The sequence below is a fragment of the Anoplopoma fimbria genome, chromosome 3 (assembly GCF_027596085.1).
Source record: "Anoplopoma fimbria isolate UVic2021 breed Golden Eagle Sablefish chromosome 3, Afim_UVic_2022, whole genome shotgun sequence".
In the NCBI taxonomy this organism is placed as follows: Eukaryota; Metazoa; Chordata; class Actinopteri; order Perciformes; family Anoplopomatidae; genus Anoplopoma; species Anoplopoma fimbria.
In genome coordinates this window covers 13,395,712-13,539,890 of record NC_072451.1, presented here as the reverse complement: position 1 = coordinate 13,539,890, position 144,179 = coordinate 13,395,712, and the positions used below count along the sequence as shown (strand labels likewise).

The window sequence follows — 144,179 nt, the reverse complement described above, 5'->3', positions numbered from 1 at the left end:
CTTGCTTTATAGGTGACAACCAGAAGACGAAGACCTCTGGCGATTCTTGGTTTCTTTCTTTGTTTATCTGTCTCTTTGTCATTTGGGTGTTATGCAGCCCTACGGCAAAGTGCAGGCAGCCACACACACCCATACATACACTTGCTCATGTATGTGTTGCACTAAATTGTCTGCTGGATACACACACTGTTTTACCTGAGGGTGGGATGTTTGTTTTATGATTTTCAGACTGAAAGAAGAAAACCTACTAATCAAAAAACACCTACCAATCATAAAAGTCCCTCTGTGACCAATACAGGTTACCCTGCTGTTTAAAACACAGCAGTATTTATTTTGTTTGGCTCACAGCAATGTTTGTTAATAGATATTCATCCTGGTGGGCGGAGAGAGATTTAAAAGGAGCACTGAGAGCGAAATGTTCTGACTTCAAACCAATTAATTGCTCAAAGGTCTTTTAAGCAAGTATGAGAAGCTGGTATCGGTCTGTGTTGTCTTTTTAATTAAACCTGATGCGGTCCAGTCAGCACTGTCCACCCCCATTATGATGAATGTGATGTGGTTTGATTAATTACATGCCAAAGAATGCATTACTATATCTTACAATTAATGCGTTTCAGTACTCTCCGCTCGTGTTTCACTTTTCAGTTATAAGGTGTTCATTTTACTTCCCCATTCTGGCCTAATGTTGTTCAAGATGCTTTTTATTGAGATGTTAATGTGCCTCTTGTGTAATGTATTTAAATTTTATTCATTCAAAATGAATAAGGTTAATGAGCAAGAAAATGTTTTATTGTACAAGATCAAAGAAAATGGAAAAGGTTACTCTGAAAAGGCACTAATGTGCTCTCTCTCGCTCTCTCTCTCTCTCTCTTGTTCACTACATGTCAATGGCAACAGCATTTTGTATGATCTTCCCCAGGCTCATGTTTGCTTTGTTCTTACATTTCCCTAAAATAGTCATCTGTCGTGTCAACTGCAATCGTGAATGTGCTGTAGGTACATTCCTATATTAATTTATTTAGCTGATTTTATTTATATCCAAATTAACTTACTATTAGGGCATTTAACCTTTTGGGCACAACCTGAAGAACTGCCAGAATCACCCAAATACATCATCTTCATCAAGTATGCTGATCTACTTCAAGTGCTGCATTCAGAATCAAGAAGAGATAGAGAAACAGATGTGTAGAGTTTCTGCTGTCCTGATGTCAATGAGGAGTTTCTTCCATCATTGTGGAGTAATGACGAACAACAGTCAGGACTTTGTTGAGCGGTAACGAGGCCGCCTTCATCATGAGGGAGTGGCAAGCTGATTGGCAGTAGCTGAGCGTAGCTGACAGGCTGGGGTGTATGGTTTGACTATGTCCAGGTGTAGGATGGGCCTGAGCAGTCCACAGCACAGTAGGTTAGTACCAGTGTCTTAAATTGGATTCAAGTAGCCACCAGGAGCAGGGTGCAGGGTAGTGAGGGAGAACCTGCAATTTGAAGAACAGCCAAGCTGCTGCTTTCTGGATGAGCTGCAGTGTCCAATAAAGGCACACCAGCCAGGAGCAAGTAACAATAGTCAGGGACCAGAACCACCTCCTGGGAGAGGAACAGCAGTATCCTCCTGATGTTGTTGAGAATGAATCTTGTTGGAGCAGGTTGTCGCAGAGATGTTGGCAGCGCAAGTCAGTCTGCAGTTGTGATAAAATAAAAGTTATTTGTTTTTTACAGTCCACTGCCCAGATCATAAGATATATCAATATGTGTTTGTGCTTCTCCCACCACGATCCTCACGCCCTATCAACATAAACAAAGTGAAAAGACACTATTTCCTCTGCTTCAGCTGAGAGAATCAAATAATCCTCTTCCCTCAATTAATCCAGCACTCAATGATCTCATTTTTCATGATGCAGTTCTCCTCACGAAGGGTGTGCAGAATCAAAATTCAGGTCAATGGGGGCCCTGTAGCTCACTGTGTAGAGCCCATACCAAGACTAAGTCCTTGCCACAGCGACCCAGGATTGAGTCAGTCTGACAGTCTGCATAGTTTGCGTTTTACATGGTCTCTTTTCCCTCCAACAAGCCCATCAATAAGGTCTGGGCCACCAGCAGCATATTGTTGGTGTGCTCTCAGTGTGGACCAGCACATCAGTGAGCCATTTCACTGCTCCTGGCCAGAGGAGGAGACTCTGCTGCCAGATCTTGGTCTGTCCCTACTGGGCTGATTGCTGCTGAACGCCTCGCTGGAGTTTGAGCTGAAGGAGTTTCTGGTGAACCTGCAGGATTTCATCGGTGGCACAGATGAAAGTATTAAGAATAAATTAGAGGCATCAGTATTAAATTGCAACTGTTTCATAACTGGATGAAGGTTCCCCTAGGTAATTACATGTAAAAAGTAAAAAAGGATTCAGATCGCCATGCATCTTGGAGCTGGGCTCCAAGCATCAACATTGTGCACCTTAGTGACAGCGATTTGATGTAAAAGAGGTATTTTTCAGTTCACTGGGTCTTTAAGTAATTTGAACGTACTTCCACTTTATACTTGAATCTGTTTAAAACGGAAATACGACAAAGGGATAGTTTAGTTGAGAAACTCTTTTCAGCAATTAATAAACAGATGACATGCATCTGACAGGCCAGTAATTCTGAATTCAAATTGCCATGTTATTATAATAATAATATAATGATTGGAACAACCAGAGTACAAACTAAATTGATAACTTTGATAAAGCTTTGTGTGCAGCCAATGACTGGAAATTATGAACTGATGACTGTTTGTGAAACGTCAACACTTTGTGAGGACAAAGACACAGGGCTTTTTTAAATCTGCTGAACTGCCGAAAAGAAAAATTAACAAGCACAGCCAAACCAAAGCAGGCATTTTCAGGAATAGGATGTCATAATACTTTGACTGTCTACAAGAGAAAAGGGGAGTCTGTTTGTTTCTTCTACATTCAAACAGGAGGACAAAACATTCAAATCTTACAAGTAATGAGTTCAGTCCAAACAGTTCAGACCAAAAGTCCCCTAATAAACCCGCATACCCTGTTACAGCAAATGTCTTTGAAGTAGGCTTATATAGATATACATGTAAAAAAGAGTCTTGTGGCTTGAAGAGAGCAATATGTTCGGATTTGTATAAATAGGGAAGGCAACTGGGAACCTAAAGAATTATATAAAAATCTCCAAACAACAAAAACAAGAATCATATTTGGTGTGGGATATTTGGTTTTTAAGGTTTATTTAAGAAAAAAAAGGCATGTGCTTGTTAAGGAGAGGATAGAAAATCAACACGCAAGAGAGGTGCTCACTACCTTTACTCATGCTTCAGACACTACGCAAATCAGAAGATTTATGGAAATTCCAAGATGATCAAGCATAAACAGAATTTACCATGTGGGTAAGGCCGTCTGACAATTGTTAAGGACAGCCCTCTAAAGACAATGAGTAAGAAAACATTTTTGGGGGAGGTTTACCAGAAATTAACCTCTCATTCTTGGTGTTCATTGTAAGGATCAAACAGTTTAATAAGATCCAATCACTCTGGTATTTAATGCTCCATACCAATCCCCTGAACTACTTCCACTAGGAGAGAGGCCTTTGTATGCAAATAATTCCTGAATTTGTGTGTTAAAGTTGCATTGAGACATAATTATTAGAAATTCAAAGGTCTGAGAAAAGATGATCTATGCACCACATCTAAACTGGCCACAAAGACACATCGGATTAAACAGCAAAAGCTGAGGCTCTTTAGCATCTTCTACAGTCAGGTCCATAAATATTTGGACATTGACACAATTTTCATCATTTTGGCTCTGTACACAACCACAATGGATTTGAAATGACACAATCAAGATGTGCTTTTAGTGCAGATGTTCAGCTCTAATTTGATGGTATTTACATCCAAATCAGGTAAACACTGTAGCAATTACAACAAATTATATACATGGTCCCCACTTTTGAAGGGACCAAAAGTAATTGGACAATTGGCTGATCAGCTGTTCCATGGCCAGGTGTGTGTTATTCCCTCATTATTTCATTAACAAGGAGCAGATAAAAGGTCTAGAGTTCATTTCAAGTGTGGGATGTGCATTTGGAATCTGTTGCTTTCAATTCTCAATATGAAGTCCAAAGAGCTGTCGCTATCAGTGAAGCAAGCCATCATTAGGCCGAAGAATCAAAACAAACCCCTCAAACATTAGATGTGGCTAAATCAACTGTTTGGTACATTCTTAAAAAGAAAGAAAGCACTGGTGAGCTCAGCAACACCAAAAGACCCGGAAGACCAAGGAAAACAACTGTGGTTGATGACCGAAGAATTCTTTACCAGGTGAAGAAAAACCCCTTCACAAGAGTTCACCACAAGATGTAAACCATTGGTGAGCCTCAAAAACAGGAAGACCAGATTAGATTTTGCCAAATAATATCTAAAAAAGCCTGTACAGTTTTGGAACAACATCCTATGGACAGATGAGACAAAGATCAACTTGTACCAGAATGATGGAAAGAGAAGAGTATGGAGAAGGGAAGGAACTGCTCATGATCCAAAGCATACCACCTCATCAGTGAAGCATGGTGGTGGTAGTGTTATGGCGTGGACATGTATGGTTGCCAATGGAACTGGTTCCCTCGTATTTATTGATGATGTGACTGCTGACAAAAGCAGCAGGGTGAATTCTGAAGTGTTCTGGGTAATATTATCTGCTCATATTCAGCCAAATGCTTCAAAACTCATTGGACGGCGCATCACAGTGCAGATGGACAATGACCCGAAGCATACTGCAAACGCAACCAAAGAGTTTATCAAGGCAAAGAAGTGGAATGTTCTGTAATGATCAAGTCAATCACCTGACCTGAATCCAATTGAGCATGCATTTCACTTGCTGAAGACAAAGCTGAAGGGAAACTGCCCGAGGAACAAGCAGGAACTGAAGACAGTTGCAGTAGAGGCCTGGCAGAGCATCACCAGGGATGAAACCCAGCGCCTGGTGATGTCTATGGGTTCCAGACTTCATGCTGTCATTGACTGCAAAGGATTTGCAACCAAATATTAAAAGTGACAATTTGATTTATGATGTTACTTTGTCCAATTACTTTTGGTTCCTTCAAAAGTGGGGACCATGTATATAAGTTGTTGTAATTGCTACAGTGTTTACCTGATTTGGATGTAAATACCCTCAAATTAAAGCTGAACGTTTGCACTCAAAGCACATCTTCATTGTGTCATTTCAAATCCATTGTGGTTGTGTACAGAGCCAAAATGATGAAAATTGTGTCGATGTCCAAATATTTATGGACTTGACTGTATATCCAACACTGTCACTGTTTTTGTCACTCTTTTTTTTCAGCTTATTGGCTTCTGCTTGAAAACAGAAGCCGATAAGATATATCAATAAGATAAATGTGTCCTGTGCTGCTAGGACTACATAATACTGATATTCCAGCTGTGTGTGTATCTGTTTGATGAATACATTTCTGAGCCAGACTGTGTCATAAGAACACAAAAACTGGTGCTAATGCTTTTGTAAATCTGGCCTTCAGTCTCTTTGTCATCTAAATGTGACGGGACAGCACGACTCCAAACTGCAGCTTCTGTTGTTATTTGCATTGTCAAAGAACAATGCAAGTACACACCTGAACCAGCGTGGGACTCTTGATTGAATCAGAGGCAACCAGCACTGAACGTCAAAACGTTAACAAAGTGTAGACACAGTAGAATTCTCAGTGGTGTAGCCATCATTGGGAGCATTTTAAAGTTGGCCAGAATAACTTGTGCAGAGAATATTTTTTTACCTTAAACAGCTACCTAATAATATGGCGACATTGTATCATTTGGTATCAATTAAGATGCAACAGGTTTTACTATATTGTTATAGTATGTGTTATTTTAATTGAATACAGGCATATATACTTCAAGTTACCTTTTAATTGATGGTTTACCATTTAGGCTGGGCACTTCCATTGTGGTGTGACGTCAGACAACTGGTTCTTCATGAAGTACCCCATGTACATGGATTTGCCTAAAAAACTCAGATTTTGAGTGGCGTTACATTGTATTCCTCTCTGTACCAGTGTCTTTCTATCTGAGAGTTGTATATGTTTGTTGTCCTTGTTTCTTCACTGCAGTTTGAATAATATTGTGAACTAAGTGAACAGTCTTTCTTTAGCCTGCCGAATGTAACCTTGTAACGCGTTCCCAGGTATCAATTTTGAAATGGCTTTTAGATTATATGGGCCAACTCATCCCCTCTCCTTCTAGGCCCTTTTAGATGGAATGCCTTTGAGGACTTTGCGTGCAGTAGTCCTCCTCCTCTGTATTTAAAATGGATAGTTGTTTTAATTTTTTAAACAAAAATGCTTCAATCCATATTTGTTGGAAATTGGAATTGCAAAAAAACATTTTTGGCTCGCTGGCATGCTAGATGGCACATAACTGTACGGGCCCATGTTATACTACCTCTCCAGATGTTGTCTTTATGTTTATTGTTTTAACAATCTTTCCTTTGTTAATCAAAGATGATGCTAATTTGCAAGATCACTATCCATTTTGCATGTATATTGTATGTTCTGTTGACATGTACATTCTGAACAAAAGTCATTATTTCAATGGTTGCCTTGTTTTTCATCCCAGAAGTTGAAACAGCTACTGAAAAACCCCACAAAGCACTGCAAAATATGATAAATTTGTATTTGGTGTGGAGAGCCACATGGAGATAGATTTTTAAATTGCATAGTAATCACGTTTGGGCTGAAAAGAACGTTAATGGTAAAATTACTGCCAAGACATTTTCTGTAAGTGGCACTTTGTTCCCTGCTTTTGTTGCTGTTACTGCTGCAGCAATTAGTACAAGGTGTTTAGTGGTCATTTTCATTCATCCATCCCATTTAGTAAACCACCAGAACTCTCTCTAGCAGGGGCGGACTGGCCATCGGGAAGTTTTGGGTGAACGATGTCCCTGTCTGAATTGCAGTCCCGGTACGTAATCTGCTCTAAAAGAATCTTCCTTCTAGTTTTATGTGTACAAGAAAGTGAGACACCATTACTATAAGGACAAACCATCCACAATGGGGTGTTATTCCCAATTGTAAGTGTCATTGTATAAAGACTATTGTAGTTTTTTTAATATTATTTTGTAGAGGTTGTAGAGTGAGAGGTGACAGGGAGGCTGGGTTAAAGTGGTTGGGGAACATCTAATGGGTGGGTATGGTGGGTTGTGAGTGATAGCACATTTAACAAATCAGGGCTAATAAGCAGCCAGTGCTCTATCAGTGCTCTCCTCCTCCTCCCTTTTCTTCCTTCCTCTCCCTCCCATGTTTTCTAATCTAATACTGACCTTCCACTAATTCTCTCCTTTGTCTTTGTGCGATGCGTCATCATCTCTCTGTGGAACAAATCCCATCAGTCTGAACTGAAGACTGCTGAGCCACTACAAGATGACGGGTTAGAGAGAAATATAAAGAGCAATCAGAGAGAAAAAGATTGGGAACAAGAAACAAACATGGTAATCCGATACAGATTAGTCCTACTTTTATACCTGGATATTAATGATTGTCCCTTTATGTATTGTTACATGTTATCAATGCACATCATTTTTTATTTTATTGTTGTTGTTTTTCAATTACTGACATGTTCACTGCAGTGCTGTTTCTGAGAACTGTTGAATTGTAGAGATCAGTAGGCGGTATGAAAATAGAAGCTCTTCAATACTTGACCCCTGGGTAAGTAGTAACCATGTTGTGCATAAGAGAGGGCTGTCATAACTGCTGCTGTTTGGCTCAAATAAACAGCAAGCGTAATAATGATGATTGTTGGAAAGTGGTGGGGTTTGTGGGTAGGGCTAACAGTTTATACTCTCCCAGTGATACATACAGGCACTGGCTAGCCTGGTCTCACTCCCAGGGCTTCAAATATCAACGCTTGGGCAGCACTGTACCGAGTAAAGGTTTGAGTATCTTTCAGTTCCCTCTGGTAAACATTTCTATTTAGATTGTGCTACGCCCACCAACGGGCTTTGCTATTGGTTAACCCTCACAAGGCACCTGAGAAAAAAAATGCACTCAGCGTTTATTGCTCATCCTGCGGCTCCTCTTTGACTCCTGCTTTTGGTGCCTGGGTCGGCGGTATCAGGCAGACTCCTGCACCGCTTGTGGCTGCACTTCACAGAGTCTGCCAACTCCCTCCAGTGGCCCTGTGGATGGCCCTACTGGCGGGATCCATGGACTTCCTCGCCAATTTTAGCCATGAGAGGCGCTCCACCCGAGTCGGAGGAGACGTTCCCCCTTCCATCCCGGAAGAGGCGGATAAGGGTAAGATAGTATGTAATGCTGGCTCTTCAGCATAGATGGCGGCCAGTGTAGTCGAATAACCTAGTTGGGGATGGGGTGGGGCAAGCAGCAAGCATTGCTGTCATGGATGTATTGCAAGGACTCTACGATGGTGCCATTTCATTTGCAAGATGGACTAAAGTTGTCCAGCTCTCCCTGGTTTCTTTCTGTAAAGGTTTCATTTTTTAAATCACTCAGAGTTGCTAAAGAAATGTTGAAATCCTTTGAAATAATAATGCTTTTGTCAGTGGCCCTACTCCGAGACAAGTCTTTGTGAACAAACATACCACTCTAACTAAAGGAGATGGACTGGACACAACCACGTGAAGACATGTAACGTATAATGCAGTTCTTTTAATTACCCATCCAATAAAGAAACTTTGAATATTCACACATGCACACTGACCATAACACCTCACTAACAGGGTGAAAAAGTGAACATTAACAAATACTGGTTTGTCGTTGAGGATGAAAACTTCACAGCTTCATTCCAACAATTAGTAACTCCAGAATCTGTCATTCCGAAAAAGAATCTGCTAACACAAATCACAGTCGTTATAAAAAAACTTTCAAGATATATTTGCTGACTCAGATTGTTTGACTTGTTATTGTGCGATTTCAGTGCCAAAAAACATTGTGTTTCTTGTTCTGTCAAAGCTTCTCTCATTGTTCTTCTTGTCACAATGAGATCTATAGGCCACTGGCAAAAATATAGGCTTTATCAGTGGTTCATTATATTCTATAAATTAATTATGTGCACCAGGCGTAGGCTGAGGAGATTATCTGTTCTGTCGCATGTGTGTTTTTGCATGATAACACATTTTATTGACTGTTTCATGATATCATTGACTGCTGCTCCTCACAACTCTTTCACTGTTAGGGATCACATGTGATCTACTTTAGTTTGGACTAATTTCCGAATTGGATTAAAAATTGATTCTCTCTTAATTTTCAAGCCTAGGCAAGACAAATGTTGACTTCTTTAACTTTACCCGAGGAAGACCATCTGAAGTCATATCCACATCAAACAAAAGACTTGATATTTGTTTTGTTTTTTTCTGAAATTCCATCCATCTTATTCTTTTGCAACCAGTGAACCGAAGTGATTATATTTGCGGAGGAGTGACTCCATGGTAGACACCGTGGTAGCAAACTGTCAATCACAAGGTATCAAATCACTTTAGAATGTTCCCTGTCATTGAAAACACTTTGATTGGTGTGCCATGGGTTTTATAATGCTTAAATGATGGCCCATCAACCTCTAAACTATCAAACTAAAGAAGAAGCGCAGCTTGACTCCAGATCCTGCCCTTTCCAGTATCTTTGGTCCATCTTCACCTGAATGGTAAGTATTATAATAGTTCTAGCTACTAATCTGCTTTTACATATTACACAGACACCGACCCAAACACAGGGTCAAAGAAGCAGACCGACAAGTGCTCAAGGATGTTTATGTGGCTTAACACTTTTTACATTGTGTTGACTATTAATGAGTTTTGTTGTTTTAGGGCCAAATAGGATTCAAGTTTGCTTAGATGTTGTTGATTCTTTCCAATGTGATGATAACTTTTGATTTCTAACACATTATAAAAGCCACATTGACTGGTAAAAGCTGTTCCTGACCCCTCTCCCTGCTCTTTTTCACTCTTTCTCCCCCAGATCCATCACATGGTGACCAGTCCAACTGGACAGTTGGGAGCCTGCAGACGGTGATGCCTCACTGGCATATCATGGTTTATATATTTATATATTTATAAATATGTTATATTTCTTCATATGCTTTTGAATTATGACCTTTAAAAACCACCCTAGCCGCGAGAAGAAGGAGTAGTTACATCAAGTAGCCACACCCAACCCCCATGTGGCTAAAGCATATACGATATATTTTTATCGTATATTTTTCATTTTATCTTATTTCCTTTTTGTCTCATGTTACACAGCAACCTTTTCTGGTCCCTGCTGCTAATTATAAATATATTTTTACAAAACAGACAGAAGCAGTATAATTTAGATGGAGACGGGAGTTTTATGAAGCTGTAGATTTGGTTGAAAAGTTATTAAGGTTGAAAAGGTTAAGGTTGAAAAGTTTTGATCCTTATCTTAAAGATTTATTGTATTTTGTTATTTTTAATAATAATAAAATTGGACATCATATATCATATTTTATATATACTATATACCTATCCCCGTCCATGGGAATGTCCCTACAATTCCCAGATATGCACCATGGTACCCCATGGCATCCCAACAGGTGGTGGAGCACCATTCCACTTTGCATCAGCAGGGCATCAAACTCTAACCCTGGATCTGTCTTTCAACCTCCATGTGTTCTTCAAGGGTCAGTGACTGAAGAAACTCCTGATAAAGCCAATCGCACAGAAAGACAAATAATTACATTGCTTTCAATCCAATCAGAACCTGTATATCATTTAATATAGTCTGACTGCTCTCCAGCAGGCTGCAGAATACGTGAATATTAACATGTGACAACTGACATAAGCTATCTGAGCTGAACAACACTATTCCAAAAAAATTACAATTTGAACAAAACCTAACATAAATTAACAACAGCCACAGTTCCTGCAACCTAATTTAATGTGTTGTCATGGGTTAGATTGTGAAAATGAGAAAAATATCAGCTTCAATCCCTAATGACCCATGAAAGCATTAGTGACAGTTGGGTCTAGTTACATAAGGTTAAAGTTCCCTCAAACAATGCGTAACCAAGATTCGAATCAGAGGATACGTGATGCCGACTGAAAAATAGAAATAACAACACACTAGACATGACTCACTCCACTCCACCATGAAATATGCAGGTTGTGCAACAAACTGGCAACCCCTTGTGACGTGAATGCAATGGAACAATGGAGGGAAAGAGAAACATCTACAGTGGCTGAATGTTATCAATATTATCAATAGCACCTTTAAATGATTCACAAAAAAGATTCCATACAGATTTTATTCATGCATGTCTTTTGGAATTTCATCTCACCCTGCTCTTGTTTCCTGCTTAACGTTAAAACTGATTTCTTTCATCCACACAGTAAAACGAGGTGCTACATGACCTCTGATCCCACACACTCTCCTACTTCAATGTCAGCCTGATTGAATCAGAGTCTGTGAGGGAGGAGGTCGGGTTGATTTTGTAGGCTTGTATTGTTTGTACCTGTGATTTGTCTAGATTGTTGCATTATTAGATATTTTTATTTAGGATTGATGTGTTTATATACCTGGCTGCAACCAAATTTCCCCGTTGGGATAATAAAGTTTGACTTGACTTGAGGGGTCGACGTCATTTCACATATTTTTGTGAGATCACGTTGTTTACTTCTGACATGAGTTGACAGCAGTGAAAATGATGGCTGGCCAATGCTGCTGAGCTACTTATTTGTGGTTTCTTTGATTGCACGTCTATACATTAAAGAGAAGCATCTTTAAGAGGGAGAGACTGACTGAATGTTTAGAGATGATCAATATTTCTATATAAACAAGGACTTGGAGCTTTAGGGACTAGCTAGTCAAGACTGACGGGGACATTGACTATGTTTACATGGGCACCCATATACCACTATTATTCCAAATATGACAATATTCCAAATGTGATATGGCTCATGTAAACATCATATTCCGTTTAGATATTATGAATTAGGCCTTATTCCTAATGAGGGATATGTTGATATTATTCAGGTTTAAGGAGCATTCTTTGGACGCTCATTCAGAACATCTCAGTAGGGGTTTTTAAAGCACCTTGCTGTTCACGACCAGCTCTTGTGTTGAAAGCAGACCAACTAGCCAATAGTTTGCAAAGCTGAAGTAGAGATGCATGCCCAAAAGAAGAGCCCACATTACTGGTCGGAAGGAGAAACACACCTACTTTGAAGCATTATGAAGGACTTTGATTTCAAGAGGTATTTGGATATGCGCAAATATTGCATCACCAAACCTTTAAGAGAAGGTGTTCGAAAGAATGAAAGAGGGAGGATGAAAAAATATATCTTGATGCAAAGAAGCGAAATGGCACAAGCGCTCCTGTTGTTCCACTTTTCCAAATTTTGACCTGATAAAGAGATGTTAGAGCATCGACCTGTCAAATGTTGCCGGGAATGGCGTCCACGTGGGATTCACTGGCCCTGGTGATGAGGAAGAGACATGGGATTGTTTAACGTTAATCGGATTATGTAAGGCTTCATGTAAATGAGAACATAAGTGGAATAATCATTTCATCAGCCATATAAACAGCTTATTTGGAATGTTGTCTCTTTCGGAATAAGGGCAAATATTTTGGAATATTTGGTCATTTAACAAATAAAACCAAAGCTATCTGCATGGAAATAAAAAGATATGAAATGTCTATCTGGTGAACCAACTAATTACTATAAACTGTCAGTTCAAATGAAAAGTTGTCATGAGGTGTTTTTTATGAATTTGCAACTTAACTAGTTGCCTGTGCTGTGACATTGAGTCAGTCCTCTACAGTGGTGCAGATCACTCTGTATAGTTTCATAGCTGGAGGCATGGAGAGACAGAGGGCGTACGGCTGCCACCCTCTGACACACAGATGGCAAGACTAATTATTAGAGCACAGGCCTGCAGCACACACACACACACACACACACACACACACACACACACACACACACACACACACACACACACACACACACACACACACACACACACAGTTTTCTATGTAGCGTATGTTGCACAGCTAAACCCACGCACAGTATGAACACCCCACATCCACTCACAAACCCTTTTTACTCGGGCATGGCCACGCCACTAGTGGGAAACAAGAGGGAAGCTTTATTAACACACAGTATCACACAGAAAGTAATGTATGAGTGATACCTGAAGGTATTGATTAGTTTGCAAAATCAATCAATAGGAAATCTAAAAATCCATTTACTGTTTAAGTCAGTATCAAAAGGATACGTTCACAAATAAATTGAATCCCTGCTTTTCTCTGTTTCCTTCCTTTGCCACACAGATTTGTTGGGGTAGTCGACTGCTGCGTTTAGGGATAACCCAAAACTCCTCTACAGGAGCAACGTATCCTCATACAACAGTTTGTATGATGTGTAACGAAAAGCTACTCCTCACTTTTTTGTGTTTTTTCCTACAAAAGCCAACAACACACGTGTGCAGTTTGGGTTCCAGTGTCTTACCCGAGGACACCTCGACAGCCAGGGATCAAACCGCCGATCTTCTGATTAGAGGAAGGGCCACTTTGCCACAGAGCCTCAGCAGCTCAGCTTTCTCTCTTTGGTGATGAAACACAGTTTCTATGTAATCCATTACTCTCTCTCTCTCTCTCACACACACACACACACACACACACACACACACACACACACACACACACACACACACACACACACACACACACACAGAAACCAGTCTCATCCAGCATTGGTAGCTAAACCTACAAAAATGAATGCGCCGTAATCTGGCGATATCCCACGAAATTATTCCGTATGTTATCCATTTAATCATGAACAGGGACGTACAAAGACGGCTGAAACAGACACACACACATTGAGGAGAATGGAGTCAACAAGCAGTGATGATGTGAAATGAGAAGTCAACATTGACTTATTTGTCACTTAACTTGCGTAACGTGGTCAAGGCACTTCCTTAACCTAACTTAGTACTTCATGATCTTTCCTAAAACTACTTTTGTTGCCTAAACCTAACTGAGTTGTTTTTGTAAAATACCTAACTGAGTTTATTTTAAGAAGACTGTATGTATGTAACAAGCAGAAATTGACACGTGTTGCTGACTTTTGCAGGACAAATGAGGAGTAACTTTTTGCAAGATATCATACATAATGTTGCGCACACACACACACACCACACACACACACACACACACACACACACACACACACACACACACACACACACACACACACACACACACACACACAGACACACGCACACACACATACATACATATCTTGCACTTCTATACTTGTAAACACACTCATTGACATAATGCATTCCCAAGCTCCTTATCCTAACCAGGCCGTTAACAGGGTCTGTCCAGTGTGAGGGCAAAAATGTCTTCACCATTAGAGCCTAACACAGAAAATGCATACAGATGGGAGTCTTCAGATACACATGACATGATGGTGCATGATACTGCTTAAACTGGACTGACCCTGTTAATGCAGTGAAAAACATGAAAGACCCCCGTTATGTGCACACACACAAACAGATTTAAGGGATTCAGGTTGCCAGGCAACAAACGGTAATGCTGCTTTGTTTGCATATTCTGGTCTTTTGATTGGTGCAGGAGGCCTCATTGTCATCTGATTCTCTTCATCTAGCTTTAGTTTCCTTTTTTCACCTCTTTCTGGATGGAAGATACAGAAATGTTAAGTGATGGTGATAAACCACAGACTCATGTTGCATTCCTAGTTGCCCTGATGATTCACCACTTTATGTGAGGGGGCACAGAGAGTGACTAATATGATCCTTATAAGGAAGTAATGGGCAGTTATTAGTTCTGGGTTATTAAGCGGCTTATTCAGAGTTAACCAAGAGAGAGCCATTGAAAGTATTCCGTATGTAGAGACGTCTCTGGTTCATTAACATAGCATTTAAGAGTCAGTACTAAAGTACATATAAATATCTTCTATCATCCCTGATTTAGAGTTATTCAGGAACTATATAGGTATTCACTAATTCAAAGATAATGCATGATATATAACTCAGCTAATGACTCATAGATCTCGTTTTAACCCCCAGCTTGTCAAATGCAGACGTTGGTCAGTGCCCTTTGGTGTGTCAGTATCAGGTGCTTTTTAGTGTCTGAATGAGACGCACTAGGCTTTCAACTAGCTTCAATGTAAAATCATTTAGCAGTCAGGGCAACCGTAATTAGATACGTAACTACTACATACCTATTGTATGTAATAACACACTTAACGTTACCCAAACTGTGATATTTCCCTAAACCAACCAAGTAGTTTTTTTAACTAAATCTAAAACTAAGTAAACGTTGAAAGTCTGTTTTGAGTAGAAAATGTATTCATGTAGGCAAAGTCCAAAGATGGCGCTAGACCAGGGGCCAACCTCCAGTTTTAAGAGTTACGTCAATGCTTCATGTCTTAAAGCTGCATTCTCTCCACTGTCCATCAGGGGGTACCTCCTCTGGTTGTATAGAAGTCTATGAGAAAATAACTCTACTTCTCTCTAGATTTATTCCCTCAGTAAACATTGTAAACATGAGTTTATGGTCTCAATCTCTAGTTTCAAGTCTTCTTCAATACAGCATGATGTTCATTTAGTAAATGATGGTCCATTTAGACTCAAATAGACCATAAAGCAGGGTATGGTTTAAGGTGGGCTACACAGTGATTGACAGGTTGATACAGCTACCAGAGCCGTATACGTCACTACGTCACTCCTCTGCCATCCAAATATGGTCACTTCCTTTCACTGGTTGCAAAAAGTCAAGATGATGTCGGTCGTAATCCATGATGAAGACAACCAAAACTGGAGGCTTTAGAACTGCAGTCCACAAACCAATGGGTGACATAGCTACGACTACGTGCACTTCTTATATACAGTCTATGGGCTAGATGGGTAAATAGAGCTCCATAGTTTGAAGTTTAGGGCCACAGACCATGCGCCGGTATTTGACATATTGAAATTGAGAATGTGTTGGTTTGCGTACCTCTGAATCATCCCTTACTAAACTATAAACAGGCTGCACAATTAATTTAAGTCAGTATATATACAGTATATAAATATATAATTGTAATTATAATAATAATAATGTCTACAGTTATTCAATCTACATTTGGATTTCAAATTTTTCTAATTCCTAGAAATAATATCGACTTTTATGTAGAGTCAGACTTGTGGCCGTTGAGTTATGTAATATACATTTGTTATGTTGCTGTAATGACATGCAAGATAAGTTAAAGACAGGCTGAGGTATGATTCAGAACATAAGTGATTATTAAATAGTAAAATAAAGACACTATATCTTTACATAAATCTGATAAATTTCACTACATTTCATCTAATACTGTTTAGCTTTTAAGTTTAATTGAAAAAAAGTCCTCTGGGGAGAGCAGTGAAGGTTTCAAACACACACACACACACACACACACACACACACACACACACACACACACACACACACACACACACACACACACACACACACACACACACACTCCTCTCCCATCTATTTTACAGGAATACAGCTTTGAAGAACTGATATCCAAATGCTTTTAGGAACGTTAAATCCGTCATCCCCTCATGTGTGTTTCTGTGTTGACGTAGGTGAACCTAATTAAATGTGCCAGGATCGAGTGTTGTGTACGCGTGTACATATGCACATATGGGTGTGTACTTTTTAATTAAGTCAGTTGACACCTCTGGTATAGTGTCATTGCAGAGGTGACAGAGACCTCCTGGACAGAGACTAAACACACTGTGTTTTCAATTACCCGCTCATGCAGCGCATGTTTGTGTTAATTTACCTTATGTGTGTGTGTGTGTGTGTGTGTGTGTGTGTGTGTGTGTGTGTGTGTGTGTGTGTGTGTGTGTGTGTGTGTGTGTGTGTGTGAGTGTGTAGCTGTTAATGTGTGTAAAAGGTGCGGGGGAGGGGGATAATGGCTTCAGGTGTCACACCATATCGGCCCGTCTTTTTATTAGACCCTGACTGTAACAAGTAATTAACTTCCCGCCGAGAACATGTTTGTTCCTCTGTAGATGTCATATAGAGAGATATTAGCAAGCCACGGGTCAGAATTTACTTTTCCATACCAGAGGCGAGGGAAACTAATGCGTGTGTGTGTGTGTGGGGGGGGAAGCACAGCCTCTTCTTCAAATTGGCTTCAACGCTTGGTAGGAAGCTCGTTCAAACACAGGACTCTCACCTAGGAGATTGGTGTTCATGTCCCACGTGAAACCTAGAGCCAATGTTGACTTATTAAAATTGACGTATTTACGTTATTTAACCAAAAGTCAAGTCTGATATATTTTTAAATTACCCAAGATATGCAAGTGAAATCAACACAATCCATGATCTTTTCTTTCCTTTCCAGTCAAGTAATATTGTTAACTACATGCCACCACCAAGTAATGTCCATTTAATTGGTGGTGGTCATTTCACTTGTTTTTATGTGATCAGGCTGACATCTCCATAAGCCTCAGCTGTACTTTGTGTTTAGCAATCAATACAAAGTGGCAAGGTGTGAGCAGAAGGTTCAACAGTTTAGAGAGGAGTATAGGTAAAGGGAGGAGATGTTAAACTTCAATAATCTGCAATCTGATTCCTATGATTCTAGAGTGGAGACCATGTATATGATTGATTAACATCCCTGTGTTTTCCCTGTATTAAGATGTCTCTCTGCTTACAGCTGCAAAATTTGGACTAGAAGTGTACTTAGGCCTGCCTCCAAGGACGGTCCCAGAGAATACCACTGTATTTGGAAGAAAACTCATTTCACAAATTTCTGTGAGATCATGTTGTTTGTCCTTTGAGCAAACTCTAAGCAGCTGCACAAAAAGGCCTTGGAAGAAGGCCATTATTGCTGGCGCCAGGACCAGATGCTGAAGTTGGAAGGAAGTGGCAGACCACATCAGCAGTCGGCAGCAAGCACCTCGACCCACTGAGGACGCACACTGCTTTTAGTGCGTGAGCACCCCAACCACAGTCCAGGATGTCGACAGGCCCCCTCACTGAGTGATTGGCAGCTGCATTTGGACCTGGACAGGCAGCTTTCATGATGGAAACGACGCGATGAGTTGACTGACGTTTCTAATGTATCTAAATTTGTATTATCATGACGCAAATTAAGTCCGTCCATTGCAAGGCAGCGGGCTGAGGAGACTCAGATCAAACAGTCAAACTAGGCGATGGAGATGGAGCAGTGTCCGAGCCATGGAGGTGGGATGATGAGGATCTGCTGGGCATCAAGGCTCTGCCTGGGTCGCCTGGGCAAGACTGTCTGATGTTCAGACCCAATAACCTGAGGTTACAGGACTGATGAATATGTCCCAGTGCACTCTCCCCTCACTCCTATTTAACTGATTAGATAATCCTAAATGAAAGCAGACCTTGATTGATTTATGGGCTACATGTTGGCAGATGAAGGAGCGATGACAAAAGGTACCATACTTAGCGAAATGGAAAGCAACAATTTGTCTGTGACAACCTGCCATATGTTTTACTTTTACTTTTAGAAATACAGACATATAGGGAGACTGGCAGTCAAGATAACAGTGGAGCAGGTAGTAGGTCTTTAAATCAGCTGGCAAATCATTGCAACCAATTTTATTTCCCCACATCTCATAGTGCTACCCGGGTGGAAGACAATCAAATCTCATTTGTGAAAACCTGTCCTCTCCTCCAGCTGGGCTTTAATAGAACACTCAAGAATCAATCTGAAAAAAAAACCCCATTACTGCTGAAGAGACAACTTAAAGTGCCTTTGTTTCATTGAAATACAGTGAGGGACGTATTTCAAATCTAAAGGTTAAAATTCTGTTCTCAAAAAGATTACCATCAGATCAAACCTTCCCATTGGGACACTCACCAATGCTTTAACAGTGGGGGAGGGGGGGGGGAAATGTCTCTTAAAGGAAAACAAAACAATTAAAAACAATTCAAAATGCAGTAACGCTTCCCTTGCCCTTCCTCATCCTCTCTGTCACTGCCTCCAGACAGTCTGCTATGTGCCTTCCTGGAGAGGGCTTTGGTGTTGTGTGTCCACTCCAGTATTTTATTGATAGGACTCCAAGGTACCTGTATGGGGCCACCCTCTCTACTTCCTTACCCTGGATAGTAACCGGGACAGGGGCCTCCCATTCCTACGTGGTCCACCACCAGCTCTTTGGTCCTGCTAACACTGACCCTCAGATGATTGTTGTTGCACCAGGTGACAAAGCTATCTAGCTCTCAGTCCACTTCGTTGTCTTTGGTCACGCATCCAACACTAGAGGATTCAACTGAGAAGTTTTGGATGTGGCAGGAAGGAGTCAGTAAAATGAGTGTGTGGTGTGGTGGTGGGACTGCAGTCAGACTGGCTTTGATCAAATGAAATGAATCAAAGAGATGGCGATAGCTCAGTTGTGACCTCTGTGGGATTAAAGGAGAAAATGATCAGTAAGGTTAGAGATGACCGACTGGGGACTCCTCTTCTTCTCCTATGATTGCTTAAGAGAGACCACTGATGAAGACAAACTGATGGCAGACTGAATTCTCTCTCTCTGCAAGTCTGAACAAAATCAACATGAATACTTAAAAGAATATGAGAAATGTTCTGGGCTTTCTGTAACATCAGAGGCAGATGACCCACGGATCAGGAGCCACATGGTCTTCGCCTGCATATATGTGACCTCCAGTTGTCTTTTTATTTAGGTTAAATTAAGAGGACCAATAACAAATAAGTACGATACAAGTAAACAACGTGTGTAGCCATGGTATTTTGCACAGCTTACATCCTTCTGCATGGACGGTGTGCCATCTGTGGTTGTTCCTGTGAGCAGCATTAGTGATGTCACAGTACTGGGATTTCTAACCTTCATAAGATACCTTGAAAAATATTGATATTCAATACCTTTTTTGATTCCACAAGGAATGTTTTATAAAAATATTTTTTGTTTACTATGAAGCTGTGGTGGGCCTACTTAGACTGTATAGGTAAACAATGGGAGGCACTGAAGGCAATAACATGACAACGACGACCTGCGCTAGACCTGAGTCCCTATCTCCGGATGATGCTCGGATACTAAAAGAGTCTTTTTGACACTTATTGTTTTTTTAAAGTTGGAAGCAGCCATGCTTTAATGCTAAACTGGTTACAGGAAATTAGCCAAATAAAGTTGTCACTCGTCTGCTGATAGCAATGTGCTTGCCTTTGCTGTGTGTGGATGAAGCATTACATTGTACTCTAAATTGTTCTCTGGCTCTCTGCGCTTTGAAACGTTACAACTAAACTGCTCATTTAGATGTTTCTATAAAACCTACCCTCAGTGAATCTTGCTGTGAATCACTTTAGTTTATGGGAAGTTAGTGCTCTACTGTCGCAATGGCACCGATACACATAAAAATGTCTGCCACTACTTCTGTTTTATTTCTATGGTTTGAACACTTTCTGAGCCCTACAACTGCTCTGCTTACCACAGCTTAAAACACAGCAACAGTTTTATCAGTTTCATGAACGTCTTTCAATTAAAATGTAATCCGCCCTGTCCGTCCCTAGAAGCCTCCTCCAGCTCCTCCCCTTGGTGAGCTCACAACAGACCATAACTTCTGAGACTCTAAGGTGTAGAATGCAGCATATTCACTGTGAATTGTCCATAACAGCTGTAAATAGAAAAGTCAATCTGCTGTCGCTGCAAGGCTCTGGTCATCTGTTCTCGCTTTAAGGCAATTGAAGACACATTTATACCACACAGGGGAGAAAAACAATGTTGGCCACCTCTTTTCGGACAGTTCAATTTACAGTAGTCATGCTCTGCTGTACATGGAATTATTTATTTTATGTTCATCTTTAATGTCGTAATATTTAGTGTTATCACTGACCAGCCACTCCGGCCTGTCTGTCAGAGGAGGAATCTCTCTCTGGTGTTCAGAGGCAACGCAATATCCAAACAAGCTAGAGTGCTGTCTTATTTAACCCTTACATGCATGGGTGTTTTTTCAAACATTTCTATCTACCTCTGGTGACCCAGCACTTGCATAAAGCAGATTAAGCCATTAAAATAATGTTTCTTGTAAACATAACATATTATTAACATTAACAAACACACAAATTATGTTGCTATTTCTAAAATCTCACAATCAGTTATTGTTATAATTCATAGATACTAATCTAGAAATGCATTAATATATTTCATCATATCCAGTTTATACTTTGCTATCTTACACACAGGCTTCTCTTGACTTCTCATTAACTGGCACTTACCCAACCCAAATTAATCATTCATGTACTCACGAATCACAGTCACTTCCTTGTTGGTATTACCATGGTTGTTTGCACTCCGCTGTTTAGCGGTGGAGTGGGATGGACAGATGTGGCAGGTGTTTTTATGTGTGTGGTTAACCTTTTAGAGTGTCCCTCAGCTGGTGGAAGTTGTTGGACCTCTTTTCTTTTATCCAGCCATGGCCACAGCAACTGAAGGACGAGGGAAATTGTGACGCTTGTGAGATCTTCTGGCTTCCAAAGTTGGAAATTTGGCCAGGAAAACAAATTTTCTCGTGTTTCTAGCAACGGGCATAAGATTCCCTCGTTGGTCCTAACTTCTCTTGGGACTGCTATGTGGGTATCATCATGATCGTGGTCACTTGCTCATGCCATATTCATATTTTTCATGCTCCACTTCTGCTTTTTAGATGTTCTGATTCATAAACGGCACAAAAACAATTCCTCATCATCACTAGCTTCAAGTACAATCTTCTTTTTCAGGGCTGCCTTCTTCAAAACCCTTCAATATCAAAGTGCTGCTTTGAACTAAAACCGACCCCTTAATGTTTCAAACACAATTTGTCCTCACAGTCTGTTTTTAATTCGTAGAGACAACAGCGCCATCATGAGGCCAAACAGGAAAACAAAATATTACTATCACTTAATTCAAAACTTTCTTAAAATGTTTTTGAGCAACACATAAGACAAAGAATGCATTTAGCATGTTTAACACCAGAACATTGGTTGCAGCAAATAGTTTGAGGAATATTTGAGGAGTTGAGTGAATGAAATAAATGAATAAGACAGGGTGTGTTATAGTCCTACGGCACTAAAGACCCCAGGTGTCATATTGATCTCTACATTTTTTCTCTCTTTCAAGCATATTGCCAGTCCTTCAACATCCATTTTCCCCGTCTCTGTCCTCCATATATTCTCTCCTAGTCCTGTTTAAATCCAGAGGGCTTGTTGCCGCCATCTAGTGTCACATGTTTACTTCTACAACTAAGGCAAAGTAAAACTACTTTTTATCCTCCTGTCACAAACGAGGTCAACACATAAGATTAGATTCACTCATTAAACAACATACAAATAACACCGATTATTCACAAACCGACACAGATTCGATCCAAAATGGGGCATGGACAGGCAAAATATTATATGAACACTACGTCTGTTGAAACACACACAAGTTGTAATGCAGGATGACAAGTTAACATGGTTATCTTGTCCTGGTCAACACCAAACACCTGATGTGGTTCAGACAAATGAAGCCATGTCTGGCTGGAACCTATATATCTTTGAATTTAGACAGGATTCTCACTTTGTCATGTTAAGGCATCTGCTACATTCAAACACCTGTAACGTTTTCTGTGCCGGACTACTTAGCCATACACATGACCTTCTGCTAACTCTATTAGACATGCACTTTAATTGTTTTTTTTGTTACAAAAAAAATAATAATTTGCACATTCAATTTGTTCATGTAAACTTAAAAACTTCTACTGTATCCCATGTAACTACTATGTGTTTTCTTCTTGATTTGGGATGGAAATGAAACCTAAGGGTAAGGATATTATGATGATCATGATCATTACATATACTGAATTGTCAAAATGATTTTTTCTGCCTCCATCGCATCATTTATTCATTTTTGAATAAATGTATAAGACTTTGCTATTTCCAATGATGTATGGATTGTTGATTGTTTCATTTATATGTGACTGCAATTTCTTGTGTCCTCCGCTGTAGTCAACCTTTAGGTGACGCCATATGCATCAAGCCTGACATATTCCTCTTGATCCTTTCCCCTAGCCATGAAGTACAGTGGGTACGGAAAGTATTCAGACCCCTTTGAATTTTTCACACTTTGTTTCATTGCAGCCATTTGCTAAAATCGAAAAAGTTTTTTCGCATTAATGTACACTCAGCAACCCATCTTGACAGAAAAAAACAGAAATGTAGAAATTTTTGCAAATTTATTAAAAAAGAAAAACTGAAATATCACATGGTCATAAGCATTCAGACCCTTTGCTCAGTATTGAGTAGAAGCATCCTTTTGAGCTAGTACAGCCATGAGTCTTCTTGGGAATGATGCAACAAGTTTCTCACACCTGGATTTGGGGATCCTCTCCAGTTCTGTCAGGTTGGATGGTGAACGTTGGTGGACAGCCATTTTCAGGTCTCTCCAGAGATGCTCAATTGGGTTTAGGTCAGGGCTCTGGCTGGGCCAGTCAAGAATGGTCACAGACTTGTTCCGAAGCCACTCCTTTGTTATTTTAGCTGTGTGCTTCGGGTCATTGTCTTGTTGGAAGGTGAACCTTCGGCCCAGTCTGAGGTCCTGAGCACTCTGGAGGTTTTCTTCCAGGATATCTCTGTACTTGGCCGCATTCATCTTTCCTTCAATTGCAACCAGTCGTCCTGTCCCTGCAGCTGAAAAACACCCCCATAGCATGATGCTGCCACCACCATGTTTCACTGTTGGGATTGTATTGGGCAGGTGATGAGCAGTGCCTGGTTTTCTCCACACATACCGCTTAGAATTAACGCCAAAAAGTTCAATCTTGGTCTCATCAGACCAGAGAATCTTATTTCTCATAGTTTGGGAGTCCTCCATGTGTTTTTTGGCAAACTCTATGCGGGCTTTCATATGTCTTGCACTGAGGAGAGGCTTCCGTCGGGCCACTCTGCCATAAAGCCCCGACTGGTGGAGGGCTGCAGTGATAGTTGACTTTGTGGAACTTTCTCCCATCTCCCTACTGCATCTCTGGAGCTCAGCCACAGTGATCTTTGGGTTCTTCTTTACCTCTCTCACCAAGGCTCTTCTCCCACGATTGCTCAGTTTGGCTGGACGGCCAGGTCTAGGAAGAGTTCTGGTCATCCCATACTTCTTCCATTTAAGGATTATGGAGGCCACTGTGCTCTTAGGAACCTTGAGTGCTGCAGAAATTCTTTTGTAACCTTGGCCAGATCTGTGCCTTGCCACAATTCTGTCTCTGAGCTCCTTGGGCAGTTCCTTCGACCTCATGATTATCATTTGTTCTGACATGCACTGTAAGGTCTTATATAGACAGGTGTGTGCCTTTCCTAATCAAGTCCAATCAGTTTAATTAAACACAGCTGGACTCCAATGAAGGAGTAGAACCATCTCAAGGAGGATCAGAAGAAATGGACAGCATGTGAGTTAAATATGAGTGTCACAGCAAAGGGTCTGAATACTTATGACCATGTGATATTTCAGTTTTTCTTTTTTAATAAATTTGCAAAAATTTCTACATTTCTGGTTTTCTGTCAAGATGGGTTGCTGAGTGTACATTAATGCGAAAAAAAATGAACTTTTTCGATTTTAGCAAATGGCTGCAATGAAACAGAGTGAAAAATTTAAAGGGGTCTGAATACTTTCCGTACCCACTGTATCTCGACACCACTGCACATGCATTTACTATGAGCCCTATGCAATCTAAATTTAGTGCAATCTAAAATATGTCCTTAAATTTTACCATCTGACATATGTAGGCAAAAAACACGCAATGAGTATTCTGTCAAAGTAATTTTACTAATAATGGATGCAAAATTAAGTCATAATAGAGAAAATAAGACTTTCTTTATGCTCCCATCCTCATAGGCTCATGTCCCCAGTTAGTTTTTAATGTCACAGTTCATGAGGAATAAAACATACACATGGTTAATTACAAAACAGCATATAAAGGCATCAAAACATGCGTATGCCTCTATAGAGTGCTTTCTGTAAGTGAACATGATATACTTTTGTGGCTAGCAAGTTTAGTTAGCTTGTTTTTTTAAGTGATGGCTCAAAAATTCTTCAGAGTTTCTCTGAGTATCTACAGTCTTGCCTGTTAGCAACATTTTCCCTCCATGGCTCCAATGGCAAAAAACATTATTTTCCTCGACTGTAAAATGCATATCCAGACATTAAAAATCTCTGAATGTACTCCCTTCAACAAGCCCTGACTGCTATTTAAGAAATGTAGTTTACTACATTTTGAACTCCATTCTATACATCATGATATTATTTTCAGAGCAGTTGCCTGCAAGTCAAACGGATAGTCTTTTCAATATTTGATTGTCCAGTTACAGGCAGTAGAACCATAACCACCATTATCCTTACTCCTTACTTGAACCAGTACATGTAGTTGGACTGAACAGCTGGAAAGCACATATTGTTGCTGCACGAGCCTCCGTAACTGGATGGACAGGCTGAGCAGGGAATCCCCACTCTGTATGGAGCCTCTCCGATCCAGTTTCCTCTGGAGAGAACAAGACACATTATCAATTAATTGGGTGGATGTCAACACTGGAGGCAGCTCAATCAACACAGTGGGTAAAAACATCACAAACAAAAGAGATGATGACATAATCACTGCAGGTAGAATACACTTCATTACCAGCTCCAGCTTTGGCAGCTGCAATTATCTTTTCCTTAGTGTGTTTGCCTGCAGCGATGCACTCATAATATCAAATTGACTCCTTAATTTATTTATATGCTGGATGTTGTTTTTTTTTTCCTCTTTCAACTGCTTCTACGTACTTCCAAATGAAACATTGTGTCCATCTTTGGACCTTTCTGCTTTCTCTTAAACCCGGTTTATTCTCATTCATACTTAGTTCATACTCACTGTGAAACTTCCCTTAAACTCTAAACAAGTCACTTTGAACTTCAAGAGAACAGGTGACATCATCAAACTCACTGACAGTTTCAGCTTTTCAGATTCAACTAGATCATTAACTTACGCTTTAAATGACTCTCCACACTCAAGACCTTCAATGACCCTAAAGCTGTCATTGACACTAATCATTTCACTAGAACATGACAGCATTTCTATTTTAACTGCTAATTCAGCCTGTTCCAGTACATGTATGTAGACTGCTACTTCAACACATTCTCACTCCCAACTCGTCAAATACCCACTCTAGATCAGAGGCAGTTTGCTTCAAACTATGACTCTAGGTTCCTCTCTCATGTCAGCTTTGAATGGCCACCAGTGATACAGAAAATGCTGTGTCACAGTCACGGCACACATTAACACACTGAGGGGCAACTCATACTTAGGTGAGTAGTTGCAGACAAGGAAGGTGGCTTCTCTCCACAGAACTCCCCACACTGACATGTTGTAGCAGGTCTGCACTGCACAGCCCACTCTGTTGGTGGAAGCCCACACCATCTGAAACAAAGACCACAGATACACTCAATCACAACTAGTTCCTATGACTTACTGTCCAATAAAATGTTTTTATAAATGTTCCAAAGGGCCAAACTTAAATGTAATGGAGGACAGAACTAAAATTCTCTCTCTCTCATATATATATATATATATATATATATATATATATATATATATATATATATATATATATATATATATATATATATATATATATATATATATATATATATATATATATATATATATATATATCTGATGGCTGTAAACTTTGATTGTATGGCCCTAGTAGAAGAGGTGGAATCTAGAGGAGTGTATTACAGAGTTATGACTACCCCATCACAACAGAGGAGAGGGTAGATCTCTTGGGCTCGTCTATTCCGAGTCCTCCAAGGCTCTATTTTGGGTCACAGTAACATCTGTTGAGAGTTGTACATGCGCAGTACTGATAGGGCAGGACACACAGATCGGGTAGTGAGAGACATGTGTTGTTTTCGTTGTTCCTGTGTAGCCTAAATGAGCTGATAAATTATGTAATAACGTGATATCAGCTCAGTAAATCGAATCATGTTCTTGCTGATACCGAATCATGTATTTTTTGCTGCATCTGAGGCATTTCTGGTACTGGTATCAGACAACTCTAGATGGTGTCCTTTCTCACCTGTGTGTAGTGTGTACACATGGGCCCATAACAGAGCAGCGGGCAGCTGGGATTGCAGAAGCGGGGGTACGGAAACACGTAGTCATTGACTTCATCATACCAAGGCTTGACCAGCTGCAGGATAGACTGATACCTGTGGTGGAGAGTGTACACAGTTGATATTTAGGTGCATACTCTAATGGAATACACTGTCTGTCTCATGTCTGTCACAGACCGTGGTAGTGGGTGCTTAACATTCTGCTAATTATGTTGCTATTATGTTTCCTTGGTTAGGAAGAGAGATAGGAGAGGAGGAAGAAAGGGAAAGTTAATTGCTGAGCTGCTCTAAAAAAACAGCATCAATCTGTGGAAATAAGAATAACAATACCTACTGTAGCTCTAAAAGTATTACATTCAAAATATTGCAAGTATGCATAATCTGAATCATGAAAAAATCATAAAACATTTTCAATATCTACCTTTTCTTCATCACCCAAAGGCTTTTTTTTCAAATACACCTCTGTACCACCGCAGAATATTATTATTATTATTATTATTAATCATATAATACCAGTAATATCAGCCGGGCCTTTACTGTATACCTTTCAAAAACTAGGCTATAGATTTTATTTAACATGTATAGCTGTCTTTATTGCTCATGTCCATCAGATCTTTCAGTAATAACCATATGTTAATTGTCTATTAGTGTGATTTCCTCATGTTCCGACGCGGTTGCTGGAGCCGATAGCGGCGGCTCTAGACAGCTTGTGGTTACAACAGACGAGCTGAAGTGCGTTCCAGAAGCAGCTCTCCGCTCTGCTACAAATGAGCACCTGGTCTATTATTGACAGAGACACGTGTGATGCACAGAGACTTTTAACGGAGTTTACTGTCTGTGCAGTAGATCTAATGTTAGTCAATAAACTAACTACACCATGGTCACATGATTTCATGTCACCACTGATAAGCTATAGGAAAATTAGTCGGTGGAATAACGTTAAGCAGTCTCATTTAGCCAACTTGAGCATAGGGCGGTTCATAAGTGTACATGGTACCAGAACACCCTAGGCCAAAGGTCTATGATCGACTTTGGATGTGTGTCATCAGACCTGCGGCCGTATGTCTTGGACTCTCGGGTGAAGAGAGGAGCAGAGCTGTCAACTGATCATGACCTGGTGGTGAGTTGGATCAGGTGGCGGGGGAGGCTGCCGGACAGACCTGGTAAACCCAAGCGTGTGGTGAGGGTTAACTGGGAACGTCTGGCTGAGGACCCTATCCGCAAGGTCTTCAACTCTCACCTCCGGAAGAATATCTTGTGCATCCCGGGGGAGGCTGGGGACATGGAATCCGAGTGGGCTATGTTCAGATACTCCATTGTGGAAGCTGCTGCTTCTTGTCGTGGCGGCAACCTGAGAACCCGCTGGGGTCTACCAGCGGTGAGGGAGGCCGTCAAGCTGAAGAAGGAGGCCTTTCGGGCTTGGCTGGCTCAGGGGTCTCCTGAATCAGCAGACAGGTACCGGTTGGCCAGAAGGGCTGCAGCTATGGCAGTTGCCGAGGCGTTCGGGGAGGCCATGGGGAAGAATTTTCCGACTGGCCTCAAGGAAGTTCTGGCAAACCGTGAGACGACTCAGAAAGGGGAAGCAGGGCTTGTCTCAGGCTGTGCTCAGCAAGTGGGGATAACTGCAGACCTGGACTGGGGACATTGTCGAGCGGTGGAAAGAACACTTTGAGGAACTCCTGAACCCGACCAACATGTCCTCTGTGGAAGAGGCAGAGTCTGAAGACTCAGGGGAAGACTCGTCCATATGCCTGGCAGAGGTGGTTGAGGTAGTCAAAAAGCTCTTCAGCGGCAAGGTGCCAGAAGTGGATGAGATTCGATTGGAGATGCTAAAGGCTCTGGACATTGCTGACACGTCTTTTCAGTGTCGCATGGAAGTCGGGTACAGTGCCTGTGGAGTGGCAGACCGGGATGGTGGTTCCCATTTTAAAAAGGGGGACCGGAGTGTGTGCGCTCTAATTATAGGGGTATCACACTGCTCAGCCTCCCCGGGAAAGTCTACTCCAGGGTGCTGGAAAGGAGGCTCAGGCCGATTGTCGAACCTCAGATTCATTAGGAGCAATGCGGATTGCGTCCTGGCCTTGGAACAGCTCTTTACCCTTGCAGGTCTGTTGAGGGGGCATGGGAGTTTGCTCATCCAGTCAGCATGTGTTTTGTGGACTTGGAGAAGGCCTACGACAGTGTCCCTCGGTGAGTCTTGTGGGGGGGTACTGCGGAAATATGGGGTACCTGGTTTGTTACTACGAGCCATTCGGTCCTTGTATGACCAAAGTGAGAGCTGTGTCCGGATACTCGGCACGAAGTCAAGCTTGGTCCCAGTGCGTGCTGGCCTCCGCCAGGACTGTCCATTGTCACCAATCCTGTTTGTGATTTTCATGGACAAGATTTAAAGGCACAGCCAGGGGGAGGAGGGTGTCCAGTTTGGGGACCTCAGAATCGCATCCCTGCATTTTGCGGATGATGTGGTTCTGTTGGCTCCTTCAGAACGTGACCTTCAGCACGCACTGGGGCGTTTGCAGCCGAGTGTGAAGTGGTCGGGATGAATCAGCCATGGTTCTCTGCCGGAAAACGGTGGATTGCACCCTCTGGGTTGGGAGGGAGTCACTGCCCCAAGAGAGGGAGTTCAAGTATCTCGGGATCTTTTTCACGAGTGAGTAAAATGGAACTGGAGGACAGGCGGTTCGGTGTAGCGTCAGCAGTGATGCGGGCGATGTACCGTACTGTTTTAGTGAAGAAGGAGCTGAGCCGTAAGGCAAAGCTCTCGATTTACCAGTCCATCTACGTTTCGACCCTCACCTATGGTCTGAATGAGATCGCGGATACAAGCGGTCGAAATGAGCTTCCTTCCTAGGCTCAGCCTTAGAGATAGGGTGAGCTCAGGACGTCTGGAGGACCCTCCTTAGCTTGCTTCCCCGCGACCCGGCCCCGGATAAGCGGAAGACGATGGATGGATGGATTTAGCCAACTGCCTTTATCAGACATTAAACAGATTCAAAATTCGAGTGGGGTTTTTACTGGCGTATTTCATGCTGTAGAGCGAATTATTTCAATTTCCTAAGCTTGAACTTATTTCAGGCATTATTCCAAAAACAGCAATTGCCTTCAATTGAAAATCATTATTGATTTTAATTATATCTGGTTTGCACAAGAAAAACTTGATTAGGTTTGATGGCTGTTAATAACCATGTCTATTGAAAAATTAGTAAGGAGGGCCCCCAGAGAAAAATCTTGCCTCTGGCCCCCTGTTGTCTATAGACGGGCCTGGACGCAAGTAAGCTCAGCTCGTTAACCAACTGCATCAGTGCTGAATTAATTAAACCACTCATTCAGCAGAGACACTGCTTTCATGGGCTGTTACAGTAAGTCTCGCTAACCCTTCTCTGTCTCATCGGTCCTATGCTGGCTTCTGGTGGATCATTGTATGTTGACCAGACTCAACCTTGACACTGGAATAAAAGAGGGTCTGAGACATAACCAAACATTCTTCCCTCTTATATGTGTGTGGGTCGTACCCACCTTCCGGTTCTGACAGACAGGTTCTGTCCGTAGAACTGCAGCAGGTAAGCTGGTCCATGTTCCCACAGACATGTAGCAGCCCAGGCTTCAGCTGTCCTGGCCAGATCATAGTCCCATACCTGTAGAAGAGATTTGTCCAGTACTCACAGCTACTGTAAAGAAACATACTATATATATATACTATATATATATATATTATATATATATATATACTATATATATATATATATATATATTGTAGTGGCCAATTGTCCGAAAAATCCTAAAACAAACTTAAATCAAAAGGCCACTGACGCACCATGGGTTTGTGGTTTACGCAGGCAAAGAGGTTAATGTCCAAACAGAATTCCGTGTTGCTTATGATTTATTTGGTCAAAACAAATAAGGCAAACAAACAAAAGAACAAAGGTAATCCTGTCACTGACTCTGGTAAAAGATTATAGGCCCACACCGGTGCATGCTGGTCCTATACCTGCCTACTCCTATATGCAACCGCAGGTGCCCACAGTGTTACCCAATTCAAAATAAATGACCAAACCTGTCACGGAGTGTGGTGTGGACCCAAAAGCAGAACGACCAGGAGACGGATAAAGTTCTGGAGCTTTATTTAAAGCGGAGAACTCAGCATACAGACAGGCAGGATATGACTCACATAGGGAAACAGGCAGGGGATCAGGCAGACGGAAATCAGAGGAAGCGGAGGCTAAACTCGGGGTCGGGGACAGAAGGCTGAGTCGTTGACCGGGGCACAGGCAAGGCAGGTAAGTCCAGACAGGCAGGCAGGGTCGGCAACGGGAAATCAGTCCGGGGAATAATGCTGGAAGGTCTGGCATAATGCGGAGAACGATCTGGCAGTGAGTGTGTGTGAGACTGGTGTTTAAATACTGCAGGGTGTAGGTGCAGCAGAGTGAGCAGGTGAGAGTGATTGTGCTGATGAGGTGATTAGGTGAGTGAGGGAAGAGTGTGGTGAGAGAGTGGGGGCTGGGGAGAGTGAGAGGGGTGACACACCCACCTCACAGACACACACACAGAGATAAACAAACAAGGGAGCACAGGAGACACAAGGGCAAGGGAAAACACATGAAACACAAGGAATAACCAGAGACATGGCCATGGCCATGACAAAACCCAAAACTAAGTATACTAAACAACAACAAAAATATTATTAAACTAAACGAATGACCATCAATAGAAAAGCTATCTTAATAAATCAAACAATATTGCTTATGCATAAAATAACTAAATACAAATATCAAATAAATAGCTCCTGCATATATATATATATATTTAAGGGGACAAGCAGTAAGCAATGTTCACCATGTCAACTCAAAAGAACAATGTACAACAGTTTCGGTCATGGGAAACAAAGCGAGCATAAAGTTTAGATGCCACTATCTCCTTAACGACTTTAAGGGAAGTGTCCTGGATTAACATGAATGAAAAGGGTCTATCCTATGTAGAGCATGAATGTGCTGGTGATAATCAACAGAAACATGTGAGGTGATGATTGTAAAGGTCACAAATTATGCTCATATTTTTATTTCAGGGGTTAGTATGCTTCAACAATGTATTATTATTACAACACATTTTTTTCCTACTCTCCGTTCTGGTCGATTCTGAGCGCTTGATATGAAAACAATGAGCCAAAAAGTATTCAACTTACATGGTAAATGAAAAATACTCACAGATGAATTCAATAGTGAAAAGTAGTAATTAAAAATAGTATATTTTATTCACTTTAAATATATAATGCTTAAATAATACAAGCTTATCAGATCAATATCAAGATCAGGTCAACAAAAGGTCAATTATATTCTTTATTATCATAAAAAAAACCTCTAATTTATGTCCCTTTCAGTTCATACATACAACACTCCTCTTACATTATGAGGTCATATTTCCTTAACTGCTATGCAATTATTGAGTGACTTTAAAAAGCTGTGTAGCTCTCAGTCATAGTAAAGAAGTTATAAATAGATCCTCATACAGGAATTTTCATAAAGAACAGACTCACACAATGTTGCTATTTATTTATTTATTTTGATATATGCTTTATTTATTCAGGGGGACCTTATTATTTATGAAGCCTTTATTGTAGATTATTTGCTTGTTTTTCACCAAACTAAAAAAGATGTGTTCAATCTGTGAAGCAATAGAAAATATTTGTTTCTAAACTAAATGTAAGATAACTTAATTCAGTATCAAGATAATCGCAATTATTTTGGCCAGGATCACTGTGTCTTACCATGTATTCCATGTTGGCAGCGGGCGGGAACACGTTGGCTCTGACCTGGTTGTGATAGTCCAGGATGGCCACCATGTCACTCTGACTGATGAACCTCTTCTTCCGCGCTCCGCGGACACCGGACGACGAGCCTGGTCTGATTCCAGGAGCTGAACCGTCGGACGCTTGTTGTATCTGTGGAGACTCCGTGGAGTTTACAACCCGTCCGTTAACACCGCACAGCAAGACCGCGCAGGTCAGATAATAAACTAACTCTCTCATGTTTAGAAAGAACCGTCAAACTGAAAATAACAAAAAGATCAGCTGATACAAGGAAAACGTGTTTGATGTGGTCCGTTATTTGCAGTGATGCTTTCGGGAGCTCTTTATTCTGGTGAATATCTCTAAAAGGTGTCCGGGTTCAGCCTGCCCTCACTGTCTTTCAAAATAAAACACACTGCACAGAGGTTAACATGTATTTCAAAAGGAAAACATGTTTAAAACGTGTTATTATATGCTGCATTGTTGCCTGTTTCTAATATAATGTAGCTACTCTGTGGGTGAAGAATATGTTTATCAAAAAAATTGGACATCTTGGATGATAAGGCTTATCTTATTTTTGTAATTAAACTATAGAATTGGCCACATCGTGTTTCACAATAAAATACTGTACAAAGCATTAATGCTGCAAGATTAAAAAATGAAATCGAATTGGAGTTCTCTGTCTTTCTTTTTCTTTCTATATTTTGTAACTATTTCTAATTTTATATAATCCTTAGAGAGCTTAGTATACAAGTTTAGCTTCCTACCACCCCTGGACAAGCTTCTTATACTTAATTTCTTATAATTAATTTATAGTGTACATAGGTAAAAGTGTGCCTGTGTACATGAATGTCTTTGTGTGCAAATTACGTGTTTTAAAAAAAGGGGCTGCTGCTCTATTATTAGATTAGCTGTAGTTTAAAGTTGCTATAAGCAAGATAAAGCCATTTGCTCCAAGCAAATAGGGAGTAGCAATTCTACTACTGGCTGCACGGTGGTGTAGTGGTGAGCACTGTCGCCTCACAGCAAGAGGGGCCTGGGTTCAATTCCCGGGCCAGACAACCTTCTGTGTGGAGTTTGGAGCTTGCATGTTCTCCCTGTGTCAGCGTGGGTTCTCTCCGGGTTCTCCGGCTTCCTCCCACAGTCCAAAGACATGCAGCTAAGGTACATTGAAGACTCTAAATTGCCCGTAGGTGTGGATGTGAGTGTGAATGGTTGTCTGTCTATATATGTCAGCCCTGCGACAGACTGGCGACCTGTCCAGGGTGTACCCTGCCTTCGCCCACAGCTGAGATCGGCTCCAGCACCCCTGCGACCCTTAACTGGAAAATGAATTAATTCTACTACTGGGTCCATACAATCTAAATTTACAGTCATCAGTTACAAAAAAAGCCAACTATTAACTAGTAGCAGGGTAAGAATACTGAATGCTGAAACTCTGAGGGAAAGTCAAAACAACACTGCAATAATCTCAACATGCAGCGTCGATCTATAGTTTACTGTTTATTTACCGTGTCACTAACCAGGGCTGTACAGTCCTTGTGCACTTTGATAGTTTGTATATGGGATTAAATATAAAAAGCAAAAACAAGAAAACAAGTTGTATTTTTGTTCAGGTCGCCCTGCCTCCTGGTGGCTGCTTCGCCGGGGGGAGAGGGGAAGCAGCTTTTGAGGACAGACCTCCTGTTAGCGGAGCTGAAGTAACACAAATTCAGCCAGCGAAAACCCCAGAACAGGGGGTCTGATCTAGGGGGACTTCCCTGACAGATCAGCAAACTGTTGCTGCACTAACACACAGGTTAGACCCAGCACTGTAGCCGGCTACAGTCCCGACCAAATTCTGGCAATGGGGTTTGTGCTGGCTGAATGCTAATTGCTACAGCCAACCGTTAATGTAAGGTCTGTCTCCTGGAGCCGCCACACACACCCCTGCCGGGGAAGTGCTTTCTTGGTGGAAGGGAGGACGAATTATAGTAGAATTTTTTTCTTGTTTCTCCCCCTTTGGATTTCATCCATTAAAAAAACTTAACAGACCCTGTATCTTCACAACACGTTGTTCCTCCAACGCTTCAAAAACAACAGCTTGGTCGGTGCTCCTTAGCTTTAAAATAGGACACTTCCTCTGCCCCTCTAGCAAACCGCCCCAGTTCGTGTTGAAGGTCACATGCTGAAGGTCACGTGCCAACAGAACCGCATCATCTGCAAAGAGCAGAGATGCGATTCTGAGGTCACAAAAATGGACACTCCCCTCCACCGGTTGCGCCTTTAAAATCATGTCTATGAAAATCACAAACAGCATTTGATGACAAGACACTACTTTGGGGGAGGCCAACACTCACTGGAAACGTGTTTGACTTTGTGCCGAGTATACGGACACAGCTCCCACTTTTGTTATACAAGGACGTCATAGCAACAACCCCGGTACACTGTATTCCTGCAGTACCCCCCTCAGGACTCCCCGTAGGACATCGTAAGCCTTAGTCTAACCATGTAGACTCGATGGGAAAACTCCCATCTCCAACAGAACTGAAAGGGTAAAGGGCTGGTCCACTGGTCCACTGTTCCACGGCCATGATGGAATCCGCATTGTTCCTCCTTAATCTGTGGTTCGGCCTGAACCTCCTTTTTCAGCTCCCTCAAATAGAGGCTGAGCAGTGTGATACCCCGATAATTGGAGCACACTCTCTGGTCCCCATTTTTTTTTTAAATGGGAACCAACACCCCGGTCTGCCAGACCACAATCATTGTCCATGACCTCCACACGACACGTGTTAGCCTAGACAGCCCAACAATGTCCAGAGCCTTCAGCAGCTCAGGGCGAATCTCATCCTCCCCTGGCATCTTGCTGCTTTTGACTAACTCAGACACCTCTGCCAGGGATATGGATGGATCTTTCCACCAAATAAACGACTTCCATTGATCAATCTGTCCAGTTCAGCGGACGATGTATTTAAAAGCGATTCTCCTCAAGTCATGACATTTTCTTTGCAGTCAGACCAAGGCCAAACTTCCTAGCAGGGCCACCTTACAAACATTTCGACTGTAGGCAGGAAACAGAAACCAAATAGCAGACTCCAGTGTTGAAGTCTGACGTTTTGTTGACCCATACCTCCACCCTGACCTCCTCCTTTTGTGCCTATATAATGACATAACAATTTCTCCTAATTTGCATCATCCAGATAAGGGTCATAATTCCCTATGGCCTCTAAAGGGCTAAATTTAGACACACTAGACTTTTAACTAACTCCCATCTGCGTCATAAGTAGACAGTTAGAGCAACTGACATAGTATAAAGAGTGAGAAAGTCTGTGCAGGATGGTTTATATGGGAGGAGCGTTCCCCCAGGAGAACGCTGTTTGTGTCATGGGTAAATGGACTGTACTTGTAGAGCGCTTTTCTAGTCTTCCGACCACTCAATGCGCTTTTACATTACATATCATTCACCCATTCACAACCATTCATACCATGATGACAGGGGCTAACATGCATGGTGCCACCTGCCCATTTGGACTCTAAGTCTAACTAACATTCATACAACATCCATACACCGATGGCACAGCCTTAGGGAGCAACTTGGGTTAAGTGCTTTAGGTCCTTGGCCAAGGACACATCGACATGGACTGCCGGAGCCGGGTATCGAGCCGCCGATCCTCTGATTGGAGGACGACCCTGCTCCACCACTGGAGGACGACCCTGCTCTACCACTGAGCCACAGTCGCCCTGTGTGAAACCTATTCAATTTCTTTTACCTTACATTTGTTACTTTACATACATTATTTATGCCTAACCAAGTACTTTTGTTGCCTAAACCCAACTACATAGTTTTGTTGCGTAAGTAAACCTAAAAACTATGTATATGTTGGATGTTTGAAAAGACACTATGCATGTAACAAGCAGAAAATTACGCGCCGTCCCTGACCCACCAAAATCTTACACTAGAGGGGAACCTAGATCGACACAGTTTGAAGAGCAGGGCCATTGACCAAGCAGATATTTTATTTTGGATTGAGAATTTGTTGCCCTCCTGCAACAGGTGAAGGTGACTGGATCAAACCTTGCACCTGTAGGTGTGAGGCCACTATCAGGGAGGCATCTTGTCTCACTCCAATAGTCAAGCTTTGTATTTCTTTAACCATGACTATACCGTTCCCTAACTTTGACCGAATGATTTTTTATAACCATAGATGTGGCAATGCAAGTCCATTGACCATTTAAGCATTTGTTCATTTGTTTTTTGAACAACAGAATTACTAAATCTCATGACAACAGAATTTCTCTTTATATATACCAGGGTACAATTACGTTGCAAAACACTGGTATGGTCCTAATCTTTAAACCTCTTCCCCTTTTTTATTTTTAGATTGAGATACAAATGGTCCTTTACATGATGTAGAATGTGTACTTAAAAAGGAGTGTGCTGTCAGCTCTATGGGAATTCCTCCAGTCAGGTTTCTCAACTTCAGATTGGTTTCTCTGCTGTAAAGAAGGAAAAAGAAAAAAAAAAGGGGGGGGGTTACATGAGGTTGGAGCCTCCTGGAACTGAGCTCAACCTCCTGACGTTCAAAAACCCTGTTGGATCTCAGCTCTGTCTGCTAAATCTGTTGTCACCAAATCAAACTTTTGGCTACCTCCCCCTTTCAGGCAGTATCACATGCCCTTATGCTACACAAACAAATGCCATGCTTAAGAAGAGTAAGCCACAAAGCCAATGTGCTTTTAGTACCTGAAGTCAACACGCAGCAGCAGGATCCATGTTTGTCTCCAAAGTTAGAGGCGCTATATGCGTTTAACACATGTGGCAAGCATTGTTAGCTTATTAAATATTTAATTATAAAAAAAAACATTGTATATGATTTAGGGGGAAGTATTGGCAGGATTGTAATATGATATTTATAACTATGTTTTCATTAGCTTATAATCACTTTTTGTTAGCTTAGTATTCTTGTGAGCAGGTCCTCATCACGGAGTCCACCGTGTTGCACTACCATGTTTCTACAGAAGCCCAGAAAGGACAAACCAAACAATGGCTCACCATTATTACCAGAGACACACGTAAGAAGGCAGAAGCTGGACTTTTTTTCTATTTTAGGGTTTTAATGAGGATCCAAACATCAACCCAAAAAAACCTAATTTTACAGTAAAATATTTCAATACAAGCATCGATTTCACAAACTAGACATCATTTAGTTATTAAAAGAAAAGGTGCGCTTTGTTCTACCTTTTAAAAATTCTTACTGGTAAAAAACTCTGGTACTGCTTTTTATCAAAGCTGTTGCTTGGCATTTGGTAGTTGATGAAGAGCCTCAATGGAGAGTTGTGGATGCAAAGCAGCTAAAATTGATTTAAAAGTGATTAGATTTTTTCATCACTCAGAAAGCATTTCATCCATTTTACAATTTTTGTCAAATCTATTAACATATTGGTTGTAAACATAACTGAAATATGATTAGTGGTTGTATGTTCGGTGATTACATGATCATACATTGGCAGCTATTACATGGTAATGCAGATTAAAAATGACAGAAGTGACCTATAAAAAACACAGATTTATATGTTTAGCAAGATGTTTTGTTGTCAACGCTGGCTGACGCCACGTGTAACAATATAACATCTGATTTCATTTTTTAAATCTATCTTTCCTTGAGTTCTCTCTCTCTCTGTGTACTTGTGTACGTGTGTGTGTGTGTGTGTGTGTGTGTGTGTGTGTGTGTGTGTGTGTGTGTGTGTGTGTGTGTGTGTGTGTGTGTGTGTGTGTAGGAGGAGAGCTGACAGCCTCTACTACCATATACAGTAGAGCTCAGACTGTGTTGTTTTTATGTTTACTTTGCCAAAAAGTTCAGCAATCTGTTCTTAGAAAACTAAATCATAGCAACTGTAATCCAAACACACTCTGTTTGATTTGACTTTGGCAAGATGCACAAGGTGACTTCATCTTGCCAAAGGTGACTGCTATCAGAAAAATGCAGAGTAGTGGGATCACAATAATCTTTGTTAGAAAACCCAAACTGTTCAGATATCTTAAACTGTTCAGATATCTTAGATCTGAACAGTTTGTTCAAGATGTATAGTGGCCAGTAACTCTACTGGCCATTTACATTTTGTGTAAGCAAGCTAGGACATAACCAGCATGCTAATTAGAAGATACCATGCTAGTTTATTTTCATTTTTGACCCAAAACCCTCACTTCCTCCAAAGAGGGTTAATGACATTTCAGTCACTAAACATGTTAGAATTAAGTATTGCTGCAAAAATTAAATATGAATTTGCACTCATAATGTGGTCCCAGATCGTGTTTTATACCCAGATCATGTTTGATTCTATCCAGATCTGGTCGTATTCTACGCAGATCAGGTCGTTTTACCCAGATCTGGTATTATTCTAACCAGACGCTTAACCATCAAGACCGTAAAACCAGAAGAAGCCCTCTTTCTGATGTCAAAACCTGAAATAGGAATCTTAAATGGCATGTTAAATTTTAACAATAACAGCATGTAGCATTGAATAGCCTGGTCCTAATGCACCCACCCACTGCTGAAATCATTGTTTCTATATTAGCTCCATGACACAGCTCTACTGTGTGTTCACTGGCTGATAAAACACAGAGGGAGAGAGAGTGGTAGAGATACATTGAGAACAAACAGGAGTGTGCAGCTCTCTGTATTTTAGCTCCATATACTCCCATATATGATCGATGTCCAAGAACTTTCAGCCAAGTTGGCACCTTCAGCTGATTTTTTATTTTGTCCCAACATTTTCCAACTGTTATTAATGTGAGTTGGAACAGCTCAGGACACAACACTCATCTCTGTTTTCTAAGGGCCAAATGCATCTTTTATACACTCCCTGGTTTGCTGCTGCTTCTGCCACCTGGCTGGGGTCTATGTGGAATTAGCTGTTAGCAAGTGCTAGAGAGGCAAGATCCCATGTTTTCCCATTCTGCCTCACGTCTGATTGTCTGTATCCTCCGTTTTTTGGTTCGGCAGCCTATAAAAGCTTAGTTTGGGGTTCTTTACCCTGTTGGGGGGGGGGGTGTTATCAAAAGTTTGGCAATACTCGTGGAGGTTAGAGCTGTTGAAATCCCCGGCAACGACGAAGGCAACACATTCTCACACCAATGCCATAAATAATGTAGCTTGGTCAGCGGCACAAAGCTTCAAACTACGACGGTCTAGGTTCCCCTCTGTCGTCAGTTATGAACGTGTCAGTTATGAACGTGTCAGTTATGAACGTGTCAGTTATGAACGTGTCAGTATCGGTTGTTACATGCATGCTGTCTTTTCAAAACAAACTTTGGTCTTTACAGAAAGTTAGCTTTAGGAAACAAACCCACTTAGTTGTGTTTAGAAAAAGCGCCTGGTTGGCCTTAACTTGACTGACTAACGACTCACGTACCTTACAACTCATGAGTGCTGCGGGTGGGTGCGCGGCATACACACGCTTCAAGAGTATTGGTGTCAGATGACGAGGACCACTGACAAAGCTGCATTATTTGACGCATTGGGAGTGAGAACGGGTTGATGAGTGTGGCATCTCTGTGGTTCACTTGGTAGCTAACGAGGTCATTGTTAACCTCAGACAGGGCCTTGTGTGTCCCCCTGGGTGGAATGTAGACCACACTGAGGATGTCTGAAGTGAACTCCCAGGGAAAAGGGCGTCATTTGATGGATCAGATGGCCAAGGAGGGTTAACTGACATGACTGACAAACCTAAAGTGAGGTGAGGATGAGCTGGGAACATCTCGCTGAGACGCTTGTAATATAGAACCTCCCACCTCCTGGCAGAGGTCATTAACATCCACCATGAGATGCTGAAGGCTCTGGATATTGTTGGGCTGTCTTGGTGGACACCGCTCTCAGTGTTGCATGGCGGTCAAGATTTTAACTGGTGCCCCCTTACATCGCAGCCAATTCCACTGCCAATCATTGTGTTCATACCGTTGCACAGAAACTGCTGTATGTCTTTGAGATTAAGCTAAGTAGATCAGACTTAAAAGAAAAGCTTTATTTCTCAAAAGTTTGTAGTAGGTTATTCCCCAAACACCTGAATAGTTTTTCCATAATGAATTTAAGGTGGGACAAAGTGACGTCAACTCTAGCTATTTATTAGCAAATGATACACTAAGCTGATGCTGCAAGCTATCCAGGAAGATCTATTTAATAGGCAGCATAGATATGTTGTTTGGGGCTTTTTGGGGGTAATATTTTGTAAAATAGTATCAGTATATATTATTGCATAACATAACATTACTTTCAACCTACATAAAAAAAGGTTTTGGGAACCGTGCAAATGCTTTTGACAATAAAATGACAAGTCCACATATAAAATTGTTCTTCTACGTCACTGCAGAATATTTAGGAAAATATGAGTTGCCTGACAATTTGGTAACTCAGCAGCAGGCTGAGCTGTGAAGACTAATTTTTCCAGAGGATGGCAGTGTTTGCCAACATGTTGAGATGACAGTCCTTCTTTGAGTTGTCCTTGTATCCAGAGCAGCTGTCATTCTGAGGGCTGTTGCTGTCTTCATTCTCTTGCTTGTCTGAGTTCAGAAGTCATAAATATTACCCATTTAGACCTTTCTTCTGAAATAACCTGAAACAACAATCTCCCTTTTGGCATCTACTACTTTGAAAAGCAGTTGGCACAGAGCTAACAGGTTCTGTACTGCTATATTAAGTCACAAAAAAATAGAGACTAAGAAGTGCTCTGTCCAGAGGCCTCACATTTTGTAATTTACCATGATAGGGGAATGAAAGCAATACAATGGTTTTAGCTGGAGGCCTTCCTCATATGTTCTAATTCATCAGTTCCTGCAGTCTGGATTGTTAACACAGCAACCACAGTATCAGATAAATTATCTATTAAATTTTCATTATCAATATGATGTGACGACATACACTATTGTGAACTTTTTGTATGGCGGATTTGCATTACAGTCCTACAAAGATAAAAAGTAATACATTTTTAGACATATTTACAATGACTTCCAAATTATGACAGACCTAATAATAAATATAACCATACCTGGTACAGATATATATAAGAATTTATTTATTAAATCATCAATCAATTAATATGGATGTTGGTGCATACGGAAGGTCATGTATTTCAATGTATTGTTCAGTGCTTCATGAACTGACTTTTGTTAGATACTGTTTTATATATATACCTTTCTAAGACTAGATTACAGATTTTTGTCCAAGCAATAAACTTCTTGATATGTGTGTGTCTTGTATAATAATTGATGAAATAGATCTTAGGCCTTCATGAAAACTGTTGATCCCCTCTTCTGTGATTGTGTGTCAGGCCTACAGAGTCACATGAAGCTGGTCACAGTTAGTCGGAAAAGTACAGGCTGAGTGCTGTTTCTGCTTTCAAAATAAGAGCATGGTTTTACATTATTTTGGGTAAAATGATGTTGCTTCAGCTATTGCTATGAGGCAAATTCTAATGAAACAACTACAATTTATTTTTCAACAATTAGTTTCTTAAATAGGTTCTTTATTTCCACAGTAGTTCTTTGGTCCCCATATTACATGTGCAGTTTGGGCAAGAGTGAGAACAGCTGGTGTCATTTCTAAATTTAGAAATCAGCCATGTTAACAGCTTTGAAGAGGGTGAGCCAAGATTAATTTCAATCCTACCCTATGCAATTGGTTGCAGACAGCAATTGCCATATTTTGGTCTTTTAAAAGTTCTTTTATCAAGAGATTTTTCTTTAAAACCCTGGAAAGACTTAATTCTTCCCATGAATCAAACCACTCTTAAGAGGCTGCTGATACAAAAAGCCCAACAATTTAATTGTAAGAAATCTATAGGAAACAAGCTTTGAAATCCATTAAGTCAAGTAAATACAAAAGAAACACAGAGGATAATTTCACAATGATAGCATGACAAGGCTGGATTACCAATCAGGCAACGTTATTAACTGACATCAGGTCTACATACTCTAAGGGGCTCCAAAAGCTCCAAATCTTTAGAGGGCCCCCCTGTCAAAATACAAGACCGGTAAACAAATTACTGAAAACTAACTGACACAACAAATTCCAGCAATATGTAGAATGCTTTTCGCACGTACACAACTAATTGGTTCTAATAATAATAATAATAATAATGGATTTTATTTATATAGCACACTTTAAAATACAAAGAAATCTCAAGGTGCTGCACAGGGTAGAACAATCACAATAATCAAATATAATAATAAAACACTAAAAACAAACAAAAAATAAAATAAGAATTTAAATGAATTAATTAATTTAATCATAATGAAATCTAAGAATGTCTATTAAAACTGAACAACCACCCAAACACAAGAAATCTAAATTACCAAGACCTTAGGGGAAGGCAGAGAGGAACAGGTGAGTTTTAAGATTTGATTTAAAAGCGGTGAGGGAGTCTAAGGCCCTGATCTTCTCCGGGAGCTTATTCCACAGGCGTGGCCCCAGTGAAGAGAAGGCACGATCTCCCATGGTAGCCAGCTTTGTCCGGGGAACCGCAAGGATGTTGGAGTTTCCTGACCTTAGTGTCTTGGATGTGGATTGAGGGGTGAGGAGGTCCAGGAGGTAGGTTGGACCGGTACAGCTTATGGCCTTGAATACTAGGAGAAGTACTTTGAAAGTGATGCGTTGTTTTATGGGAAGCCAGTGGAGGGAGTGGAGGACTGGGGTGATGTGTACTGATTTCCGTGTCCTGGTGAGAACCCGGGCGGCACTGTTTTGGACATATTGTAACCTCTGGATGGTTTTGGCTGGTAGACCTGCGAGCAGAGAGGTACAGTAGTCAATCCGAGAGCTGATAAATGCGTGCACCAACTTTTCTGCATCACGTTTGGGTAGTGAGGGTCTTAGCCTTGAGATGTTTCTCAGGTGGTAGAATGATGTTTGGCAGACAGATTTGATGTGCGCATCAAAGGACAATGATGAGTCCAGCTTGACGCCCAGGTTTGTGACCAGTGAGGAAAGAGGAATGGGGTGGCCATTGATGGTGATGTGGGTGAGACCGGCCTTTTTGTCTGAAGGGGGGTGCCAATGAGAATGGCTTCTGACTTGCTGCCATTTAGCTGTAGTGAGTTGCTGCTCATCCAGTGCTGGATGTCATCCAGGCGTTTGGTAGCCCGGGATAGTGCCAGGTGTTTGTCAGGGTTAGTTTGCAGGTAAATTTGTGTGTCGTCAGCATACGAGTGGAATTTGATGTTATGGCTCCGTAGTATTTTTCCCAGGGGCAGCATGTATATTAAGAAGAGCAGGGGCCCCAGGACTGACCCCTGGGGGACACCGGAGGTAACGCATCTGATGCTGGAGGTGACTTTGCCAAGGGCAACATATTCCTGCCGTCCTGTGAGGTAAGAATGAAAGAAGTCCAGGGCAGTGCCTTTGATTCCCACCTCCTGGAGGCGCCGATACAGGATGCTATGGTCCACCGTGTCGAAAGCAGCGCTTAAGTCCAGCAAGATTAGCAAACTGGGGGATCCTGAGTCTGCTGCCCTTAGGAGGTCATTTACCACCCTCACCAGAGCAGTTTCAGTGCTGTGGAAAGGTCTGAAACCGGACTGGAAGGTTTCATAGAGCTGGTGGGAGTGGAGATGGTCATGTAGCTGGATTGTGACAACCTTTTCCAAGACTTTCGCTAAGAAAGGCAGGTTTGAGATGGGACGGTAGTTGGAGAGGACCTCAGGATCCAGATTGTGCTTTTTAAGCACAGGTTTGATGGCTGCCAGTTTGAGGGAGGGGGCTACTTTACCAGTAGACAGGGACCTGTTTATTTTGTATGTTGCACTGGGGACAATGGCTGTGAGACATGCTTTCAATAGTGATGTGGGGATGGGGTCCAAAGAGCTGGTGGAGGAGTTCATTTTTAAAACAATGCTGGAGAGCTCAGCTTGAGTGACCTCAGCAAAGTTCTGTAAATTAAGCATGTGCAACTAAATTATTAGAATTAAATTAAATATCGTTCAAATCTTGTCAACTGACAGAGATCCTGCCATGCTGTTTATATCGAGTTACATAGATATGCCTTTAATGTCTCTGGTTGTATGTGTTCATTGCCATGTATGTTTTATGAACAGTAATTTCTCAGTTGAAAAGCTAGATAATGTGTTAATATTAAAATATCACGATTGTTGTGACGTGCTATATCCTAACTGTTGGTTCACTCGAAAACAGCAGCTGAATGGCGAGCTTTTATTGTGAAGACTTATACAGGAAGCACATCTCGTTTCATCACGTGTATTTTAGCAGCCTTCACTTCAAGGTGGGAGAGTCTTCCAGCACTCAGCAGCGGAGCGACTCTGGCAGCCGTGGCGGCCGCCTCTCACCCTCCCACGTCCCGCTTTCAGTAACCGTCACTGTACTGCCGATGCGCCCAGCCGCCATCACTCCCCGCTCCCTCACACCTCCGCTGGGAGCTCCTCTTCTCACTAGGGCTTCTCTGTCATCATCACCGCGCATCTGAAAAACAACTCGCACACTCTGGACTTCATAATAAGCCACCGGGTAGTACTTTCACCCTCCGTTTCTGAATGACGGGCGGTCGGTTCGACTTTGACGATGGTGGCACCTACTGCGGAGGCTGGGAGGAAGGCAAAGCCCACGGCCAGGGTGTGTGCACCGGTCCCAAGGGCCAGGGCGAGTACTCGGGCTCCTGGTCCAACGGTTTCGAGGTGGTCGGTGTCTACACCTGGCCCAGCGGGAACATCTACCAGGGCTACTGGGCGCAAGGGAAACGCCACGGACTCGGCGTGGAAACCAAGGGAAGGTGGATATACCGGGGAGAGTGGACTCACGGGTTCAAGGGTCGGTACGGGGTCCGGCAGAGCCTGAACACACCGGCCAGGTACGAAGGCACCTGGAGTAACGGACTGCAGGACGGATACGGCGTGGAGACGTACGGTGATGGAGGTGAGAGGGGGACTTCACTGGGGACATAGAATCTGATGCAAGGAGATGTTTTTCAATGTTGGAACATATTAATAAGGCTATTTTTAGAAACTACCCTGAATCAAAAACATTGTGCCCGTGCCCACTGACTGCTCACACATCAACCTTAATGTCTCATTGACAAACCCCTGTTGACACACACACACACACACACACACACACACACACACACACACACACACACACTCACACAGGTGCAGCATTAGGTTTGTGGTGAACTTATGTAAATACTTATATTCAGTTTTACTAAGAAGCTGTGGAATATATAAAGCAGGTGTTTGTAATTTATTTAGGAAATTCTACATTCGGCCCAGGCCTTTTTGATTTTCCTTTACCAAAATGTGGGGACGCTATCAACCATAAGCTTGTCCTAGAAAGTGCATTGAATTGTGTAAAATATACAAATGAACCAACAATTGGTGAGACCGAAGAAACTATTAAAACGCTTCATGTTTTTTCATCATTTCCTAATAGAATACTTTTTACTTGTTTCTTTCTTTATAATGCCCCTTTTCTATGTTTTTTTAATCTATTTAAGGCATATTCATCTGACACATTTCATCATGACACAATGTTTTTTCACTTAGTTGTCATTTTACACACATACAGGCCAGAAATTCACACATTCACATGCATTAATGGGAGATGTAAGAGGGAGGGTGCTGTCTCATTGGGTGGCGCCCCCAGCAGTCGGGGTTCAGTGCCTTGCTCAAGGGCACCTCTGTAGTGCCCCGGAGTCAAACTGGAACCTTTACCAATCCACACTGCGTACTTGGACTGTCCCATTTTTTTTTTTTTTTTTTTTTTAGGAACCTAGTTTACCTTTCTGCCTCATTATTGCAGAACAGACTCAGACATGCGCTTGAATGTGTTGCTCCATGTTAACAGAGCCTTCTGGAAACACCTGTTGTGGAACCTAACTTTGACTAAAATTAAATTCCCAATGCCACGTCCCCATGGACTGAGATGCTGCCACCCCATTTTTCATAATGTCACTTCTCATGTCACCGCCCTCTCACCTTTCAGCCTGCTACCAAATTTAGCCAGTTAGCTCTTGTTAGCGAGAGCAACTACAATGCCAGCGTTATTCTGAATCAACCTACTAGATGCTGCTGTGAATGAACACAGTACACAGAGACAGTAACTAAACTACTGTAAGACTCACTTAGCTTAATAAGCCTGGTCATGCTACCTAGCTAGCTAGGCCATGTTATTACCTGGCATCAAAGATACAATTTGGTGTTTGCATTGTTAGCTAGCTCTAATTCAAGGAGAAAAACTGTCTGTCTTTTTGATCTTTATAGTTGTGTCTTTCTCTGAGGAACATCTTTGGAATCAAAAAGCTATCGAGTTAACTCGACTTAATTAGCTAACCAAAGCCGTTAACACTGTCTAATCAATTTGCTGATGTAATGCTGATGCTGAGTAAACCAATGGTCAAACCCCCTCCTAGCTAGTTAGCCAGCTAGGTAACATATTCAGCCTTGTTAAGTTTAACAAATAAGAAATAGTAGAGTTAGTTTCTGTGTCTGTGCAATATTTGTATTTACAGCAGCATAGCTGATTCAGAATTACTTTGACATTGTTGTTACTCTAGCTAACAGGTGCTAGATGGGTACTTTAATAGAAGTTGTTGATCTGGCTAGCTTAAAAGGCAGGTGACTTGTGGCTGGCTGAGAGGTGACATGATATGAAATAAAAAAGTGAAATTATGAAATAAAAGCAGACTTTTGAAAAGGGCTTTTTTGGAATAAAATTGAAATCCTATTAAACTGTTATTATAAAAAATAATGATTATAATTCTTAAATTAGTTTTTGTTTCATTTAAATATTTCTACAATTTATTATAGTTATAATTTACATCATAGCTTTTCTTTTTTCTTTAATATGAAACACCTTGGAGCTCTTTGCCACCATATTAGTTTGGCAGTTGTTTAGTTATTTGTATACCACACTGATATTGTCAACAATCTTTTTGAGCTTGTAGTAGGATGGCTTAATGTTCAATATGCAGATCAAATTCATCCATTTACCAACATTATTCATGATGTACCTCCCATTATTAACATGGACTGCCTTTTTTCATAAATTAATTATAGACTATCCAGTTTTTATTAATTAATAAAAACTGGATAGTCAACAACCAATGGCATTAACCAAGAGGTTCAGCCAATGGATCTGCCCTCAGTCCAGTCCAGAAAGTATAATTAACCAGAACCAGGAGTGAAAAAATACTTTACTTAACTGAATAAACTGAGGGACACCAACAGGTGTTCAGCCATGTTCTGGAAGTAAAGAGGAGATGCCTTTCTATTTTGCAGTGTTCAATCTACTCTCACAAGAAATCCCCAGAAATATACACTGTGTAATTGTGTTAACCAGAGGGGAACTCAAATTCACTCAGAGCATTTTCAAAAAGGAAACTCAATTAAAATATCTTACAGTAGCTTTGACTATAGAACAATTGTGAAAATTAGAGTATTTTTGCATTTTCTTGTGGTCTATTGGTCACGCCCTCGTTGTGTGTAAAGGCCTTTACGGTGGCACTAGCGATAGTGGTAACTAGTTGCATCAGCAATAGCAACAGCTTTAGCAGTACTAGTAATCCATCCATCCATTTTCCGTAACCTGCTTATCCAGTTAAGGGTCGCAGGGGTGCTGGAGCTGATCTCAGCTGTCAATGGGCGAAGGCAGGGTTCACCCTGGACAGGTCGCCAGTCTGTCGCAGGGCAGACATATATAGACAGACAACCACTCACACTCACATCCACACCTACGGGCAATTTAGAGTCTTCAATGAACCTTAGCTGCATGTCTTTGGACTGTGGGAGGAAGCCGGAGAACCCGGAGAGAACCCACGCTGACACGGGGAGAACATGCAAACTCCACGTAATTGAGCCCGGGAATTGAACCCCCTCTTGCTGTGAGGCGACAGTGCTAACCACTACACCACCGTGCAGCCAGTACTAGTAATGAGTCACGTAATAAAATAGAACATTTAAGACAGTCAGAGTAAAACAATACATTTCTCTCCATTGACAATTTTTATGTGAAAAGATAAGATAAGATAAGATAATCCTTTATTAGTCCCGCAGCGGGGAAATTTGCAGGATGGCTGAAGGTGGCTCCTTGTCACTTTCGTCTGCTAGCAAACAACAGAGAAGAAACCCTGCGCTGAGTTTATATAAAAGCTTTTTTATAAGCTGTCGAACAAAAGCTCTAAACGTGAGGCATCAGCAGGACGAAGGGGAAAACTGTGGATCCTGACACTCAGTATGTCATATGTTACGTGTGCAGCAAGCATTCTGACCAAATGTCAGTTTTAGGTTAACTCAATTTCTGTAAATGCAAAAGCATTTTGACAGTATGCAACTTGTGTTAAAGTGGAATGTGGATACATCAGAAAGCCATGCAGTATTATGTTTGCAAGTGCCTTAGCTAGCTACAGTAACTTGCTAAGACAAAGTTAATATTGGCTTGCTAACAGCTAACAACTTCATGCCTGGTATGTGGGGCTAAAATAATCCTTTAACAAATCTAATTTTGTTTGCATGTCAGCCCTTGGTTGCATATTGTTGTGCATTTTATTTCCCCAAGTGATGGGTATGGCTTTCAGTATAAGAAAACCACACTTTTTTCCAATATTAAAGCCATTGAGAGGCAATAAATATGCATACAATTTCTGGTTACGCACCTTAAAGTATAACTGTTGAAACCTTGAAATGTAGTTGAAAGCTCATTTAAACATAAAGTGATTTGTTCTTGAGTTGAGATGTTTCAGTCAGTTGTGTGCAAGTGGCTATGATTTAGAAAAATATGCACGATTTATTATGTGCATTTAAAGTGACATTTTGGCATGTGAATATCAGTTTAATACTCATGCTGAGTGTTACTCATCCCGCAGAAACACTTGACACTATGACGTCTTCTGAGGCTGTGGAGCAGCTTTGTCAAGTCTGACTTAATAATACTGATGTCTTTAGGGGTTTCTCACTATTCCCTTTTGTTTGTGTGGTGAAAGACGGGTGTGAACCAGACAGGGAGAGTTAGAAAAAAGATGCAATTCAGTTGCATGAGAAGTGTAGGATCCAGCATTTTGGAACTTGAGCCATACAATACTAGGGATTAATAGATGGAATGTGTTACAATACCTCTGGTTTCTTTGATTTGGTCCATTGTGTGTCTCTTTAAAGCCAATTTTCACCTCATGTTACATGTGGAAGTTGGACAGCAGGATCATTTATGTTTATTTGACTTATTCCTGTGATACGCATCGGAGAGGAGGAGCTTACTTCCATTTAGATTCCAACAACATTTCGCTGCGCCATTTCTTTCCGTCATCAACCGTGGCCGAAATAACCTCTATTGCTGCTTCGTTACTATTGTGGAGGTCCCAGATACGTCGGAAAAACCAAATACTTCGTCTGGTCTCTGTACAATTATGAAGTTCTATCGTAGAGCTCTGAGTGCCGGCAGATGGCTGTGATGGAAATCCTAGAGGATGTCTTAAGCAGGAATATTTATTGAAGCTCGATTGAGGAGAACAGGGAAACACCACGTGTGAATCACAGCGTACTGCTTACCAGTTCTGAAGATGGTGTCCTGGAGCACAGTATTTAACCCTCCCCAGACCAGCTAAGTTCCGCTATATCCAAATAGGGTTAGTTCTAACACAGCCTGACGTGTGAGGATTCTATTGGATATAAGATCTTAACAAGGAAATACATCTACCTTTGCTGTGCTAGCAACAACATAGCCTCTGTACAGTCTCTCTTATCCAGCGTCTCCAACCAGGCACCAGCCTGTTGAGTCTAAACCAAATACAGAAGGTTTCTAGCTGACCTTGGCCTACCAGTTGCCAGAGCCAACACAGCCAACAACAGAGTTGACCTGACCTGTGAAGCCCTGTCTTAAGTTCCCTTTAACATACATGAGAGGGAAGTGTTACATACAAGAAGGAAATTCCTTCACAATGGCTACAATACATTTTTGCTCAATTTCTGATTCAACGATATCAGAACGTTAGTGACAACAGGGGAATCCAAACGCTGATAGGCTTTATGACACAGTTTCACGGAAATTTCTCATTGAGGTAAAAAATTGACACAAATTTCTTGTATTATTGTCTTTGCATTGACTTTGTATGTAATCAACCGCGCGACAAATGCTCTTTGTGCTCATTGTGTTCACACCATTATGAATTCCTCAATTTTGTGGAAGTGATGTGCCCTTTAAATTTGTAGCCTTATTAAAAAGACTGACCAAACTAAGCTATAGGCTGGAGCACTGCAATACTAGAACGTCAACTAGAACTTTCAAGTGTTTACTTTCACTTCTTAACTAATTCTTCTTCAGCACTTTTGCCCAAGTAAAACCCTGTGCTCTATCACATTCATGTATAGAAGTAAAGGGTTTGTGAAGCTACTTTTACCAACTGCTGGTTATACGAAACCATTTCTGCTTCCCAGCCGAGGGGCCTCTCTCTCCCCTTCCCCCTCTATCTTTAGCTCTGCCCTGCGCCTTGATGTGGCAGGAATTAATCCTTTTTACTTTGTCAAATTGTTCTAAGCCAAAGCGTTAGGGTAATGCCTATCAGACGTTGATAAGACTGCTCATTAAATTATAGCAGTGCTAGTGTAATATTAGTGTGTTGAGCTAAGATTACGCATTTACCATTTAATGTTCAGTTCAGAAACAGTTCGGTTTCAATGTGTTGCGGGGATTCATAGTAATGTACTTTTCATTGAAATTAAGTTCATTTTGTTTTGTTTAATTTTACCTCTGGACCCCAATACAACTCCCCTTCCAACTCTGGTAGTGGTAATATCCCTTAAGGGAATAAGGCAATTTAGCAAAGAAAAGGGGAGAAGTACTGAGCCAGATTATTTGGAATATAACGGCTCACATGAATAATACAGCATTTATTACTTCAGTTCAATGACAGTGCCACGTCACTCTGCTGCTCTGACTCAACAGAAATGCTGTTCTCAATTAGTCCTCCTTTCGTTGTGTCTCTGTTAAGCTCCTGGACCTGCTAGAAGTGTTGAGCTTGCATAAACAGCCTTGGTAAATTGAATACAGCATATAATATCATTGAGAAATATTTCCCACGATTCTGTGGAGAATTCTGATCGATTGCTGTAATTTTAGGATATTCTTTTCAGGAATTAGTCATATACTGTTGACACAAGTGCTTTCAAGTTCTCAGAATTTTAAAGACAAGATCGTTGATAAAGTACTTACTCTGTGTATTTCACACAAACAGTATTAACAAACAATGAAGTTATTCTATATCCTCTTGAACTGAAGTTCCAGAAATCAGAACAATTTCAAAGTTAATATGTCTTACTTATTAAACAAATGGCACACATCTGCATAAGTATCATTAGAAAAAATATATATTAGGGATATTGTTGCCAATGAATCATACTGAAATAGAATATAGAGCCATATAGAGTACAGATTGCAGTAATGCAGTCATATATTACTGTATGACATGGGGACCATATCTGATTCAGGAATTGACCCCCTACACCGGTGTTTCATGTCACATTCACATGGGTTTAACACTCCATACTTGACTTAGATTCACTGACCAAGTAGAGACTGAAAAATAATGGCTAGATCAGAGGTTCACGACCTGGGGGTTGGGACCTCCACAAGGGGTCACAAGTCAAATCTAAGGGGTTGCAAGCTTCTTAAAGGAATTCTTCACCCCTCCAAGTGATCATTTGTATATCACTCACCCTGTGTTACTTACTTACTGAATTCATATGATGTTTTTTGATTTGAGGTCCCATCGAAATTGGGCTTTAATGAATCTAGACCTCCATATCTACTGTCTACTTGGGTGGAAGATTTATGGCAAGTAAACTATGTTTTACCAAGGACGCCACTAAATTAATGCGTACATTCCAAAATGCTTACGATTTTCACTATGTGAATTGCCCAGATTGGCTCCGTTTTGAGAGAAAGTTCTAGAATACGTACCACTGTGGAGGAGGCTTATTCCACATGGCAGGATAGCTGCTTGGAGTTATGTTTGGGCAGCCAACAGACTTCCAGAGTCTTAAGTTACTTCCATCTTTTAAAATAGCTCATTCTCATATTCTCCAGCTGAAGCCATAAGGAACAGAGTCTAAGCTTTCCTTACTGTTTTATTACCACCTAATGACGCTCACTGGTGGTGCTTTTACAATCTGAAAAAAACTGTCCAAACTTCAGATTCAAGCACAGACGGACAGATGATCTCCAAAGATTTTAGGATTTCATAGAAGTACACAATGAAAATAAACTGTAGATGGCCACTTTTGTATCATTTCACGGCAAAAAGTAAATGATCACATTACTAAAGTCTTGATTGTTGTTTTAAGTAAGTACAGTAATTAATACATGGTCCTTGATGGATGATTAACATCATCTTGAAAATCAAACAGTTAATCAACATTTTTTTTTCAGGTTTTTTGTTCATTTCTTTTTATTGTGTTTAAAGATAATAATAATTGTTGACCTTAAGACTTTCAATGTTCACTGAAATCGAAAAACAGTTAACTCTTTTGACGTCATAGAATATGGCGACAGATATAGCTTTGTTTCAAAACCTCAAAAAAGGCGTTCAATGTAAAGAAAAATGATACAGCCCTACCTGTCTCATTCTTTTCAGATGCCATATCAACCATAAAGCAGCAAATCAAGGTAAACCATGCCTGCATTATGCAGAGTGACCTAAAATAAGGCCTCGGAACTATTTTGTGTCACCATTCATGGATTTCTGAGGCAGGTACTGATATTAATATTCAAGTTGTTTAAATGTAGTTTAATTTATGTTGATTCTATGAAAGATCTATTAAAACTGCAATAATTGATTTGGCCTTTTGGGAGCAGCAGAAGCTGGCTGTTCACACAACATTGACTAATCATCACCTTTTTAGTTGACAAGGCTAATGTGTTAGCGAACAGTTGCCAATTTACACATCCAGTGGTACAGAGCAACATTATCATTCATGTGAGTGGTGTTTGAATCCATGATGATGATGAATATTCACTCTCTTTAACCTCTGTTTTGGTCTCTTCCAAATCATGAGAAAAATCTCTCTTTTTAATGAATAAATGCTCCACTATGTTCAACAACTAGTTTCTAACTACTTCTGTCTACTGTAGGTAGTGTACGGTGTTCCTTAGCAGGTAGTGTACGGGGTACCTTAGCAGGTAGTGTACGGTGTAACTTAGCAGGTAGTGTATGGTGTTCCTTAGCAAGTAGTGTACGGTATAACTTAGCAGGTAGTGTACGGTGTACCTTTTCAGGTAGCGTACGGTGTACCTTAGCAGGTAGTGTACGGTGTTCATTAGCAGGTAGTGTACTGTGTACCTTAGCAGGTAGTGTACGGTGTAACTTAGCAGGTAGTGTACGTTGTACCTTAGCAGGTAGTGTACGGTGTTCCTTAGCAGGTAGTGTACGGTATAACTTAGCAGGTAGTGTATGGTGTAACTTAGCAAGTTGTGTACGGTGTACCTTAGCAGGTAGTGTACGGTGTAACTTAGCAGGTAGTGTATGGTGGCCTTTTAGAGCTTTTTCTCTGATAACAGCTGCTGCTGTAAACCAGGTTGATGAGAGTGGTGAGTTGACTGCTGAACTCTTGAGCTCTGGAGCTCATCACTATGACACTTTACTCACAGCTCACTGATACACTTTATCTTTCTACAACTTCTACTTCCTGTACATACCTGCACACACCGCAGTATATCTTTATCTTAACCTGTCTATTACAGTTTTTTATTTCATCACTACTGTACACCAGTCTACCACAGTATTACATTATATTTTATGTCATTCTTTTTATATACACTGCGATTGGTGATTTATTGTTCATATGGCAAATACAGACTGGAAACAGAACCAAAACAAAAGCATTTTGTCTGTGAAACTAAAACAATGACATAAAAGTTGCTATGAGACTTAGTAGAGCTGAGGGGGGCTGCAGTTTTGGAGAATTATCTGTGGGTTTGTTTCTACAAACAACACAACTCACATACAAATAGCAATTTTATCCATTGTTACCAAAAAGTCAGTTTAAATTTGGTGATTAAATAATTGTGACCAAGATATGTAGTTAGCGGGACATTTGACTATGTATAACCAAACTTGCCAGTGCTCTCTCCCTGTCTAAACTGTCCATCCTGTAAAATGTATGTATTCTAAATCTTAATACCATTGCTACTAGCAGAGTACAGCAGACCTGTTATTGCAATGCTGTAAAGTTCACAGTAAAATTTGGGGTTTTGGTGGCTCTACCGATGTTTTACACAAAGGAATCACAAAAAACACAGGTGAGCCTAATAAAGTTAATAATGACTACAAGTTTCATCACAATACGATATAATATCATTCTGATATCCCAAAATCTGCCACGACTACAATTAGTTACATTTATCAACTTACAGAAAGCCACTAAAATATGATTTGATAACTTTGTTACTGGGTTCTGTAGGAAGGAGGTTCACTTGGATGACAAATGGTGACACAGCCATGGGAATTTAGAAATGAAGGCGTATATCTAAAAGATGATATGTATTTTTTCACTTTGCATCGATTATATTAGGTTGTTGAACATGGATACATTAAATATTGATCCAAATCGATGTAACGTTACATCGGAAAAAAAATCACAATGAACAGCTCTTCTGCCGACTACTGGCTTCTCCCTATCACAGTCCTGCTTTTAACAGAGTTAACGGCTAACTTCAACGGTATTGGAGTGTGAACTATGACATTCTATGACAAAATCATCTGAAAGAGGCTTTGATTAGCAATGTTTTATAACACTTCATGGATTTTATTGTTATATATTATTTGTTCATTTTAACAATTTTCTGAATTCTTCTACTTCTTGAAATTGTGATGAATTGTGCAATTTCTGTTCTCTTTTATTGTTTTTCCTTTTGCCAATTATGTCTATTGATATCTAATGGGGGATGTATTTTCATAAGCCATCTTTGGCTTCTAATCTCTCCTGCACAATGGTTAAACTTGTACATGTGCAAATAAATACATAAAAAACAAGCTGCTTAGAGCTAGTGTTAAACAGGCCCTATTATGCAGTTACAACTTGTTTACATGCGTTAATGCTCATAATCCTCCTTGTTTTTCTCATCCTGGCTGTCCTGCAGCACCTCTTCTCACCCTTTCTCTGAAATGCTCCGTTGTAGCGCCTGCTCCTCCCTATAGAAAGTAAAGTCTGCTCTGATTGGTCAGTTAGCCCGCTCTGTTGTGATTGGTCAACATTTCACATTTTAAAAAAACTCTTCCTCCAGAGCTTCAGCTACGTCTCTCTCTTTTGTTGTTTGAGGGCCAAACTAGCAGGAAGGAGTTTTACGTCACTTCCGTAACATTGTGACCTCATAAAGTTACGGAAGTAAAGGAGAGAATTCAATGGAGCCGTTTCAGGCAGCTCAGGAGCTTCTGAGTGGGAGGGTAACTCCCTTTAGACGTGGACTTCCGGTTTTACACTCTACGGACCTTTTACATGTACAAAAATATATATAACACACTAAAGAAGAGGGAAAAAGTGGAAAAGCATAATAGGGCCACTTTGAGAAGTTAAGCAGGTCATAATTCTATTTTATATTGCTATAAAGTTTCTCACCAAAAACTACGTTCTTACATTTGAACACATCATGGTAAAGTTGTAATGTAATTTACCTTCACTTCAATTTTACTGAATAGAGCTTGAAAGGGTCATACCTGCATACAATGCAAACTCTATTAAGGCTCAGGACTGTGCTGCTGCTGTTAACTAGCTCTCCTCCTTACGATTTCAACATGGATGTAATTCCCAGAAAGCAGGCAATTTTGACCAGATAATTTCTATGCTACAGTTTCTCTTTACTTAGTAGCTGGCATATTCATATATATATATATATATATATATATATATATATATATATATATATACACATACATATATACACATACAACAATGACATTTCTCAACCAATTCTCATTGGGTTATTTTGACATAGTTTTTCAGATGGACTTTCCTGCACTCCAAATTCTCATTTGAAAGCTTAATTTGAGAGACCTCATTGTTCCTGGATCATGTAGTAGATCTATAGGCAGGCCTATCGGATGTTGCAGCAGCAGCTCCATTAAAGCAGACATAATGACGAAAGCCAAATGAAACTGGAGCAGTCATTTAAAAGGGTACAAATTAAGAAACACAAACAAACAGAAGATTTGAAAGCTTAATTTTTGAATGACATAATGACGAAAGCCAAATGAAACTGGAGCAGTCATTTAAAAGGGTACAAATTAAGAAACACAAACAAACAGAAGAGAATGCAGTACAATGTTTTGTTTAATAGACTCATTCAGCGGTCAGTGTCCAGCTCACCGGCACAGTGCATTTCCTGTGACAACTTCATAATAAAGTCCCACTTTAAATGGTTTTAATGTTTAATTCTTTTTTTTTTCGGAACTTCGCAACATACTTTCACAATTGTTTTACCCCAATAAGCGATATATTTAACAGCCATTTCAATCAGGAGACCAGGTCAGATGAGGAAAAAAGAACTGTTGTGATGATAAAGTCTTGGCAGAGTCTGTGGCTCTTGGACTCTAGAGGGAGATATTTAATAGAGGGGCGTCTGCCCCGAGCAGCAGAAAGGTAAATCCCCCCGTGGAGTCCAGACACTGATGGTGGTGGTGGTGGTGGTGGCTGATGAGGCTGATAGAATGATGAGTTGATGAAGCTGATGAAGCTGATGGATCTGCGACACTGGGTAGAGATGGGGAGGTGGAGGGGCGCGTAGCAGCATGAACGTACTGAAGGTAGAGAGACAATCATATGTGAAAGAGACAGCAGCAAGATTATAGGCTAACGATGTAATTGTGTCGCTGCGCTATTGGATAAAAGAGACCAGCTGACCGGCTTCCAATATATTCCACCCTGGAGATATTGGGGAGAAGAGACTGAGGGTACATCCCAAGTCTCTTATTTTTCAGGAGCGAGGAGCGAGGAGGGATCTCTGAGGAGCCATGAGCGAGGATGCACGAGAGCATCCTTCCAGGAAGTGTTGTGAGGTCCGACACGCCCCCTCATTGTTCATCAGTTATTTGATTGGACGCTGCAGCCGATCGTACTGATCTGATATAGCTCATCATCACTGGAGTTTCATACCAGAGTGTTGACATATCACAGATCGAACAGATTGAAATGTCAGAGAGTGTTAAAGAGTTAAAGAGTTGGAGAGTCTGTCTGTATGTCAGCAGAAACTCTTTTTACATAATTTATCGTCATTTCTGTTCAGTCCTGTGAGGCTGATAATTCCTGAGTGTCGGTTTGATGAGTTATGTAATTCCAATTTACCCTGAAACATTGAGCCTAAGAAATGAATTTAATTTTAGGAGAAACCATAATCATTTTCTGGATTATTTAATAATGACATCACAATCCGAATTTCAAAACCTACAGACGTTAATAATGAATAAATAAGACGCATTTCACCGGTAGAAATCAGTCCTGCTTATGAGCAGGACACAGAACACAGTATAAATACACAGAACACAGTATATACAGTATACACAGAGCGCAGTATAAATACACAGAGCGTAGTATAAATACACAGAGCGTAGTATAAATACTCAATGCAGTTTGTTAAACAGGTAACAGGCTGCAGAGAGAAATACATTTCTACTTTGGCAGTGATGATTTTGATGATTTTGTGTCATGATTAATATTAGTACAGTGATGATCATGTGTGCAGACACAAAATCAAAAGTCTCTCCAGCTGTGATCAGCTGATCAGCCGTCATCAGAAACAGACATCGCTTCAAGTGACGCTTCAGAGGAATCTATGCTCGCAAGGTGTGTCTCTTCCCATTGATCCCAGCGCTCTCCTCTGGGAGTGGGTGGAGCCCTCTGGCTGGAATATAGGTGCCTCTAATTACCCTGCCCCTCAGCCCCTTACAGCATGTTGTCCATTAGTTTTGTTGTCCAGATGTGTAAATCCAGCTCAACTAGCACGAATAGCCACTTCACTGCTGGTTGTGTGTTTCTTGAGACAGGGCCAGAGTCTTTTGTCAGCAGTAGCGTAGCAGCTAGACCCGATAGCAGAACAGCGTGGATATGAATGTGAAGGAAATGCTGTACATACCCTATGAAATATAGTAATTGCTTTTCACTTAATTTGTTTACAGAAATGAGTGAAAGTCAGTAATTCCTGCTGTGACCTGGCTGACACCCACTGCTACTACCATTATTATTATTAGTCACATTACTATTACCATTCCCTATATCATTATTATAATTCCACTATAGTCATTGCTGCTGTTATTATAAGTAGTCTTCATTTTTTATTTATTATTATTTTCGTTATGCTTATTTATTATTATGTGAATCATTTATGTCATATACATTGATGTGTTGTAACTCTGTTATGTTGTTCATTCTGTACACATGACATCTATTGCATTCTGTCCATCCTGGGAAAGGATCCCTCCTCTGTCGCTCTCCCATAGGTTTCTTCCTTTGTTTTTCCCTGTTAAAGGGTTTTTTAGTGGAAAGCCCTCTGAGGCAAATTTGTAATTTGTGATTTGGGGCTATATAAAAATAAATAAATAAAAAAAACGCGTAAAGTCAAAATCTGAGTAATCATTTATCAAACTCATGACCGTAGCCAGCTATGACCTCTGTAGATATTTTATTTGAAAATATACTGTCTCTTTGCATCTGAATGATGCAAAGGCAGTTCATTATAAGACAGGTGTGTGTGCAGGATGAGGTGACTGGAGAAGCGATTTCACACACAAAACTATAGTCTAGGTAAACTAAATATGATATATGCACCGTATTAGAGGATGTTATTGAAAACTATTGACATGGTCAGGGGATGTGATGGTAAGACTGGGATGATGAAATATTGAGCTGAATTTGATTTCAAATTGCAGTTGGCTTATCTTCAATAATTGAAAGGTTGCTGATAGAGTAGTCCAGGCTCAGTAGCACAAATAACACTGCTGGTTTAAAAGTTTATGATCAAGTGGATCTAGCCTGCACTTGAAGTTAAGTTTGTGAAGTAAGTGAAGTTAACTTTGATTGGACGATATGATACTTTAAGAATAGTGTGATTTATGACTAACAAAGAGCTACTGCCTAACTATATTCATTTTCACAACTTGATGTCCCATAAGATTTCCTTCTCTGTTTCTCTGATCCTCCACAATATATATAATAATAATATATAAACTACACAAATACTAATAGTAATACTTTTTATAATTATTGAAAATAATGTAAAAGAAACAGCACATCATTTCATATAACCAAAAGTTCTACTATTAATATTTCAACCTTTTATTGAAGTTATAAACTATACAATATTATAATTCAATATTGTTGCATATAATAAAAATAAATCTACTTTTTTTTTTAAAACTCACAAAAGCTGAAATTCTAAATTATTTACACCTGCTGTTCATAGATCCGAGCCTGCATCTCCTAGAAGAAGTTCTAGCTATTCGAGAGGTAATGTGTTGGCATAGAGCTGATTAGATTCGCCCAAAAGTATCATGTTACATTTCTCATGTTTATAACAAACCAAAAACCCTGTTCAATCTGTTCAAATTTTTTGGGTTATAGTTTGATTTTGTCGAGAAGTTTGCTTCTCTCAATACACACTGTAGCTGTGTCCCAATCCAGCGACGAGGCTGTCCCATTTCATCGACTCCTTCTAATGCGGCCGACAAATGCAGCCTTCTTTTCCCAGATTCGGAGGATACAACTGATGGATCTTTCACGGTCCAACATATAACAAGATTCATTGCGTGCCGGTGAAGTTGATGTTTTTTTTTTTATCGACATGGCGACTAGTGGACCAGTAACGGGAGAATTCACATTTAAATGTAATTCTTGGGTTTTAACTCACGTGAATATCTACAGATACAAGTGTTAAAACTAAAAGGACCTGATCAGATCACACTTATGTTAAAATGATCGGTTAAGTATTAACTATTAACTAACCAGCTAACGCTACCAGGAGCCGCTGCGCTATTTATAGCAGCTCGTCCATTTTAATATTTTAACTTAGCTTTACCTCTTTCATACTCTTTTATGACAACCGCAGCTGGTTGCTAGGAGATGGGAGCGGCAAAAAGGTGGGGTCGCGAAAAGCTGGTGACGCAAACAGGAATGAGACGGTCTGGTCTATTAGTTAATAGTTAATACTTAACCGATCATTTAAACATAAGTGTGATCTGATCAGGTTCTTTGTTTTTAGTTTTAACACTTGTATCTGTAGATATTCACGTGAGTTAAATCCCAATAATTACATTTAAATGTGAATTCTCCCGCTGCTGGTCCACTAGTCGCCATGTCGACTTCACCGGCACGCAATGAATCTTGTGATATGTTGGGCTGTGAAGGATCCATCAGTTGTATCCTCCGAATCTGGGAAAAGTAGGCCGCATTAGAAGGAATCTTCGAAATGGGACAGCCTCGTCGCGGCCGCTGTGATGCAATCGGTCTACAAATACACCCTCCGAAGGATGCAGCCGCTGGATTGGGACACGTTCCAGCCCTAATATCACGGATCCTTCTGTTCAATGACTTCTGTAATTTATTTGTAATTCTGTTACATATCCGAATCTCTCTTTTTTTGAATAATCTGTAATTCACAGTTCACTCACTATCTGTGGTCTCTCTCCCTCTGTTCTTGCTCTAGGTACATACCAGGGTCAGTGGACCGGAGGGATGCGTCATGGCTACGGCGTGCGTCAAAGTGTTCCATACGGCATGGCCTCTGTCATTCGTTCACCTCTTCGAACCTCGCTGTCTTCCCTCCGCAGTGAGCAGAGTAATGGTACGGTACTGCGTGACAGCCTGTCCGACAGCCCTGCCGGAACCCGCGGCGGCTTCGTGCTTAACTTCCACTCGGACGGAGAAGGTTCGGAGAAGAAGAAGGGTCTTTTCCGCCGTGGCTCCCTCTTTGGCAGCCTCCAGCGATTGCGCAAGTCAGACTCGCGCTCCTCAATTTCCAGCAAGCGCAGCTCGGCGCACAGTGACACCAACATGAGCCGCATCAGTTCAAGTGACGCCAACTCCACCATCAGCTTTGGAGACGGGGATGCCGGGGATGACTACTTGCCCCTGGAGGACAACGTAGACGCCACCACAACGGAGTCCTACATGGGTGAGTGGAAGAATGACAAGCGCAGCGGCTTTGGTGTCTCAGAGCGCTCCAACGGCATGAAGTACGAGGGCGAGTGGCTGAACAATAAGCGCCACGGCTACGGCTGCACCATCTTTCCCGACGGCAACAAGGAAGAAGGAAAGTACAAGAACAACGTTCTGTCCCGGGGCATCAGGAAGCAGCTGATCCCGCTGAGGAACACCAAGACCAAACAGAAGGTGGACCGAGCCATCGAAGGAGCAGTGAGAGCAGCAGCTATTGCCAGAACTAAAGTAGAGATCGCCATCTCCAGGTAAGGTGTCCCATGTAAGGTCATCTCAGAAAGATTTTTTCTTAGCCATTATTTCCCTTAATGTTAGATAAGGGGCTGTAGAGGGCTGACTACAGTAAAGGAGATACCCTGAAAACTCCCTGATTGGACTTGGACTGAATATGTTGCATTCACATGGTTAGCATCTCAAACCCTTACACCATCAGGGCACCTCTTGGCCTTGACATCACTGAAAAGAGCAGTCAGACAATCAGACAGTTTAGAAATAAGCCAAACTTATTTTAAATAGAAAACAAAGTTGTTGTATGGAACCATCACAGCTAACACGGTGGAAGCACTTCGTTATACTCCATAGTTATGTTTACACTGCTTTCCTGGGCAATGAGGGATTTTTCCAGTTTCAGACTTCCAAGTAAAGTGGTTTAGATAATCTCGATGGTAAATGGATTTGCATTTGTATGGTGCCTTTTGACTCTTCCGACCACTCAAAGCGCTTTGCATGGACATTCACCCACGTTCATACACTGATGGCTGTGGCTACCATGCATGGTACCTTTGGAACCTTTGGTACCATGCATGGTAGCCCCTTTTTGGGTACTTACCTTGGTGTTAAGTTTATTGCCGAAAGAAACATCAATGACAAGGACTGGTTGATGTGGTGGTTCGAACCACCGTATTCCTAATTGGAAGACGACCCGCTCTACCCCTGAGCTATCACCTCGATAAACCCGTTCCCAACCTGTCTGATCACGTCACTGCTCATGTTTCATGCCCTGTTGGACTATTTTTGGTGTGATGACAACGTGTTCCCAGATGTCAGCAGTTAACTTGTCGAGTGCAATGTGAAAAAGCAGGAGTCGCTCTCTACACTCTGACAGTTCTCAGTTTCACTGAATTCTAAGCAAAGAATATGGAACAGTATTACAATCTTGCCACTGTTCCAACAGTCTGACCTGTTTGGTTCTGTTAAAACTAACTCTAAAACTAAGGTCCGTTTGGGCCTGGTGTGAAGGCTGTCAATCAGACCCTGGTGCGGAACAAACAACCAGATTGAGACTCTATGGAAAAGTGGGTTTCCAGGAGGACTCTGGTGCGATTAGTTTGTGGTGTGAAAGCAAACAAACCAACCACACGATGGTATGATAGCAAATATGTGATTTTAGCATGATTTCAAAAGCTAAACTACCAAGAAATCCCTTAAGCTGATCGTGAAGACTGTACAGGAAGTGATCTTATAATTGGTCTGTATAAAGCCATCTTAATAACTTATTTATGCAAATCAACATGTGTGATTCAACGCTATTATTTTCCAAAGCTGTTAACATTGATGTGCCTGTATCTGATTCGGTGCACTTTCTCAGTTCGTTAAGTCCATTAAAAAGTGTGTGACAGCGATCCCACAATTATATACTCGGTTGTCGAGCACTTTTGGGTTCATGTGCCACCGAGCAACTTTCATAAGAATGATCAGGGCCGCAGTATCCAGCTCTCTTTATACATCCATGACTGGGTAGCGCATGTCGTCCGAAGCGACCGAAAAGGCCTACTGCTCTTAGACTGCAGGTCACTCTTGATGCTGGACATTATAACGTTACAACCAAACTGTCCTTCATTTCCCGAGTCAACGAGCCATGAGCAGTTCTAGACAACACTGCAGCACTTCACTGGTTGAATTGAATTGAATGGAGAGAAAGAGAGAGAGAAAGAGAGCGGTGAGAGAGAGTAGGGGGGGAGGCAAAGTGAGAAATAGAGAGAGAGGTCAAGAGAGTAGGTGTGTGGGCTGGAGGGAGAGGGAGAGAAGCAAGTAGGCACATTCTTGGCCAGATTGCCAATTTGTGTGTTTGTGCACAAGTGCATGTCTTACCTGTGTGTGTGTGTGTGTGTGTGTGTGTGTGTGTGTGTGTGTGTGTGTGTGTGTGTGTGTGTGTGTGTGTGTGTGTGTGTGTGTGTGTGTGTGTGTGTGTGTGTGTGTGTGTGTGTGTGTATTTGTGCCTGTATGTGTGCCTGTATGTGCGTCAGAAGTAGTGCTTGTCTAAATAAGGCCAAGGAGGGCGACACTTATCAACAGCTGACATCTCCCCCCACACACACATACACACACACACACACACACACACACACACAAACGGTCAGTCAGTAGTGTGCTGTATCTGGTATTTTCCTTGGTCAGTGTGGAAGAACTCTGGTGATGACATGGCTGACCTTTGGACTGGAGTTCCCCTGGTTCTGTTTCTGTTGTGGCTCGATGTTGATTTTAAATTGATTCACTACATAGTGTAGAAATAGTACCAATAATAAGATAAGACATTGAGAGATTGAGTGAGTGTAAATACATTGTGGATAGCTAGTTGGTTCCCATTTGAACAATGTAATGGATGCTTTTTTAGTTTGTGTGTTGGAACTACAAACTGGGAAACTTTTTGGTATTTGGTAAAATACTTGTTTGGTTTCAAATCCTGTGTATCGAAATGTGCCGTCAGCCTCGTTTGTCATTTCATCGGTTAGCTTTGGCAAAAAAAAAAGAGAAGCTGAATGTTTTTATGCCTCCGTGCCAGCGTCAGCCTTGGCCGGACACGTTATGTTTTCATAATTTCTTTAAATTTAGCACAAACGTTCACTTGAACTCAAGGATGAACTGATCAAAATCTGGTGGTCAAAGGTCACTGTGACCTCATGTCCTTTTAGTGTGCGCACTACCCAGGGCAATCAGGGGCTCCCTCCGACCAAGCGCTCTAGTGTTGTGCTAAAAATTACATACACCCAATACGCAACAAGATTTCATGGATGCAAGCCAAGGAAATCAACTAGACAATAGCCCACACGGTTTGCACTCATCACCATGGGTAATATGGTTAATAATTAGGCCTTAAAGTGATAACCCACTAGCACCTGTAACATTTCTTCAAACTTTGCACAAATGTCGCCTGGACTGAAGGTTGCGCTGATAGATTTTGATGGTCAAAGGTTCACTGTGATCTCAGGAAACATGTTTTAGGCCATAACTCATAAATTACAATTTCACACAAATCTCTAAAAGGATAAAATTATGAAGTGATGACATTTTGGACAGACATGGCTGTAATGCAACTTCAGTGGTTTGCAAAGGCATACAACCTGGAGGTGGTAATTCCAGTTTAGTTTTATTTATTTGTATATTGTATAAATATGAACATTGTCCCTAGGGTCTGGACTTTCATGAGAGAAAAAGAACCATCTAAACAGTGGTTTCTTTTTAGTCATCATTTGATGACCCCAGTTACATCCACTGCTTTACACAGTACATTTCATCTAGTCCTTTAGAGATGTATTCTGAAAATCAAGTTTCCTGTAACTTTACATTTTCTTTAGGATTTCTGCTAACATTTGGGCTGAGTGGCTTCGGGTTTCAAACTTGGCTTCGGGTTTTCAAATGTAGAGATGTATATTTTTTTCTCTCTATCTCTAAAGTATCTCAGCCCCCTTCATGACTCTACTCCTCACTGTTTCACCAGTTCTGAGTGGATAAAATTGCAACATGGTATGATTGATTAATGTGCTCCTCAGTGTGAGTGAGGGTCCAGGTGTATTGCCAGCCAGCCACAGTGCCGTTTTAAGTCACTTAACAGTAAAAAAAAAAAAAAAAAAAAAAAAAAAGAAATACCTGTAAGCCAAATAAACAGCAACCTGTGGCAGAAAATAATACAGTATCAGAAAATGAGGGTGATGTTGATTATTTTACGAATAAACTAATTTAAAACATATTTATACTTTCTTTACAGAAATACTATCTTGTACTTGCAGCCCTATTGGGAACAAGCAGGCTCTTCCCAGTGCACATAAATAGTTTACACTGGGATAACTTAGCCCCCTCTTCACACACATTGTAAACCTAGGGTTAACCTTAACCTTATACCATTCACACTGCGCCTCTACCAGCCGCTGGTTGGATGTCTGTTGTTCTATATTTGTGTCTTTTCTTGCAGGACGTCCCATGCCCGGGCTAAGGCAGAAGCTGCAGACCAGGCTGCCCAGTCAGCCAGTCAGGACTCTGACATCGCCAGAACTGTGGCCAGAGAGCTGTCCCCGAGCTTCCATCAGCCAGGTACTATAACAGCAGCACCAGCATGATGCAACACAAAGCCATAGAATAGAGTATATATATAAATGACTGTCCCATGAGCTTCTTTTTTAAAAGTAATTCAGTACTGGCATCAATCCTGCATCACAGGGGGTCATCCGATTTGATGTTGATTTCAAAGATCTGGCTTTAATGTTAACAATTAATATCACAGTAAGCAGTGATAAAAAATAATACATCATGGAGAGGGTCAGAGACTTTTCCCTTATGCTGTGAATCACGTCATCTGGAAGGAGGGCTACATTCATACAAATGATACAAATCATTCGCTGATTTGTAGGTCATCAACCATGATTGAGATTCAATTATCCCGGGATAAGAATCTCTTTCCTGTCATAACAGGTTCATTAACTCATTGTCGGGAGAAAACTTTATTAATCTGAGATAAAAAGATCATTAACTTGTGATGTCAAGATATTTGGATATAATCCAAATATCTTGACATCACAAGTTAATGATGTAACTTAATATATTAAGTTATTGCAACAATGGCTCGAAAAATAATCACAGATGCGCCAAGAACGGATGTTGTGTAGTGCCAGAGTGGAGGAACAGAATACGAAGATCATTGTTTCCAGTACATGCTACCTGCTAATGGAAAGTGGTTAGTGACACATGAGTTTATTGGTGGTACAACAGGATGCCAATAGAGCAGCAAGTGGCCATTCTGAATGACATATGCCCTAGTTACGTCACTCATTCAAAGATTACATTTGAATGTTTGTTTATTGGATGAAATTCATGGTGAAAAAAACAAGGAATCAAATTGTGCTTTCGCCTTGTCCATCTCCATTTCCGGTTGGCAATTAGCTCAAATTCAAGGATTCAAGGATCATCTATTGTCATTATGCAACACAGGGATACACAATAAAATTCAGCTGTAGCTCATTTTCAACACAACAAACACATCACAAACAAAACAAAACAAAAATAGTACTACATTCCTGTAGTGCATTTTAGTTTTGTTTGCATCATAAGGAATGTAAACAGCAGCAACAAAAACGGTTCTCTGAGTAGATAATATGGCCGACAATTTAAATTCTACAACAGGAAAAACATTGTCAACCGTAAAGAGCATCTTGATCCGGGATGAACCATGGCGCCAGGTTGTTGACACAACAGTCAGCGACCTCCCGCTGCTTTCATCCATCTTATTTTTCTGCGACCGGCCATTATAGAACCAGCAGTATGCTGGGTAGTTGAGTAGCCTCAGGTTTTAGCTTGGTTAGCTTAGCTTCAATCTTGGCTCTGCTCCCTCTCCTCCCTGGGGCAGTTTGGTGGCGTTTTGTCCTGCAGGTCTGGCTGGTTGGTCGGCTGTGAGCGGTGATTCATAGGAGCTACCGTTCGTAGCATGTACATGCTCCGCCGTTGCCATAGGAAGTCATCAGTCATCACACGGGACATCCTGAACGAACCCGACATATTTAAAAAGCGAAGCTACAGTGGCTATAACTATAGCAACGTAATGTTTTTTTCACTTGACCGAGATTTTTTTTTTAAATTGTAGCCTGCACAACCATGCAATACAATTGACGAGGTGCAGACAATTCCTCTGGTAGAGAGATTCCATCGAGGGCTAAGTCAGTTGAAGAGATTGTGGACTGTCTGGGTGGAGAAGTTCACATCTATGACTTCACTGTGGTCCACAAGACATCTGGCGAGAATAACAGGAGGAATTAAAAGACCATACAGAAACGCAGAGCAATCTGAGATAAAACTACAAACTTGGTTATCTTGTCCGTCTATGACTTCTCCCATGTAATATACCATATATACCCAGATGGTCCCCTGTCCCAATGCTTTTTTGTCTGTAGTAGATGGTGATTCTGAATAATGCTGACTAAGTCAGAAGGTCAGTATTCACTATATCAGGATACTGTCATGATACAAGCAGGTGATGGAGACTCATCTGGTGACTCATCAAGAGTTATTTTTTCAGTCATTTTTCATTCTATTGCTACATATTATTCTGGTGCTATTACAATTATTTCCATTCTGAATTGAGTAACTGCAAGTGTTTTGCGGATTAAGATTAACAATTACTAGTTTCATTGTACTGTTAATTATTTACAATAGACAGCAGCAAAAGAATAACAAAATTATAAAACTACACAAGTTGTCATAAAATGCTCCAAATGTAATTATGTGTTTATAATTTCAGCTGGAAGTTCCACTCATGTTCCATTGACAAAAAATGTATCCCCATTTGCAGCTGATGTTTGAAACTGTCAGCCACTGACAGATACTGATCCCATAGACAGGTCTTAAAACATTTATAGTGTTTTGTGTTTTGAACAGTTTCTTCTTTTGACTCCTCCCCTGTCCTCTAGTTTCAACTTGAACAGTCAATGCGCAGCATGATGAGTCTACTGAATCATCTTCTGAATGATCATTACCAAACAACTTCACGGACAATACCAATGTATTAAAAAAAATTGGTCCTATTTTCATAGCCATCAATCATATTATAATAATACAACTTAAGTCCAGCAGGTGAATAATTTGATGATCAAGCAGGTTGGGAATTATCCTCTAGGTCACCCAAACTTATTTGGAAGAGAAAATGCAAGTGGTCCTTGTGAAATATAACTTTCTTTACTTTTTTGTTATTTCAGGCCCGGACTACGTACGACAGAAGTATAATGAGCCAGTAGAGGTGAAGGAGGTTCCTGTGGAGGAGAAAAAGGAGAAATCTCCATCAGGGAGCCCTCATTTCTACCGGAAAGGCACAACACCCGACCACTCTCCCTCTGAGAGCCCATGTCCCAGCCCCGCTGCTGTTAAAAATACCTTGTTCAGCAGTAAAACTCCCGCCGCCGTCGCTCCAGCGAAGCCTGCTGGGAAAGAGAACAAAACCCCAGCAGCTGAGTCTTTGACGGGAGGTAAACCACGTGGGTTATTTAAAATCTGACCAGCATGTCTTCACTTGAAACATCCTTCATCAGCAATTAACGGTCGTCAAGGGTAACAGTTACATTTATATGTCATTTTACAGCACAGGCTTGTACAATGAAATATAAGATTTAGCTCGATGCAGACTAGACACAAACATAGAACATATCTTTTTTTTATTTGAAAATAATAGAATCTAATATTTGCATATATGTTCAGAAGTTCATATATTCAGCTACATATCAGTTGATGGTTTTATAATTACCAGTATCAGCAGACACTTTATGTGTATGCGAGTGTCAGGGTTGATTTTGTGCAGAGGCCTTGAGCATGTCCTGCACAGCTAGCATGTCTAGAGAGGGAATACTGGTTGATGGCCACAAAAATTATAGCTGCAACATGATGAAGAGCAACAACAATTCAAGCAGCAATATGGCAAGCAGCAGCAATAGTTCTGAGAACAACTTGATTTAGTCCCAACTTAGTGAGCAGCAGCAATGGTTTTTAGTTGAAACTTAGTGAGTAGCAGCATTATTTTAAGATGTAACTTTGTGAGCAGCAGCATTATTTTAAGATGTAACTTTGTGAGTAGCAGCAATCATTTTAAGAGCAACTACACTCCCTGTGTAGATCGAAGGTAACAGCAACTAATTCAGCAGCTGCAATGAATAGCAGAAGTAGTTGCAACATGGTGAGCAGCAGCCGTTATTTCAGCAGAAAATATGGCATTTAACTGATATTTCTGTAGCAACCAGCAGTGTTGGTAGTAAGAGAGTAGCTGACTCAGAAACCCGGTATCTTCAGTAGCCTATAAAGCTGCAGAATAGTCACTTAATTTTGCGTTCATTATCTCTGCAAGGAGGATCATACAATCGGTTGCGTGTGTGCATGCGTTCGTGGGGCGTTATTATGAATCCCACTGCTTTTCTTGGCAAGACCCGCCCTGTGTAGCATTAAAGCACAAGGATTGGCCAGGCCTCCATGCTTGCTGAGGTACCAGTAACCTGATTTGTTCAAGTCGTATGCCCTGACCAATGGGTTATCTTGACCCTAACTAGTCAAAGTCAATGCCTAACCCTGACTAATCGCCTAGGCAACTGTCTTGCCTAGAAAAGCAGTGTTATTCATTATTACGTGTCCGTGAGTGAGTGTGCACCTCTGCGTCTGTCCATGGCTAAACTTGCATTCTGCTGCAGCAAACTACATAATAGTTTGGTTGTTCAGGTATGGCTGCATGCTAAAGGATTTGGTTGAGCTTGTGGTGGCTCACACTTTCTCAAAACACCTTTTATGCCTGTTTTACACTGCCATTGACTGCCTGCTGACTCCTCACTCACTGCTGGTAACCGGCCAGCGATTGGAAGAGGCTAATATTGATAGCACAGCTGAGTGCATGGACGATCCCCCATCTGCTACTCTGGGACCAGAGACGCAGTAGGGGTTAAAACAGTTTGGTCACTTTTATTGTACTGGACAGTGTGTTAGATCACAGCCAACAATTCAAAGCTGACAAACTACCAGTACACATACTGCTGAGTACATCACCACTATTCTGCTGCTGCTATGCGGGAAGACAGATTGGTGAGTTTAGCTAAGGTGCTTGAACTTTCTTCTATGACTTGTTTTTGAGTTGATACACTCCCTGTGTAGATCGAAGGTAACAGCAACTAATTCAGCAGCTGCAATGAATAGCAGAAGTAGTTGCAACATGGTGAGCAGCAGCAGTTATTTCAGCAGAAAATATGGCATTTAACTGATATTTCTGTAGCAACCAGCAGTGTTGGTAGTAAGAGAGTAGCTGACTCAGAAACCCAGTTATTTACCATGCAACATGCTGGCCTGACCATAAGTAAATAATTCCCTAAATTCCCCAAAACAAGATATGTTTTTGTTCTTTGGTTAATTATTTCTCTTATCCTTTTTTTCCCCTCTGCAGGCATAACAAAAGCAGCATCAAAACTTTCTCTCAGACAGGAATTGAGGCAACAGGAGGCTACTCCAGCGGTCAAACCAGCTGTTACCACGACTGTCAGCAGTTACCCCAGCAACGGGCAGATTCACTCCCAGTACCACGGTTACTATGTCAAGGCAGATGTCAAGATTCCGCCACCCGAGGAACCAACCAGTGTTGAGGATGACCTTCACCCATTAAGCCTGGCTCGCTTGCCACCGCCTGCCAAACAGATTTGGGCGCCCGCACCAAAATCCCTGCCAGCCCCCAGCCCTTCACCGGTTCCACTTAAAGAGGCCACCAAAGCGCCAGAACCTCCCAAGCCAAAAAGACAGGAATCAACCAAACCAAAGAGCCTCGCAGAAACCAAGAAAGCTAGTATGGAAATAGCTGCTGATATTGTAGAGGAGGAGTCGGTGAGTTAGATAAGTTACCGTACATATTTTATTCAGCATTTAATGAGATGTTCCATTAAGGGGTTACCTGAAATTCCTTAATAATCTCTAAATGTAATGAAGTTTGTAACTGCTAAATGGTTCTCCAACAGAAACTTTTCTTGTGTTTTCACAGGGCCCAAACTCTATCTTGGTGGCTCTTGTGATGCTGTTGAACGTAGGTCTAGCAATCATTTTTGTCCATTTCCTCACCTGACCAAATCTGAACTCAGGTAAGAAGTTACATCAGTACATCAGTTTGATGAGAACTACTTAAAATGACAAACACCATGTTTGGGAAGAATGTATTTGGTATGTACTTTGTTTTTTTTAGGCAGGGTTTTGGCTTCACTTTTGGGGAGCTGTCATGCCGTCCATCTTTATACATACAGTCTATGGTCTAGACCATACCCTTTAATTTTGTCAGCAGATCAAAGACCGGTGAAGCCTTTTACTAAAATGTGATCAAATATACATATAATGAAGAAGCTTGGCTTGTTGTATAAAACATGAGCCTGCTTCCTCCATTTCAGCCCATTTAATTTCTGCTGATAAAAACAGTCACCATTGCATTAATTAATGCAGTTAGTGAATGCCGAACCATCTTCAGTGATTGGTTGAAGCTACAGGAGCCCCTGAACCAGAACTGATTTTGGAACAGCTGCCTTTGCTATGACTGCAGTCCTCTTATACATCTCTGGAACTTCCAGACCATTCTCAATGATTATTTCCCTGAGCCGATACCGTGTCAGTTTTCTATTATTATTTCATTATTATTTTGACTGCTCACTCAGTCTAGTGTGAGGCTTAAACTAGCAGGTCCCAGCCACACCGTCAGCATCATCACCAACTGATGATACATACGACGCGGAAATTGTATTAAAGTGTAAAGCTAGTTAGGGTATTATAAGTATGATAAGGAAATGGCTCCTTAGCTTACATTACTTCATATTTTCAAGCAGTGTGTTTTCACTTTTAATGTCAGAAGAGAAAAGACTTTCGGATGAAGGTTAGCTGATGCGTCTATCTAATGAACCATTGGCTGGGATTGCTGTAGCGTAAACCCCCTTACCCTTTCCCTCAAGAGGCTTTGCCGTTTGCCAGGCCGCCACTGTAAATAAAGAATTTGTTCTGAATGACTTGCCTAGTTGAATGAAGATGAAATAAATTAAAAAAAATAAACTTCCTCGCTAATGTTGCCATAAACCACGCCAGCATCCAGGAGGAGCTTCCATGCATCGGAGAAATGCTACAACCAGGACTTTCTAGTCACAAAGGGGGCTTTAAACATAAAACATTACCCCAAAAACTTGAAACTATGTTTTAAATCTTGGCCTGTAATGCTAGGGTAAGCTAGTTCACATGCTAATGTTTTCATTTCACGTTAGAACATACTAATGATTTTGGCTAAACCCATCCCTTACACTCCGGGGACAGAAAAAAATACTGCTCAGTATTGCTCTTATCATTGCTTAGTGCATGCAGAGAAATGCAAAGCTTGACAGGCCACAACTAGTTACGGTAGCTGAGCTGTGATTGGACAATTATTGTTTGGGGAGGGATTTGGCAAACAGTTGAGTGACTCTGTAACAGAGTACATTTGAAATAAAGACCTGCCTTTAATGTTACAGTTCTCTCTGTAGTTAGGGGTAAAAAAAAGGCCCAAGCCCCTATGTGAGAATTTTTGTAATTATCTTAAAAAAAAACATTTAACTGCACATTTGTTGTTGCACTTTCATTCCCCCCCAACTATATCCATGCACATGAGACAACTAGATGTATATTTATTTATTTACATTAAATCCAGGTGTTTTCATCTAAAGAAATATGTGTCCGTACACTTAAATATATTATGTACATATTTGTAATATGTCCTCCAACATCTATCCCCTGCAGTGGACTCATCCAAACTAGTCGCCCAAGTCGCTAACCTTCCATCAACCAAAGGGGCCCTTTAAGAAAATTGTGCCCCTCAGCATGGCGGACACGGGCAAAAGGAGGACTGAAAATAGCCGAGTGAAGGTGGTGAAGAGGTGGAGGGGGGGGACACAAGAAGGAGAGAGAGAGAGAAAAAAAGCAGAGAGAGAGAAAGATGAACCCCCCACCCCCCCTCTCTCTCTCTCTGGATGGACTGAACGATGCCCGAGTCCAACTTGATTGGACTGGCGATGGTTTGTGACTCCACTTAGAGTGCAGTGAAAGCTGAAGCAAGCAGTCACCGGTGTGGAAAGGGGCCCCCCCTCATCCCCCCGAGCCCCAACTAAGGATTCTCTATCAGGCTTAGAAGTAACAGGAGGCCTGGAGTGTGAGTGAGTGAGTGTGACGCCCGGCACCTCCGCTGCCTGTGCTTGTCCGTCTGTAGCTCCATTTCCATCTGACTGTTTGGCAAATTTGGCAAGTTTTTTAATGCTGCAATAAAAAATGTTATGTGTTGTCCAGCTGATTTGAAGAGAATTTGTTTCCTAAACAATCCACCAGAGGAACGGAGAGCGCCTTTACTGTGTTGAAAAGTAATTATTGCCTTGGATGGTCAGATGCCATGAATTACAAGTCAGATGCACCCACTTTGAATGGACAATATTCACGACGAGTGAGCCCATTTTGAACAGAAGTGCACTTTAACTAAACTGTTCAACAGGGCTTTTATTAATAAGTCAAACAATACGTTTCTGCTGCCATCTTGCTGCATAACTTGTTGATTAAGAAACTATTTTTCGCTTTAAGTGAGCACAAAGAAGTTTTTGTAATGGTGGACAACCTTTAGATGAATTTGGATCTATTAATACTGAACTTGTCTCTTACATAAAAGTCCACACAGAACTATTTGGAGGGAAACCAAGCTTGTGCATATCTCAGTGTATTTGACACATGTGTCTGCTTCTGCCGTGTGTGTGTGTATATGTTTGTGTGGGCGGGTGGTGGACTGGATATGTTCAGAGATGCACTTTGAGCTGATGGAAGCCAACAGCTGCCTTACTATTTTATGGAGTGACGTGGTGGTGGGTGAGAAGGGCCCAGGCAGGAATGTGAAGCGCTCGGCTGCTTCTCCCTCCGCCGTGTCCTAGGAGAGCAGCTCTATTTCTATCAGTCCGTCTATCGATCTGTTCGTATCTGTTTTTATCTGTTTCCTTGGGTCTCAGTGCCTGCCGTTTTATATGCTACACCAGGTGCACGGTAGACAATCAGCGGGGTTTGTAACATTTGTAAAAGACGGCCTAGCAGTCTGGTGTCAGAGAGTCTTTTAATGAATGGATGTATTGTTTTTGACATGGCTTTCGCTCATACTTTGTGCTGAACTATGAATTTGTGTTTCTATATTTTCATTCATGTTTCCACAGTCCTCATTACTATTAAGCTTCATTTTCACATAGCATGTGTATAGCATACCTAATAGGATTTACTTGAACGGAGCCCAGTTTAATACATTTACTAGCTCACTGTTTGAACATGTTTAGAAGCTCAGCTGTGTTAAATTTCATGCAAGACTTGCTGATTATTTTCATAATGCAGTAATGTAACAGTTATTCTGACAAGCGACTGACTAATTGCATAAGAATACACTTTATTAAAACAAGAGTAGCATAAAAACGTACAAAACCGTCTAATTGCCACTTATAAACTGCTACTTCCTGTTGGCAGGTGCAGGTTATTCCACGGGCAGATTCGCAAACTGTGAGTAGCTAGCTTAGGCTAATAGCTTGCGGTACCTGCTGACCTGGTTAACCTGACTGTGAGTATCTTTGGTCAACTAAAAGCGCGCCACCAAAACTCAAAAATGTCATTTTGAAATGTGTTGTCTGCTTTGGATGTTCCAATATCTAGGTACATAAAAACAAAAGTGTGGAGAGAAATCCAGATATAACTTAATGCCATCCAGAATTCATAGAACCAAAGTTACATGTGTAACTCTTGTTTGGAGTTGTAATATGAAGAGAGAGAGAGATGAAGAGCGGCGACTGTCATAAGGTCTGCAGTTATGTGTGAGCTGGCCCCAGTCGTTATGCCGTGGGCTGAATAGCTGTACTGTTCAGCTGAGAACTGGGCTGAAACAGCGCATATTCACGCTAAAACATGGTGTGAAATTGCTCTTTAATCACAATTATATCAGGGCTCAATCTCCGACAGCTTCAGAGCTCCAGGCCGGGGCACCTCCGGTGCTGAGAAAAAATCACGTGTTTATCACACTGACTTACCAATAAATAAAGCGTATATTTAATACATTGTATAATGTCCATTGTATAAGGTCATTGCCACACGACCACCCTCAAGGTAAACGATACAACCTTGATATTTCAATATTAATGTGACTTATCAAGTTAGGTAACGTAACGTAAAGCAGCAAATGAGTTGGCTAACCTTAGCCTATTTTTAGCTAGCTATGCTAATTTTGTTAGCAAACTAACTGAAATTGATTGAATTAAGCTTCAGACATGTTTTTCCTGTTGTTGTTGTTGTTGTTGCTGACCTTAAAGTGAGTTTGGACAGATTCCTTCTTCCAGTAACAGTAATGATGAGATTACAAGTGTAAGAAACAAGCATGTTAACATGTCAGCTAGCTAACACTAGCTAACATGTTATAATTGACTTGACACAAAGTTTTAAATGAACTGCCAGTAGGCTACTTTGCTTATTAAAGAATAGTGTAATAAACAATAAACTGTGCAATTAAATTCACTGGCATATGCACGTAATTTATTGATAAGAAAGAGCAACAAACACGTGATAACACACGTTTGCTATGTTAACTGGCTATGCTAATGTTGTTGGCAAACTAACTACAACAGGGCAAAAAATGCAAGAAGCCCAATGTAATCATTTTAGCTAACTCTAATGTTAGGTTGCTAACAACATAAGCATAGCATAGTTATATTGTAATATTACGGTTTACAGTTTACCGCGGTGTTATACGAGGTCCAGTGGCTTGTTCAAATTAAGGAACACATACTTTAATAGACTGAGGAGGTAGGCCTGAGCCTGGAGCTTTGCTGCTAACTCCTTCTCCTCAATCTCCTTTTCCACAACATTACCTAAAAAATGAGGAATGTACTGCACTAGTGAAGTGAATCCTCAAAGATACTGACTTAAAAAGGAAGGTTGAATGTGTCCTAGACTGTCCAGTGACAGTAACAAGTGTCTGTGAAGTGTATCAGTATACAAAAACACGGGATCCATGTACAACACTATGCTTGCTTGTGTTTTTTTTCTTCGTTTAAACTTTATTTTACTATATATTGTAATATGCAACACACCAAGGTACAATTTTGTTGCTGTCTTATGATTCACTTCATGCCGACAAAGTTGTGTGACTTTTTGGCCAATCTGGGAAAGGTAGAGCTGTTATAAATGTTTGTTTAGTTGTACCATGTTAGTCAGTATATTTTTGTATTGTTTTGATCATTGCTAAACCAGCAGTAAACTACTTTACTGTTGAGGTAAATAGTATTTACTGATGTTGAGTTGATGATAAATATTTATCTTGTTGTCTTATAGTCAGTATGTAGTTTCAACACAATTTATGTTGGAGTCTTTGTCACACACAGTGGTTATCATGCAGTGGTAAACGTTTGTGATTTAAGTGACACACACCATCCAAGGAATCATCTATATATATATATATATATATATATATATATATATATATATATATATATATATATATATATATATATTTAACTAACAAGGTGACCATCAGTCAATCAGTCCTTGGAATAAATAACTTAAAAGTGTTTGCTTGGTATAACAGAATAAAGGCCACGAAAATCAGAGCCGTGATGCTGAATATATATTATTTATTTATTCATATTTTGATGTGAAAATATGCATTATTCAGCTTCACCAATAAAGTATTTTGTTTTCTGATTTAGATTAATATGATTGGCTTTTACAGCCTGTGTTTACTAATCGATGTAATATTATCAATGGATTTATTCATGATACCTGTTCTGCGTAACAATGGCCTCATGATTCATTTTCAGTTATTATTAATATTCTGTTTGTTAAAAAAACAAAGCAAAATGTCTAAATGTTAATGGTTGATACGCTTTATTTTATTTGTTTTTTAATGAACAAAGTAGTTCCACAAAGTTGTAATTCTTTTCAGGAAACTATTCAGGAAATAATTCAGAAGTGACAGAGATGGAAAAATAAAGTATCACTGTGATGGGATGGGTTTTAATACATACAGTGTGCAGTTGGTTAACCTTAAACAAAATGTATTATGGGGTTGTTGATTGCAATCTATTTATTTGTTAATACATTAACACTAGATTTTTTCTGCAAATGAATTAGGTGGTTTTATCGCTCAAAATTAAACCTGCATGCATGGTATGGATGATGTTTATCACTTGCATTACTTTTAGATAACACGGCTCTGATGTTGTCTCATCCTCAGCATTTGTAATCCCCAATGGAACACTACTGCCTATTGGAATATGGCAGTGACCAATTGCTCTGGATTAAAACATTTGAATGTCGTATGACCTAAAATATGATAAACAGTACTTTTGATTGATTTTGTGGCCATAGTATAATCAGAGTATTCCACTAAGACCTGTAGGTTTATGAAAAATAACAGCGTCTGAAGAAGCAAATAACGAGATTGGCATTCATTTTGATTTCGGTTCTGTTATGTTTTTCAGATGTTTTCCAATTATTCAAAGCTGCTGGTGCGTGAATGGTTGTTTGAAAATAAAGTTTTCGCCCATTTGAAATCGGCCACTACTAAAACCCATGAGGCCGTGTTGAATATATACTTATGTATTTGGATGAAAGGTTTAGCTAGATTATCTGAACTCTTAATTAAGTTTACGTTAGGGGAAGAAAAAACATTGTCTTAAATCTGTTTCAACCCTGATTACTGGATTTAGCCTTACTTATTTTTCTTATGATGTGATTGTGATTCCTGGTTTAGCATGCAGATATTTTGTTGTTGTTAAATTTGAATTAGTATGAAGTATTCTGTCAGGCAGGAAGTTGAGTGGATTGCAGAAGTAAAGTCAGTGTGTGAAATTTGTTTGCCAACTCAGTACCAACGAGGCTTCACAATGCATTTTATAGAAATAACTAAATAAAAGCTTTGTTTCCTTTTGGATCCCACAGAAACTTGATTAGAACAACACGTTCTCCCTCCCAACTGGTCAAACACAGACTCTTCGTGATTGGCTGTATGCCATATGCTGCTATATGTACCCCTCTAGTGTCAGTTTTGTATGTGTCAGACACAGCGGGTCAATTTATGCTAGTTATATGAATATTGTCTTTTCAAGATAAACTTCTGACTTCACAAAAAAGGGAACGATTTCTGCTCATTACACGCATACAGTCTCTTTTCAAAATGAACGTCCAACATGAGTTTACAAAACTATGTGGTTAGGTTTAGACAACAAAAGTAGGTAAGGTTTAGAAAAGGTCATGGTTTGGATAACAATAAATATGTCTCTTACATAAAATAATAAATGTTATGGATCTTTTGTTAACTGTAAGTTACGTAATAAAACTAATGTACAACAAGTTAACATTGATTTGGTCACTCGGGACATGAACAGCAGTCTCCTGGTTGAAAGTCCTGTGTTTGTTTGACCCATTCAACCTCCCCTCCAATGCAGTTGTTTTTGCTCTTCAAAATAAGTCAGTTGCTCTGAGCATCTAAGAATGAGGAGGATGGGTTTACATTGGTTATTAGAAAGCCTGGTGCGTCTCATACAGACGCTAAGGTGCACTGACCAGGCGTCAGTATTTGATGAGTTGGGAGTGAGAACAGGTTCATCAGAAACACCATTGACATGCGTCGTCTTCATTCCATCACTGGGGATTTAATGCTGTTCACTTCTGCAGGGAAAATAGCTTCATCTTGTTCCTTCGATCATAACACAAATTACTGATACATGGCTTATAAACAGCATGTTCATCCAGGCTTGTTATCAAAGTATAAAAAGCTCAGAGTTTCTAACATAACTGAAAATATAATCTTGCAAGTTCGTTCCTCTGTATCACCAAATATTAGCTAGTGATATAGGCTAGAAAAACGGTGGAAAATCAGTTATTACACAATATTGTGTCTCTGGCGGTCATTCTGGAATTCATGGAACTGTAGTCACATACACCAATAATCCGTTAATTTTTTGAATATGTAAATAGGGTGTGTCCAAGCTTAAACATGCCGGAAAATTGTTCTTTACGGCATGCTGGACCGTCATGCTATACAATGGCAAGGCATTTTACATGAGTTCTTAAATTTCATATACTTGATATAAGACACACAATACATGGAGGATTTTCAATAAAAATGTGGTTTATTGGGGCCTTTTGATTTCCTTCGATGTTATAAATCTAAGTTAAGTTTGGTAAAGAATATAGGACCCTTTGAATTATCCGTTGGCAGCTTTTCAACAAAACTGGGCAGTGACGTATCACTAGGACATGACCTTTCAACAAATTAATGAAATGACAAACCATGAAGTGGGAGATAGCCTATGGGTATTATCATATGAGTATTTCAGTAAATCTATTATGAAAGAGGAAGCTTTCCCTTGTTTTGTTTTTGTTGAAAAGTATTACAGTGCATGGAAGCAACAAATATCTGAGATAAGGTACAGACTTTAGTGGATGACAATGGTGCTGTGCTATTGTAGTTAGTAGAACATGGCATGGACTTACAGATATTGTACTATAGTTGGTGAAATGGTTCAAGTGTTAAAGCAGAAAGTTCACATGCAGAGGTTTGACAGTCCAACACATTCTATCTCCCAACTTTTCAAATACAGCAGCGCTTCAAACTATGACGTGCTTCCTACCCCTCTAGCATCAGTTTTCGTGTGTCTAAAAAGAACCACATATGTGTTCACAGGAAAATACATACTGGTTGGTCGAAAGAGTTTCTGGTGAACCTGCATGATTTCACCTGATTGCGCGAACGACCCTACTGCACAGATGGTCTCGTTAACTGATGTAGGTCACATAGAGGCATCAGTATTAAATTGAGACTGTTTCTAAACCAGTTTAAAGTTCCTTACAGTTGCTTTAAGTAGGCTTTTAAATAAGTAATCGTCATCTTTTGGTTTGACATTGGACACGAATACCATTCCCCTGCGGTACATCAGCGCACCCTGACCTTCTCACTATGTTGACTTTCTCACTCTTCATTCTTAGTCAACTGACTTCTTCTGTTCTTCCCGCCATAACCACAGACACGCAGAACGTTTGACGCACGGGGCCACTGACCAAGCTGCTGTATTTGATGACTTGAGACTGAGAATAAGCTGGAAAGTCTGATCCCTAAACTGCATTAGACCCACCCTCCTGCAAATGTATTTAAACAACATGTTTAACCTCACGTTTGACTCAACGTTGTCACTACAGACAATGCACAGTAGAGCTAAAACACTGACTCATAGTATCAACTGATATGCAGTGTTAAGGCCTTTTAAATGTCCATCCAGTGTTTCATCTTGTCATGGTAGTAACATGCACAAACACCAAACAGACCCTGGTGCTGTTTTTAATGCAGTGCTATTTTCAGCCGCTGATGTCCAGGCCTTTGTCGGTGTGGTTGATCGTATGCTAATCCCTGATGGAGACACGCGGTGGGCGCAAACACGTGTACATCACAAATAAGACGAAGGTGATTTTGTTGTGAACTTTCTATTTCTTTTGCTGGAGTGTGGGTGTTGTTCAGTTTCAAGCAGGAAAAAACATTATGCTTTACTCTGGTCTGATCTTAGAGAGGAACCAAGGCTGTTGTTAAGGAAAGATGAAAGTAAAGGATTGGAAAGGCACTGGTCTGATGAAATGTTTTTTTAGGAGAGCAGGGTAGAGAAGGTGAGAGAGTCTTGGATGTATCAGGAATGTTTTTGCGGTCTAAAGTATAACCGGCAGCAAATTTGGTCTTTAATTTAACAAGAGCAGTTTATCCAGAGCTTGGTTAAAGCTGCCTGTGACTAATCGGAGGAGCCTTTGGTGTATGTACATCTATGGAAAAAGCTCCAAGATCTATTAGTTTCTACTGCCCCAACAGGACAATCTCTTATGACTGAGATCTGAAATAAAAATGACAACCTCTCTGTTTAGAATTTCTACATTACTGTATATTGTGTTTGGTTTTTGAGGCATTTTGAGATCTTTTTTTTCTAAAACTGTTCTTGACTGTATTTTGAATATTTGCCTTGATCGCTGAATGTAATGAATCACCTCGGCTGCTGCTGGTGATACAGTGCACATATTGTTATCAGTTATTTTACATGACAACATGTTTGTTTTTTGGCAGTTGTTTCTATGGAGATAAATTAAAAAAGCAGGTTTACATTTTACATCCTGTGTCTGTGTATTCTTTGTACCCCCTGCTTTTGCTTTCCAGTTCCCAGACTCACTTGAAGAGCGACAGGGAATTTAGGATCTGCATCACGTTCTGATCACGCCTATAAAATGTAATATACATGTAATCCTTGTGATCGCAGTCTCGTCCAGCACAGTTAGACAATGAGAGGGGCATTCCCTGATGCTTAAGTTGGTCGTCTCCCCCCCAGCATGCAGCATTCTATTCCATTAGAGAAGCCCCAACTAAAAAAGTAACCAAAGTGTGAAAGTCGGACGGGACCGAAATAGTTCTGATGGCTGTCAGCTGCTGGCCTGCCTCGAGACTGACTCACACTGCCGAAGGTTTTGGAGAGGGAGCGCTTCCACACACAAGGATAATATTACATTATTCTGACGGTGGTACTGGGTCAACTACAATAATTTTTTCCAAGTAGTTTCTTTTCACAGAAAAGTGTAAATTTAGAGTCCTGAAATAAATGCTAGAAATACATATTTGGCACGGTTAAGCCACTTCTGCGGGGCCGCAAAGTAAATCTAATAAACAACAAGGGTTTTTGTATCTCCACATGAAACAGATATAACTGGAGGACGCAAATTAAGCATCATCAAATTGAAAATTAAATTGATGCTAGACGTGCTGGAGAGGAGCGGCTGTTTACGTTATGTAGGCGATTGATCGATGCTAGGCTTTGCTTACATTGTAGCTGCAACACCAACACTCAAAATAACGTCATAAAGGCGGAAAAACGTCAGCGTCATTATTGTTTGTACCACATGGTTTATACAGATACATTTATACACATAGTAATGTCCGGTTGCAACTAATATGAGGTATCCTAGAGCTCTGGGTGAAAATCTACGGCTACAATATTCGGCACGACGCAATTTCGCATCTACACAGGTCAATTTGCCTCTCTGCATTGACTTTTTATGTAATCTTGTCACAGTACACTTGTAATAACGCTACTGTTACTGTAAGAAGTCATCACTGCTAACTAACTAACTTTACCATTAGCGCAACAACAACAGTAAAAACATGCCAAAAGCTTATTGCCATTTTCAGTTAATGTTAGTTTCCTAACAACATTTGCATAGCTAGCTAAAATTAGCAAACTCGTAAGACATTTGCTGCTTAAGGTTTGTTATCTAACGTTATAAGTTTTAGTTATATTCAAATATTAAAGTTGTTTACCTTGGTGTAGTTGGTGGAGGTCGTGTGTCTTTTTTTCATGTTCTGGCGATCATCTCTGGCGTACGCAATTTCAGACGTCCCTTCTTTCTTCAAGCTCGGGACAGGAAAGAGTCCGACGGAGGAGGTGGAGCCCGAGCCTGGAGATTGCAGCCAGACTTTCTAATTTATTTTTTAAGTTTAACTGGGCTTTGTATCTGCAATTTTCTTTTGGAACTTGTAATCCCTTACACTTACTTAAAGAAGTAATCACATTGCTGTAATAGGTTATGCTACCCATTGATATATATCCATTATCTTTACCTGCTTCACCGTGCAGGGTGTCAGTCAGATGCTGAGTTACTATGCCGCCGTTTCACCAAATGACCAGATTCCATTTAGCAACTGGTTTTGCATTCCACTATTATATAATTATATATGTTCATCAATTAAATGCACACAAACCATTATTTTCATTACAATTAATTAGATTAAATTGATTATTTCTCAATTCTCGTGTACTTATGATTGGCATAATCGACTCAAGACATTGGAGAGAGGGCTCAGACATTTATCGCTCACATTTAAACCCCTCTTAGTCTGAGCCCCCACTCCCTTAGCTGGACTCTACTTGTCCCGTCAGTCCTGACAGGAGAGGGCCAGGGTGAACTTTGTCCATGCTCTACAGTTTGGGAGGTACAGCATTTTAGAGCGAGTAACGCCAAGGTCGAGCACCCTAGGTTTCAGGCTGCTACCAGCATGTAAACGAGAGACAGTGTCAAACCTCAACCATCTCCCGATGCACACACCCTCTCCTATTTCACAGGTCATCATCACTTTTCTGCCGGGGGGATACCACACTCGCTAACGGTTGCATCGGTTCTCACCAACCAGAGAGCAAGTCCCCCCAAGTCTGACCGAGGACTGTGGTCAGCAGAGGACACATCAAGAATCACACCTCGCTCTGGAGCTTTAATGTTTCACATGTTCTAAAACTCAATTAACATTTGGTGGATTTATAAGAATTAAGTCTAAAAGCTAAATCCACAAACTATGTTTTTTGTCACTATATATATATAATGTTTCATTTTATCAACAAATATAATAAAGGTGTAGTTGCCTACTTAGTACTAGAGATGGCCCCTGTCAGTATGATTTCATGTTTGCAACTCAATTTGGTTGTTTTTTTAATGAATAATGACAAAAAAGGATTGGTTATCAAATATTTGAACAGATATAAAAACAAGGACAAACCAAATGATGAAGTTTGAGTTGCTTTCACATTAAATAGTAAATCTACGGATAAAACAAAACAAGTTATTTTGAGAATCTTTTTGAAACAGTCTCAATGTAATACTGAGGCCTCTATTTGACCTTTATCAGTAAAAGAGACCATCAGAGAGATTATTTTCTATTTCTATATAGTTATTCTTTATGCTTTTAATCGGTGCCAGCAGGTCGATTCTGGTGAAATCAGATGAAATAATGCAGGTTCACCAGAAACTCCCCCAAACTCCGGCAGGAGGAGGAGAGCTCAGCTCCAAGCAGCAGCAGCGTCTCCTCCTCCTCCTCCTCCAGGAGCAGAGCTTCTCCTCTCTGCTCATCCGGTCCCCGCTGGGATCCAACACGGACATGACGCTGCTGGAGACCCAGGCCATATTGCTGGGCCCGCTGGAAGGAAGGAAGGAAGGAAGGAAGGAAGGAAGGCACGGGAGAACCAGAACCAGGACTGAGAGGGGGAAGACGGTCAGACCCTGCTGCAGTAAAACACAAGGTTTTCTAATGGGACTCTGGCGCTGGGAAATATTACGGCTTTTGATAATTATCTCTATTGAAAAAAAGGCTGAGTAGTTAAAACATGTAGATTACAGCACATCAGAAATTGGTATGAAGCGTACTTATTACATCAGGATTAGGGTTTACGGGGGGAGCTATGTAGAGCTCACCTCATTTTTGGTACAAATGTATATTTTCCTGTAAACATGTTTCAAACATGGTGTTTAAATCTTATTTTTGTATGTTGTTAGCACAGTTTGATGCATAGTAGACTAGTTTTGCTGCAGTGACACCTAAAGTCACTCATTTTTATGTTTTATTGTTGTATTTTTGTTCTTTGTTCGTGATACAGCTATTATCTTTGGACTATATCAGATGTTTTACTGACTATTTAGATACAGTGTGGGAGCTTGTTGTCCTTGTTGTTATTATTGTCATTAGCCAGTATTTTTATTTTTGTTGATTCATTGTTGTCGTTTTTTCGTTTGTTTGTAGTTTGCTCTTTTTTCTTTTGTTTTTTTGTTCTTTTCTGATTCACATATATATGTTTTACATTATGATGCAATCTTTACTTGCCTGGACCCAAAGAAGAAGATTTGCCTCCTCAGTAGTTCCTACTGTGGATCCAAATAAAAAAAGAAACGGTAACAGGCTGGTCTGCAATCAAATGCAGCAACGGGTTGGCAGGATGATGACAGGATACAGAGATCAGAGGAGCCACTGAAATGAAGAACTTTTATCAACACATTTATGTTACATCTCTTTTTATTTCCATCTGTTGTGTTCAAATTAATTTGGGGGGCTATTTCAAAGCAACAATCGGCTAGCTAGTAAGCGCTTCCTCACAGTCCTTTAAAAAACAATGAGTACATGTATATACATGTATACAAGCATAAACTGTGAAAAATGTAATATGCTTACATGTGTGCTTGTATTAAATGATTATGTGAGTCTTCCTACAGGCAGATCAAGCAAATTGTGTCTCTCTCATCTACTCAGGCCTGAGCTTCCATCATTACCTCATCATGGATCATTGAAAACCTTGAACACATGAATGTGAAAGCATACTTTATCTACTAGCTACCTCTCTACGAACTAAACTTGATTCCACACACTCTAACGCACACACGCGCGCGCACGCACACACACACACACACACACACACACACACCTTCGTGTCTCGTTGATCCTGAGGAGAGTAATCATATCTGGCGCTCAGAAGGCTCTTAATGAATGACAGCAGTGAGCAGCTGATCATGTACCTCTGTCAGCCCATAATAACTTTATTTATAAAGTGCTCTGCAAAAATAGATTAACAGCCACCTCGAATATTTTCATCTTATACATCCTTTCTTCCTCCGTCCTGTCGTCAACCATTCAAACATGTCATCATCATGGGTCAACTTTGGAAGCATTTGTGGGTTTTTTTGTTATCCTCACTTGGATAATTCAGTCTGAAAGTGTAACCGTGTGGCATAAACTTTATTTATATAGCACTTACAACATAACAAAGAGCTAAGCATGATGCTCAAAACAAGACGGAGACAGGTGAAGGAGAGATCCCAGAAAAGTAAAGGATTGAAATGATTTCAAACTCAAATTAGTCATTAAAATACAATTATGATAAAAAATATTAAGTACGGAAGCCCTGATCGGAATATGAGGGGGAAAAAAAGTCAGATTTAAATGGTTTCGCTCTCATGTTTTTGATAAAAAGTCTTGCCAGGATAATTATTCTGAAAACAGGTGAAAAACATGTTTGTCAGGTGAATTATTATAATTTTTTCCATCAAATGTTTGTTGATAATATACTCACCTCAGGCATAAGAAGTGCCCCACTGCCCTATTTTCTAAATTGGACTCAAAGCAATCATGTTTTCTTTCAGGTGGGTTTTAATTGACAAAACTTGCCAACACGCCATAAATATGTATGTATGGAGAAATTAAAACTCACCTGGAAGAAAACATTAATGTTTTTATGACCTATTTAGAACATTGGTGGTGGTGCACTTCAGCCTCTTGTGGCCAAAATGAGTATTACAACATCTTACAGTGAGGAAATTGACCCTGTCAAAAGAAAATTTACCTGCCCATGATTATTGCCCACCTGTTTTCATAGATGAATAAAAAATATATAATTTTGGAAAAATGATTCTAGCAAAAATAAAAAATTCCACCTGTTCTTTAACTGTTCTTTAACAGGAAAGAAAACAATTAAGATCAGACTTAGAAAATAGATCAGCTGAATGTGTTTTTCCTCACTTACCCCTCAAGGCTTCCGTACCAAATTGACCCTGTCAAAAGAAAATTTACCTGCCCATGATTATTGCCCACCTGTTTTCATAGATGAATAAAAAATATATAATTTTGGAAAAATGATTCTAGCAAAAATAAAAAATTCCACCTGTTCTTTAACTGTTCTTTAACAGGAAAGAAAACAATTAAGATCAGACTTAGAAAATAGATCAGCTGAATGTGTTTTTCCTCACTTACCCCTCAAGGCTTCCGTACCAAACATCACAAGACTAAAGCTGGATATCCAGCCTTCCAGTTACTCATAAATGGATATAGAAACACACTCAGTCACCTGCAGCGTCATGGATTCATTACATATGTTAGCTGAAATCTGCAATGATTTCTCAGCCATCATCCTTAAAAGGAGGTCATGTTTTAGCTTATGACACTGCATAAATTACACAGTTATTATAATACAATAAAGCAACAAATGAAAGGAAACACATTTATGGAAAATATGAAAAGCAACACAATCTGCTTGTGACACTGCTCCAGAAAAACAAAAGTGTGAAGTCTGTACAATCTCACTTCAGATTTTGTTGTTTTTATTCTGTAAATACCAGATCATTGAAATCTTAGAAAATCTGATTTTAAATTCCATCCATCCATTTTCCATACATCCCAGCATGCATGTTGTGACAGAATTGGTGCATTTGGACCAGCTCAAATTTGCAATACAAAGTAAAGAGTCTGAATGTACAGGTAAAGGCTCTCCCCATCTATTATGTTTTATTGTTATGTTACTTGTGCAAATACAGTGTAGAATATAACAGTGCAAATACATCAAATAAATATGAAGTAACTTGCCAGTACTCTTCTCTTCTCAGGTTATGTATGACTCCATGTAGTTACAGCGTTGAATCAAATCGGTATATTTAAGATATTTTAAGCATTTTTTTAATTCACATTTACTCCAAAATTTGTTGTTGCAGTTACTCCCCACTAGAATTGTAAAGGCTTGAGCAATACTTGGCTGCATAACATGATTTTGTTCACATAAACCTTCCTGTGGACGCAGAGTAGAAAAGCAGAAACGCTGCGTGGATTCAGGTGGAGAAGGAAACAGATGTCATGTTGCCCTCTGGTGGCTCAAAAAAAATCTTATCAATCTACACAAGACAAATTCCTTGGGTCGAGGAATCTGTCAAGAAAATGCTTCAATTAATGTCTTCAAAATCCAAATCGAGTGAGATATTAAACTGAAGTATATGATTTCCAGAAAAGGCTCACATCCCAAGAAACGTGCAACATCACTGCTGGAAACATTCCTACTGCTCAAACAAACAACCTCACATGAATTAAAGTAGCATACATGAAACTAAATCAGCTGTGAAGGAACTAAACGAATAAGCAAACATGTTTAACCTTTAGCTTGTATTTATATCCGTTCTGCACTTCAAAGCAATATGAATATCAAAAAAAATATTTATTTATTATAAAGCTAGAGGCTCTTAAAACAAAGTTGTCATCGACAGAACTTTCATATCTTTTTTAAAAGAAAGTTACTTCTACTGAAGGTAATACCTGATGGTTTGTAGGCACAGTTCAGACCATCACACTGATTAAAAAACTGTAAAAATAAAAAATAACAGTATTAAAAAAAATCCCTTGTATACTTAGAGATATAACAAAGATAAAAGTTAAATTCCATTAAAGCATGTGAGGCTGAATATTTCTAAATGTTTCCTCTTAGTGTTTTAACTCAAAGCTCCTCTGATAGATACTGTTAGCAGACAAGAGGAAGCAGCTGAATTTAAGAACTAGGAGACTAACTTTATGGTAAGATAACAGACTTTGGTACATCTAAATGACATACGGGTTATTGGTTTCCTTACAACAATAACAACCGACATACAGTATCTATATATATATATATATAGATATATATATATATATCTATATATATATATATCTATATATCTATATATCTATATATATATATCTATATATCTATAGATATATATATATATATATATATATATATATATATATATATATATATATATATATATACAGTACCAGTCAAAAGTTTGGACACATCTTCTCATTCAACTACTTTGAAGAATCTAAAATATAAAACATATTCTGGTTTGTTGAGCATTTGTTTGTTTACCACATAATTCCATATGTGTTCCTTCATAGTTTGGATGTCTTCAATATTAATCTACAATGTAGAATAATAATGAAAAACCATTGAATGAGGTGTGTCCAAACTTTTGACTGGTACTGTATATTTCTAGGCTGCACAGTGGTGTAGTGGTTAGCACTGTCGCCTCACAGCAAGAGGGGCCCGGGTTCAATTCCCGGGCCAGACAACCTTCTGTGTGGAGTTTGCATGTTCTCTCCCCGTGTCAGCGTGGGTTCTCTCCGGGTTCTCCGGCTTCCTCCCACAGTCCAAAGACATGCAGCTTAGGTTAATTGATGACTCTGAAATTGCCCGTAGGTGTGGATGTGAGTGTGAGTGGTTGTCTGTCTATATACAGTGGGTACGGAAAGTATTCAGACCCCTTTAAATTTTTCACTCTTTGTTTCATTGCAGCCATTTGCTAAAATCGAAAAAGTTCATTTTTTTTCGCATTAATGTACACTCAGCAACCCATCTTGACAGAAAAAAACAGAAATGTAGAAATTTTTGCAAATTTATTAAAAAAGAAAAACTGAAATATCACATGGTCATAAGTATTCAGACCCTTTGCTGTGACACTCATATTTAACTCACATGCTGTCCATTTCTTCTGATCCTCCTTGAGATGGTTCTACTCCTTCATTGGAGTCCAGCTGTGTTTAATTAAACTGATTGGACTTGATTAGGAAAGGCACACACCTGTCTATATAAGACCTTACAGCTTGTCAGAACAAATGAGAATCATGAGGTCGAAGGAACTGCCCAAGGAGCTCAGAGATAGAATTGTGGCAAGGCACAGATCTGGCCAAGGTTACAAAATAATTTCTGCAGCACTCAAGGTTCCTAAGAGCACAGTGGCCTCCATAATCCTTAAATGGAAGAAGTATGGGATGACCAGAACTCTTCCTAGACCTGGCCGTCCAGCCAAACTGAGCAATCGTGGGAGAAGAGCCCAAAGACCACTGTGGCTGAGCTCCAGAGATGCAGTAGGGAGATGGGAGAAAGTTCCACAAAGTCAACTATCACTGCAGCCCTCCACCAGTCGGGGCTTTATGGCAGAGTGGCCCGACGGAAGCCTCTCCTCAGTGCAAGACATATGAAAGCCTGCATAGAGTTTGCCAAAAAACACATGGAGGACTCCCAAGCTATGAGAAATAAGATTCTCTGGTCTGATGAGACCAAGATTGAACTTTTTGGCGTTAATTCTAAGCGGTATGTGTGGAGAAAACCAGGCACTGCTCATCACCTGCCCAATACAATCCCAACAGTGAAACATGGTGGTGGCAGCATCATGCTATGGGGGTGTTTTTCAGCTGCAGGGACAGGACGACTGGTTGCAATTGAAGGAAAGATGAATGCGGCCAAGTACAGAGATATCCTGGAAGAAAACCTCCTCCAGAGTGCTCAGGACCTCAGACTGGGCCGAAGGTTCACCTTCCAACAAGACAATGACCCGAAGCACACAGCTAAAATAACAAAGGAGTGGCTTCGGAACAAGCCTGTGACCATTCTTGACTGGCCCAGCCAGAGCCCTGACCTAAACCCAATTGAGCATCTCTGGAGAGACCTGAAAATGGCTGTCCACCAACGTTCACCATCCAACCTGACAGAACTGGAGAGGATCTGCAAGGAAGAATGGCAGAGGATCCCCAAATCCAGGTGTGAGAAACTTGTTGCATCATTCCCAAGAAGACTCATGGCTGTACTAGCTCAAAAGGGTGCTTCTACTCAATACTGAGCAAAGGGTCTGAATACTTATGACCATATGATATTTCAGTTTTTCTTTTTTAATAAATTTGCAAAAATTTCTACATTTCTGTTTTTTTCTGTCAAGATGGGTTTCTGAGTGTACATTAATGCAAAAAAAAAAAAATGAACTTTTTCGATTTTAGCAAATGGCTGCAATGAAACAAAGGGTGAAAAATTTAAAGGGGTCTGAATACTTTCCGTACCCACTGTATGTCAGCCCTGTGATAGGCTGGCGACCTGTCCAGGGTGTACCCTGCCTTCGCCCATTGACAGCTGGGATTGGCTGCAGCACCCCCGCGACCCTTAACTGGATAAGCGGTTACGGAAAATGGATGGATGTATATTTCTATAAAATAACATATCTTTTGATATTTTTTTCCCCTAATCATTTTTAGCCTATAAATCATGTGTTATATTGTCTATACATTTCAAAAATGGACAAAGGCACTGCTGGCCTTTCCTGTATTGTATACAATAACTCTCTGTGAACCTCCAGTCCAGACTTGTTGACATACTGATCATTATTTATAGAGACACATGTGATGAGGTAGACGCTGTCCCATTTGGAGACGCCTTCATTTTCACTTGGTTTAGGTTTGATTCTAAAAATCAACTCAAGGGACTAATTTGCAGTAAAAAGAAATATTTGATCCCTACCGTTTCAAACCCATGGCTGTGCTTTGCTCTACAATCTACTCTTTTAGCGGCCTTATTTCTTCTACTACTCTAAGGTGGCTACTCATCAGGTCATCCTTATTATGTTGTTTTTTAACTTCCCTCAAACTTAAAGATGTAATGACAAGATTTCATATAAAAAATGAAGACGATAACAAACAACATTCCAAAAAATATTTATTAGCTCCAATGTACAATAAAAAAGATACAATTAAATTGTTATTTGTAAAAAATGTCAAGTGTTATCTTAAAGGGCCAGTGTGTAGCATTTATGGGGGATCTATTTGCAAAAAATGAAATACAATGTTAATAAGAATATTTTCTTTTGTGTTTAATCACCAGAAAATTAAAATCATGTGTTTTTGTTACTTGTTTCTACAGCGGCCCAGAAAGGACGAAAAGCAAACACTGGCTCTACAGAGGGCCCACGTAGTCCTGTACAGGGTAGAAGTTCCAGTTAGTTACAAACTGATACATCACCTCCAGATGCTGCCGAATCCCACACACCAGACATTTAATCTGAAGAATACATACAACTAAGAAAAACCTGTGTTTGAGAAATACTTCACCCACAAAATGTAATTCAATATAATAGAAGTCTAAATACGTGCATCTTGGTCTTGGATAAAACCTGAATATATAAAACACTTGGGCACACACGGTCTCACATTGTGCAGGCCTGCTACTGTGGGAGAGCTGTTTAAGAAGAGACTTGGATTATTCTGAAATTGTGTTATCATCAAGACTTTCCCCGTTTTAAGATTATCTGTTCACTGTGGACACATGCGAGAAAAAGACAGTTCTCTTCAAGAAGTCAAGGTAATACATTGTTAGATAAATGACCATTTTTGATAGTGAAGTATTCCTTAAACTCAAACATGCACAGTGTTCACAGAATAACTTGTGATCATCACATTCAGTCTGAAATATTTCACACCTGCATTATGACAAAGGGGTTAAGATGAAAAGTAGAAAAACGTTGAGGAAGAATTCCTTATGGGTCCATGTTTAAGCCAGGATTACTCGCCGTCTGACTTTATCAAGCTGCCAAAGTAAGCGGTCACGGTCTTCAGCTTGTTGTTGAGGATGTTCTGCTCCACCTCCACCTTCCCTCCTGGACCAGCCAGAGAGGCAATCTGTGGAGAGATGGATGTGGAGATAATGTATCATCAGAAAGATGGCGCTCCAGTCCCTCAAAGCTGCTGGTTAATGATGTAAAACCCGACAGACAGAACAGAAAGACACATTGTTGTGTTGCCATCCCCAAATTTGGAAACCTCCATCTGTAAGTGCTGCTGTACCTGGTTTTATAAGTCGCTCATTCATCTGATATGATTCTCTAATACATGGCCAGTAGTAGAATGTACCAGTGCATTCTCCAAATGAAACCAAAGGAAACAAACCAATTCTGTGTGTGCTCCAAAATAGTTGTACCAAATCTGGTGTAGAGCTTACAATAAGTGGTGCTATAATGATATGATTTTTGTAATTTGGCCACCAATAAATCGAATACATTTCAGCAAGTTTGACATACTGTCGTACCGAATTTGGTAATATAATGTTTTACAATGTTAGAGAACAGACGGCCCGGTCAGTGCAGGTTGAGCTCACCGTTCCATCAGGTCCTTGGACCCCAGTTTACCTGCTCACAGGTCTAGTTCAAATTGTTTTTATGCAATGTAAAATGCTGAATTATTATTATTTATACCTTTCTCAGCAAGCTGACAAATATTACAGAGTAAAATAATAAGGTGCACTTCTCCACTGCTGCAATGTTTGATTGAATTAATACAAATCACATGGCGCCCTGTCTAGACAGCAAGCATATCAGATGTCACTCTCATGTCTCAGATAAGGTCTAATAGAAATGGATGCCTCTGTCTGCACCGGCCTTATGCAAGCTCCGCTCAGCTGTGTCTGTGCGTGACCGCCATGATGCCCATTCAAAGGTCACTGAATAAATACACCCATCCACATTTTACAACTTAGGCTGAGCAGAGTGTGCTGCTCTCTGGCTCACTCCAAAGACCGGTTTGCACTGTTCATTCATTTTATTCAAGGAAAAACCTAACTGTAACCTAAACTTTGCATTTATTGCCACTAGACAACATCACTGCCAACCGTTCTCTCTGCTCCAATCGCCAACACCTGTCTGGCAAAAAACTCCATTGAGCCACTATCATATGGATCAGTGTTGATGGATAAAAAAAGATCAAGTATAGCATGGACCGACGTTCGCAGCTAACCTCGGTGTGCAAATCTGACCAAAGTAATTGTTGATCACTTGCGGCCACCTCCAACCAATGAGGAGCAGCGAGGAGTCAGCAGGCAATGATGGTATGAAACAGTCAATAAAATGTTTAAAAATTTAAATTGTGAATCGCTGCAACCACAAGATGTTCTTGAGCATATGGTCGTGAATTACTATAAAATATATCAGGCTGATGGGTCTAGAAGAATGCAAGATTAGCTGTGGACATACGAACAGATGCACATAAACACACAGGACTGAACACATAATCTCCTCCCAGGCTCTCGCCCGACTGAGATAATAATGTTAATGTTGTTATGCAATATCTAACGGTCTATTCACCACTCATGCATCCACACACATAGAGACTGAACATACAGACCTGATCCATGTCAGTGTTGCGAGGCAGAAAGTAGACTAGGTTGTCTGAAATCAGTTTGGCCAGGCGGAAAATCTCAAATGTGTCCACCGTTAAGAATGAAAAACATTATCGGATGTAAACACAATACACTTTTTCAAACATTTCTAATAGTAGTTGAATTTCAGATTGAGAAGATAAAGGTGTTATTTCTTGTGTGTTGAGCTGGAATTTTGTCCAGAGGGCAGTGCTACATGAGTCAAAATAAAAAGGGTTCATCATCAGTCAATGTTTGTGGTGTAACGGACCGTTGTTGATCCGTGATCTGTACGGATCCCCCCCACACGGTTATTCAGGCATATGAACCGCGGATTAATTGCACAACATTAACCATCACAGTGTCAAATAAAGTTTTACTGACTGAAGTAATTAAAACTACAAACGACAACATTTGTTTTAATCCATAAAAATATAAAATGTTCTTTCCTTATCATTTGAATTATTTATTTTACAATGGGAAAAACACTAAAGATTGACTATAACAAAGTAAAAGTATAACATTTTAAAAAATGTATGGTTTACTGACTTCAGAGCAGTTCAAATAATTTTTCAATGTATTCAATGTAATTGAATGACATAGTTCATGTATAAATTTTGCCCAGTTAATGTTTAGAGACCAAATGTCAGACGGTTATCCTCTTGAGAACATGAATATCCAAAAAAATTGAAATCTAATCTGACTAGTTACTTTTAGGACCAAAAAATACAAATGGAAGGGTAAACTGACAGAAATAATGGTCGATTTCCCTGTAATAGATGGGAATTCTCCTTGAAGGACTCATTGTGCCCTTCCTCCCACAGCAGATAAACCAGTGTTAGAACGGTTCTAACATCCCCCCAAATTCTACATCAAAGGATATCCATCAGGCTGCATCATGGTCCTGATGTCAAACACCTCAGCGGTTAGGTAGTCCGGCCCTCCCCATGGTGGTGACAAGAAGACCACATCGCCACGGAGACGGGGCGCCAGTTGAAGGAAGTCCCCTTGCAGGAAGTCGATCCGGTCAGCCACGCCGTAAACCATAGCATTGTGCCGAGCCAAGTCCAACCGCACCGGGTCGATATCGATGGCCAGCACTGAGGAAAAGGACCACAGCAGTAGAAGACAGTGAGCACTCAGTCGTTTACCTTAGTGGAATATCCATGCAGAGACTGTAACATTTCCAATTTTCCATTAGGACTCATTGGACTGTCCATCACAAGCTATGTCCAAAATTAATGTTTTGACTCATCTGCTATGATCAGTGTAACCGAGCATAGGTTTTTTTTTTTTTTTTTTTTTGTAGAAACTTTTCCTCGCCAGTGTGGAAGATAGCCTTGTGAGATTTACTGGCCAAGCGGATAATCAACCAGCAGTGTTCATTTCAGACCCCGATCACAAGGTTGAAAGAGAAACATTAAAAACCTTTCCTTATACATGCTTCTTTGGCATAAAATATTACTCATCATCATGTCAAATGCCACTGGTATGCAGATGACACACTACTGTTTGCCTGCTCATATATCTGACTGATTCTGATTGTTTTTTTAACCTCTATTCAACCAGGCAAGTCATCAAGAACAAATTCTTATTTACAACGGCAGCATGGCAAATTTTCGTCACATAGACCCAATCCCCCCCAGGTGAAAGGGGATATTTAGGGGGAGATATCAGGCCAACAGTGTATGCCACATAGAAATAGTGTGCATCTAGTCATTGTAGTCATAAATCTATAATAAACATTGTGTTTTGTTAGGGGTCCTATTAAAATGTTGAAAGTTTAGAGTGTATAATAGCTTAGAACATTAAGTATAGGTCTGCCATTCCCATGCTCACTTATGTCTCATAAGTTGTTGCAGCAATATTTGGGTTGATACCATTTGTTAAACAGATTTTCATACTCTTCTTGTAGAATTTAGTACCAGACAAAATTATACTGATGAAAGAAAGGTGTTCCCACACTGAAAGAAGTGAATGGAGCTCTCAGAACACAAACACACTCTGGGCTTACCTCTCTTTCCAGTGATGGCGAACTGGATGGCGTTTCCTCCCACTCCACAGAAGGCGTCTATGACCAGCTGGGAGTCGGGGAAGCTGTGCTCCACCCTGAGGGCAATGTGCTCGGCTATCCTCTCTGGTGTCACAGAGAACCAGCCCTCTGAAACAGACAGAGACGTTAATCATGTGTGGGTCAGACCAAATAGAGTTGGCTGAATAAAATCTCAGTGTTTTTACCAAAATGGGGCTGTGAGGTTGTTTCAAACCCCCGGGCCACCAGAGGGGAGAAAACTCTCATTTTGTTAGCGCATCTCCATAATGCCCCCAAATCCCAAATGTTATCATTGTTCATGTTTTAAAAAAATCAGCACAATGCAGCAAGCCCTCAAGACATAATGAAAAACATGGAATCAGTCATAGTCTGTTGGTCACTGTCGTCTGTGTTTCTTCGATCCTTTATCCTGAAAGACTTTCTTGTGCACATACATTTGGGTATCTGGAGTGCTTACCGACCCACAAACTGTGAAAAAAGACAACCAGTCAGTTTTTTGTGGGCTACCTTGATCAGAAAAGTGATTCAACAAGACGTTTCGATTAGATTCCACTTCCTATGCCACATGCAGTACTTAGAATATACCGAGCATGGCTTAAGAACTACCTTTGCAAAGATGAACTATAGTTTTCTTGCAAGCCAATCAGAGCAGACTGGACTGTTAATGGAGGGGTGCTTAAAGAGGCAGGTCCTTAAACAGAGCATTTCAGACAGAAACTATGAGAAAAAGAATGTTTTTTGGAACATTAAAGAATGTACACATGTTGTGTCAAGATAGACTAGAAACAAAAAATAATTGCCACCATGCATTTATATGACTTTGCGACCCAGTCAAGTTGCAGTATACTTCCATGTCAGCCAAAAATGTCCTGTTGGGGTTCCTGATATATGGCGTTCAGGAGAATGGGGCTAATGTGAGGTCACAAGGACCCTTGCCCACTAATCTGGACATTCCTGAGAAATCACTCCAGGTGTTCCTGAGGGACGTAGAGATGCCGCATACAGATCTGGTAACCAATCACTGTGTAGCCCCGCCCTATAGCATACCCTGCTTTATGGTCTATTTGACTCTAAATGGACCATCTTTTACTAAATGAACATCATGCTGTGTTGAAGAAGACTTGAAACTATAGATTGAGAGCATAAACTCATGTTTACAATGTTTACTGAGGGAATAAATCAAGAGAGAAGTAGAGTCATTTTCTCATAGACTTCAATACAACCGGAGGAGTCGCCCCCTGATGGACATTAGAGAGAATGCAGCTTTAAGACATGAAGCATTTGCTTCACTTGTCAGAACCAGAGGTTGCCGCCTGACAACAACAAATACTTAATTATTCCAATAAGAGTAAATGCAGACTGACCTCGGTCCAGCCGGATCCCTTCATCGAAGCGGGAGAACAGTCTGTAGCGCTGGGCCCAGTATTTAGCCAGCTCCGGTTCTGCTGCCATCTCTGCTGGGACCGGCTGCCTCCTCCCTCGCTTCCCCTTCTTATTCTTTGGTTTCTTTCCATTTTTTAACCTCAACTCTACACACATACATACACATTATTCATTGTTAGGCTGCACCAATATTCACCAGGATTGTCTTAGTTTCTTAAAAAACAAAAAGGTATGGCATCAGAATCTTCTGGGAGATGTTATGCTTACCACTGTTGCCTTCAGGTGCGTCAGACATGAGGAAGTCAGGAATGTCTAGACATGCCAACTGTCTGCCGGGCTGCTCCTCCTCTTCCTCCTCTCTCTCACTGACCACAGTGGCAGAGTTTAGAGTTCTCCCTGCATCTAAACTGGACAGAGAATCAGAACCATCTCCTTCCACAGCCTCTTTATTTCCTTCCTCCACACTTTGCGTCTTCTTCCTCCTCCTCTCCTCTTCCTCTCTCGTTACTTCTTCCAGAACTGGAGGCCTGTCCTCCGGTTCCTGTGTGTTCTCTCCTCCCATCTCAGGCTGGTCACACTGTGTCTCTTTCTGGTTCTTTTCAAGGAAATTTTTGACCTGTGAAACAAACAGTCTACATTTATTGAGTCATCTATGTGACATTCAAACTAATAAATAAATAAGAACATTCTGCCACTCTCCATTTCTGACTGTCATAGATAACCTAAGGGTGGTTTAGGTGTGTGTGACGCGAGACACAGAGAGCGGTTCTATGTAACAAACCGTCCGGGTTGTCAGGTAAGCATTCTGTGAGAAATGAATCACTTTCTGAACCCACACCACTCTGTAACACTTTATGAAAGAGTGTTAGCGCATGGTTTGATTAATTAGAAGGACCAACCATTCAGGAGACGCCCTAAAGACACAGATATCTTCTTCAACAAGAAACATATCAGTATGGTTCCCTGATCATCAGAAAGCTATTCATCCAAAATGAATAAATATGCATATTAAGGGATGTTTTGTATTTAAATCTTAATGTGCAAAAATGTGTTAACTTTTTTGTTGACGTGTTTGAATACGTTAAAAGGTTAGACACTGCTTTACATCTCCTTAAGTTTTCATGTTGTATGTTATATTATATATTACTTCCCTTTTTCCCCATTTGTTTATCATCACATGACTGAAAATCTAAAAAATGTAATGAAATTAAAATTGCAAACTTTTGATAACTGTTCATCACAAAGGTCTTAAGATTGTGCTGACTATATATTTAAATTAATGTCCTTGATTCTATTGAAGTAGTTTGTTAAAGAAAAGTGCCTTGTAATGTTACTATTGTAATTCAAAAAATGGTATACCTCCCAAGGGATTTATTTGTTCTTCTCCATATGCTACATATACCTACAGAATTCCATAGATTGAGGTGAAACGCACTGTGGGGTTAGTAAATAGGGGGCACTAGCGAGCCATTATGCCACGCCCACTTGCAAGCCCCATCAGTTTTAAATTGAGACTTTTTCATAACCAGTTCAAAGTTCCTTTTAGTAACTTTGATTTGTTAAACTAATTAAGAGGATTTTCATGTTTGTCGAGTTGTCGATGAAGTTGTCGATGAAGTCACAGATTGATGGCTTCTTCTAAACAAATAAATGCTGACAGATGAGTCAGCACCAACCAGAAGTCCATTCCAAGGAGGTGAATCAGAACCTCCTTTTAAATGGTCACTCCTTGCCCTGTGCCCGGTCTTACAGACAGTGTGAGCCCTTCTTCTCCTTAAAGGGTACCTTGTAGAGGGAGGTACTGGTCTGTGGCAGTCTGTGGTCTCCACCCATCTCTGAGAACCTGGTGTGCTTGCTGATGCTGCGGACTGCTCTCTTAGCCCACCGCTGCTTCTGGCGAGTCTGACTAGCTCCGCCTTTAAAGCTCAACACACTGTGGAAGCTGAGATACAAACAGAAACACAACCTCAATAAAGAGAGACATTCACCGTGTGACAACCGATCCACTATGTTAACAATCCATGACACATACAGTACCAGTCAAAAGTTTGGACACACCTTCTCATTCAACTACTTTGAAGAATCTAAAATATAAAACATATTCTGGTTTGTTGAGCATTTGTTTGTTTACCACATAATTCCATATGTGTTCCTTCATAGTTTGGATGTCTTCAATATTAATCTACAATGTAGAAAAAAGAAAAGAAAAACCATTGAATGAGAAGGTGTGTCCAAACTTTTGACTGGTACTGTACATACCAGACTCTCTGCTAGAACGGTTGGTATGAAAATAATAATTATTAAAGAAGCAGTGTGTAGGAAACAGTGGTGAGGTTGCAGTTTGCAACCAAATAAATACCCAGGTGATTATACGCTAATGTAAACATAGTTATGAATATTATTTTCCATTTATGCTATTAGGTCCCCGAAATGTTACACATTGGTCATTGAAGGATCCCAACCACGTTCTTTTCATCCCTTAAAGGTTGGGAAGAAGGTGCCGCATGTGTAAACAAAATATCTTATAATAATATCATAAATAATATTTTATAGACATGTCTATGACATAGACATAGACTGATTTGAGGGCAAACTCACATTTTTCCCTTGCCAATATTATATGTAAACAATACAGCATTTTTAATTTCAAAACAAAAACATAAATGTGTTGGCAGATTCAAACACATTGCCTTTTTTTCACTGAACAATCTTTATACATGTTTTTGTTGCCTTGAACACATCACTGTCAAAATGATATTGGCTGTTTTTGGAAATAATTCAAAGGCGCTAATGGGGGAAAATAAAACAATGTCCAATAAATAGGAGAAGCTGCTCCTTTGGAAAGGCTATTATTTGTTGTATTACTCATATTGACCCTATATTAATAATCAGATGATACCAATATGTTGTCAGGGTCATGGACAAGCCCTGGCTGCAGTAAAATGATAGACTCTGGTGATTGGACACACCACCACTATTGTCCACAGGGACCTCCATAATCAACCCCAAATAAAAGTTCCTTGAAGAAGCTTTTACATGAAACCAATGTTCCATAATGTATTTCACTTTTTACTTTTCCTGTTGTTGATAAGTACTGTAAACAGCTGCTGGAAAAGCTCCTCTCTTCTGACACACTTCCAGCAGACGTTTAGAGCAGAGCTTTTGACCAAACCAAGTGCAAACTGAATTTTTAAAAAATAATCAGACTTACAGAGGATCCGGGTTGTGTTTGAGGCCCAGCTTACTCCACGCTTCCTCTGGGGTCAGATGTGGGCTCTCCTCCACATCCAGCTCATGACTGCAAACACAAAATACTGCTTCAAAGTGTACTTATGATTATTATTTTCACATCTACATCTCTTTATTTTTTAGTAGTCTAAGGGCCACAGGATATACATTTTCTTATTGACGCTTATTTTGTTGTATTTGTTTTGGAAGACATTTGTTTTCTTTTGAGACTTCAAACTTCATTTCTACATCAGAGAAGACCTCATGGAAATCTGGAATCAGCTAGCAATAAGAGTTCAAACATTGGTGTCCTTTGAAAACCATTATTTAGACCGTCTTAAAAAGGTGCTACGTTCCAAATTCAAGGCATATAGTATATGACTGAGGGCGCTCGGCTGTGTGTGGTAGTTTATTGTATAATAGAATTAGGAGTGCTTCTTGCACGCAGGAGTAGTTTTTTTTTTTTTTTTTTACCGGTCGCAACTCATTTTCAGAACCCTATAGTATCTGACCAGAGAGGAGGATGTTAAACTCCTTGAAGGGATGTGGTCTGGATTTTCTATCACAGGTACACAAAAGAGACCATCAGACCCTGATGGGACTCAGACATCACTGAAACAAGGGCCCAAACACACAATGCTGGCTTTCACTGCTGGTAGCTACAGGTGCAGTGACCCTCTCATCCTTTCATCCAATTCTCACAACGCATGACGCATACATTATTTGTGAGGGGGTACAAAGCACACCCACAAAAACACAAGCTAGTTCTTCTACACGAATACAAAAACAGAACCTTTCCTTGGTAGCTCAGAATCTCATAAATCCCTACATTCAACACACATACAGTACACACTCACCTGCGTTTGACTTTAGCTCGGCCTCCTCCTGGGGGTTTGTCATCATCGTCATCGTCTTCTCTATTTGGCATCTTATCCCGTGAGCCATCCCGTCTGTCAGGGCTGCCAGCAGCCTGCTGGGAATCTGAGTCCAAACAGACATGATATTTAGCAGTGCAACTCACACCAAATAAACATTCAATTACAAAAATGGAAATTACATGTCATATAAATTGCTTAGCCATGGGGAAATGTTGGGTCCCTGTAAATCAAAGAGTACAGTCGAGACCTGCTCTGTATGAGTAAGATGAGAAAACTTCAGTAGTGATTTGCAGCAATAAAAATAAAACAGACTTGACTTGATTAAGCCAGAATACATTTGCTAAATTAATCTAATGAAAACCAAAACAGCATTTAAATAACAATATACTGATAAATTGAATAGGTAGAATATAGTACAGAGCTTTATCATATCCGCCCAGAGATTATGTATTTGGTGTGTGCGTGCGTGGGTAGCTGCTATATGTCTGTCCATGGCTAATCTCACATACTGCTGGACCCCTCAGCCGAATATTTTGGAGCTCGTTATCGACTGTATGCCCAAGGACCTCTTGTGGTTGCAGTAATGCAAAACTAACCAATGTTAGTGGCTGTTTAATAAAAGCACTGACTGCAGATTCCTCACTTCTCTTATCTGGAAGGGGTATGTGTGTATGTAGGCCAATAAATATAACTTAGCAAATGACAAACTGGACCGAGCGCTGACTACAACAGGGCATGTGTCCTCAAGTCGCTACGAGGAGAGCTAGTTAGCTGTTAGCAGCCGCGGGGGGATTCCAGGTATGGGTTGTATTCATTCAATCAAACATTACAGCAGTAGTTGTTGCAAACACACCTGATGGACTAGCAGCTTGTGAATGCAGAATACGCACAGGCAGGTAGACAGGCAGGTAGACAGGTAGCCCATCCAATGATCACATCCGGGCCAAATGTAAGGATTGGACGGGCTTATTAAAGTCCGGCTTTGGCCACAGATACTGAACTTTTTGACAGAGCATTTGATTAATTAAATGCTGTCCAGATGTAATGAGAATTTTCAACAAAAATAGCCCCTCATGAAAGATATTTCTGAAATATCCATAAACAGGTCTGAAATCCCTCTAGGCCGGTGTGGAGATGTGATCAACATGTGAAGGAAACGTCTAGTTGAGGTCACTGCTGTAAAATAAGGTTTACCTAGTTACTGAAACTAGGGGTCCACTTTCATTTTCTGCCCTGACTTTGAATGCTTAAGCAAATAATTAAATAAATAGACCAAAACATGCCATTGTCTTTGTGTTACTTTTTCCAGCACATGTAGCTAATCCATTAATGTGACTGTGAAGAAACCCAGATCGTAGTTTATGACTAAACTGTGCTAAAATGCAGGTGAATCCACGGGGGTTCACTGAAGACTTCCTGACCCTGTAAACCCATATCCACCTGGTTCTTACCGGTATGTTCAGCAGTGTTCTGCTGTGAGGAGGCTGCAGGTCTCTTGCGATCGTCCCCCCCATCAGAAGGATGATCAGAGCCACAGCTCTCTCCATCAGCCACGCTCACACGCTGTCGGTCCATCTCTGAGTCACCCACAGATTTTCCATCTGCCTCCAACGTGCACTTCTGTCCAAGCAGATCATTCAAAACCTCGACGTCGTCAGGAAGAGCCATCCCTCCTTCTTCTTCTCTCTGTTGGCTCTCAGCCTCAGTCTGTCCATCCCTCTCTGGGTGTGTCTTTATGTCTCTGCCCGTCCCCCCTGCTGCTCCTGCTTCTTCTTCTTCTCCACCAGTGCTCCCAATACAGGCGGATTGGTCCATGGTCCAGCCCTGTGCCGACCAGTATGAGTACTGCTCCCAGTAGCAGTAGTAGGTCTCTGCAGCGTGTTTGTCCCAGAGAACTTTTATGTCCGGGTCATCCCACAGAGCAGTCACTGATCCTGGATCAGTCTCTGGGTGTTTCTCCAGCCAGCTGCTCCACAGCAGAGCTTCTCCCTGCTGAGCTACAGGAGATACAGAGGATACCAAGGGAAATAGGCTTCATAACTATATTGTAACATCTACATACAATGAGTGAAACATCTATTAATTTGATATGTTCTAATGAGGGAAAATGTCAAATTGAATTAGGTTTCATGGTGGACAGTCATGTGTCCTTCATTATGATGTTCATGTCCTCTTTACCCCAGTAGGTCTCCCAGCCAGCGTGGGTCCCTCCTGTTCCTTCCTCATGTGGATCGCACACTTTCTTCACATCAACTAGGTGGAAAATTACAAGACACCGTTAAATAATATCCCAACAGTGAACACATGATTATAATATATACAAATAAATACAATTAAAATCATGAATGAGGACAAGAGAAAAAAGGCCATCTCCAAATGGAATATGTTGATGGAAAAAAAAGAAACAGATACGTCATCTAACGTATCAAACCAGTTCATTTAAAGGAGACATATCACACTCGTTTTCAAGTTAATTTTGTGTTTCTATCAGAACATGTTTTGCGTGCTTTAATGTAGAATAAAATAGAATAACAGCGAACCTCCGCCAACCAGTCACGTGCAGTTTATGTCTGTGTCTGTCAAAAGTGCCATCAAATCATATTAACATATTGTCAGAATCAGAATCAGAATTCTTGAGTTACCAATCAGTTCATTATTTGAGTCCAGGTGGACTTTGAGCCAAATTTAAAGAAATTCACTCAAAATGTTCCAGAGATATCACGTTGATGGGAATGGACCGGACGGACGGACAGCCTGAAAACACTTTGTTTTCTCATACTGAAAACCATACAGGAGTCCTGGCGGCTTGTTTAAAGGCCCCGTCTCTGAATACAGGCTGTGTGCATTTGTCTGTGGAATAGGATTCTTGATATAGCACGTATACCTTATTTATCATTTAGAAAAAGGCATGGAAATATCACTTTCTATGGGACCTTCAATATCCAAGATTTATCAAAAAATGCACTGAGCTGAAGGGGACACTGTTTAAGTGAAGTTTTTGGGAGTAGGTGAAAAGAAAAATATAGATATTCACGTACAGTATGCACAAAAGAGGGCTTTACGTCTGAGAAGTTGTTCCTTATGATTTCTGTTTGATTTGTGCCTCAGTTTGAGCTTTGGTTGAAGAGGCCCCCATTTGTTTGTTTGTTGTTGTATACATATGTCTTCATGTATGTGTAAGAAAATACTGCAATTAACATATTCCTTATTTCATTTTATTTAGAATTCATCTATCAATTTTTTTCCCTGTTATTGTTTTTTTTAAGGACGGAGGATGTGGTATGTTGTACATATCCTAAAGCCCTTTGAGGCAAGTTTGTGATTTGATATATTGGACTATACAAGTGAAATGCAATTTAAATTATCATAACACTGCTATCTGCAACCACACGGCTAGATGCCACCAAATCCTACATGCTGTCCCTTTAAAGTCAGGTACTGATTTGACATTCCAAAGCTGCATAGTCCAAAACTTGTTTCATAAGCTTAAAATATCTTCAAACTAATCACTAATCAGTACATGAGTTCATAACCAAATCATGAGGAACCTCAAGCTGCTTGGTTTACTTCACTTTTGAATGAATTATCCTCTGTTCTAACCATATTTGTGATAACAATAAGTTTATGTTTCTACCTTTGTTGTCACCCTGTAGATCGTCTTCCTCCTCTTCAGCTGACTCTTCCCAGTATGTGGCAGGCTTCCTGTTGGACCTCCTCCCCTGTCACATGACCAAAGACAGGCTGGTTCAGATCTCTTACTTTACCTTTGTATATTAATAGGTGATTGAAACAGAATAAGACATTACACAGAGGGGACCACTTACTGCTCTCTTATGGTCAGAGGAGCTGATGAATGCCACAGGAAGACCCATGCTGGCCATCAGCTGAGCCTCCTCATCCAACACCTCCTTTTCCTCCTCCTGCTCATCTTCTTCGTCTTCCTCCTCCTCTTCATCATCATCATCATCTGCTTCTGTAAGTGGAGAGGAAAGTTGTTTCAAATGGACTCATCTTTCTATTTCTTCTTAAGGCCCAGTGTATTTGTATATGACATTGTATAGCATACCTTTGACTCTGGTGTCCGCCAGATCAAATGAGAGCAATCTGTTATCAGAGCGATACAGCTCGCGATCCCTGCAGACAGAGAACACAAAGCTGATGAAGGTCTCCACAGCTTCATCTATCTTCATCATACGGTGTGTGTTCATCATCACACACATGTCAATAACTGCTAGAAGACATGATCAGATGTGAGAGACTTACTGCACGAAGGCTCTGGAGCAGCGACAGTGAATTCTCTCCTCCTCCTCCTCAGACGAGAGTCTCCTGCTGAAGAAGATCTCCGCCACCACCTCCACCCTGCTCCTCTCCAGCATCATGACGATCAGCTCGTGGACAGCAGCACGCGCACACAAACGTCCACACACCGGCTTCACCCAAAGTTCACGTCTTGAGTCAGGACCAGCATGGGTTCACCTCAACATCACACGCACGTTCAGGACACAGCTCCCCAGTGTTCCGCTCGTCGGCAGGGAGCATGGACTGACACTTCTGGTCATGTCTTTTCATAATAAAATTGTGGTAGCAGAGTTAGCGATGTATTTGTTTGTACACATATGAAAACGTCGACAAAAATGCAAATAAACACACTATAAAGTGTAATTCATGGCAGGTATTATATAAAATACAAGTAAACAAAATGGAAATAAAATCACGTGATTCAGTCAAACTGTTTTTGAGAATGGGAGTAGCACACACTGTACAGTACTCTTTACAGTGCTGCTCCACGTGTATTTATAGGGGAAACAAAGCCCTTTTAAATTACACATAAAACACGACTTTTTAGAAAGAACTTGTGTTTTAGTTCCAGTGTTAGGAAAATGCAACGTTATATTGGAGCTGTTTTGGACTTCTTGGATTGTTCTTACGGGACTTATTTGGGTTTTGCGCTTTTATTTTGAAGTCTATACGTCAAACAGGAAGTTTCAGTTTTGTTGCTGCTGAGTGGAACTCATCTATCGGTACGATGTTTCCAGGGACGCAACACCCTGGAGTGTGACAGTTAAAGTGTTCCGGGGTCAAGGAAAAGACAGTAGTTAGCGTACAAATATATATATGTTGTGCTAGTTTAGCTAACAGATATATACATGTTGTGCTAGTGTAGCTCACATTAAATGAACAGTGGCGTGTGTTGTAATGGCTCTGTTCACAGAGTAACTGTCTATGTCTAAGGTAACGTCTTTCTCTGTTTATTCTGTGCTCAGTGTAATGAGGTGACGTTGGCTCTTGACGTTGACACTGAAGGCTTGCTGTCAACTCTCAGATATCTCGATTAACGTGACGTTAGTTATCTTACTGTTTGACCACAGCTCCTGTACTCATTGCTTAGAGTGTAACGTAACACTAAAGATATCTTCGATTAAAGCGTATGCAACACCACTGTTATTTGATTCAGTGCCATAAATAGGTGGTCTGTGTCGTGACTCGTGACTATCGTGCCATTCAAATACCTAGCGTTGCCTATTTATTTCTTCTATACAAATAGCACTTGTTTAATAATTATTGACAAACAATTAAAATCCCTCAGATGTACATTACAATTCACCGACACACAGACAGCTGACCATAACCTATATATGAATGCAGTGTTATTGATCTATTGACCTACGTGAGTGGTGTTTTCCTCTCCTCTCCTTCAGTGTGTAAGCAGATGCTGTCCATGCAGTGTGTTCCTTCCCCTTGAGGCTGACCGCAGAGCAGGATGTCGGACAGCGGGAACCAGTCCTGTCTGATGGGAGCAGAGGACACTGTGTCCTTCCTGGTATGAACCTGTCCATTCAGTATTGACACACACTTACTTACTTTCCCTCTGTATTTCAAATAGTCTGCATGCATAGCATCAAAAGAAAACACACAGACTCATATACAGATGAAGTATTAAAAAAAACACAGACAAAACAAAAGCAGTACCAAACACAACAAAACAAGACAACGGAAATTAAACAAATCCAACATAAAATAAATAAAGTAGAAATAAAGTGAATGACAATCGATTCACATAAAAACGTTAAAGATATTGCATGCAGTCATTGTTTTTATAGCTTTTCTTTTGTATTGTAAGGGAGAAATATTTGACATGTATTGCTACATTGTAACTGTAATCATAGCCAGCTGGGAGTGATAAACATTGGGGCGGCTGTGGCACATGAGGTAGAGCGCTTGTCCCGTAACCACAAGGTTGGTGGTTCACACCCCTCTACCGGCAACATGCCGAGGTGTCCCTGAGCAAGACACCTAACCCCAAGTTGCTCCCCGGGCGCTTCATTGCAGCCCACTGCTCCTCCGGGATGGGTTAAATGCAGAGAAATAATTTCCCCATTGTGGGACTAATAAAGGATTGATTATTATTATTATTATTATTATTATTGCCTTCAATCAGAGGATTGGCAATTCGAATCCCTGGCTCTGCTAGTCCATGTCCATGTGCCCTTGGGCAAGACAATAACCCCAGATTACTATGAATGGGTGTGAATGTTAGTTAGAGTCCTGATGGGCAGGTGTCACCTTACATGGTAGCCCCTGTCATCAGTGTATGAATGGATGTGAATGGCTGAATGATGTAGTGTTAAAGACTAGAAAAGTGCTATACAAGTACAGTCCATTTACCATTTACATTAAAGCTTGTATTCATAGCTGATGAAATTAGATAGTTCTGGAGTTTTTGTACACTGTATGGGTGTTCAACACCTGGTAACACTGATTGGTAGGCTGATAAACATCGTGTATATCTCATGTTGTTGCCACGGCAGCTTTTTTTGTCAAGTTCTCTACCTCAGTAGACGTTCTGCCTCTTTGCCTGTAAATGGTAAATGGACTGTACTTGTATTGCTCTTTTCTAATCTTTCGACGACTCAAAGCGCATTTACACTACATATCATCATACATCCATTCATACACTGATGGCTGAGGCTATCATGCAAGGTGCAATCTGCCCATCAGGACTCTTAACTATCATTCACACACCGCAGGAACAGCCTGCGGGAGCACTTTGGGGTTCAGTGTCTTGACCCTGCTCTCCACTCAGCCACAGTCACATGCTTGTGTATGTTTGTGTGTATATGTGTGTAGGCTCAAACAGCCTTCACATAACCCCCCCTAGAGAAAATGCAGACTTCCTGTACCTCTGTGTACTAGCTGTTTAAAGTGCCATGTTTTAAAGGTCAGTTCACCAAAAACACAAAGAAGGTCCAATATAACCTGATGTGTGAAAGGCTGTTACCGTGCTGGCATCACACTTGGAATGATTTGTCAGTTTTATTCCTTGAACTCATATATTAAACCCACAATAATTTGTACCCTTCCAAGACATGCTGTAATATCTGTGTTGAAGCGCCCGACCGCCAGCAGGGAGCCAATGCACCGCCGCGGGGCAATGGGTCACCGGGTCACCGGTGGAGGTGCATTCAAATCATATTCCACAGGCCAGTGTCACTTGGCAAAACAATACTAATAATGAATGATTAACAGTGAACATAGACACACAGTCTCCTAATGTAGCATATATAATTCATGGTATTCATAATTTAAAGTTAAATTGAGCAAATATATTATTATGGAAGATTATATCAAAAAAGAAGTCTCTATCTTTTAGGAAGCTCTCAGTCTCAAAAAGGTTGGTGTAATAGAAATGGGTTGAAATGAAGGACAGAAAGGTTTACTTTCTAACAATACCAAAACATTCATATTTGACGTTCAGACAATTGAATCCAATAGAACCGAAATCGCTTGCTAAAGTTAGATAAGATGTCGTGCCCTTATATTATAGTATATCTCTGCGATCCAGTTAGAATGGTACTACGACTTATCCTTGTGCACACATGTGTGCACACAAACTTTCATGGGAATCTGTTCCATAGTTGTTGAGGTGTGTCTACCTACAGTCTGTCTGGGTCCACAGGTTTGTGTGTTCCATGCGTGGGAGGAATGGGCCGGCCTCGGTCAGCTGGAGGACTACCTGAGTGTTCTGGAGTACCTGCTGTGGGTTTTCACCCCTTTGGCCATCGTCTTCATCCTGCCCTTCCTCATCGTCATCCTCCTTTACCTCTCCATACTCTTCCTTCACGTCTACAAGGTATGCAAACACTCTGCACTGAGTCAACAGTGTACCGCACATCATGTCATTCACCAAATGTTACAAGCACCTGAAAAATAATTCAAAATGCAATCCTAGGTTTTTGGGGAAAGGTAATGATTGCTGGTGCTGTACCATGATACTCATATACTACCCACTATTAATACCCTGACAATATTAGACACAATGTATCAACGTGTCATTTTACTAACTAGCAAAGTCTGTCCACGTCACTCTATAAATATTCTTGTAACTTTACAGGAAATGTTAACAACAATGATCCCCTGTCTAATGTTACAGTGCGTACATTAACTATATGTATTTGCAATGCAATGTAATTTAAGGAATAAGCATTATGGACAAAACTATTGAAAAGGGATCCTGGGCCCTGTTTCAGGGAACATTTGTTAGTTAACCCTGAGATGAGGGAAGCTCTGGGTTTTCAGTTCCAGAAAGAGACATAATATTGGAGACTATATGTTAATATTTCTGAGTGATTATAATCATTGTAAGGCTGCAGAATGTAGTTTGAAAGTGTTTTAACATCATTTCAGTGAGGGTGGTACACTTTACTACATTGGTTGAAGTAGCTGAATAAAGCCACTGAATGCTGTTGTGCCAAAATCCAAATATATGTTTAATATTTAAAATCTACTGTATTTTAACCTTTAAATCACCAAACACATTATCACTGGATCAGATTGTGAGCTTACAATCATGTGTCTTGTATTGTCACAATGTATTGTCATAAATCTTCAACAAAATATTGTATCCTCGGTTGCTGGTTCCTGTGTTTTGTCCCCATCAGATTAAAACTGAACAATTATATTTAAAATGTGATGCAGGGTAGAGGTTAATACACAGCCATATTCAACCACTTCATCATAGTCTGGTAAATGATGAATTAATGCACAATACTGAATAAAACCCAGTTGTGTTTCCTCTCTCTGACTCTTGTTTAGAGATAAATGATTCCTTATATATCTAATATGCATTAATATATCTACGTCCACTGGATTAAAGTGGAGGCTCTGCCTTCAAGTACCCGTTGGCAAGGAATCAGAGCTCTATTGATGGTGGCTTTTTTCTTTCTCCATGCACAAGCTTAACTCAGAGTGAACAAACTCAGAGTTGACTAAACAAAATCTGATCAGCTGCTCTGAATCTCAAAACTCAAAGTTTTCCATCTCGGGGTTAGTCAACTCAGAGTTCAGGGTTAGTCAACTCAGAGTTCAGGGTTAGTCAACTCAGAGTTCAGGGTTAGTCAACTCAGAGTTCAGGGTTAGTCAACTCAGAGTTCAGGGTTAGTCAACTCAGAGTTCAGGGATAGTCAACTCAGAGTTTGTTAAACCTGCTTTCTGAACCAGGGCCCAGGTTGCTATAACTCTGTTGCTGTTGCCCGGTCCTGTCTTGTCCTTGGGTCATGTCTTTTCTGCTGTTTTCTTCGAACAGAGGAAGAATCAGCTGAGGGAGGCTTACTGCAACAACCTGTGGGACGGAGCCAGGAAGACCCTGGCTACTCTGTGGGACGGACATGGAGCCATATGGCATGGTAAGACACCAAGGGGCTTCATTTATTGAAGATTTGTGGCATCTCTTTGATTCTGTCCCTACAGATAGCATTTCTTCAATACTACTGCCTTCGTATACAAATATTTTGTTTGTGTTTATCAGTGTAGTATTTTATCTTGTTTATAACAGCTAACAAACCTCTAACGTGTAATTACTTGTGGCTTCCTCTACCGGTTCCTCTCCCTGAGCACACTATTGTTATATATATATATATTTTTTTTTTATTAGTCAAAAAAGATATTGATGTAGACATGGATATGCATTGTTATGTATGTATGGAGAAATTGCAAAAACGAGAAAAATAAATCAGGATTTCTGTATTTTCTGTGCTTGCTACTTATTATATGGATAGTTACATTAGAGCTGTAGTTACATCTGCTTAAAGTAGGGCGAGACATGAATTGGCCGACCTAGGAAAAAAAACACGACATGACGATGACATGAAATTTCCTTTTTAATGAAACAAAACTTGCCACAAAATGTGCAATAATAATTTCAAATAAATGACAGAAATAGCCTAGGAAGAAAATGTGCCTATAAGCAAATTAATAAATAAATAAACAGTATCGTGTTTTTCCACTCTCACTTCTCACACAACAGATACATTCTCATTTTAATGGATTACCATGTATGCCTCATGTACTCTGTGTTCCAGGTTATGAGATCCATGGCATGGAGAAGATCCCTGACAAAGGACCAGCACTGATAGTTTACTATCATGGAGCCATTCCCATCGACTACTATTACTTTCTTGCCAATGTAATCCTCCAGAAGGGACGGCCCTGCCACTCTGTAGCGGACCACATCCTCTTCAAGATCCCAGGTACTCACACTGTTTCACACATGAATGCATACAATACTAATCTCCACAAGTACTGCTGTTCTCATATTTTCAGTGTACGTTTTGGTTTACTTTTCAATTACTTTCAATAACTTTCAATAACTAAAGAGTTGAAACCAGATAGCAACCATCACTTCTGCAGAGTGAAGCCAATGCAGAAGTGTCTTAAAGCTGCATTCTCTCTTATGTCCATCAGGGGGCGACTCCTCTGGTTGTATAGAAGTCTATGACAAAATGACTATATACACATATATACACTAGAGTCATATACAGCGTCTCCATGTCTCTCCTGCGCATTCCGGACATGATAGCTTCTGTTCATTGGTTGCAAAAAAAACAACAACGTGGCGACGGCCGTAATTCAAAGATGGCACCGAACTCAAGGCTTCATAACGACGGTCCACAAACCAATTTGTCATGTCACGATGACTACGTCCACTTCTCATATACAGTCTATGGTTGAAACTCTATCTTCATCTTTATTTCAATCATACAGGTCCACTGTTTAGATTTTCAAATTTGTATTATAAGCGTTTTATGTTCTTAATTATGTAAATAGAGTGAATAAAACACTCCCAACCAAATGCAAAAAGAGAGACTGACTATGTGTAACTGTAGTCAAAATTAGGTAAGTACAGAAAGTGTATGCACCCAAATCAATCAGAGCGTTCATTGGATTCTATTCTCTGTTTTGTTCAGGGTGAGCCTTCTGAATGTTTGGGTTGACTTAATCAGTGTCCATTTCTACACTTCACACTAAAATAAATTTAGTGGAATACAAAGCAGAGACACAGTGCAACTCTCATGCCAGGATCAGACTACATGACTTCAGTCAGATGATGGTTCTACTCGACAGACGTGGGGCGTCAGGATTGAATGAAATGATTGTCACTGGTTTTATCCCGTGTAGTGTGGAAGACAACTGAGGCTGCTTCTGGGACCCGTCAAAACGTCCTGATTAAAGGATGACCCCGATTTGTTTACCTTGTTTAGTTTGACAACTTTTACCAAACCAGTGCTGTGTCCATTCAGAACGGGCCGATGCTTCGCCTCTTTCTCTAGAACCACTTATTGTTTGATAACTAAAAGTAAGGGAAGAAGAGTTTGGTTGTAACTGTAAGTATATCCAGCAGCAAAAGTGAAATGCAGTCATTGTAAAGGAAAAGGCTCGCTACGGATGACATGCTCGAGCCCGGAAGCCCCACCCCCTCTGTTTGATTGTTTATTCAAAGTTCAATAATGTTGAATGTGTCGTATGTTCGAACATCCAATATTGACGCTGCAAGTTCTTGGGTCTGCAGCAATACACCCACCAAATGTGAAATAGATCAGATGAACGTATCTCAGGATATGAGAAGGACACACACACACACACACACACACATACACACACACAAAGACACACATACAGAGATTCCTTACTTTCTAGTTCGATGTTGGGTTAACCAATAGGAGCACAGAGCACACGGGGCATTCCATAGATGTAATCTTACCTGTGGTTGTGATGTCACCATCTGCACACATTTTACACATACCATTACTGTACGAGCTGCTCACTCTTTCTCCACTGACTGGGAACGTCTCATGACTTAGATTCTCTTTGATTTACTTGTGTGATTTTTCTTACATACATATTTAATGAGCATTGTTTGAGGGAGTGTGAGATCTAAGACTTTCATTGCCAAGAACAGTTTCTCTGTAAGTGTTGTGCATATGACTATAAAGATCCCACCTTCACTGTTCAGTCACTATGAATGCTTCCAGCCGCACTGCCATTCAGAAAACTGTTTACACAGAAGCAGTTGTTGTTGGTGCTGTCAAGGTGGCACCCTCACTTTTTTAAAATACCAGCTTTATCTTTTTTTGTTTTATCTTCCCCTCAGCTCATTCTTATTCTAATGCGTCCTCACCTTTATCATCCTGTCCCGTTACTCCAGGTTTCAAGTTACTGTTGGAGGTGTTCAGTGTGATCCATGGGCCTCAGGAGGAGTGTGTGCGGGCTCTGAGGAGCGGTCACCTGTTGGGGATTTCTCCAGGTGGAGTGCGTGAGGCCCTGTTCAGTGATGAGACCTACCCTCTTCTCTGGGGCAAACGCAAAGGCTTCGCCCAGGTCGCCATCGACTCTCAAGTGGTTTGTTGTGCTTCCTGAAATCTACTGTCACTGTCTGTCTGTGTTTTTGTCAAAGTGTCAAACTGGGGAGCATGACATTGTAGATAACATTAACATGATACATTTCTCTTGAAGGTATAGAATGTACTTTTTTAGCATTAAAATGTCCAAAAGCCTATATTAAATTATAAATCATATATATTATGTCCTTGCTTTATCTCAAATATTTCCAACAATTTTCAAACCTAGAGAAATCCATGATTTTAATCTAGGAAATGGTCCGTTCTGTTTGGTCCCATGTCAACAGCACAATATCCCTGTTGTGCATGCGTTAAAAGCTGTCATAAACAGAGTTTTTATGCACTTTGAAGCCACATTTTTCCAATACACTTTTTTGATTTTGCTTGTTTTCAACTAGGTATTTTGACTAGATGACCATTAGACGTTTTGGTCTTAAGTTATGAGAGAAACAAGCTGACAGCAGATCAGCTTGCAGCCCCTCCGTGACATCCTGTTTCAGACAAAAAACTGATTTTTAACGTGAAAACTGCTTTATTTTGTGTTTTACTGATTGAAGTCACCGGTTCTGTTTATTTTTGAGAGGAGGAGACCTCTACAGTAAAAACATCCTGGAGTATGAACACTGAAGGAATCCTAGCTAACTGCCTGGCGCTGGGGTTTGTTCTGTCGATTGGAGGCTAATTGCTAACTGAATGTCTGTCTCCTGGAAAAGAAGTCTTCCTGTGGTGACGACGACAAATCTAGAACATGCAGTGTTTTCTGTTTCTGCTAAACAAACTTTAAAAACGAACACAGACCGTACCTTAAACATGATTTACAAGCCCTTGGGGCAGCTCTGCTACTTCTTCCTCTCCTGTTGGACTGAGGATGGACTGGACAATACAGTGCCTCACTATCACCTACATGAGGTACAAGTGGTACTACAAGACAGGACGGGGCTAGCTGGTTAGCATGCTCATTTCAAAAGATTTGTCTTCAACAAAAAACATAAATGTCTTTGACTTAATGTAGAAACTGTTACCTTTTCACATTCTGTTGATCATGCTAGTTCTTTTTCTCACACAACAGATACATTCTCATTTTAATGGATTACCATGTATGCCTCATGTACTCTGTGTTCCAGGTTCTTTTTACATTTTAAACTTTAATTCTGGCCACATTTCACCTTTTTAATTGAACAATTTCAGTATGTAAAAGTATTGTTTAATATAATTGTTTAGATAGTTGATACTGAATCTCCCGGCATAATTACCCACTGCAAATACTAACAAGTGTTGCATGTTTTAATCTCCGACATGTAAATGCAGCTGACTAGCAGTTCTTTATAAGAATTGTGATGACATGGGCCTTTGGGCAGAACGTTCTGGCTGGTAGAAAATACTGCAAGTCACACATTTATGCAGCGGTTCATCATCAGATAACAATGTAGTCATTTGTAAATTGTCCTAGTGAAAACAGCCAGCTAAACATTAGTTACAGACTGCCTATGTGTATGTATTAAATGGCTAAAAGCTCAGTGCCTGCCACACAAACAATGCCAGATCAGTGTCATAATTCACAGACTAATTGCAGCATCTTTTTTTATCCATGTTAGAAATGTGCAGCGTAGAAAGCCCTCCTCTCTAATCTTCTTTTTTATCTTGCTCTTCCTGTCTTCCAGCCAGTAATTCCAATGTTTACTCAAAATGTGCGGGAAGGCTTCAGATCTCTGGGAACACTCAGTAAGTGTAGACGCAAGTTCAAACACAAAGATAGCTCCACCAAGCTGACAGTGTCACTGATGGACACACACATCTTGAAGTTCACAGAGGACTCAGTCAGGTAGACACAGCACAGGACTTTCCAAACACCTGCTGTTGTATTCAGCTGTATGAGAGTGGAGGGACACATGCACATGGGGATGTTCTCCATCTATATGTGATAGCAGGATGGTGTATGTGGGGATAAATTAAAATAAACCACAGTCTGTGTTCATGGTAATGACGGAACATGTTACCTAGTGCAACAGTGTGGCTCATTGGACACTAATTTGATACACACACAATACTTGTTAGAAGATACAACCAGTGTTTGTTTTGGTGTGCACAGGAAGAAAAATATAGAATATTTCCAGACTTGTCCTCATGATAGTGTGGTAGCAAGGGCAGTGTGCTGACCTGACTGAATTATATGATATGAATCTGATGGTAACCTGTTCATTTGTTCATCTAAATCCTCTCTTTATTTCTCCATGTAACATGCTCTCTCTCTCTCTCTCTCTCTCGCTCTCGCTCTATCCTTTTGTTCAGGATTTTTCCGCTGGCTGTATGAAAGGTTTCGCCTCCCTATCGCACCTATTTATGGTGGATTCCCTGTGAAGTTTCGGACCTTCCTTGGTGACCCCATCGCGTACGACCCCAACGTGAACGCTGCAGAGCTGGCGGAGAAAGTCAGTATTCATTCAGTATTCTTCGCTTCCCTTTTCTTCCCTTCCCTTTTCTTCCCTTCCTGTCAAAATCATGTGAGCATTGACCATCACAGTCCTTTGACAATGTCATTCGAGGCACCATAAACTAAAGGTGTGACTCTTCACTGTCCTCACGATTCCATTTGATTTGATTAGGATTCACCTGTCAACAGTTAGAATTAGAAGTCCACCATTAGTGGTTTGTAAAGGTCAATATAATAAAGATAGTTTGGAGGAGGAAAAGAGCTAATAACTTATTAATCGGCTGATACCTTTCAAGTGATGCCGGGGGTGGAGGTTGTCTGATTTTGGGACCTCATAATTGCGACTCTACTCTTTGCAGATGATGTGGTTCAGTTTGCTACTTTAGAACGTTAGCAGACACTGGGGGGGGGGGGGGGGCATTCAGTTTACATAAAATAAACTGTAAACAGCATTCAGTTTACATAAAATAATTCAGTTTTCGTTGGGGGTTTTTTGCGGCATTTATTTATTTAATTATTTATTAACCACAGCAGAGTGCACATTAATCAACATTCAGTTTCCAGTATAATGTCAAACATGGCAGAGTTAACTAGAGTTTTTTTTGTCTGTAGTCCCTGGGCAGGGTTAAAATTCAGAAAATGAATGAATATTTGGTACTTATGATCAGGACTGATGTTGATTAAAACATTTAATCTTTTTTCTAACTTTCAATGAAAGTGGAAAATAATATTAATATATAATCTTGAAGCAGTTTTGGGACGCCTACATTTTTGTCCTCTAATAACACCAGAGCCACTTCTTTAAGGGGTTCATTCTATGAATGTGTTTTTTATATCGTATAATAACATTGTATTTCCTGTATCAAGGAGGATAAACTCTATTTGTACGCACAGTGGCAGCTACCACCACTTACCAACTTTATATCACCACTGTGATTGTGGTTTCCTGCAGGATGTTTGTAACACCAACCATTCATACACAGTGCTGTTGCTCTGCAGGTGCAGCAGGCAGTTCAGTCTCTGATAGACCAGCACCAACAGATCCCGGGGAACATCTTGAGAGCCTTGTTGGAGAGATTTCACACCAAACACAAAGCCCATTAACATCAGCAGTACAACCACAGAGACAAACTATCCAGTGTGTGACCAACAGGAGACGTCACATCCGCACAGACGGCTGCAGTGAGCACAGGTTTGGAGGCCCAACATGTTGGAATATTTGCACAACTTTCATCACTGCTTCCAAACACCACCGGCTGCAGCTGCTGAGGTTCTACATATAAATGTTTTTAGGTATCGCACCTTTCTGATATGTTTCCTTGCGTACATTGACTCCCTTTTCCATCAGATGAATCTGTTTAAAAGCTAGACTTCCTGAAGTTGTGAACATTAATTATACCCTAAACCGATAAATGAAAGGATCTTTTTTTTTTTTCAATACAGATTGGAACAATATCTTATTTGTTGTGTTCCAATATCTTAATTATTTACTGTATGGTCAGATAGAAGATGGACCTCAGGACTGACCTGTGTGCTGATAGGTTGGTTGAACTTCTGGTTCTGGTCGCTGTAGTTGTGCTATGTAAATAAACGGGATTCAGGCAATTTCTTATTTGAAAACTGTGATATAAGTACGTTAATGTCAAAGAGATTCTTAATCTTGGTTAGTCTTTACATTTGGTTTATTGTCAGGGTGTCACGGCAGGGTTTATGGCATGTTGACACCAAACCTGAAGTGAACTTTAATTTCGCGTTTGTTGTCAATGTGCGACTGGACACAAATGTAGGAATTGTGCATCGTAAATGATGCACATACGCAAAATTTGAGTACTTAACATTTTTGTGCAAGTAACTCATATTTGTATAGAGATTGGACGAATGTATAAATGTACATGTGTAAACAATAATTTTGCTGCCGTACTTATGCCTAATTTAGAAGCAGTACTTTGGTTTTGATGGAGCAGCCACAGTGTTACCATAGCCTAGCACTGAATGATCCAAACTCCATTCAGAAAACAAACTGCTGTAAACCAGTCGTCATGTGACTTGCTAGATACAGTCAAGCTCGGTGAATGCCTCCAGTTATGAACCCAAGCACGGCGGCGTCTGTTTTTCTGATGTATCTGAGACTTCCACAACAGACACAGAGCCGCAATAGTGGTTGTTTCAGCCACAGTTGATGAAGGAAAGACATGGCAGAAAGAAACTTTGTTGGTGTCCAAGATGCTCTGAACCATCTGTTTGGTATCTACATGGAGGATAAGCCCCTCCTCCTCTCGGGCCGGAGTGTCTCGTGTGATTAGCGCGAGGCAAAAATTGGTCTGGCGTTTTGTTTGAACACAGTATTGGATTCAACAGGCAGAGTAGACAGAGCTGAACTCGGTGGTTAAGGTTGGCCAACTATGAAAAACTTTTTGGATTTGATGTCTTTAAAGGTCGGAGTTCATGTATCATTGTTGGCCCAGGTACAAACCAGACAAGTATGAAACCATGGTAGCTGGTATACAGAGTCCCAAACATACAATGGGAAACAGCGTTCTTTATGGTAATGATTACCCAGCGTTCATTATATTGACTAAATACATCAATTCCAGAGGATAACGCTTTATTTTACAGGACTTTCTCTTTTATTCTAAATTCCTGGAAATTGTCCCAACCATTAAAAGAAAAATAATCTTAAAAAGTACCAGTTTATAATCTCTACTTAACTATTAATTAATTATTTAACTACACTCTTCCAGCTAACATGTAAACACTCTAATGAGACGGTGTTTACCAACTGATCACCTAACACCTTAAACTAGTCATTCAATACGTACATACTATTACTTACTCAGAAAAGTTCCAGGAAATCAATGGACCGGATAAAGCGTTAGCTAAAGAACCTGTAAAACTGTGTCAGGCCCTCAGTAATGAAAAAGTACCAGCTCTTACTACTGCCAGGGACAGGCAGATGTGGTGTCTAAATAGTTTTTTGCTTTATGTACATAAACAGAGGCAGTGGTGATTCATATTCTTGGTAATTTGTGAAGCTGTAGGTTATCTTGTATACAATTACATCATATTGTAAGGTGTATTGTTTGTGAATTTTTTTTTTAAGTCTGATCAAAATAGCTTTCTCTACTGTGTTCATGCCATAGACTGTATATAAGGAGTGGACGTAGTCACAGTGACGTCACCATTGGTTTGTCGACTACCGTTTTAAAGCCTCGAGGTCGTTATTTTAGATGTGCCAACTTGTTCATTTGCAACCAGACATTACATGAGTGGGTGGAGCTTAGTACACCCAAACACTAAATAAGACATTTATAAGGCAACCACAAAAGTTACAAAATACTTTCACAAACTGAAAACACACCGTGAAAGCATTAAAGTTCTAAGACAAAAACATGGACAACTCCCAAAGGGGAAAAAGCCATGGTATCAACCTGTCAATCACTGTGAAGCCCCGCCCTAAAGCTTACCATGCTTTATGGTATATTTGACTCTAAGTGGACCATCATTTACTAAATGAACATCATGCTGTATTGAAGAAGACTTGAAACTAGAGATTGAGACCATAAACTCATGTTTACAATGTTTACTGAGGGAATAAATCTAGAGAGAAGTAGAGTTATTTTCTCATAGACTTCTATACAACCAGAGGAGTCGCCCCCTGATGGGCAGTAGAGAGAATGCAGCTTTAAGACATTAAGCATTGACTTCACTCTTCAGAACCAGATGTTGCTGCTTGGTTTATGACTTTAAAACAGGTGAAAGAAAACGTTTTGCCAGCATAATCTTTCTAAATGCCTAAATCTTTTTTCATCTGTGAAACTTGTAAAGTTGATGTTGGGATGTAAAGTTTTGTCAGGTAAAAATGTTTTTCTTACAGGTAAGGTTTTTTTATACACAAAATATGTACTTTTGTTTAGAGTGCATGGAGTAGCTGTAAGAAAACATGAAAACTTTTAGTCCTGTTTAAAACATGGGTTAGTGGGGATCTCTCTTGACAGCGAAACGAATATTACAAGAACAAACACTTGATCCTGACAAAAAAAAAAACAGATGATAAAAAAGTAACTTAGAATAATTATTCTGGCAAAACCCTTTTTCCCCTGTTCTTAAATTTTATACAGAGAAAACATTTTTAATCTCACTTGCCTGTCAGGGCTTCCTTAATCTTGTATTTTGCAAAATATTTTTTAACATTTCCAATAGAATTAGGGTTCAAAATTAACCAAATCACAGACATATGGTAGATAACTTATTGTTTAATGATTTCTTATTTTATTGTCAATGAACTGTCCACTAGGGTCCAGCTAGGGTGGGTATTAATTAATTAATTTCTTTACTGTAATATTTGGCAAAACTGTCCTAATAGCCAGTCAGCTATATGTAGGTGAAGTGCTCTGAGAATACCTGCTCATAACTTTGCTCTCCCCTGCCTCTGTGGGCCGCACCCAAAAATTGCCACCGCTCATGTACACTTTGACCAATCAGAGCGAGGCTCCGATTCTCCGTTCTTATTGGCTGTGGGACTGTCCGGTCACCTTGGCAACGACGTTGGTGCGTCCCTGCGTGTTTCGTCTTCCTATCAATGTAACTGAATTCACATGAACGCGCATAACTGACGTTCGGTGGGAGGAGCTACAGCAGGTAGCGTGGCAGGGAGAGGCCAGAGAGCACGCGACGGAATCTCAACGGCTGTTTTCGCCCACCCTAGCTTTAAGTAAGCTAATAGTTATTTTAATGTCCTGGTGTAAATCCAGACTCCAGTCTGGAAGGATTCTGAGTTCCCTTTGAGTCATCACTGTCAGACCATCTCATGTTGCTTACTTCCAACACTTTGCTGCAGAGGTGATGTAGTTTTGTAGGCCAACTCCAGAAGTTAGCATTGCCCTGGTTGTTCAACAATAAGCCAATAGAAGTTATTTTTTTAAATCTCATAAGCTAGTGTTAACCACAGACATCTAACTAAAAACCCATTGACTTTGAGGGGAGGGAACAGGAAGAGCTAAATGCTGACTCATTCCTGGGTTTTAGGACTCATTCCTCACCACTCTATTGTAATGCATTTTAAAAATGTTGATTTTGATGTCACGGTTTCCATTGGCTCAGAAATATTCTCATATTGTTCTGAAACCGTTAGTTGATCAACTCACAGTCAATCAATGGCGGTTGCAGTTACTGTGAGGATTTAATGCTTTTCTCTGTTTAATATCATTGTAAACTGGAAATGTGATATTGGACTTTTGGCTGAAAACAAGACATATGAAGAAGACATTACCTTGTGCTCCAGGAACTTATGATATGCATTTACATTATGATATTGCAGATACATTTAACAAATTCAACAATTCATCGATTAAGTGAAAGAAAAACATCTATTGGTTAATCAATGATGAAATTAATCATTAGTTGAACACCTACAAATAGCAGTGGACTTTGTTGTGCCGTTCCTCTGAAAAAGCCAAAGAGATGTGAGAGGTACGCTGATGCAGCAGATGCCTTTTATCAGTCAAACTTCAGAGGGAACCAAATAAACTGAGGCTAGTATAGAACTGTATTTAATAAAAAATATGCAGAGATGTTAGATACAAATGCATTCAAAATAAAATACAATAATAGAAAACAACAAAATAGATGAAACATTAATGGCAGTTCTAACAGCTCAGAGGTGAGAGCCTCGAGCTGTCTTATTAAATGGGTTTCACTTTGGAATAACCCATAAGATGCATAAAAAGGTTTGTGTAGTAAAAACATTTAAAATGATTTAGAAAACAGGCAACCAATGTGAAGAATGTAAAACAAAGTGCACTGTCCCTCTGACCTCAAAGCACGGCTTCACTTAAATAGGACTAATCATGAAAAACTCCCTTTTCTAGTGCTTGTCAACGTGCGTCTGAATATCTGGAGGGCCTAGCAAAACCCCCAAACTGAAAATAAGACCACCCAGGCCGTTTTTGTCGGCTGTCTGGACCAGAAAACATTCTTTCCATAATGTTGTCAGACACTTACAATACCAATCTGAACCAGTAGCAAAAACACATATTTTAGTGGATGCATACTGACGGTGAGGAGTTACCCTGAGCGGTTTTCATTGCAACATGTTCCTTCAATACTGGACCAATTTAAAAACATTGTGTTGTTAGTCACTTAGACACAACAAACATGAGAAAATGGGGTTGAAAATACAGACAGTCCCTTTAAATAGAAATGATGATCTGCAGAAGATTCTCAAGCTGAATTTAAGTAAATAAATAAAAAACTTAATGATCGCTGCTGATTTCTATATGTGTGTGTTGTGTCTGTGTGCTCACAGCCAGAAAACACATGACTGCTTGTAGAACCATCGGTGTCCTCTCACACAACTCAAGTATCTCCTCACTGTAATATTTATCATATCTGTACAGATACTGATCGATCACTTTATTGTCTGCATGCACGAGTGTGTATATATATTGTGATTCAACAAATGTTTTTTGCACACATAGTCGTCAAATTGTCACTGCCAACTCTGATTTTTTATTTTATCTTCTGAAGAAGCCTCTGTGAGACCGTGTGTGCTTTTGACTGATGCTTTCCTTCTGTGACCGCTTGCCTTTTACCATATTTATGTTGTTAGTTTTGAGATGATCTAACATGTCTTTTAAATGGTGTCCATATATAAATGTTGCACTTTTAAAATATTGAAATACACTTCAACCTGTTAATAAATCTATTTTATTAAGATGTTTCATGCTAATTCCTTCATTCTGTTTATTCTATCAACAGTATAATCACAGTGACTTTTTGCTGGTAGTGCTCCTGGTCAGGTCAGGTGGCTCAATGAGGACTGTAAATAGTAGTGTGATATTATAAACAGATGGTTACTGAATGCACATCCCATCTAATGTGCCAGGTGCAAGATCAACAAAAAGTTTCAACTTATTCCAAATGGAAGTGCTGAAGTTCCCCTCAAAACCTTTGAATCAGGACACACTGTTTACGGATGCTTTTAGTGTAGTTTTTAGTGTAGACAATATTTGAAATCTTGTTTTTATCCACACCACCTCTGGCGAATAGAGCTGTCTGAGGTACAGGGTCCAAAGTGAGTTGGTCACCAGTGAGCAGGACGTTCCCGAGCATGTAGAGCTGCCTATAAGGCACTGCTTCCATGTTTCCTCCATTTAAGAGCCACCCTAGAGGGCACCTTAGCTCATACTATCTACTAGATGGCCGCCCTACAGGGCCTTTTATCACATTTTCTCTACTGGATCTTTTATTGTAACACAACATTGCACCAGTATTAAATAAAAAAAAAAGCAGCTTCTGGCAATATCATTAATGCTTTAGGCCACAGCAATTACAACAAAGTAACTTGTGCTGCTGGGAAAAGGAGATGGCAACATAGAGTCCATCAGAGATCTCAGTAGGCTGGTGGTCAGATTGTGTGTGTGTGTGTGTGTGTGTGTGTGTGTGTGTGTGTGTGTGTGTGTGTGTGTGTGTGTGTGTGTGTGTGTGTGTGTGTGTGTGTGTGTGTGTGTGTGTGTGTGTGTGTGTGTGTGTGTGTGTGTGTGTGCGTGCGTGCGTGCGTGCGTGCGTGCGTGCGTGCGTGCGTGCGTTAGAGTGTGTGGAATCAAGTTTAGTTCGTAGGTAGCTAGTAGATAAAGTATGCTTTCACATTCATGTGTTCAAGGTTTTCAATGATCCATGATGAGGTAATGATGGAAGCTCAGGCCTGAGTAGATGAGAGAGACACAATTTGCTTGATCTGCCTGTAGGAAGACTCACATAATCATTTAATACAAGCACACATGTAAGCATATTACATTTTTCACAGTTTATGCTTGTATACATGTATATACATGTACTCATTGTTTTTTTAAAGGACTGTGAGGAAGCGCTTACTAGCTAGCCGATTGCTGCTTTGAAATAGCCCCCAAATTAATTTGAACACAACAGATGGAAATAAAAAGAGATGTAACATAAATGTGTTGATAAAAGTTCTTCATTTCAGTGGCTCCTCTGATCTCTGTATCCTGTCATCATCCTGCCAACCCGTTGCTGCATTTGATTGCAGACCAGCCTGTTACCGTTTCTTTTTTTATTTGGATCCACAGTAGGAACTACTGAGGAGGCAAATCTTCTTCTTTGGGTCCAGGCAAGTAAAGATTGCATCATAATGTAAAACATATATATGTGAATCAGAAAAGAACAAAAAAACAAAAGAAAAAAGAGCAAACTACAAACAAACGAAAAAACGACAACAATGAATCAACAAAAATAAAAATACTGGCTAATGACAATAATAACAACAAGGATAACAAGCTCCCACACTGTATCTAAATAGTCAGTAAAACATCTGATATAGTCCAAAGATAATAGCTGTATCACGAACAAAGAACAAAAATACAACAATAAAACATAAAAATGAGTGACTTTAGGTGTCACTGCAGCAAAACTAGTCTACTATGCATCAAACTGTGCTAACAACATACAAAAATAAGATTTAAACACCATGTTTGAAACATGTTTACAGGAAAATATACATTTGTACCAAAAATGAGGTGAGCTCTACATAGCTCCCCCCGTAAACCCTAATCCTGATGTAATAAGTACGCTTCATACCAATTTCTGATGTGCTGTAATCTACATGTTTTAACTACTCAGCCTTTTTTTCAATAGAGATAATTATCAAAAGCCGTAATATTTCCCAGCGCCAGAGTCCCATTAGAAAACCTTGTGTTTTACTGCAGCAGGGTCTGACCGTCTTCCCCCTCTCAGTCCTGGTTCTGGTTCTCCCGTGCCTTCCTTCCTTCCTTCCAGCGGGCCCAGCAATATGGCCTGGGTCTCCAGCAGCGTCATGTCCATGTTGGATCCCAGCGGGGACCGGATGAGCAGAGAGGAGAAGCTCTGCTCCTGGAGGAGGAGGAGGAGACGCTGCTGCTGCTTGGAGCTGAGCTCTCCTCCTCCTGCCGGAGTTTGGGGGAGTTTCTGGTGAACCTGCATTATTTCATCTGATTTCACCAGAATCGACCTGCTGGCACAGATTAAAAGCATAAAGAATAACTATATAGAAATAGAAAATCATCTCTCTGATGGTCTCTTTTACTGATAAAGGTCAAATAGAGGCCTCAGTATTACATTGAGACTGTTTCAAAAAGATTCTCAAAATAACTTGTTTTGTTTTATCCGTAGATTTACTATTTAATGTGAAAGCAACTCAAACTTCATCATTTGGTTTGTCCTTGTTTTTATATCTGTTCAAATATTTGATAACCAATCCTTTTTTGTCATTATTCATTAAAAAAACAACCAAATTGAGTTGCAAACATGAAATCATACTGACAGGGGCCATCTCTAGTACTAAGTAGGCAACTACACCTTTATTATATTTGTTGATAAAATGAAACATTATATATATATAGTGACAAAAAACATAGTTTGTGGATTTAGCTTTTAGACTTAATTCTTATAAATCCACCAAATGTTAATTGAGTTTTAGAACATGTGAAACATTAAAGCTCCAGAGCGAGGTGTGATTCTTGATGTGTCCTCTGCTGACCACAGTCCTCGGTCAGACTTGGGGGGACTTGCTCTCTGGTTGGTGAGAACCGATGCAACCGTTAGCGAGTGTGGTATCCCCCCGGCAGAAAAGTGATGACCTGTGAAATAGGAGAGGGTGTGTGCATCGGGAGATGGTTGAGGTTTGACACTGTCTCTCGTTTACATGCTGGTAGCAGCCTGAAACCTAGGGTGCTCGACCTTGGCGTTACTCGCTCTAAAATGCTGTACCTCCCAAACTGTAGAGCATGGACAAAGTTCACCCTGGCCCTCTCCTGTCAGGACTGACGGGACAAGTAGAGTCCAGCTAAGGGAGTGGGGGCTCAGACTAAGAGGGGTTTAAATGTGAGCGATAAATGTCTGAGCCCTCTCCAATGTCTTGAGTCGATTATGCCAATCATAAGTACACGAGAATTGAGAAATAATCAATTTAATCTAATTAATTGTAATGAAAATAATGGTTTGTGTGCATTGAATTGATGAACATATATAATTATATAATAGTGGAATGCAAAACCAGTTGCTAAATGGAATCTGGTCATTTGGTGAAACGGCGGCATAGTAACTCAGCATCTGACTGACACCCTGCACGGTGAAGCAGGTAAAGATAATGGATATATATCAATGGGTAGCATAACCTATTACAGCAATGTGATTACTTCTTTAAGTAAGTGTAAGGGATTACAAGTTCCAAAAGAAAATTGCAGATACAAAGCCCAGTTAAACTTAAAAAATAAATTAGAAAGTCTGGCTGCAATCTCCAGGCTCGGGCTCCACCTCCTCCGTCGGACTCTTTCCTGTCCCGAGCTTGAAGAAAGAAGGGACGTCTGAAATTGCGTACGCCAGAGATGATCGCCAGAACATGAAAAAAAGACACACGACCTCCACCAACAACACCAAGGTAAACAACTTTAATATTTGAATATAACTAAAACTTATAACGTTAGATAACAAACCTTAAGCAGCAAATGTCTTACGAGTTTGCTAATTTTAGCTAGCTATGCAAATGTTGTTAGGAAACTAACATTAACTGAAAATGGCAATAAGCTTTTGGCATGTTTTTCCTGTTGTTGTTGCGCTAATGGTAAAGTTAGTTAGTTAGCAGTGATGACTTCTTACAGTAACAGTAGCGTTATTACAAGTGTACTGTGACAAGATTACATAAAAAGTCAATGCAGAGAGGCAAATTGACCTGTGTAGATGCGAAATTGCGTCGTGCCGAATATTGTAGCCGTAGATTTTCACCCAGAGCTCTAGGATACCTCATATTAGTTGCAACCGGACATTACTATGTGTATAAATGTATCTGTATAAACCATGTGGTACAAACAATAATGACGCTGACGTTTTTCCGCCTTTATGACGTTATTTTGAGTGTTGGTGTTGCAGCTACAATGTAAGCAAAGCCTAGCATCGATCAATCGCCTACATAAGGTAAACCCCCGCTCCTCTCCAGCACGTCTAGCATCAATTTCATTTTCAATTTGATGATGCTTAATTTGCGTCCTCCAGTTATATCTGTTTCATGTGGAGATACAAAAACCCTTGTTGTTTATTAGATTTACTTTGCGGCCCCGCAGAAGTGGCTTAACCGTGCCAAATATGTATTTCTAGCATTTATTTCAGGACTCTAAATTTACACTTTTCTGTGAAAAGAAACTACTTGGAAAAAATTATTGTAGTTGTCCCAGTACCACCGTCAGAATAATGTAATATTATCCTTGTGTGTGGAAGCGCTCCCTCTCCAAAACCTTCGGCAGTGTGAGTCAGTCTCGAGGCAGGCCAGCAGCTGACAGCCATCAGAACTATTTCGGTCCCGTCCGACTTTCACACTTTGGTTACTTTTTTAGTTGGGGCTTCTCTAATGGAATAGAATGCTGCATGCTGGGGGGGGTGGACTTGGTTATGCACACCGGTCAGATGCTGGTTGCTTACAGCAGCACGTGGAGGCATGGCTGGAGTTTATTGTATTCAACCAAAAGAGAAATGCACATAAAGATGAATCAAAGTCAACAGAGCCAAACAGGGTGGACCAGCAGCTTTTATTAACTGTATGAGCAGGGGAGTCTTCGCATGAACCTTCAGACTACACCTCTATTAACCAGTGGTGGAGGAAGTACTCAGATCGTGTATTTCAAGGTACTGTGAGGACCTGGTTATGAAACACTGATGCCTCTTTATGACCTATATAAGTACGACTCCATCAGAGAGTAGATTGTCTATTTCGATAAAGTTGTTCTGAATGCTTGTCATCGGTGCCACCAGGTAGGATTCTGCACAAAATCAGATGAACAGGTCCACCATAGGACTCCTATGTCTCAGACTCCAGCAGAGACCAGCCCACCGCTGACAAGACCAGGATCCGGCTTTGAACTGCAGTCTGAAGCGGCCGACGGAAGCGTCTCTTCCTCTGGCCAGGAGCAGAGCATCGCCTCGCTGCTCCGCCCGGTCCCCACTTGGAGCGAACATGGACACCACGCTGATGAAGGACCAGGATGTTATGCTGAGACTTGCTAAAAGGAAGGGAGGCACAGCGAAAAACCAGAACTAAGCGGATCAGACTGTCAGACCACTGCTGCCGTAAAATGAGAGGTTTTCTAAAGGGACTCTGGTGCTGGAGACACTACCACTTTCTTGGTTATGAAAAATTCAAGTAGCAACCTTTAGAGTAAAAACACTCTGTTACAAGTACCAGAGTGAGTAAGTCATGCATTCAAAGTCTTACTCCATTAGAAGTACAAAAATATTAGCCTCAATATATACTAAAAGTACCGAAAGTAAAAGTACTCATTATGCAGAAGGGCCCACTTCAGTAATATATATGTTAGAAGCCTATTATTGGATTATAATTTGTGATGCATTAAGGTGGAGCTAACTTTCATTACTTCATATGCTGCTGGGTAGTTAAAACTATATAATATATGATTTATTGGGGTGGGCTGCACAGCCCTTCTGTGTGGAATTTGCATGTTCTCCCAGTGTCAGCATGGGTTCTCCACGGGTTCTCCAGCTTCCTCCCACAGTCCAAGGACTACAGGAGGAAGGAACAGGATAAGCGGTTAAAGATAATGAATGGATGGATAATTGATTCTGCAAAACAACTTGTGACTAAAGCTGTCAGTGAAGTCAAAAGTACAATACTTACCTCTGAGATGTATTGAAGTAAAAGTATGAAGTAGAATACAATGTAAATATTCCATTGCAGTGCAGTAATTGCTCAAATGCACTTCGTAACATTCCATCACTGCTGGAAACAATGTTCTTATCAACACTTTTCTCTCAACCTCATCAGAATTCTATTAATTCGTAGCCCAGGTAATATAAATATGAATGTGCTATTGATACTTGTTTGTTGTTCCTTGTTGTAGGATTGTATGTTCTCTGAACATGTGATTCAGCCTTCTGCTGGTCAGAAGTGGTTGACACTGGGGGTCCCTTAAATCGTAAGAATGTGACAGAGGTTTGGCCCTTTGGTAGCTGGCTAACCTCTGGGCTTAATACTTCGCAGGGTTTTAGCATTGCATTCTCAATTCTAAGAGAAAAGATGTTGTTTTAGAATTTGGACATAAATAACCATCTGAACTACATACTGACTCTGATTTGTGAGTCTTCAGCCTCACAGAATAAATGCAAGAACAAATGAAAAATCTTGAGGCCAGAAAAATTACCACAGTGTACTTTATTAAATTAATTTTGGTAGTTTGTGTTGCATTAGATTCAAATAAAAATTTACAAAAATCCCATATATACAAAAATGCAATTTTGATCATGTTTATCACTCCTGATTTATTTTTTACAATAAAATGTACTTTTTCCCCATTGAAAGATTTTTTAGCACTTCAGACTTTCATCACACAATGCAACTTACTGAAAAGACCAATTTTTTTTGTCTTAAACATTTGTAACTTTTTTAAATACACCACATACACCACATGTATCATTTTTTTCTCTGTAGTATATCGTCATAGTTACAACCATCGCGGTGGCATCAAACCTCTAAAGACATCCTTCACAGTCAGAACTCAAAAAGAGAGGAATGTTCTTTTTTTAGCGTGTACACTTTGCATACATTTATTTACAGATAAGCTTTTAAGTTGATCAGTTCACTACCTGTGGTATCCATGTTCAACGTTCTCTCTAAACAGACATCTGTACAGAATGATTATACAAGTGGGACTGGACTCCTAGCAGTATTCACCTGCTGGTTACTGTGCTTCTACTAAAGCTGAATTATCTCACCTCTAACTGGTGCTCAGATGTTCTTCTGACCATCCAAACTAATTAGTCATGTTCTGTGGTTACACAGCCGAGAGCTGGGAGTTAAACAGTTGACTTCTCTGTTGTGTTTGGCTGGTATCTCCAGACCTCTACAGCAGAGCTCTGATCCATTACAGCTGGTGAACAGAGGCAGCCTGGGGCCGAGACGCTCACAACAAACACTGTTCACATCTCAGAGCTACACAGGGCAAAATAAAACCCCTTACATTACAGCTGTGTGCTGGCCGTGGAGTGGAGTGGCCATAGCTAATTCCCTCTGTGAAGACAGTCTCCTCAGACAATCCTCATGCCTAAATGACAAAGCAGCCATGTTTGGAGCCTTTCAGAAAGACACCGTAGCGATGAAAAATTATTAATATGACGGTTGTATGAACTGCCGAAGCTTTGGTCAAGCTTAGGTTTAAGTTACTAAAACAATTTGGCTAAGGCTCAGGATCTCAACCCCTTCTGTAATGGAAACGGACTAATAGAAGTGCAGCAATAAAGATAAGACCCCTCACTGGCTTCCCACCACGAACACTTGTGACTGAAGACGTGAGTTGGTGGGTTGTGCTTGATGTGGGGCACGTCCTTCATGCCGGCCTGGTCTCGATTCCAGGGCATCAAATATGTACACTTGCCACCAATGTGCAACGCTAACTTTAGCGTCTGTATGAGGCTTGAGACTAACTCCAAACCATCCGCCTCATTATACAGTCAGAGCAACTGACCTAGAAGACAAAGAAAGTCAGCTAGTGGCGGGCGGAAGGGCAGAGTGGACTTTTTATCTGCTTGTGTCTCGTGTGAAACCAAAAGTTTAAAGAGATATTTACTGACGACATTGTGTCACGTGATGTTTTGTCACATGACATCACTGAGTCACATGTTGTTATGTCCACAGCTTCAGTAACGTAACAAACACACTTGTTTAACCCAAAACAATGTCAAACATGTCCGCTTCACAACGCTAACAACGTTTTACTACGTTAACCACGTCCGTTTCAGAATGTTAACCACGTGTTACAACGCTAACCACCAGCAAAACCTTCTGTGTCAAAATACTACACGGCAAAATATGGCAAGTGAAATCATGATGATCAATGAAATTTAAAGCAACTACTGTATAACTTATTTGTTATAAATGTCTGGAACATGGTTGTTTTAATACCAAAATATAAATGTATTATCATGACCCTGATGTTTGCACCCTGGTGTTCCTTCTGACATCTAATGAATTTAAGCACAAGACCTGTAAACAATCAATTGAGACGTTCAGGAATTTGTGAATAACCTTCACTGTCTGACTGTGACTGTCTTAGTTTGTAGACTAATGTATAACAATGCAGGATGAAGAAATGCAGCTAAAACAGGCTGAGGCTGAGAAGGATAAACTAAAAAGTATTTCTTCTGTGGCTAAGACACGAAGGAAATGTAATAGGAAATGTTTTGGGGTCCTCTACATTGCGTATTCATTACCTAACAGCTACAGCACCATCACAACAGATGCTGTAGCTGTAACCAAACACTTTCACCAGTCAGCCATGTTTCCTTCAGCCGGCCTTTCATCTGGGGGATGGAAGACGTCTAACACCCTCCCTGTTGGATAATGGCTCAGTCCTAGTACAAGCACAGTAACTGCTGTTGACACATTATTATTGAATAGTGTAAAAGAACACACACACAAATCCCAACCCCCCACCACCACCACTTACACACACACTCACACACCACGGGCTAACCGCTAGATCAAGCTGTGCTTTCAGTACAGACTCAAACATCGCCCTGGGTGATGAGGTTGAAATAAAGACACAAATAGAAATATATTCTCTTTAAGGCAAACAAAACCTAGAAAGCAGCTTTTAAGAGTTATGACCAGAGTGTGTGTGTATGTGTGTGTGTGTGTGTGTGTGTGTGTGTGTGTGTGTGTGTGTGTGTGTGGTGGTGGTGGGGGGGGGGTCTGTTAATGTGTCACATACTTCAGTGAGCAGGTACCCACCACCTGATCAGGAGATGTGCAGCATTAATAGCGGATTCGCCTTTTTATGACAGAGCCTTGTTTTTTGTTTAAACAGTGAGATTAAACTATTCTCGAAGCAGACCAAAGCCCTGCTTCTCAAAAGGCTCTTCTCAATAAACTTTGCTTTACTGACAGAAATATTAATCCAAGGGCCAGATTCATGAAAACTGTGCATGGGAGTTCAGTGCTGACATGCAGGTGCGTGATTTATGACCAATTAAAATGCAAAGATAATTCTTATCGACAGATTTTAAACGATTTTAAACAAAAACGAATGAATGAGTGAAACCACTTTAATGAGATGGAAATGGTATTATTTCATGGTCAACAGGAAAATGAGTACATCATTGAAATTCAAGTAAAAACAACAGTTTGCAATTTCATTTTGGCACATGTCTGCATGATGTTTGGGTTAAGCTTTTGTACGGAAGCCCTGAGACGTAAGTAAGAGAAAATGATGGTGATAGATTTTCTAAGTAAGATCTAAATCGATATCTCTCCTGTGTTTATGACTTAAAAACAACAGAGGAAAAAAATTACTTAGATAAATAATAATGTTTTTTTTCACCTGGCAAAAAAAGAATTCCCCACCTGTTTCACAGATAAGAGAAATTAAGAGATTAGAAAATCCCTCCTGGCCAAAAACATTTTCACCAGTTCTTAAATTATCGACACGAGAGAAAACAACTGAGATCAGACCTGGAGATTGGCTTAACAGAATTATTTTTCGCACTTGCCTCTTGGGGCTTCCGTACTTTGGAGTACAGTGAATATGATTTGTTAATACATTTTCTGATTTCATTTTGGTAAATTGTATTTTTTAGTCTTATTGACTTCCTTACAAAAACAGGGACATGTGTATCGCCTGCGTTACAGAAGAAACTGTATTGCTGATGAGAAGGTGGAGGGTTTTCTGTCCATGAAACAAACTGAGGTAGCTTTATGTTCAGTACATATCAGTACACATCATATACAGTATATCAGTATACGTATATGGTAGTCAGAGATGGTGATGAGTAAACAAAGGCTACACTGGATTTGGGAGACACTGCAAATAAACTTCCATAAGATGCTTTAGCATCCCCAAATAATATAAGGCTGCAAATACAGAGAGTAGGCTACAAAGAAGAAACAGCCTTTTAACCTTCATTCATACTTTCTCATAAGTCCATGATGATTCTGTCCACGTATCGTTTCCTTTTAGCAACTGTCTGGCAAACAAACTTTCCATTTATTGCATGAACTTTTGATAAACATGCGAGGACCTCTGCTGGTGAATTCAGCCAATGCAGATCGTTTTCTGCCGTAGTAATTCTACTAAAGATGAGTCATCCTGAAACCTGTGTTTTTTCGACTTGGACAGTTAAATAAAACTTGGTGTCTACATTACCCACAATGCAACCCGAACACTGACAGTTCAGTTGGAAATTCAGATGTGTTACGCTTGGGGCTGGGTATCGTTTAAGAAGTTATGACTCCAGTACCGAGACCCGTGCCCTTAAAGTGATACCGATACCAATAGAGTACTTTGTTCGTTCCCATCATGAGTATGGAAGCTGTGTGTCCCACTGACTAGGATCCCCATAAGTTAAAACCTTTAGCTTTGTAAGCCCTGTTGCCGTTGTTAGCGCTGTTAGCACCGTTCGCTGCTAGCCACAGGCTCAGATATCTCAGTGTTCATGCCGGTGTGTAGGCAAACAATCCTACTGTGTAGCTACTACACTAGTGGGCCACGTTGCATTAAATCAAAATCCAAGAATGCTTGCTGTGATTGGCTGTGAGCAAGTCCATACATATAGTCATATAAGTCCATATCTAGGCACAAAGAGGACCAATAGCAGGTATTGTTTGACTGAAGAGGTTCAATACTACTTGGTACTGGGTTATTTCGGTCGACACCTTAGAGATATCGAGTACAGATATCAAGCCCTAGCTACACTAGTAGAGGCTAATGTATACTGGAGCTCCTAACATACAGCACAGATGAGCAGCGAGTTACAGCTCTTTTTTCTAACTACTCACCTCCAGATTTTGAGCCCAAACCAAAGCCCACTTAAGTGACACAACATGAGGCAATGTATCTGTCTTCACACAGCTTCCTCTGGTGCCACATAAGGCTTTATATAACTCATATACACCAGTAGGCTACTCCCCAAATCCTGTGAACTTTGAGTTAAACCATACACACGCTGATGAGAACTCACACGCACAGTAGTGTGGCAACAGGGCAAATAAATAAGCCTAACAGTAATGAATTTAAGTCATATGAGTTCAATATACAAACTGTTTCATGAGCCACTTTCTAAATTTAAAACCATTTTCAAATATAGGCTGTACATTGATAGATTTTTGAATGTACTCACCCACAGTTCCAGGCCTCCATTGGTGTCCATTAATTTCTTTGCAATATGAAACCGTAAGTAAAAGTACAGATGGATTCAAAAAGTCTGCACTGCATTACTTTACAACAATAACTTTGACAATAATTACTATAGATGACGTTCACTTCATGACAAAATTTAAGCAAGAGTTTATAATAGATTGCAATTGTCGATAATAATGTTCTGGAACACTAAAGAAGTACATTCAAATATCTAAAACAAAGCAGCTTGGTTTTCAAAATGATTGGCTGTGACATAAAGTAAATGGGACATGGCTCAAACATGCAAAACTGCTGGTATGGTCGGTTCATAAGCATAACAATATGTTCAAATCATTCAACATACTCTAAGGTATTACATTTGGACTTCCCGCCCACCAACAAAATACAATTATCAGAAGAACTAACATAAGCCATTTAAAGGATTATTTAATGAGAAAACCGCAAATAATAGCTGGACTAGCCCCATGTCTGCTGGAAAAGTGGATCAGAGTGGATCATTTCAAACCCATCTGGTTCTCTCTGTGGTCTCTACATATTCTGTATATTTTACTACACACAAATCCTCTGTTTAGTGCTATATATTTTCAACCAAAAACTAAGATGATAAATTTATTTAAGTTTTGGACATAATCTATTATGACTTGCAACAGAATTCCGACTTAAGCAGGATGAAAAGGTTTACAGTCTCATGCCTTGATTATCCCATTGACTGGTTTTGTGCTTTTCTCTCCTCTTGCCATCCTTAGAAAAAAAGGCATTGCACTTGTGACGGAAATCAAGAAACCTGGAAACTTTTCTGTTGTGCAGACATTTCAAATTTAAAAAACACACTGTTACCATCTTCCCTCTTCTACCATCTTCCAGCATTCCCTGAAGTCATGTTGTTTGGGTTGGGAGTGTGTACTTGTCTCTTTGCACTCTGATACTAATCACTGGGGACGTCCAAGGGTTTGGTTTTCAAACACACAGCATGTTGAAAAAGATAACGAGACAATTTGACTGGTACTGGTTCTCATTATCAGTGGGGCCTGGGTTAAAGACAAAGTTCCTTCTGAACAACACTTATAACATAACTCATGGCACGGATATATGTATTTCACCAGAGATCTTAATGTTGGTTGTGTAGAAGGTAACCCTCAATTTGCGATACTCTTATGAGATGGTTGAGGTTAGACATAAACCTCAAATGGTTGAGGTTAGAATAGGTCATCAAACTCCTCATTTTGCAACACTCTCACAAATGGTTGAGGTTAGGCATTGACCTTGAACGGTTTAAGGTTGGGATAGGTCATCAAACACTCAACTAGTGAATCTCTATCTAGACAATTGAGGTTTGACATTGACCTCAAAAGGTTGAGATTAGGATGGTTTGTCAAACCTCTTTTAGCCAAAACTCTTGCGAGATGGATTAGGTTAGGCAGTGAGATTGAATGTTTAAGGTTCGGATAGGTCATCAAACCCTTGATTATCCAATGTCTCGCGAGTTAATTGAGGTATTGATCTTGAATGGTTAAGGTTCGGATAGGTCATCGGACAGCAAGACTCGCAAGAGTTTTCGCAAATCTGGGTTGACCATCTATACACAACCCTTAATGGTGTGGCCATGATGTTTCCCCCCATGCAACATCGGGTCATCTTACATTTTCAATATACTTATGACCTCAAACACGTCATGACATGACCTTGTCTGGAGGTGCCACTGACAGAAACTTTAGTCTTATAGTCGTTATGGGAAGAATGTTAAAAATATGAACCCACTGGATGACAGACTGATTGTTATTTTATGATCTACTTCAAATGTTTTTTCAGTCAGATCCACAGTTTAGTTGGAGTCCACAAAATCTCATTAAGTATTCTCCCTCTGGAGAGTTTACATCTGTGTTGCTCTCGCCCCTCCATCGACCATTTTATCCAAATTTTGTGCTTCCACCTCGTTTCTTTTCCTTCGACTTGTTAGTTATAAAGGCTAACTCTTTTTTAGGAATGTCTGGGTCTGTTTTGGTACAGGACTACCAATATTTAGTGTCCTCACAGATGAAAAGTGTCAAAAGACATAAATAACATGACAGTGAGACGTGTGTCGTGTCATTTTTATATCATTTGGCCACCAGTTACAGCACTGAGCATCCCCGCCATTACATGAGCAAAGAAGAAACATTGTGCCCCTTCATTCTTGATTTTACACGGCTTGTTAAAGGGATCTATATCTGTTTGGAAAAATCATGTTTTGCACCAACCTGCAATTGTTATATTTTGTTCTTTTTCCTACATAAAGTTCCTCCCTTAAAATTAATTTCATCAGTTGCCCCACCCTGACATATATATATGGTATGATGGTGGTCTATTATAGTGAACCAAAAATCCCTTTGTTAACATTTCTCATTAAAGCCAGTGGACACTACCAACACCATGCTTACTTGTGTTGTGTGGCTTGGTGTAACAATGTTAAAAGCTGCTGGGAGAAACAGGAACATGTTCCCCAGAAGGTGACGTGTGTTTATCAGAGAACAAGCAGACATTTTCCCCTATTGCCGACACATACACACTGACACCACAAAAAACACACACACAATAACTTCAGAACCTTATACATCATCTCTTCGGTAAAAAAAGAATGCTGCATGTTGTATCAGAGTACTGTACATCCTGGTGGTTGGTTTAGTTTGGCTGGGATGGCTGCTTTGCCTGTTCTCCATTCTCGACTCATTTCCATTTCTTCTGTCATCCTGTCTTGTTCCACCACCCCTACCCCCCCCACACACACACACACACACACACACACACACACACACACACACACACACACACACACACACACACACACACACACACACACACACACACACACACACACACACTCCCCTCCACAGACAAGCAGAGATCAGCATCACTGCACAACCAGTTGTATGAGGCTGGACTGCAAATAGTTGAGTTGAGCTGCCAGGAAGATTTTTTTCTTGGCATTGCGTGAGTTTGACTTACTTCCTTATGGGAGAAAGACAGTGAGGTTGTGTCTGTCCAGCTTTCACCCCTTCTTTCTTGTTTCCTTCCTTCCTTCCTGCCAGGCTCGGTTGATCTTGTCCAAATGAAACACAATGACTGAGTTTAGATGCTACTTTGACCACTGTCTTCATGTAGTTCACTTTCTGTCCGACTTTATTCCAGTGTAGACCATAATTATCCAAGAGGAAAGAAATATCTTGTCCGGAGAAGAACTTTTTGGACTTCCCAGCCATCCTTAATGCCGGGTTCAGACTACACAATATTGTTGCCTGTTATGATGGTCACTGTGTCAGATTGGGCAATTTTAAATAAATTCCTTTCATGACTTGGCCGAGATACATGACAGACTACACGTTGGTGTCCCAATAAAAACGTCTTTCACAATGAAACTCCTTCCCTATTTCATCAGGAAGGAGTTTCTAGGTAGAAGAATGTAAACAAACAATGGCGGTGTGATTGATGCTGGCTGTCTTGAGTTTGGGAGAAGCCTTAAAAAAGAAAAAAACATTGCTGTCACCTTTCTTCTGTTTCACAGTTCCAACGGCAGCAACAACATCTCTCCTCTCGCTTCGTCATGTTCACCGTTGTGCGTGAAAGGGCAGTCTTTTCTCTCACTGGCCAAAGTCATGGACATGAGGGAACACATGCTAATCTTACTGTTGGGATGTTGTGAGGTCATCAAGTTATCCACCATGACACACTACACAAGATAAAACGATACATTGTCGTGCCTGACGCCCATCTTTGTTCCAGATCCGAGCCGACGCCCTACATCGTGTAGTCTGAACCCGGCAAGAGGAGTTCCAACTCCTCCGAATCTAGAAGACATTTACAAAGAACCTATTTGGCACTAAGACAATAGAAATTATGAGCTTCATCATGTAGATATTGATGGAAGTACCCCCCAGTTGTGGCTACTATAGGATCACATCATCAGAAGTTCCAAACAGTAGGTCACCAACACATTAGGACGGACATGACAGTTTGAAGTTTCCACTGATGCTGAATGAGGAATCCTTTCCTTTCCTCACTTTAGAGGAATATCTGTGTAATTCAGGTGTCACTTAGATTAAGGTTGAATATCCGATGAATTCAAACTTGTCCGGGTGGACATATATCTTTAACTTTTCCAGCCTTAACCAAACAGAGCATCAGCGTCTTGTACCGTCTGAGCAGAGTGTCGAAGCATTTGCATTTAGTTCATTCCAGAAGGGATTTCCCTGATAAGTGGAAGTAAAAATAACAGCAACAACCCTGCAAAGAACGCGAACACATCTGGTGACATCAACTGCACTTGTGCCAAATTGCTCCTCCTATCACTGCCAACAGGGCTGAATGTTCCTGGGTGAGCACTGGTGCAGAGGAATAGAAACAGAAAAACAGTAATGAGGGATGAAAAGTGTAATTGTTGGTAGTAACAAATTATTTATTGCCACAGTCCCTGTTGCTGTTTATGTGATAGCAGGACAATTATCTGATGGCTGCACCCCTCTATGGGTTCTGAGAGCAGGGTGGAACTATAACGTGGTCTCATATTCCAGTCTCTCCTGCACCAGAGCGTCATCTTTGTACTGCAGGCGTGGAGGGGTTAGCGAGGAGTCTATGGCCAGGATTGCCTTACGTATACTGCGGTCCAGGACATGGCGCTCCCAGGCTGGGTAGCGGTTCCTACAAAGGTCAATCTTTATGACGGTCTCATCGAGGCGTGGAGCACGAGACGATGGCGTGGATGGCACTGTGGGTCGGACCTGAAAAACTGGCATGCAGCCGTCCCGCTCCGAATACTTCCCCACGTCACGCTCCAGGGTCGCGGTGGCACCTCGGTTAGAACGTAGTGAGTTGGTGGCACCTTCAGATGGTAATGTGGAGAACTGAGCAGTGGGGTCTAAGTCCAGACCCTGGCCACTCGGCGAGCGCCCAAAGCGTGGCCCGTTGGGATGGAAAAAGGCATAGTACATGAGCATGAAAACCACACCGGTGAGGAAACTGCTGAAGATGACGCAGAGTGCTGGCACTGCAAAGGCGTCGGTGGTGTGAGGCAACCGGTAGAGATACCACAACGCACTGAGAACAGCGTTCTCCACCAGAATCACCAGGTAATAGATGAAAAGCCGACACCTGCACAAAGACATGATGACAAGAAATGTTTAAAAACCAAATCAGTTAGCAAAGCGTGAAGCAGCTCTCCAGTATGAGCAGGATATGTAAAGTGTGCAGTTCGAAGTGCTTACATTCTATTTGGACAAGGGGCTTGAGGATGGTTAAACTAAAGAGTCAGTCCATTCTTTCAACACACATACTTCTACACCTGCCCTCTCAATTTACATTGCCAGAGGATGATTACAAATGACCGTTGCATTGGAGCCTCCATCAAGCTAATACATCCACCACTTCAAATTAAAGTTGAAAATAAACTGTTAAAATGTAAAAAATGTATTGTTTTTTTTGGCATTTTGGCCTTCGACATTTTTTGACACCATAAGTGACACGAAAGGGTGAAGCTACAAACAAACAGAAGCTGAACAAGACATTTTCTGGCAACCAATCGAATTAACTTTCATGAACTGAAAACTCACTGTGAGGGGTTAAAGTAAGACGAAAACACGAACAATTCCCAGACCGGACAACGCTGTGGTAGTTACCTGTCAATCACTGTGTAGCCCCGCCCTGAAGCATAACCTGCTTTATGTTCTATTTGACTCTAAATGGACCATAATTTACTAAATGAACATCATGCTGTATTAAGACTTGAAACTAGAGATTGAGACCATAAACTCATGTTTACAATGTTTACTGAGGGAATAAATCAAGAGAGAAGTAGAGTCATTTTCTCATAGACTTCTATACAAACTGACTTTTATTTTCACCCAGAGGAGTTGTTCCCTGATGGCCATTGGAAAAAATGCAGGTTTAAGGCATTTCTACATCGGCTTATTGTCTGGTGATCCGGTTATAACGAACTCACAAACTCAACTGACCTTCCAGATTATATCAGCTCTATGGAGATTTTCATCCTCTCATAACTCATTGGCACAAACACATACTAATGTAGCTCTGTGTCTGCTAGACGTGTAAATAGGCTTGGCAACACCTTTACAATAACAACTTAAGATGTCAATACTATTTTTACAGCTTGTTCGACTGCCCCCAAGCAGCCAGAAAAAAATCCATACATGGAGCTTCAACCTGTTTATTCTGTACTGCATCCTGTTTGTTCAAGCACCTCAGTAACCCTGGATTACTTAATTTATCCATCCTGGGTTACCCAGTATCAACTTTTAAAAAGGTTACTGATATGGTGATATTTAATACCTGGTTTGAGTGTATACTGGAATATAGAAGGTGCAGCTCGAAAAGGTTACTTATAGACTATAAATCATTTGAATCACATAATTCCTTCCCAGCTCATTGTGGATATGATTGTTTTGGAAGCCATAAAGTTGATAGCTGATTGAACTTCATGCGACTAGTATTCAAAATAAACAGAATTAAAGAATAATGGAGACCCACAATTATATAAAATAATTAATAAAAATTAAAAAACAGATTTTTTTTCTTCAGGTCTACATGACATTGAATGGAGTTGAGCGTGTCACCTTGTCCGTCCCTCCTTGACGTTGAACCAGGTGAAGATGTAGATTATGCCCACCACCATGTCAAACACAATCTCCTCCCACTTGCTGATGCAGAAGTCTGTCTCACAGTGGACAATCCAGAAGGTCATGATGCACCAGTGCAGCACAATGAAGATGCCAAAGTAGAGTTGGAACACAGAGGCAAACAGGGCGAAGGTGATGACCCTGGCAGCGATAGTGAAGAAGTGCCAACAGAATTGGATGATGACAGCCAGGTAGCTGATGGGCTTCTTGTCATCGCGAGACTCTCTCAAGGCCTTCTGGTAGGAGGCCAGGGCCCAGGCTAGAGAGACAAGGGAGGCCGCCGCGGTCATACCTGCAACATTCAGGCACACAGAGACACCACGGGTTTGATTCCAGTGCCACATCATGGGAACAGTACTGAGTACAGTGACTCACATATTTTTGGAAAATATGCTTATTTGCCATCAGACCCACAGTCAGGTGAGAAGATGAGTACGGATCTCTGTGCATCTATTACGCAGGCCGAGTATGTGTTTACCCTACCTTAGCAACACCCGAATTTCCCCCATGGGGATCAATAAAGGAATATATAATTAATTAATTAGCACAAACACTGCAAGCAGGGGGAAAGTGCTTAGAATATTGCTTTTTTCCCCTTTTTTTTTAGATTAGTTTCAATTTTATTGTCATTGCACAGTACAGGTTCTATGAGAACAAAATGCAGTTTAGCCAAAGTGCAAAAAACTGAGTAATGTGAATAATAATATACAGGATAAAATATACAATAAATACAATGTGGAATAAACAAAAAGGGTGCAAAGTTCAGCAAGTGACAGCTGAGGAAAAGAAGCTGTTCCTGAGCCTGCAGGTCCGGAGTCGGAGGAGGGAAAACAGTCGGTGCCTGGGGTGAGAGGTGTCACTGACATGCAACATATCCTCATACAATGTTTTTTATTAAATCTAATTAAAAGTTTTTCTTCTTGTGTTCTTGCACAGGTGATGAGTGTTCCAGCCCTTGCACCTACTTGTTAAGGTTTAGGAAGTTTGGGTTAAAATAAGAACGCTTCTTACGTAAAAACAAGAATGTTTGTTACATACAAGTACATATGTGGCATTAGTTAAGTACGTAAGTTAAGTAACAAAACTAGGAAATTAAATTCTGTCAATGAAGGTATGATTAATGTATTTATTTATACCGTTTTCATTACATTTCATAATTACTATATTTTATATATATTCTTACACTGTATATGCTCATGTTGCACCCTCACAATGTGGTCTGTATGATAAAAGCTTTATATAAGTCACAATATACCTTCAGTAAGTACGTGCACTCAGAGCCGAATGGAGGGATATAAATGGCTCCTGATGTGTGACGCCTGTTTTTTCTTTTTTCACAGATCCTCGACTCAAGTGTGCTTCTCACTCAATAGCAGCACACAGCACACAGCACCAAGAGACGAAATCTGTCCGCTACGCAACAAAGATGACAGGTGTAGCCTCAAGGTGCTTAGAAGACATAACCATTTAAAATGAATGGATATAACTTTTACTTAACTTTCACAAACAGAAAACATGACTTTTTGGTTGTTGACAAAAATCCGAAATTGACACCTTATTTTGATAACCAATTTTTGTTTTAAACTATTGTAGTGAGAACATTGTTGCAGTGTGGGGACATTTGAGATGGAGTACATAGCTAAATAGATCATTTATTTATCCCTGCAGGGAAATTTGCATGCAACAGCAGCAGTACACGTACAAACTACCTGGTGCAAAAAGTAGTGCAAAAGGAATGTCAAACTTGTTTAACATTAATGTAAAAATGTGACATTTTAAGAATGTGCATGCATGTGTGCAAATTGTTGATGTAGTTATCAGTTTGAGATTGTGCCAGAAGTACGCACACTTTATTAATCCCTTGAGGGGCTATTCTATTTTTTCACTCTATTTGTACACACATGCACACACAGGACCTATACACATGCATTAATGTATGGAGAGATGTCAGAGCAGTTGGAGTTTTGGTGCCTTGCTTGAGGCCTCTCGCAGTGGCCAAGAGATTATCTTTCACCTCTCCAGCTACAGTCCACACTCCGTACTTGGTCTGAGATGAGTTGGTCAACCAAGTCTCTAAGAACTGTACCACTGCTGCCCCAGTGCTTACACTTTTACAGAAAATGTAATCATACGGGACAGTTAGGGAGTCCTGCAGTCCACTGATGTGTAAAAAGGTTTTATGATACTTTAGAGGACTGTTTAAAGGTTAAGACTTGGTTTTAAGGTTCAGGATAGAATTAGGTTTAGGTG

At 40.4% G+C, this 144,179-nt stretch overlaps 5 protein-coding genes across 7 annotated transcripts in view; 2 read left to right on the top strand and 3 right to left on the bottom strand.

Annotated features, from left to right (window-relative positions):
* Positions 1–24,784: 24,784 nt before the first annotated feature.
* LOC129089407 (peptidase inhibitor 15-like) lies at positions 24,785–33,145 on the bottom strand. Its single transcript, XM_054596843.1, has 5 exons — positions 32,885–33,145; positions 30,640–30,758; positions 27,087–27,219; positions 26,310–26,425; positions 24,785–25,510 (listed from the first exon to the last, which is right to left on the bottom strand). Exons 1-5 carry the CDS (start codon positions 33,143–33,145, stop codon positions 25,375–25,377), a joined length of 765 nt encoding a protein of 254 aa, XP_054452818.1. The 3' UTR covers positions 24,785–25,374.
* Positions 33,146–45,180: 12,035 nt separating this feature from the next.
* Positions 45,181–74,013, top strand: LOC129089401 (junctophilin-1-like). Its single transcript, XM_054596835.1, has 7 exons — positions 45,181–45,801; positions 61,558–62,317; positions 66,259–66,377; positions 69,029–69,295; positions 71,242–71,672; positions 71,827–71,923; positions 73,587–74,013. Exons 1-6 carry the CDS (start codon positions 45,423–45,425, stop codon positions 71,905–71,907), a joined length of 2,037 nt encoding a protein of 678 aa, XP_054452810.1. The 5' UTR covers positions 45,181–45,422; the 3' UTR covers positions 71,908–71,923; positions 73,587–74,013.
* A 17,965-nt stretch (positions 74,014–91,978) lies between these two features.
* tgs1 (trimethylguanosine synthase 1) lies at positions 91,979–106,493 on the bottom strand. Its single transcript, XM_054596832.1, has 15 exons — positions 106,241–106,493; positions 106,044–106,111; positions 105,802–105,950; positions 105,612–105,696; positions 104,156–104,230; positions 103,429–103,974; positions 101,957–102,080; positions 101,083–101,169; positions 99,657–99,813; positions 98,139–98,487; positions 97,853–98,017; positions 96,450–96,596; positions 95,319–95,535; positions 94,423–94,501; positions 91,979–92,925 (listed from the first exon to the last, which is right to left on the bottom strand). The coding sequence occupies exons 1-15, from the start codon at positions 106,354–106,356 to the stop codon at positions 92,809–92,811; spliced, it is 2,481 nt and encodes an 826-aa protein (XP_054452807.1). The 5' UTR covers positions 106,357–106,493; the 3' UTR covers positions 91,979–92,808.
* A 488-nt stretch (positions 106,494–106,981) lies between these two features.
* On the top strand, positions 106,982–123,796 carry tmem68 (transmembrane protein 68). Of its 3 annotated transcripts, none has more exons than XM_054596839.1 (9): positions 106,982–106,998; positions 107,677–107,798; positions 109,935–110,108; positions 111,561–111,660; positions 112,336–112,503; positions 114,459–114,652; positions 116,313–116,373; positions 116,941–117,080; positions 118,082–123,796. In XM_054596839.1, exons 2-9 carry the CDS (start codon positions 107,739–107,741, stop codon positions 118,184–118,186), a joined length of 1,002 nt encoding a protein of 333 aa, XP_054452814.1. In that variant the 5' UTR covers positions 106,982–106,998; positions 107,677–107,738; the 3' UTR covers positions 118,187–123,796. The 3 variants fall into 3 exon arrangements, with proteins under 3 accessions (XP_054452814.1, XP_054452813.1, XP_054452815.1); XM_054596838.1 differs by lacking the exon at positions 106,982–106,998 and adding an exon at positions 107,045–107,209; XM_054596840.1 differs by lacking the exon at positions 106,982–106,998 and adding an exon at positions 107,256–107,319.
* A 15,924-nt stretch (positions 123,797–139,720) lies between these two features.
* Positions 139,721–144,179, bottom strand: part of xkr4 (XK related 4) — a 15,639-nt gene continuing 11,180 nt past the window's right edge. Inside the window, exons 3-4 of the mRNA XM_054596836.1 lie at positions 141,867–142,221; positions 139,721–140,388 (exon numbers count right to left, since the gene is read on the bottom strand). Of these exons, the coding sequence (XP_054452811.1) occupies positions 139,788–140,388; positions 141,867–142,221 (956 nt within the window). The 3' untranslated portion in view covers positions 139,721–139,787. The remainder of the gene's footprint in view (positions 140,389–141,866; positions 142,222–144,179) is intronic.

What these genes read in the sequence shown, in the direction of transcription:
- LOC129089407 (XM_054596843.1), bottom strand. Translation starts at nt 33,145, where the DNA reads ATGAGAGAGTTAGTTTATTATCTGACCTGCGCGGTCTTGCTGTGCGGT. An exon ending in TGTGTACACACTACACACAG is followed by an intron (nt 26,426 to 27,086) that starts GTGAGAAAGGAC and finishes TCTTTGTTTCAG; the next exon opens with ATGGTGTGGGCTTCCACCAA. An exon ending in GTCTGCAACTACTCACCTAA is followed by an intron (nt 25,511 to 26,309) that starts GTATGAGTTGCC and finishes TGTTCTCTCCAG; the next exon opens with AGGAAACTGGATCGGAGAGG.
- LOC129089401 (XM_054596835.1), top strand. Translation starts at nt 45,423, where the DNA reads ATGACGGGCGGTCGGTTCGACTTTGACGATGGTGGCACCTACTGCGGA. An exon ending in GGAGACGTACGGTGATGGAG is followed by an intron (nt 45,802 to 61,557) that starts GTGAGAGGGGGA and finishes TTCTTGCTCTAG; the next exon opens with GTACATACCAGGGTCAGTGG. An exon ending in GTAGAGATCGCCATCTCCAG is followed by an intron (nt 62,318 to 66,258) that starts GTAAGGTGTCCC and finishes CTTTTCTTGCAG; the next exon opens with GACGTCCCATGCCCGGGCTA.
- tgs1 (XM_054596832.1), bottom strand. Translation starts at nt 106,356, where the DNA reads ATGATGCTGGAGAGGAGCAGGGTGGAGGTGGTGGCGGAGATCTTCTTC. An exon ending in CCTCTGACCATAAGAGAGCA is followed by an intron (nt 105,697 to 105,801) that starts GTAAGTGGTCCC and finishes GTCATGTGACAG; the next exon opens with GGGAGGAGGTCCAACAGGAA. An exon ending in CCAGTACCTCCCTCTACAAG is followed by an intron (nt 98,488 to 99,656) that starts GTACCCTTTAAG and finishes TTTGTTTCACAG; the next exon opens with GTCAAAAATTTCCTTGAAAA.
- tmem68 (XM_054596839.1), top strand. Translation starts at nt 107,739, where the DNA reads ATGTCGGACAGCGGGAACCAGTCCTGTCTGATGGGAGCAGAGGACACT. An exon ending in ACATGGAGCCATATGGCATG is followed by an intron (nt 111,661 to 112,335) that starts GTAAGACACCAA and finishes TCTGTGTTCCAG; the next exon opens with GTTATGAGATCCATGGCATG. An exon ending in CAGATCTCTGGGAACACTCA is followed by an intron (nt 116,374 to 116,940) that starts GTAAGTGTAGAC and finishes CCTTTTGTTCAG; the next exon opens with GATTTTTCCGCTGGCTGTAT.